At 42.0% G+C, this 144,179-nt stretch overlaps 2 protein-coding genes across 5 annotated transcripts; one reads left to right on the top strand and one right to left on the bottom strand.

The window, feature by feature from the left end:
- Positions 1-76,894: 76,894 nt before the first annotated feature.
- On the bottom strand, positions 76,895-84,512 carry LOC110529663 (spermatogenesis-associated serine-rich protein 1). Its single transcript, XM_021612081.2, has 6 exons — positions 83,912-84,512; positions 82,631-82,755; positions 80,613-80,780; positions 79,710-79,815; positions 79,254-79,313; positions 76,895-79,063 (listed from the first exon to the last, which is right to left on the bottom strand). The coding sequence occupies exons 1-6, from the start codon at positions 84,022-84,024 to the stop codon at positions 78,946-78,948; spliced, it is 690 nt and encodes a 229-aa protein (XP_021467756.2). The 5' UTR covers positions 84,025-84,512; the 3' UTR covers positions 76,895-78,945.
- Positions 84,513-86,944: 2,432 nt separating this feature from the next.
- LOC110529662 (protein cornichon homolog 3) lies at positions 86,945-143,304 on the top strand. 4 transcript variants are annotated; one of them, XM_036985109.1, is made up of 7 exons: positions 86,945-87,509; positions 93,943-94,011; positions 100,670-100,717; positions 130,384-130,496; positions 138,724-138,867; positions 139,439-139,467; positions 141,809-143,304. In XM_036985109.1, the coding sequence occupies exons 1-7, from the start codon at positions 87,432-87,434 to the stop codon at positions 141,826-141,828; spliced, it is 501 nt and encodes a 166-aa protein (XP_036841004.1). In that variant the 5' UTR covers positions 86,945-87,431; the 3' UTR covers positions 141,829-143,304. The 4 variants fall into 4 exon arrangements, with proteins under 4 accessions (XP_036841004.1, XP_036841003.1, XP_036841005.1 ...); XM_036985108.1 differs by having other exon boundaries at positions 138,721-138,867; XM_036985110.1 differs by lacking the exon at positions 139,439-139,467 and having other exon boundaries at positions 86,947-87,509; positions 138,721-138,867.
- The last annotated feature ends 875 nt before the right edge of the window (positions 143,305-144,179 follow it).

The following is a 144,179-nucleotide window of genomic DNA, read 5'->3' as shown; positions in this document are numbered from 1 at the left end:
TATGTAAATGTATTCGATTTTTTTTTCACAGTAAACCTTCTCCTCCTTCAAAAGTCAGTCAGGCCATCAGTTAGCTTCAAGTCTCTCAACTGTGACATGGTTCAAAGGATCAGCTAACTTCCCTTATTATCGCTAGTTATGAATGTAATGTGTCAAGTCATAAGCATGTCTGCCACGCCACCACAGAATAGAATCCATAGGAGAGATGTAGGGAATCTAAAGCCCAATTGAAAAGGTCCTATTATAGTATTTCAATGGACAAATCAATAGAATGAAACAGGAATTTCAGTGGAAGGTAAAGAGGCCTCATCAGGCCCCATCATAGATAGAAATTACCTTTCCCCCTCTCTATCATCTGTGTGTGTGTGTGTGTGTGTGTGTGTGTGTGTGTGTGTGTGTGTGTGTGTGTGTGTGTGTGTGTGTGTGTGTGTGTGTGTGTGTGTGTGTGTGTGTGTGTGTGTGTGTGTGTGTGTGCGCGTCTTCCCTCCATCAGTGTGTATATGTGAGTGTGTGGCACCCGCTCTCTGCCTCCTCCCCGTAAAAGAAAACTGGGAGTTATTTTCCCCTCTTATTTTTTTATAACTGCCCACATGTCAATGTGTCATGAGTCAGCAACCTTGGGGAAAGTAGGCAATCTTAACAGGTATTGCCCTCTTGCTCCCTACAGGGGCTTTCCACATCTGCCTGGTGCCCTTAGGGTCAGAGATTATTAAGGCTCACTCCAACACAATCTATGAGTGAAAAGCCTAACCGTTTAAATTAAAATCAAGTTGGATTGTTTTCCACATATAACATGTTGTCACGGCTGGCTGAAGGACTGGACCAAGGTGCAGCATGGTAAGCGTACATTTGAACTTTATTTAAAAATGACTCCGACAAAACGAAGAACAAAACACCAACCGTGAAGCTTTGGGCTAAGTGCCCTGAACAACTACAAAGTTAACTTCCCACAAAACAGGTGGGGGAAAAGGGTACCTAAGGATGGTTCTCAATCAGAGACAACGATAGACAGCTGTCCCTAATTGAGAACCATACCAGGCCAAGACATAGAAATACAAAACATAGAAAAAAGGACATAGAATGCCCACCCTAGTCACACCCTGGCCTAACCAAAACATGTCTACAGTGCTGTAAATTTAGCAAGTTACGGGGGTTGGAAATGGAAGAAAGTATAAGGGCTTCATAACTATTAATGCTTCCCATAACTTAAGAGGTCTATTGTGATATTTGATGCTAGTGTATATTGAGTTCCACAAGAATCTTCTACAATACAACACTGAAATAACCCATTTGTAGCAGTTGAATGCATATAACAAGACCAACATAATCCCCATGTTTTGATTGGCTTATCATTGTGGTGTCTACTTTTTGATGGCTTGTCATGGATGTTCTCATCCATCACTTTTTTAATGAGATTTGTGTCTAGAATGAAACCAACCAACAGTGTATCATTGGCACCCCAGTCAGTGTACTTGTGCTGCATCTTCTTGAATACAAACAGGCACTTTGTTTGTCTAAATATAGACTCAGATCCTTTGGGGCAGAGACTATCTTCAGAAAGAACTGATTCTGTTTTGTACATGATGTGTAACTGAAGACAAGTAAGAATTTACCTACAGTATAGGCCCTGGGACCAGTACAGTAGCTTGTCATTTTACATTTGAACTGTGTCCATCTCATCAGAGGCTAAGCATTTCTCACAATATTCTAAAAAGCTCTCCTCTTATTCATAATCTACAATAGTCTCACTTTCCTGTGTTAGATGTCCACCAGCCTCGGAGACCTTGCGTTAAGCCATTCTCCCCGCAGGCGAAGACTTCAAAAACATCCTGTTTTTTAAATGTGAGGAGCACCCACTGTCTCTCCCTCCATCTGATACGCAACATTGAAGAGATGGATTTGGGTAATGGCCCAGCAACAGTCTGGGTGTCATGCTGCTTCACACTGCTGAGAGCTGAGAGCAGGGACAACACCCACCAGGCACCAAGCCTGGACCAAGATGAAGACCACATGTCCTCCCCTCCACTGCCCGAGAAGGCCTACATCTCCCTGGGGATGGACCAGCACCACATCACGCGTCACTGGTGGAGGACCAGGGGTCAAAGTTGAAGGCAGAGAGGAACATGTAGAACTGATGATTAAAGATTTGATGGCCTCTTATCAAGCTGGAGCCTCAGGGGGGTGAAGAGAGCGTTGACGAGAGAGACAGGGGTTCATCAGTTTATTGGCATATATAGAATATACACGGAACTGACCCAAAAAAATGAATCACCAACATAAAGTGTCTTAAAAGGGCATTGGGCCACTACGATCCAGAACTGCTTCAATGCACCTTGGCATAGGTTCTACAAATGTCTGGGATACCATCCTTCCACGAGAAATTCCATAATTAGGTGTTTTGTTGATGGTGATGGAAAACGCTGGCTCAGGCGCCGATCCAGAATCTCCCATAAGTGTTCATTTGGGTTGAGATCTGGTGACTGAGACTGTCATGGCATATGGTTTATATCATTTTCATGGTTATCAAACCTTTCAGTGACCACTCGTGCCCTGTGGATGGGAGCATTGTTATCCTATGGGGGCATAGCCATGGTAGCCAAAATAATGTCCTGCCCAGCGTTTTTATAGACGACCCTAAACATGATAGGATGTTACAGTTTTTTTCGATTGCTAAACGACAGTGGACACAACTGCAGTCACATGTGCAAAACTCTAACTACAGTCTGCACAGCAGCAGTTCATGTGGACCAAACTCTAGTTCGTTTTTCATTGCTTGAACACAGTTTTCAAAACTCTACACACTTATCCCATGACTTTAACCACAACCTGCACAACACTGTGGATTTACAGCACTTTGTTCAAATGCTAACACACTGCTGTCAAAACTGTGAACCACACATTCAAAACGGAATAGATTTCAGCCTTGTGCCTTTCAAACATTGCTGATTGCAATTTCAGCTGAAAGGCTAAGCAGGTGTCTTGTTTTAGACTTGTTAGTGAACACACACACATATTACAGTATATATAGGTAGAGCTCAGAAAGACTCATTTTGGTAATGGAACAAGGAAGATGGGTTCGTGGAGGGAGAAGGGTGGCAGGGAGAGGGCGGATGCGTGGAGGAAGACAAAGAAGACAAAGAGCTGTTATTTCAGATGAAATAAGGGCTAGACTTATAGACCATGTCATGAACCATGGTCTCTCATTGAGAGAGGCAGGGTTGAGGGTGCAACCCAATCTGCAAAAATCCACAGTGGCATCTGTAATGCGAATTTTCCATCATGCAAACAGGTGAGAGTTACATCCTTACAGTAAATGAAAACATTACAGGAATCTATTTTGTATTGCAATTATAGAATATTTACACAGATATATATTACAGTAAGTTTGACTGTAAAATATATTTTTACAACAGGACCCAAAGGCTGCCCCCAACAGGGGGAAGAGGAAAAATATATTCAGATGCGCAGGAAAATGCTATTGTTGACATGGTTGTTGTCAACAATGCAATAAAACTGCGGGAGATTCAAGATAGAATGCTGGCTGATAATGATATATTTGAAAATGTTAATTCTGTCAGCACAACAACTATTGCTCGAGTCCTAAAGAAACACCAAGTTACAATGAAACAGTTAAACACTGTACCGTTCGAGAGAAACAGTGAACAGGTAAAAGAGCAAAGATACCAATATGTCCAGGTAAGACATCTGAGGTTACGTACACAGCTATACAAAATATTTACAGTAAAATAAAACACTAGCATTTCTACAGTAAAACTGTGCACTTACTGTTTTTCAGAGAGTAATGGAGGTGGAAGCACTGGAAAGACCACATTCATTTGTATTTATCGATGAAGCTGGATTTAACCTTGCCAAAACACGGCGCAGAGGAAGGAATGTTATTGGTCAAAGGGCCACTGTGGAGGTTCCAGGCCAAAGGGCAGGAAATATCACCATGTGTACTGCAATGGCCAATGATGGTTTGCTTCTCAACACACCACTCATTGGCCCATACAACACAGAAAGGCTTATAGCTTTCCTAGAACAGCTCTATGCTCAGCTAGTGCCAGCAGAACAGGGGGGGCCAGTAAGAAACCCCCAAGTTTTTGTCATAGTTTGCGATAACGTTGCTTTTCTAAGCTCCCTATGAACTGACTAAAAGTGGCAGTAATAAAGCCTCTCCTGAAAAAGCCAAACCTTGACCCAGAAAAATATAAAAACACTATCGGCCAATATCGAATCTCCCATTCCTCTCAAAATATTTTGAAAAAGCTGTTGCTCAGTAACTCACTGCCTTCCTGAAGACAAACAATGTATATGAAATTCTTCAGCCTGTTTTTAGACCCAATCATAGCACTGAAACTGCACTTGTGAAGGTGGTAAATTACCTTTAAATGGCGTCAGACCGAAGCTCTGCATCTGTCCTCATGCTCCTAGACCTTAGCGCTGCTTTTGATGCCATCGATCACCACATTCTTTTGGAGAGATTGGAAACACAAATTGGTCTACACGGACAAATTCTGGCCTGGTTTAGATCTTATCTGTCGGAAAGATATCAGTTTGTCTCTGTGGATGGTTTGTCCTCTGACGAATAAACTGTAAATGTTGGTGTTCCTCAAGGCTCCGTTTTAGGACCACTATTGCTTTCACTATATATTTTACCTCTTGGTGATGTCATTCGGAAACATAATGTTAACTTTCACTGCTATGCGGACGACACACAGCTGTACATTTCGATGAAACATGGTGAAGCCCCAAAATTGCCCTACCTGGAAGACTGTGATTCAGACATAAGGAAGTGGATGGTGGCAAATGTTCTACTTTTATACTCGGACAAAACAGATATGCTAGTTCTAGGTCCCAAGAAACAAAGGGATCTTCTGTTGAATCTGACAATTCATCTTGATGGTTGTACAGTTGTCTCAAATAAAACTGTGAAGGACCTCTGTGTTACTCTGGACCCTGATCTCTCTTTTGACGAACATTGAAAGACCGTTTCAAGGACAACTTTTTTCCATCTACGTGACATTGCAAAAATCAGAAACTTTCTGTTCAAAAATGATGCAGAAAAATGTATCCATGCTTTAGTTACTTCAAGGTTAAGCTACTGCAATGCTCTACTTTCCGACTACCCAGATAAAGCACTAAATCAACTTCAGTTAGTGCTAAACACGCCTGCTAGAATCTTGACTAGAACCAAAAACTGTGATCATATTACTTCAGTGCTAGCCTCTCTACACTGGCTTCCTGTTAAGGCAAGGGCTGATTTCAAGGTTTTACTGCTAACATACAAAGCATTAGATGGGCTTGCTCCTTCTTATCTTTCCGATTTGGTCCTTCCATACATACCTACACGTACAAGACGCAGGCCTCCTTATTGTCCCTGGAATGTCGAAGCAAACAGCTGGAGGCAGTGGTTTCCCCCTATAGAGCTCCATTTTTATGGAATGGTCTGCCTATCCATGTGAGAGACGCAGACTCGGTCTCAACCTTTAAGTCTTTATTGAAGACTCATCTCTTCAGTAGGTCCTATGATTGAGTGTAGTCTGGCCCAGGAGTGTGTAGGTGAACGGAAAGGCACTGGAGCAAAGAATCGCCCTTGCTGTCTCTGCCTGGCCGGTTCCCCTTTCTCCACTAGGATTCTCTGCCTCTAACCCTATTACAGGGGCTGAGTCACTAGCTTACTGGTGCTCTTCCCTGCCATCCCTATGAGGGGTGCGTCACTTGAGTGGGTTCAGTCACTGACGTGATCTTCCTATCCGGGTTGGCACCCCCCCTTGGGTTGTGCTGTGGGGGAGATCTTTGTGGGCTATACTCGGCCTTGTCTCAGAATGGTAAGTTGGTGATTGGAGATATCCCTCTAGTGGTGTGGGGGCTGTGCTTTGGCAAAGTGGGTGAGGTTATATCCTGCCTGTTTGGCCCTGTCCGGGGGTATCATCGGGCGGGGCCACAGTGTCTCCTGACCCCTCCTGTCTCAGCCTCCAGTATTTATGCTGCAATAGTTTATGTTTCGGGGGCTAGGGTCAGTCTGTTATATCTGGAGTATTTCTCCTGTCTAATCCAGTGTCCTGTGTGAATTTAAATATGCTCTCTCTAATTCTTTCTTTCTTTCTTTCCTTCTTTCTTTCGGAGGACCTGGGCCCAAGGGCCATGCCTCGGGACTACCTGGCCGGATGACTCCTTGCTGTCCTCAGTCCACCTGGTCTTGCTGCTGCTCCAGTTTCAACTGTTCTGCCTGCGGCTATGGAACCCTGACCTGTTCACCGAACGTGCTACCTGTCCCAGACCCGCTGTTTTCAACTCTCTAGAGACAGCAGGAGCGGTAGAGATACTCTGAATGATCGGCTATGAAAAGCCAACTGACATTTACTCCTGAGGTGCTGACCTGTTGCACTCTCGACAACCACTGTGATTATTATTATTTGACCCTGCTCGTCATCTATGAACATTTGAACATCTTGGCCATGTTCTGTTATAATCTCCACCCGGCACAGTCAGAAGAGGACTGGCCACCCCTCATAGCCGGGTTCCTCTCTAGGTTTCTTCCTAGGTTCTGGCCTTTCTAGGGAGTTTTTCCAAGCCACCGGGCTTCTACACCTGCATTGCTTGCAGTTTGGGGTTTTAGGCTGGGTTTATGTACAGCACTTTGTGACATCAGCTGATGTAAGAAGGGCTTTATAAATACATTTGATTGATCGATTGAACTCTGTAGGATATTTTTTTTGCAGCCTATCCTCATTTTGGGCGAGAGTAAGCTCAATTACAGGATCTGTCCATCAGTTGGCCTTCCTGTTTTCTGGGGCCTGTTTTGTTGCAGCCAATCACAGTGACAGCCAGAATGGATTTGTCCATCCCAGTTGAGCGTGATTTATCAACCGGCTCGTGACCAGAGCATCTTCTGGCCACTGTGTGTGTGTGTGTGTGTGTGTGTGTGTGTGTGTGTGTGTGTGTGTGTGTGTGTGTGTGTGTGTGTGTGTGTGTGTGTGTGTGTGTGTGTGTGTGTGTGTGTATGTGTGTGTGTGTGTGTATTGACAGCGAGAGTCACAACAAAAGCCGCAAGAAGTTTCCCTCGCACCAAAGGGCTGTTTCTCTCCATTGAACTGTGAAGTGCAGCAATTTATTTTCATTGTGAATTTATGGCTTGTGAATGGGAATTAGATAGGGTTATTTTATGATACATGGGGCAATCCCTGCTCACCTTGGGGTCTCCTTCTCTACTCTGCTCTAGCATTATGTGGGCTTTTTAAAATAATTACTTTTGTAAATGGAAAGCACTGTCATAATGTGGCTGGGGAATTCACAGACAGCTATTTGCCAAACCACTAAATATAATTTCAATATACTGTACTGTGATATAAGTCATTTATCACTGTGACCTTGTCTTTGAGGACTAGCTACCATGATTTGTTTAGTTTCCTTTTTATTTAGTTTTCCTCAGAGTTGAAAGCTTGAGTTTGTGATGTGGTTTTACTGCCGAGCTGAGATCCAGCATTGACAAATCAATAGCCTTTAAGAAAAACCATATCACCAGAGTCAACTGCATTCATCAAGTAGAGGCAGTCTTCTTCAGTGGCTCACACTGACCATTACTCTGCAAAGCTGCCAATGTGATCTGGTAATAAACGGGCCCAGAGAGAAAGAGGGAGGGGGGGGTGTAGATTTACAAAATCCCTCCCTTTCACAGAACTGAAAGCACTCTCACCACTATCTGTGATATTTCAATATCAGACGATTTTCCATGTATCATTGTTATCAAGTATGCTCTTCTTCAGCATACTGCTTAAATCAACATGGTATACAGCAGTGATGTTGGCTTGCTGAGAGGAATCTCTCTCAGACATACATCAAAGACCTCCTTTCCATGACAGTTAGACATTTTGGACTGTCTGCTGAAGTTTCAGGGCTAGTCTGTGCATACGGCAGTAAGGATTGTGTTTTCTCAAGGCTTTGAGACTCTGTGATATGGGAGCAGTGTGCGCTCCTCGTGGGTAATCTTTTGTGTGCTGACCTTGCAGGAGTTCTGCTGGAGCTAGATCCAGCAGATTTGCAGTACCTGGTCCACCATGTATTGTTACTAGCTGCCCAGAGGAACAGAGAGGAATGTCATCATCCGGGAGACCCAGGAACTCATAGAGGCAGTAATTGTAGATGTAATCACATTGTATCATTATATTTACGTCTATCTTAAAAGTTTGTGAATTAACAAATGATCCTGACACTGAACAAAATGCAATTGCTGATAGAAAATGTTATTCTTAAAGTTCATAACACATGGATATTGTATTCTTGAGTGTATTGTGTAAGAGTTGTCACATAGAATATTATTTCATAGCGGAGTCTGACTTATTCCATGTTATTCATAAACAATGACATTTGATTGATACATTCCTCGCTGGAGGAAATGTTGAAATATTGATTTGTTTAATATATCAGAACAAAACTGCAGTTTAGCTAATTCAGCCATCGTCCCAGGTTTAGATTGCCCCGGCTCAGAGAAAGTCTAATGAAATGTCATCTTTAAAAATAAAAATGTAAATACTGCAATTGGGTTGCTTTTATGTGATCACTCATTGCACACAAGTCAGTGTAAAACGAATTAGGAGTACATCAGGGGAGAAGGCAATATGCGGCTGTGTTCACTCTGATTGGGCCTGCAGCATAAAACCCATTGTGCCTGGGTGTCATTTGTAATGTGTTGTGTTGTTGAATGTGGAGCTGTACTGGTTGTCAAGGACAATCATAATAAGTGTTATGGTTGTAGTTCTGTAGTATGACATCGTAAAAATTGCAAAGCATTGTACAGTACAGTTCCTATTTGATTTAGCTAGCGTATAACCTTCAGCCAAGGATTTACAATGATTCATAAGTACTTGAGCCTTCAAGCCCCTCAAGTTGTCCTCCAAACCTTTTTTAAGTGTCCATTTGGGATGTGATTCAAGTGCTGGAAATGCTGAACGCTCTGGATTTAGTCCACTGATGAGTCCTAGTAAATAGGATGCTTATTGTGGAGATGGATGGTGTAAAAGCTCTTCACTCTGCCTTCATGGCTTTTCTATTTGTAACCTTATAGCACTGACTCAAGGACTAAACAATACACATTAAGTCACATCTATAAATGCCAAATGTTGCTATTGTTTTGATGTTGCCCTTGTAATACTGTTGAATTGTTACAACATTTATAAACCATCAACAATAGTTTATTGAGCAATACCATTTTTGGCCATGGTCCTTATTCTACTGAGACTAGTACTAAGCTATTAACCAAAATGTTGGTTATTTTTCAGCTTTTAAACAACCAATTGACCAATGTCGGTTCAGTTATTCAGCCTGGTCTCATAGACCACACGTAACATAGTAAATATAATGACTTTGCAATTACTTTTTATGTATTAGCTACTTTGCAACTACTTAGCATGTTAGCTAGTTCCTAACCCTATCCCTTTAACCTAACACCTAACCTTAACCCCTAACCACTAACTCCTAGCCTAGCTAACATTAGCCACCTAGCTAATGTTAGTGGTAGCCACTTAGCTACCTAGCTAACATTAGCCACTGGAATTCGTAACATATCATAAGTTTAGCAAATTTGTAACATTGTATTAATTGCAATTCATAACATATTGTACGAATTGCAATTCGTAACATATGATACAAATTGTAATTCGTAACATATCATACGAAATGGATGATGGCCAACCACAAATCAATACATATACAAAACTTAACATATCATACTAATTGGAATAGTCCAGATTTACGTTTACTATGTTACATCTACCCCTGAGTCGAGGTTGAATCATTTGAATTCCATTACGTTTGTTCTTTTTTGTGACCTCAATGTGCACATTGCACAGTTTCTCAGGAGCTAAATCAGATCAAGCCTGAACTGTGCGATGTAGTAGGGAGTTGTATTTTCCAACTACAGAAAACGTGGTAATTAACTACAATGACCATAATCCACTGCGGGACCACTTGTCCGGTCTGTATGTGTTTTTTTAACGCAGACAAGAAAAGAAGAGACTGAAGAATGAGCGATAGAGAGGGATAGAGAGAAGTTGCTTCAAGGATTCTATAAGTGATCTAAGTGATTGATAGTTGGTATTCAGCAGTCATAAAAGTAGGCCTTATTTATAAAGAAGAACTACTAAAATAGTGATTTGTCATACAGCATAGGCAACAGCTCTATAGATGAGATGACGTGGAGGGAAAAAAAGTCCTCAAATACAACATGTGTAATATTCCCAACAACTGAAATATTTTATTGATGTAAAGTAATGTGAGTAAATGATTGGTAATATGCGGCAGGTACCCTAGCAGTTAAGAGCGTTGGGCCAGTAACCGGAAGGTCTCTGGTTCAAATCCCTGAGCCGACTAGAGGAAAAATCTGTCGATATGCCCTTGAGCAAGAATTGCTCCTGTAAGTCTCTCTGGATAAGAGCAACTATTAAAATGTATGTGCTAAGCAGTAGTTCTAACGGGCAGTCCCTACCATCATGGGACTTTTATGAATGGTTTTATTCTGTGTTGTTACAGCATTCAACCCACATAATACATAGTGCATTTAATGTTTAAAAACAGTAACGAAACCGAACCGACCTCAAAAATAAGTAATTTCTCAGCACTAATTAAGACTTGTTTTCAGATACTTCATAACATAGTTTGAAAAACAAAAGTTCAGCACACCAAGTTTAGACCGCACACCTAAAGCAATGCACCCCCAGTGCAGTGCATAATAGAATTTGATGCATAGCTAATTACCACTACCTCACCAATATGCATTAGTATCTTAGCCGCCCTCATCAACCACTCTATTACCCCCATTTATCCCCTCCAGAATTCCAAAATGTTCCCGCTCCACATCCTTGCTTCCCTGTGATGGTGTCCCTGAGGAGGGGGTCCTTCCCACTAGAGATGAACTGTCTGTGAAAACTCTCTCTATTGAGTAACACAATGATGGGCTGCCATCTGTCGCCTTCTCGGTAAAGTAGAACAAATGTTAATGCATCTCTGCTGTCTAAAAGTGCCTGGGCTATGTCAAGGACAAAATTATACTGCGTCCGAGATTGTTCCCCATATGACTTGGCATTTTGCTGTCTTGCTGATTAAAACGTTCCCTCGCTCCCCTCTCTTCTTTTTCCATGAAGAGTAGAGGTCTTTGGGGAGATCCACATAATCATCGGAACTCTTCCTGCATATTTTATGACCTTGAATACTTAGTATTTTTCATAACTCAGAAATGATAAGAATTGTCAAAATGACCCATGCTTGGAGATGCTGTGGACTTTGCAACTGTCTCTACATAGCTCATTATGACAGATGTTAGTTACATAGCATGTTGTATTGAATACACAGATGTGGGATCTTCATTTGATCACCCTGTTGCAGGAGAGCTTTCCTGCAATCCAGGACATTTAAAACTTGCAGTGTATTTGAGGTTTAAAAAGGCTTCTGAAGTTTGTAGTTTACACTGTGAAATTTCAGACTTGATATTTCCTTACGAACACCTACAAGAAAATGGCCATTAATTATAATCCACAGAATAATTCACATTTCCTGATGCTGCAGGATTATTTTCCTGCTGAAGCAAACTGTCTCAAAGTAAGATCCTATGTCTGTGGTAGGTTTATTGACTGCTAATGTTCTACCAAAAAGTACTAAGATTTCTTGCCTGTGAATTAGTTGTGGCCTAATAATATTCAGTGAAGTGCAATAAAGGTTTTAACCTGAGATATATTTGGTTGTGAAGTGGTTGTTTTGCATTTGGACTGTTTCCAGCAGTATGTTTGTTGTACATTGTACGTCATTTGTTTTCTGTGTCTGAAACACTTATTTCACTCTGTCAACAAAAAGGGGATGAAGCAATTACGTTCCAAAGACAGTCAGCCTGTGTGCAATGCGTGAATGATAAATCTTTCATAATGTTGAGATAAATTATTCTTACACAGCAAATTGTCCAGTGTTAAGTCAACACTGACACTGTTCAATTTAACACTGCTCTGGTGTCTATGAGTCCACACTTTTCAGTGTTAACACACTTCTAAGTGTGAAGCCTTATTTACGTATACCCCAGAGTGCCTTTGTCTTTTGAGTGAATTGTAGAGTTGTCATAAATGTCTGTATTTGTTAGTGACAGAGACAGTTGTTACATTCATCCATTTTCAGTCCTGTGACATTCACAGTGGCGATTTTAGTATTCAGTGCCCTTGACTTATTACAGACTTATTTAAACATGTATTAAATTGCTGTTTTTCCTCATCAATCTACTCACAATAACACAGAATGACAAAGGAAAATATCGCATTTACATAAGTATTCAGACCCTTTACTCAGTACTTTGTTGAAGCACCTTTGGCAGCGATTACAGCCTTGAGTCTTCTTGGGTATGACGCTACAAGCTCGGTACACCTGTAATTGGGGAGTTTCTCCCATTCTTCTTTGCAGACCCTCTCAAGCTCTGTCAGTTTGGATGGGCAGCATCGCTGGACAGCTATTTTCAGGTGTTTCGAGAGATGTTCTAGTCCGGGCTCTAGCTGGGCCACTCCAGGACATTCAGAGACTTGTCACTCCTGCATTGTCTTGGCTGTGTACTTAGGGTCATTGTCCTGTTGGAAGGTGAACCTTCACCGCAGTCTGAGGTCCTGAGCGCTCTGGAGCATGTTTTCATCAATGATCCTGACTAGTCCCTCGATCCTAACTAGTCTCCCAGTACCTGCCACTGAAAAACATCCCCACAGCATGATGCTGCCACCACCATGCTTCACCCTAGGGATGGTGCCAGGTTTCCTCCAGACGTAACACTTGGCATTCAGGCCAAAGTGTTCAATCTTGGTTTCATAAGACCAAAGAATGATGTTTCCCATGGTCTGAGAGTCCTTTAGGTGCCTTTTGGCAAACTCCAAGTGGGCTGTCTTGTGCCTTTTACTGAGTAATGGCTTCTGTCTGTCCACCCTACCATAAAGGCCTGATTGGTGGAGTGCTGCAGAGATGTCCTTCCGGAAAATTCTCCCATCTCCAAAGAGGAACTCTGGAGCTCTGTCAGTGACCATTGGGTTCTTGGTCACTTCCTGACCAAGGCCCTTCTCCCCCATTTGCTCAGTTTGGCCGGGCAAACAGCTCTAACTAGAGTCTTGACGGTTCCTAACTGCTTCCATTTTAGAATTATGGAGGTCACTGTGTTCTTGGGGACCTTCAATGCTGCAGACAATTTTTGGTACCCTTCCCCAGATCTGTGCCTCAACACAGTCCTGCCTCGTAGTACTATGGACAATTGCTTCGACCTCATGTCTTGGTTTTTGCTCTGACATGCACTGTCAACTGTGGGACCTAGACAGGCTTTTGCATTTTAAAATCATGTCCAATCAATTGAATTTACCACAGGTGGACTTCAATCAAGTTGTAGAAACGTCTCTAGGATGATAAATGGAAACAGGATGCCCCTGAGCTCAATTTCGAGTCTCATAGTAAAGGGTCTTAAAAATCATGTAAATAAGGTATTTCTGTTTTTTAAATGTTTAATAAATGTGCAAAAATGCGGTGTATTGTGTGTAGATTGATGAGGAACATTTTGTATTTAATCCATTTAAGAATAAGACTGTAATGTAACAAAATGTGGAAAAAGGGAAAGGGTCTGAATACAATGTACATCTTGGTGGGGCAAACTCAACCAATTTTTAGTTGCATGCCAGCTAAGCCACTACACAACATTTGCTGGATTGACAGCAGGCCCAATGTATTCAACCTTATCTGGCCCATTGTGTTGCATGTGAATGTGCATCCTTTTAAGCTTGGAATAGAAACCCTTTCAGACAGATGTTTTATATCCTTAAACCCAAACTTGGACCACACACCCAAACCACCGAATAGAAGGCAAAATAGTGATTGCTTTGCCAGGCTTGCTGCCATTGATTCCTTTCAAACCAGCTATTGTTGAATTTGCGATTTTCAACTTGTTGTGTAAAGTTTATGTCCAATGATAGATGAGCACCGATACATTTTATCTATAATTTCTCTTCGTATGACAAGGCTTGAAAACTATTTGCCAGCAGATTGTTGATGTGATTCATGATGATGACTGCTTGTCTAGCTTGCTAGCTAAGATTGTGAAAGTATGATGTTGACATGATCAGTCCAATCAAAGCAACAGTAGATTTGAAGTCATATTATCTGTGGCCAATGACCTTGAGCATTCTTGGACGGGTACTTTTAATGCGAATCTATGGCAGCACCCAAGTGGGCTTGAACTGCCTAGCTCTCTCTATAGATTCAACAGTGACGTAGTGTCTCCATGAGTGACAGAACACTGAGACAATCATGGCTCAACTGGAGAAGATTACTAACGCCTATGCTCTGTATTTTCACTGGCTGCCCCACCACCACAGAAAGCATTGAGCTGGGCTGAAACACCTGCATTTTGGAGCTGACTTACTCAAGAAAGAGACCCTGTTTGTACGCAGCCTTATTAACTCAAGGACATTTATATCTCACATTGTTGGCAAACTGATATGTGACACAAATTAATGCCATAATAACATGCAAAACAGGGACCATTTTTTGTTTTTTGCTAAACAGGTGGGGCTCAAAATCACCTTCCTTGAATGATGTTACAATGTTACACAATGTTACACTGAAACATCTACAGTAGGTAACACTAGCCAATTTGCTGTCTTGCCATCAACTTTCATTTTGTCTAGGTCCACCTTCCTCTCATGCCAAATGTCTCACCCTCAAAAAGCCTCAAGTCTTTTTGTTGTCAAGGCAGTCCCCTAAAGTATTTACTACTGCACAATTCCAAATAAATCCGTCCGTCCGTCCGTCCGTCCGTCCGTCTGTCTGTCTGTCTGTCTGTCTGTCTGTGTGTGTGTGTGCCTTCCCGCATGTGCGTGTATGCGTTTATGTCTGTGCCCACATGTGTGTATGTATAGTATGTGCCTGTGAGTTTATGAAGTTACTTCCACCCCCTGTGTTTGCCATATAAATAGATAAATGTAGATGTTTGCATCTCTCAGGGCTCAGTTGCCAGGTAGTGAATAGTGATGCCTTTAAGGATGGTTATCCTGTTGAAACTCCTCACATAAATATCAGGAAACTTTGACTTTTGGCCAGATATTATCACTTATTCAGGAGTCCAGGATTTTAATTAACAGTGGCACAACCCATTCCAGGGTGACCCTGACGTGTGAGGTTGTCAATAAACCCTGGCTGTTTTTCCCTTCATTTCTCTAGTGTCTAACGGGGAGTAGCATCCTTACATGATAAAGTGCCTATCATAGCACCTTTTCAGCACTAGGCTTTAGTGTTTGGCAGCCGATGGTCCGGAGTTAGCGATCCGCCTCGTGGGTTGTCTCTCTTCAAGGATAGCCTAATTAATGGTGAACTCCCAGCTCAAAGACGAGTGCTACGTTTCAAATGGATGGATTTCTTTTGCCCTCTACAAACAAAACCCAAGTGGGGTACTGTGGGCCAGAGCTGTTATGCTGCACAAACTTCTCTAATCTAAGGCCACTGCGGACACAGAAACCAGACTGCTACAGATGCTGTCAAGGTTACCAAAACTAAACATCTCTATTATGTTGTTTCAACCAAATTTGATGTGACATAAGCACTTTCCTCCATAACGTAATGCTAATGTGAAGATTGTAAAAAAAAAGCTAAGGATGTTTTGACCTTTTAATAGAGCAATAGCAGCTAAGATTCACACATCTTTATTTTGCATGATTTTCAGAAGATATTCATGGGTGATACTCCGAGAAAAGGTGAGGATAAATCTGATGGTCTCATGCTCAGTTTGCGTGGGCCAATTCATTTTCTGCATTATAGCATGCATGACACCATAAACAGTCCATTATACACGTAACTCACACACACACATTGCCCCCCTGTTTGGGTATAAATCACGCAATTACTGTATGCATGAAATATAACACCTAATGGTTTCCGCATCACACAACTCATTTGCAGGAGAAGTAATGGTAGGACATGGGAGAAATTTCAAAAAGCAATTTACTAATATCCCAATGATGCCGCTAATGGTCTCTGTGAAATCGCCATGGAAACTATGTGTAGTTGTAGTATTTTGACTCTCCCTCCTCCACTCCAGACAGACACATCTGCTATATGTAGATACTACATAAAGTGGAGTGTCGAGGCTGCAGCAGAACCAATCCAGTTAGCTCCACTACCAGTGGATGTGTGACTGTGCGCAGATCAAAAGGTTTGGGGAAGCTAGATAAATGAATTCCTCATGGCCAGACTCACTCTGGTATTCGGCTCTTGAATGTTTATGTGTCCTCAGAGAGGGCATGCCTATAACGCAGCAGCACAAGTATGTCTTGGCAAAAGTGTCCTTTCTCAAGCATCACTTCTTGTAAACAATGGACGCAGGTTTAAAAGTGGTGCTTTCATTGGGCTGTGCCCATGGTAGCAGCCTGAAAATGAGAAAATGGTCACATCACTACCAATGACACTGAAACATGTCTTTCCCACAAAAACAAAAGAGCCAAGAGGTGTAATCTGCATGCGGACTAATGAAGGCCATTTAAATGCATGCCTTGAGCATTAACCACATGATACAGTGCCTTGCAAAGGTATTCATCCCCCTGGGCATTTTTCCTATTTTGTTGCATTACAACCTGTCATTTAAATAGATTTTTATTTGGATTTCATGTAACGGACATACACAAAATAGCCAAATAATAATAACTTGTTTCAAATAATGTGGTGCGTGTATATATACCCCATTTGCTATGAAGCCCCTAAATAAGATTTGGTGCAACCAATTACCTTCAGAAGTCACATAATAAGTTCCTCCTGTGTGCAATCTAAGTGACACATGATCTCAGAAAGGCCCCAGAGTCTGCAACACTACTAAGTAAGCGGTACCATGAAGACCAAGGAGCTCTCCAAACAGGTCAGGGACAATTGTGGAGAAGTACAGATCATGTTTGGGTTACAAAAAAGTATCCTAAACTTTGAACATCCCACGGAGCACCATTAAATCTATTATTTAAAAATGGAAAGAATATGGCACTACAACAAACCAGCCGAGAGGGCTGCCCACCAAAACTCACGGACCAGGCAAGGAGGGCATTAATCAGAATGGCAACAAAGAGACCAAAGATAACCTTGAAGGAGCTGCAAAGCTCCACAGCGGAGATTGGAGTATCTGTCCATAAGACCACTTTAAGTCATACACTCCACAGAGCTGGGCTTTACAGAAGAGTGGCCAGAAAAAAACCATTGCTTAAAGAAAAAAATAAGCAAACACATTTGGTGTTTCAATCCAATTGAGAATCTGTGGTATGACTTAAATATTGCTGTACACCATCCAACTTGAAGGAGCTGGAGCAGTTTTGCCTTGAAGAATGGGCAAAAATCCCAGTGGCTAGATGTGCCAAGCTTATAGAGACATACGCCAAGAGACTGCAAAAGGTGGCTCTACAAAGTATTGACTTTGGGGGGGTTGAATAGATATGCATGCTTAAGCGTTCAGTTTTTGTTGTCTTATTTCTTGTTTGCTTCACAATAAAAAATATTTTGCATCTTCGAAGTGGTAGGCATGTTGTGTAAATCAAATGATACAAACCCCCCAAAATCTATTTTATTTCCAAGTTGTAAGGCAACAAAATAGTAAAAATGCCAAGGAGGGTGAATACTTTTGCAAGCCACGGTATATGTTGTCATCATTAATGTGTTACCAAACACTTTGTCTACTTCCAGCAAAATCTACTGAAACTGTAATGAAACTCAGGCCTGATATATACTGTTTCATCACCACGCCATGCATCATTTAGCCTTAAAAAATGTAATCAATTAGGCTACACTCTGTATCGTTCCAGCTATGGTAAATCAAATCAAACTAAATTGTCTTGTTTGTCCGCTTTAACCCCGGAGTGTGTAGAACGTTTGATATTCATATTCTTATGATAATCACAAGTATGAGCCTTCAACCACCACTGTAAATGTGCAATAATAAGTATGCAATAACATGTTACTCAAGATACTAGATTTTATGTCAACTATTTATTTTACATATCAAGGTAGACCTACCGTGTAATGTTCAGTATTAGTCAAATGTCTTTGGGATCTTGAAAGTGTCTTTACCATGGTAATGAATCATTTTCATTGCTATCATTATGAAAATGGGAATTGTAGTCTAAGAAAAGTAGTTGAAGAGGCTGGAGTCTGGTGGCACTCACTTATAGACTGAGACAGAGCTCTGAGTTGTGAGTCTCTCAACCAGCCTGGCTCTGAGTACTAATTCATCCATTAGCTCTGTCATCAAACTCCTCTCAAGTGCCCCCCCCCCTCCAGCCTCCCCTCGCCTCTACCCTCCCCCTGCCTGCTTCCAGCTGTTAGCCCGGGGCAACATCCCTCACGCGTGCACACACCTCCTTTCCACTGATTTATCGACATGTTCAGGCAATGCTTCAAAAAGACTGAAATGTCCTTTGGAAAAATCTGTGCGCATCACTCTCCCCATCCTGGTGTTCTGAGAAGGAGGAGAAGTTAATGCCTCTCTGATGCATATACCTTGTCTGCCAAATTACATTCAACCTTATGGGGAGACAGACAGACAGTTAGAGCATCACAACTTTCTCACAGACAGAGAATGACAGACAGGCTCCCGCTTAAGTGACCTATTTCCTGATGTAGACTCAAAGCACGATGCATTTGGTTTCTTTGTTGGATCAATGCAGAGACTCCCTGGACGGTTCTTGTCATTTATCTTGTAGACTCAAAGCTGGACATGCTGCTGAACTCCCCTAATTCCACAGGGAAATATCATAACGAAACTATCGGAGCATTTATTTCCAGTTTGTTCAACCTAATTTGTCACACTTTGAATTCCTCTCATAGAGTGTTATCATTATGCAGTTTAGCTGTGGGCAGACTAGTTCATCAAGTGACAGAGTGAGGAGAGTGATGAATATTACCCACTATTCAAATGTAATTACTATTTTTATCCAGTCAGACTAAGACAGTACCTTGTTGGTAAAAACCACTGTGGACGATCCATGAAGCATAAAATGGGGAAATATTTGTTTTGGACAGCCTGCACCCTAGGTCAGTTTGGATGACGTGCCCACTGATAACACTCAAATAAAACAATTGTCTTCTTCTCCTGTTTTTTTAAATCATATTTCTCTCTCACCATTGAGACACACAGGTGGACTGATGATGTTTCAGAGAGAGAGAGAGAGAGAGAGAGAGAGAGACTTTATTAATGACCAGGAGGACTAGTTCTAATTGTCCCACATTATGTGGTGGCAGGGCCGGCTCCAGGCATAAGCAACGTAAGTGGTCGTTTAGGGCCCCAGGCCGCTTGCCCGCCCCCCACCCTCCCCTTCAATCGGGGTTTCAGCTTACTGTTGAGAATTAGAATAGTTGAATACACAGGGTGCAAGTTCGACATTTGGTGTGATCAGCAATTTTATCTAATATCAGTCACTGACAGTCACTCAATTAGCCATGTAACCTAAACAAATGTTGATTGGTAAAATAGTCTAGCCAGCTATTTCAACTTGTAGTAATTATGTCCAAGTACAGACCAGTCACATAGGGCCTATTGGTTTTGTTACCCACTCTCACTAACATATCAATAAAATGGCATAAGTCAATTAAAAATATGTAGAATTGCAAGAAATTAGCCATAAAGTTAAAAAAATAATTGCCCTCCACCCCCAGATAAAATAATTTTGCTTTAGGGCCCCCAAAAGGATTGAGCTGGCCCTGCGTTGTGGAAGCATTACCTACTGCCATCCCCACACAATAAAGGTTATTGTGGGACTTATATTAATCGCTCTCCCACGAGAGAGAGAGAGAGAGAGAGAGAGAGAGAGAGAGAGAGAGAGAGAGAGGGGGGGGGGGTAATAAAAGACAGTCAAAGGTGGATTTTAAAGGGAAATGCTGTATGAGAGATTTTATTGAATGATAAACAATTGGTGTATCATCCACATTGAGGATGAGACCAATGTAGGCCTTGTGTAGAAAAGCCATTAGCAATCTAAAGTGTTTGAAAATTAATTGGTTTTATCAAGAGTTAGTCATTTAACATTGATAGCTTGATTTAGTAGAGTAATATCAAATTAATTTCCAATGGGAGGGAAATATTAAGGGAAAAGCTATTGGGTTTTGTAAACCAATAGGCTTTAGGCTAGCTAATGAAATGGAACAAACCACAGTTCCATCTTATTGCACTGGGGCCCCTGTGGCCATTTCGGATCCAGCTTCTGATATTATTTCCAAAGGGGTCCATGTAAGGCATCATTCATTTTAGGAAACTCAGTCCAGAGACCCCTATGGCACCAAACTAAGTTAAGCCTGTCTCCGAAAGAAACATTGATCCAGTTTTTAAAGTTACACACAACTCATTGAGGCAGAATTACATACCACTTTAGGCAGTGTTTGCCAAGTTCACCATGAACACAAGTTATTAAATCAAGCCAGGGGTTGGAACCAAAATGATTTTCCAATCGTTTCGTTGTGAACAGAACCACACATTTCTTTTGTTACGTTCCACTGTTCCGAACAGCAAATTAAAGTTCTGAACCGATTCGAATCCCCAAAAAGTACCGGTTTGTATTGTTCTTTCTGTTCCCGTTTTAACCTGTGAAATCAACAGTATTTTTATATTTAGCTCATTAAAATACTTCACCAATGTGCAGATAGAGCAGTTGTTTACATGTGTGATGGACAGACAAATGTAGCCTATGGGGCAAGATGCAACAAATAGGGTTGAGGAGGAGGCTTGAAGTGCTGGGCATCTTGTTATGACATACTTTATTTGAATTAGGTCTACAGAATTATACTTGGGAGGAGCAGCTTCTATGGTTATAACATTTACAGAAAATACAGAAATGCCAATGGGGGCGGTGTTGCAGTCTATATTAAGAACCACATTCCTGTAAAGCTTAGAGAGGATCTCATGTTAAATACTGTTGAAGTAATATGGCTACAGGTTAATCTGCCTCACCTAAAGCCCATTCTTATGGGAAGCTGCTATAGACCACCAAGTGCTAACAGCCAGTATCTGGATAATATGTGTGAAATCCTTGATAATGTATGTGATATAAACAGAGAGGTATATTTTCTGGTTCACCTAAATATTGACATGCTTTCATCAAGCTGCCCACTCAAGAAAAAGCTTCAAACTGTAACCAGTGTCTACAACCTGGTGCAGGTTATCAGAACCTCTTACCGAGGTGATCCCTGCACAGGAACACCTCAGCGGATATTTCAGAGCGCCACCTATAGTACTATAGTATAGTACTCGATAAATCTCAAACTTTCATTAAAACACACATGCAAGGTACTGAATTAAAGCTACACTCGTTGTGAATCTAGCCACCAAGTCAGATTTGTAAAATGCTTTTCGGCGAAAGCATGAGAAGCTATTATCTGATAGCATGCACCCCCCCAAAATACCAGAACGTCACCTAAACAACAGATTTTGCGGTAGCCGGCGCTACACAAAACGCAGAAATAAAATATAAAACATTCATTACCTTTGACGAGCTTCTTTGTTGGCACTCCTATATGTCCCATAAACATCACAATTGGGTATTTTTCCCGATTAAATGCGTCATTGTATACCCAAAATTTAATTTGCTGAAGGCCAGTCATTTCCTGGAAAATGCCCCTTTACTTTTTAAAATTACAAAAAAAAAGTTGCCTATAAACCTTTACAAATCACTTGAAACTACTTTTCTAAACCAACTTTAGGTATTAATAAACGTTAATAATCTATAAAATTGATCACGGGGCGATCTGTATTCGATAGCAGCAAGTCTGGAAATCATCGGCCATGTTTTCATTTTCACAACATCCTGTGGTGCGCCTCAAGTCAGGAAGGGCCTATTCGTGACGTAACTGAGGCAGAAATTGACAGCAATGGCGACATCGTGTGGAAGCTGTAGGCGTTTACAGGGGATTCGCATATATTTTCTGTCGCCTTAAACAATTAATTGAATGGCGGATTAATATTATTTTTGTGTTTTTGGTAAACAGTTTTACCAGGGATTTTTACTCCTAAACACGTTCTGTTATAGCCACAGACCCGATTTAACCAGTTTTAGAGACTTCAGAGTGTTTTCTATACACACATACTTATCATATGCATCTACTATATTCCTGGCATGAATAGTAGGACTTTGAAATGTTGCGCGATTTTTAACAAAAAGCTGCGAAAATTCGCAGCATCCTAAAGAGGTTTTAACCTACCAGAGTATTTAAAAACAGCACAGGAATTGAATCATCAACATGTATGGATCACATCTTTTCTAATGCTTCAAAGCAATATCCAAATCCATCGGATGTAGTGATCACAATATAGTAGCCATTTCTAGGAGAATACGTTTTGAAGTGATTCTTATGTTGATGTAAATAATATTTGCTGGTCTGTGATGTGTAATGAGGAGCAGCCAGACGATGCACCTGACACATTTATGAAATTGCTTATTCCAGTTACTAATAAGCATGCACCCATTAAGAAAATGACAGTAAAAACTTAAATCCCCTTGGATTGATGAGGAATTGAAACATGTTACGGTTGAGAGGGATGAGGCAAAAGGTATGGTAAATAAGTCTGGCAGCACAACCGATTGGCAAACGTACTGCAAATTGAGAAATCATGTTCCAGATAAATGATTTAAAGAATCACCTTAAATTACATTTTGGGCAAAAAGGCAAACTCAGCTCCATCACAAAACCCACTGATATTGCCAATGACTTTAATATTTTTTTTATTGGAAAAATTAGGCATGACGTGCCAGCAACAAATGCTGGCACTACACAGCCAAGTATATCTGATCAAATTATGAAAGACAAGCACTGTAATTTTGAATTCCATACAGTAAGTGTGGAAGAGGTGAAAAAATGATTGTTGTCTGTCAACAATGATGAGCCACCAGGGTCTGACAACTTGGATGGAAAATTACTGAGGATAATAGCGGACTAGAAAGTGTGTGCCCTCAGGCCTGGAAGGAAGCAAAAGTCATTCCGCTACCTAAAAATAGTAAAGCCACCTTTAATGGCTCAAATATCTGACCAATCAGTCTGTTACCAACCCTTAGTAGACTTTTGGAAAAAATGGTGTCTAACCAGGTACAATGCTATTTTACAGTAAACAAATTGACAACAGACTTTCAGCACACTTATAGGGAATGACATTAAACAAACACTGCCCTTACACAAATGACTGATTATTGGCTGAGAAAAATATATGATAAAAAGATTGTGGGGGCTGTTTTGTTAGACTTCAGTGTGACTTTTGATGTTATCAATCAAAGGTCTCCTGCTGGAAAAACGTATGTGTTATGGCTTTACACCCCCTGAAATATTGTGGATTAAGATTTACCTGTCTAACAGAACACAGAGGGTGTTCTTTAACGGAAGCTTCTCCAAAATAATATAGGTAGAAATCAGGAATTATCCAGGGCAGCTGTCTAGGCTCCTTACCTTTCTCAATCTTTACTAACGACAATGAGTAAAGCCAGTGTGTCTATGTATGTGGATGACTCAACACTATACACATCAGCTACTACAGCAACTGAAATTACAGTAACACTTAACAAAGAGATGTAGTTAGCTTCAGAATTAATGTGAGTACTAAATATTTCAAAAACTAAAAGCATTGTATTTGGGACAAATCATTCACTAAACCCTAAACCTCAATGCAATGAATAATGTGGAAATTGAGCAAGAGGTGACTAAACTGCATGGAGTAACCCTAGATTGTAAACTGTCACGATCAAAACATGTTGATAAGATTGGGAGAAGTCTGTTCATAATAAACAGCTCTGCCTTCTTAATAGCACTATCAACAAGGCAGGTCCTACAGGCCCTAGTTTTTTCGCTCCTGGACTACTGGTCAAGTGCCACAAAGAAAATTGCAATTGGCTCAGAAAAGGGCAGCACGGATGGCCCTTGAATGTACACAAAGTGCTAACATTAATAATATACATGTCAATCTCTCCTGGCTCAAAGTGGAGGAGAGATTGACTTCATCACTACTTGCATTTGTGAGAGGTATTGACATGTTTAATGCACCGAGCTGTCTGTTTGAACTACTGGCACTCAGCTCTGACACCCATACATACCCCACAAGACATTCCACCAGAGTTGTCTTCACAGTCCCCAAGTCCGGAACAGACTATGGGAGGCACACAGTACTACACAGAGCCTTGACTACATGGAACTCTATTCCACATCAAGTAACTGATGCAAGCAGTAGAATTAGATTTAAAAAAACAGATACAAATGCATCTCATGGAACAGCGGAGACTGTGAAGAGACACAAACCCAGGCACAGACACACACGATAACATACGCACTATACACACATGGATTGTAGATATGTGGTAGTAGAATAGTGGCCTGAGGGCAAACACTTAATGTGTTGTGTAATCTGTTGTGAGTGTCTTGTAATGTTTTAAAAATGGTATAACTGCCTTAATTTTGCTTGACCCCAGGAAGAGTAGCTCCTGCCTTGGCAGCAGGTAATGGGGATCCATAATAATTACAGTGCTGTGAAAAAGTATTTGCCCCCTTCCTGATTTCATATTTTTTTGCACATTTGTCACACTTAAATGTTTCAGATCAAACACATTTTATTAATATTGCACAAAGATAACCCAACTAAACACAAAATGCAGTTTTTAAGTGATAATTGTATTTATTAAGGGAAAAAAGCTATCCGAACCTTCATGGCCCTATGTGACAAAGTAATTGCCCACTAATTTGGGTTTGACCTGAAACATTTAAGTAATGGTATAATACATACACTTGTATGTGCAAAAAAATAAGAAATCAGGAAGGGGGCAAATACTTTTTCACAGCACTGTATAGATATAGACCCAGTTGGTATTACAGTGGCTTGCGAAAGTATTCAACCCCTTGACATTTTTCCTATTTTGTTGCCTTGCAACCTGGAATTAACCTTTTTGGGATAGGGGGCAGCATTTTCACTTTAGGATGAATAGCGTGCCCAGAGTGAACTGCCTCCTACTCTGTCCCAGATGCTAATATATGCATATTATTAGTATTGGATAGGAAACACTCTGAAGTTTCTAAAACTGTTTGAATGATGTCTGTGAGTATAACAGAACTCATATGGCAGGCGAAAACTTTAGAAAAATCCAACCAGGAAGTGGGACATCTGAGGTTTGTAGTTCTGAGGTTGCACTTCCTAGGGCTTCCACTAGATGTCAACCGTCTTTAGAAACTGGTTTGAGGATTCTACTATAAAGGAGGGGCTCATGAGACCTCTTTGAGTTAGTGGTCTAGCAGAGAGCCTTGGTCTCATGATGCGCGCTCCCAACAGAGTTACTTCTCGTTCCAGTGCTTTTCTGAAGACAAAGGAATTCTCCGGTTGGAACATTATTGATGTTTTATGTTAAGAACATCCTAAAGATTGATTCCATACATTGTTTGATATGTTTCTAAAGGACTGTAACGGAACTTTTCAAGTTTTTGTCTGGATGAAGTGCCTGCGCCTCATGAAGATGGATTACTGGGCTGAACACGCTAACAACAAGTGGTATTTGGACATAAATGATGGAACTTTATGGAACAAATTAGTCATTTATTGTCAAACTGGGATTCCTGGGAGTGCCTTCTGATGAAGATCATCAAAGGTAAGTGAATATTTATGGTGTTGTTTCTAACTTTGTTGATTCCAAAATGGCGGATATTCCTCTGGCTGTTTTGGGTTCTGAGCGCCGTTCTCAGATTATGCTTTTTCCGTAAAGTTTTTTTGAAATCTGACACAGCGGTTGCATTAAGGAGAAGTCTATCTTTAATTCTGTGAATAACACTTGTATCTTTTATCAATGTTTATTATGAGTATTTCTGCAAAATCACTGGATGTTTTGGAATGAAAACATTACTGCACGTAAGGCGACAATGTAAACTGAGATTTTTGGATATAAATATGCACATTATCGAACAAAACATACATGTATTGTGTAACATGATGTCCTATGAGTGTCATCTGATGAAGATCATCAAAGGTTAGTGATTAATTTTATCTATATTTCTGCTTTTTGTGCCTCCTATCTTTGGCTGGAAAAATGTCTGTGTGTTTTTTCGACTTGGCTATGACCTAACATAATCATATGTTGTGCTTTAGCTGTAAAGCATTTTTGAAATCGGACATGATGGGTAGATTAGCAAGATGTTTATCTTTCATTTGCTGTATTGGACTTGTTAATGTGTGAAAGTTACATATAAAAAAAAAAAAATGGGAATTTCGCATGCTGCCTTTTCAGCAGAATGTTGTTGAGGGGTTCCGCTAGCGGTTAAGGTTAAACAGCTTGGAATACTCCCTAAAATGATGTCATGGCTTTAGAAGCTTCTGATAGGCTAATTGACATCATTTGAGTCAATTGGAGGTGTACCTGTGGATGTATTTCAAGGCCTACCTTCAAACTCAGTGCTTCTTTGCTTGACATCATGACAAAATCAAAAGAAATCAGCCAAGACCTCAGAAAAAAAATTGTACACCTCCACAAGTCTGGTTCATCCTTGGGAGCAATTTCCAAATGCCAAATTTGTTGTGGTGCCATATTATTTCAATTTTTTAATAATGGATTTAATGGTGCTCCATTTCATGGTTTTGGATATTTTCTTCCCAGTAGCATACTTGGTGTGTGAGCTGCTGACTGCTCATAACTTGCAGATGATTGTTGACACATCAACCAGGATTAAGGAGCAGGGCAATCGGTGACTGTTGTTGTTTTGGTAATCAGTGGCTATATTGGAAAGGCAGTGGTTTCTCCTCTCCTAGGCAATCAGTAATTAGTACCGGGTGGTGTTGGCTTCACCTCTGCAAGGCAATTAGCTTGTTAATACTTCAGTCTCCCCTGTTTTCTCAGCAGCAGCTGTAACCTGTGGCCGTGTCAGTGGCGGTCTCGTAGACGAAGCAAGTACAACACTACCAAGTTGTTTTGTGGCATTATGAGATCAAGGCTCCAAATTTACTCTCTCATTTGAGTATCTTACCTAGTTATTTTCCGATCTCATTTTGCTCTTTTGTAGCTTTGGCAACAATGTGTGTGTTTTCTATACCTGTATGTTTTAGAGATGCTCCCGACAATTTGGCTGCAACCGTTCTAATTTAATGTACCCTGTGGAATTCATGGTCTCCGACACCATTTGAAACTTTCGATCTGCGATCAAGAACGCTAGTTCATCTCAGCCTACACTCTAAAAATTAAGGGCTCAACGGTTCTTCTAAGATCCTCATAGTTCTTCGAATAACCTTAAGATTCTTGGCATTGAAAATGGCCCTCAAAAGGTTCTTCCAAGAACCCCATAGGAGGTAGGGTTCATTGAGGAACCACCTCAGTTGGTGGGGGTTCTTGCAGGAACCTAACTTCCAAACTGAAACATTTGGCTTTGAATTTGGAAGGACAGCAGGTAAAGGCACTTAACTAAAACATGTAAAGATTTCCTCAATTTAAGTTAAGGTTTGTCCCTTGTATGATTTAAATTGATATTGTTTTCTGATGACACATCTCTTTTCATATTTGTGCAAATCTTTCTAAAACAGAAAATGGACACAATACAATGGATATCAATCAACAAAGAGGTAAGAATATGTACTGTTGGCTATGATAATATGTTGAAGGCTGGCTGTATTGGGTGCAGATGACTGAACTACTGTCTACAGTTATACAGACTAGGAGGCATACAAAGGTATGTAATTTGGTATGTTATGCAGATCAGACTTACCATCCTCCTCCCTTACCTCTTCAATTAATGTCCCATAGGTCTCTACATTATGGAAATGGTATGTCCATAATAGTATTTTTTTCATTCACGTTTAACACAAAAACCAAGGTATGAATACTGTCAACTGCATGTTTTGTTGATCATTTGTATAACTCTATTTTTTTTTTAGGATTCACAGACATGACATCACCCTTCCTACACCTCTGAATATAACAGGAAACCTGTTCTATCACCATGCTGTGCAAACTCATTCTGGCTATAGATACTTAGAACATCTACACATTCACATCAACACGCCAGAAGATACTTTACACTTTAAAAGGGTTCTTCAAAGAACTTATAGGGGTGCCCTCATTGTTTCAATTTGAAGAACCCCTAAAGGATACTCCAGGAACCTTTTTCTTTTAGAGTGTATGCTGCCCTTCAGTCCCTAGACTTTTTGGCCCTGACAGGGACATGGATCACCCCAGAAAACACTACTTCAGCTGCTCTCCCTTCATCTGACTACGCGTTCTCTCATAGTCAGAGCATCTGATCGTCGGGTTGGATCCTGGGAGCTACTAATTTCTCCTCTGAGATTTTCTTTCTTCTCCCTCACTCAGCCAGCTGTACATCTCTTAATTTGAATTCCATGCTGTCACTGTCACTTGTCCACTCAAGCTTAAAATTGTTATTTATTTCCCACCAGGTGCCCTTAGAGTTAATCAATAAACTTGACACCTTGATAAGCTAATTTATTGACGATGGCTCACTGCTCTTCGTACTGGGCGACTTCAACCTCCCTATGTCTGCATTCGATTAATTTCTTTCTAACTCTTTCTTTCCCCTCCTTGCCTCTTTTTTATTTATTTATTTTACCTTTATTTAACTAGGCAAGTCAGTTAAGAACAAATTCTTATTTTCAATGATGGCCTAGGAACAGTGGGTTAACTGCCTGTTCAGGGGCAGAACAACAGATTTGTACCTTGTCAGCTCGGGGATTTGAACTTGCAACATTCCAGTTACTAGTCCAACGCTCTAACCACTAGGATATCCTGCCGTCCCTCTTGACCTCTCTTTCCCAGTCCCCTTCCACTCACAAGGCAGGCAATATGCTTGACCTCATATTTACGAGTCTGCTCACCTACTAATCTCCCTGCAACCCCCCTCCAGCTCTCTGATCACCACCTGGTTTCTTTTTTGTCTTCCTCTCCTCCAATCCTAGTCCCTCAACCCCTACACAAATGGTCATGCGTCTTCTTATGTGTCACGGAGGCTCTCTGCACTTCCAAAATGGTCTCCCTCTCCTCTGTTCTCATCCTCCTAGATCTATCTGTTGCCTTTGACACCGTGAACCATCAGATCCTCCTCTCCACCCTCTCAGGGCTGGGCATCTCAGACTCTGCACACTCTTGAAATGTATCCTACCTGGCAGGATGCTCCTACCAAGTGACTTGGAGAGGATCTGTGTCTGCACCGCGTACTCTCACTACTGGTGTCCCCTAGGGCCTGGTTCTAGTCCCTCTTCTCTTCTCTCTATTCACAGTCACCAATATCCTCATATGATCTCTCTTATCATTGCTATGCGGATAACACTTTATTTTTTTACTTAAGTTTATTTAGTACAGTGCCTTTCAAAAGTATTCACCCCCTTGGTGTTTTTCCTATTTTGTTGCATTACAACCTATAAGGGGTGCGTGCTGGCGGCAGAGAAGTCAGGCGCAGGAGAGCAAAAACTGTGTTACAAAGGCACAGTTTAATAATAAAAATCACCGTAAACAATCAAATACAATGGGTACAAAACCAGTCGCACACAAGCACTTACAATAAACAATTCTGGACAAGGACATGGGGGGAACAGAGGGTTAAATACACAACATGTAATGATGGAATTGAAACCAGGTGTGTGGGAAGACAAGACAAGTGGCTCAATGATGGCTAGAAGACCGGCGACGCCGACCGCCGAACGTCGCCCGAAAAAGAAGAGGAACCAACTTCGGCGGAAGTCGTGACACAACCTGTAATTTAAATGGATTTTATCTGGATTTCATGTAATGGACATACACAAAATAGTCCAAATTGGTGAAGTGAAATTTAAAAAATTACTTGTTTTTTTTATTTTTATGGAAATGTGGTGCGTGCATATGTATTCACCCTTTTTGCTGTGAAGCCCCTAAAGAAGATCTAGTGCAACCAATTACCTTCAGAAGTCACATGAGTTAAATAATTAAGTCCACCTGTGTGCAGTCTAAGTGTCTCATGATCTCAGTATATACACCTGTTCTTAAAGGCCCTAGCGTCTGCAACAACACTAACCAAGGCGCACCACCAAGCAAGCAGCACTGTGAAGACCAAGGAGCTCTCCAAACAGGTCAGGGACAATTGTGGAGAAGTACAGATCAGGGTTGGGTTACAAAAAAATATCAGAAACTTTGAACATCCCACGGAGCACCATTAAATCCATTGATAAAAAATGGAAAGAATATGGCACTACAACAAAACTGCCAAGAGATGGCCGCCCACCAAAACGCACGGACCAGGCAAGGAGGGAAATAATCAGAGAGGCAACAAAGACACCAAAGATAACCGTGAAGGAGCTGCAAAGCTCCACAGTGGAGATTGGAGTATCTGTCCATAGGACAACTTTAAGTCGTACACTCCACAGAGCTGGGCTTTATGGAAGAGTGACCAGAAAAAAGACATTGCTTATAGAAAAAAATAAGCAACACATTTGGTGTTGGCCAAATGGCATGTGGGAGACTCCCCAAACATATGGAAGAAGGTACTTTGGTCAGATGAGATTAAAATTGAGTTTTTTGACCATCAAGGAAAATGCTATGTCTGGCGCAAACCCAGCACCTCTCATCACCCTGTGAACACCATCCCCACAGTGAATCATGGTGCTGGCAGCATCATGCTGTGGGGATGTTTTCATCGGCAGGGACTGGGAAACTGGTCAGGAAAGATGGATGGCGCTAAATACAGGGAAATTCTTGAGGGAAACCTGTTTCAGTCTTCCAGAGATTTGAGACTGGGATGGCGGTTCACCTACCAGCAGGACAATGACCCTAAGCATACTGCTAAAGCAACGCGAGTGGTTTAACGGGAAACATTTAAATGTATTGGAATGGCCTAGTCAAAGCCCAGACCTCAATTCAATTGAGAATCTGTGGTATGACTTGATTGCTGTACACCAGCGGAATCCATCCAACTTGATGGAGCTGGAGCAGTTTTGCCTTGAAGAATCGGCAAAAATCCCAGTGGCTAGATGTGCCAAGCTTATAGACACATACGCCAAGAGACTTGCAGCTGTAATTGCTACAAAATGTGGCTCTACAAAGTATTGACTTTGGGTGGGTGAATAGCTATGCATGCTCAAGTTTTCCGTTTTTTGTCTTATTTCTTGTTTGTTTCACAATAAAAATATTTTGCATCTTCAAAGTGGTAGGCTTGTTGTGTAAATCAACAAAATAGGAAAAATTCCAGGGGGGATGAATACTTTCGCAAGCCACTGTAAATATTATCTTAACTCTGTTTCTTGACCTGCATTGTTGGTTAAGGGCTTGTAAGTAAGCATTTCAAGGTATTCGGCGCAAGTGACAAATAAAATTTGATTTGACACTCAACTACTTTTCTCCTTCCACCCTTCTGACACCCAGGTGGCAACACACATCTCTGCGTGCCTTGCAGATATCTCAGCTTGGATGTCGACCCACCACCACAAGAAGACGGAGCAGATCTTCCTCCTGGGTAAGCCCTGCCCGCTCCAAGACCTCTCCATCACTGTTGGCAACTCCATGGTGTCCACCTCCCAGACTGCAAACATCAAAGCAGACACGCTCCAGCAGTTTCATGCTCTACAACATCTGTAGAGTATGACGCTACCTCACACCGGAAGCGGCACAGATCCTATTCCAGGCACTTGTCATCTCCCGTCTGGACTACAGCAACTCGCTCTTGTGCGATCAAACCCCTGCAACTTATCCAGAACGCTGCAGCACCCCTGAGGTTCAACCTTCCTGAGTTCTCCCATATGGGAGAACGTCAGAGTTCAAGGGCTAGTATTTGTATTTGAATATTTCTGATTCTTTCTGTGTGTTCTTGTTCCTATCTACACTGTTGACCCGTTAGCAATACGGATCTGAGTTATACTGCACTAAACCAAGAAGAGACTGAGCTAAGAAAAATCATGTGGAGAGAAAAGAGTTGCAGGACGGGTCGATATGTTAATGGATTTCAGCTCTACACTTAAATGTAAGTAATTCATCACAGAAGCCTGACTGTAGTTATTATATTGTATAGATAAATAAATAAACTAAACCCATTAAGATTAGAATTTCTAATAAATGGATATGGCTACTCTTGTTCAAACGCAGCCAAAACTTTGTTTTATGAGAAAGAGAACTCCATTGATGCACTTAGGCACTATAGCAGCACATTAACATATTGTTCTAAATAGGCTACATTAAGTAGTGCAGACATTTGTAACTCACAAATGTTCAGCTTTTGGTTTGCTATTTGGAATGATTCTGGCTTTTTATTAACACTTTATAAGTATCGGTTCACAATTAAGCGTACTGCTAATTGAGAGTGGCTAATGACACAAAAGTGGCTTTGACCGAAAGAAGCTACTCTCATAGCTGTGTAGTAACACTGTTATTACAGCAATAACATTGCTATTCTTACAGATGTATACGTTGCTTTGGAAGTTATTCTCTCATTAAGTAGAAACTGCAACACCTCTCAGTGGATGGTGATGGTTTGAAGTGGATGTCCACTGTGGTCTGTGAAAACAGGATCGGCTCATGTATGGGAACTGGGATAATTAAGTTGAGTGTGTTTCAGACTCGGCAGCAGAAAGCCTGCTCCTCTCCTTAATACCAGAACTTGACTGTTAGTTAGCCTCTCTCACACACTTTGATCAGCCTTGACAAACACAAACTGTCTGCAACTCAGGGATGCATTTTCTCTTTTTTCCTGGTCATCCGTCCTGAGCTAAATACTTTTTCCAATTTCTAAATATCCCTCTTGGTCTCTGGTCTCACCACCACAATAACCCTGTCAGAGACAAGTGTCGGTGACGCATCACTAGTGAAATGCATAGCTACGTCAAAAAAATGCTAAATGAAAACGCATAGGCATTGACTAAGTGATGTCTGATAGCAGCAGAAACAGAAACCTCCTCAAAACACATGGTGCAAGTCTGTGATTATGCTGAAGAAGGCTGCTACAGTAAGGGCCTCTTGGGCATGGAGGGGAGAACAACATTAATAACAGAAGAGGGGGGAAAGCAGAGGGAAAAAACACACTGTGACATTGTTTGACAGATGCCTCCAGCATGAGTCTGGCAGTGTCTGTGGAGACAGCTGGGAATATAAGGTCACTTTAAATGTCATTACTCTTCCTGATAATTAGGAGGAATGGAGCGTTCAGTTATAGCCCATTATGGCCTGTTACTTTTTTGGTCATTACTGGATTTCAAAATTTCTCCAGTTAGCTGTAGCTAATTATCATGGCTTGTGCTCTACATCTGTTGGTCCTTCCATCAAAAAAAGATGCATGAAACGCATTGGTAACATTCTACCTCCAACACCAGCGCACTTCATGCCCACATGTCAAAACACATATGCAAGATGTTCTTATCAGCAAGAAGAGCTGTAAAAAACAAAAATACTATTTAATGAGTGGCAGTGAATCTCCCCTACCCACGTTAGCATGTTCCAGTGTCATGTGGGGAGGCAGGAAATCTCTGAAGCATGTGGCTGAAATCGCTGACTGAGGTGTCGCCGGGCAGATCTCCAGGGTCATGTTTTTTTTTAAGTGTTTTCACACTGATGGAATGACAGTGGGGCAGTGGCGGCCATCTTGGATTGGCTAAACGCTTAATCCCTGTGATCTAACCTCCACTCGGACGAGAGAGAGAGAGACAGAGACTGATAAGGGGGTTGCCTACACTGGGAAAACCCTTTTACAGAGGGAGATTTCATAGTATATAGTGTTCCTTTTCAATTAAATGTATATTCTTTTGTTGGAAGATTTCAGTGAGCAAAGAATGCCATTCTGTAAGATTATGGACACTATGTCCTTATTAGCTATTGCTTCACATGGAGTACTTTCTCATTACTGCATTGTAATGTGTTGGATGTTGTACTATAGCTATAGTACATAGCTGATAGAAAACAGACTTCGTAAGATACTAAAACAAAGATGACCATGACCATTACGGAACAACTACCACCTGTCAGGAGATAATTACAGGCTAATTTCAGGTCAAAGACACTGGGGTGCTGCTATGTACTGGACAACTTTTCAGTAAACAGTGGGTAGGTGTATCACACCATAGGGGGACATGCTTTAACGATGCCTGGAGAAATAAGTCAAATTACATTTTATTGGTCGCATACACATATTTAGAAAATGCTGGGGGTGTAGCAAAATGCTAGGGGTGAAGCGAATGCTTGTTGTGTAGCGAAATGCTTGTGAGAGGTATTAGTGGAGAGCTGCCTCCTGTGGAATGCTTAGCTATATATGTCTTGGATTCTGAGTTACTCTATGCCGTGTTTGTGTAGGCTATAAAGTACAGATGCAAACGGGTAGGATGGATACTATTTACTGTCAATATTTTGGCTGCAATGCCTTTTAGAAGAAAAGTCATGAGCAACATCAGAACAGACATGGATTAGAGTGTTTAGGCCTGCTGAAATGACTTACGGTTTATGCAACGTTGTATTATTATCATTGTGGATTGACAGCACACTAAATTTAGCTAAAGCTCAGAACCCTTCTATTATAAAACCTCATACAAGAGGCCCAAGTTGCTCCTCAAAGCAATAAGCCCTAATTTTAGAATGCTGTGCGGGGCGGTTGACGTTAACAGCCACTGAGCCACCACAGCAGATGACTGGCTGAGTGAGTAACATGTCATAATAAGCCTCTGATCGTTATTCCCTTTCTTCTATTCCAGGAGCTGCAGGATTCTTGCTCTTCATTTTGTCCTGACATCCACTCCTCTCATCTTCATGCTACTATTTTTACATCCCCTCCTAACCAGCTCCTAACAACGGTGGGGAATTATGGGCTGCCGCAAACATAACAGGAGGGTAGGATGGAACACTGACAGAGAGGATCTTAGTCCCTATTTGGTAATGACATACAGTACATTGGTGGGATTAGTTTGTATGATATTGTATGTTAGTGACAGTGGCATTACATTGTCATGGGTAAAGAGGAAACACTGTTCTTTTTCTGAATCTTTGATATTTTGACCACAAGTCCAAATGAAAATCCATTCTGGCTGTATAGCCTATAGCAAATATGATCAAGGCTCTCATATGGAGAGCCTTGATCAATGCACATCTAAGTTAACCAGTTGGATGCTTGCCTAATACAGTAAGGCTCTTTGACAGCCCAGTATTATATATTGAAATATAGTTCCATTCATCCACGGGGTTTATAAATTCCTGTGTTTTCCTATTCCGTTCTATCATACATCACTGTCAGTTGTGTTCTCAATCAGAACCCTATGACACTATGTCATCTGGGCAGAATCCCTGGGTATGCTGTACTGTATGGGGGAGGCAGTATATTGTCTTCTCAGCCTGAGAAGATTCCATTAAGTGTATTCCTTCCTAGTGATTCCAAGATGCCCCAGATGGAACACTGTGGAATGTTTGACAACCATGGAGTCAGAGTGGAATTTTCCATCGGGTCCCCAGCAGGGTAGGGTGGTGGGTAGTGACGGTGGGCTACAGTACATCCCTGAGTAAGACAACCCCTTGCATCTGTATGGCAGGAGGTACAGCTTGTGAAAAATGCATAGTAAATAATTGATAATGTACACAAAGCGTTGGAGGGGGAGAGAGGCTGGGAAAGAGGCAGAGCCCCCCCCCCATAAATAAACCCACAATTATCTCCGCTGTGCCATGACTCCTGGATTCACTTGCTGTTTTTTTTTCCTAATATACAAAATCTCTAAGAGTGACTGAGGCTTCCTGATCTTTTTATAACACTGTCAGTCGGCAATAATTGTGAATGTTAAAACATGTATTGTCTGTGGCAGAATAGTTTCATGTGAGATCCATCAGATTTCTCGAGGGACTTTGTTAATGCGCCACAGATTGTGCAGAGACCCTCGGCATTGCATTCTACATAAATTATGAAACATGTTTTCTCAAATTGGGATCTGAATGCAGTGAGATTCAGGTGAACCCAATGGAGACTGGGAGGCCATTACACACAGAGAACAGGATGGAGACACTTTACCTCATTTGTTTTTGTGTCAAAGGATGGGATGGGATGTGTTTGTGTGTCTGCACATTTACCTGAGTGCATTTGTGGAAATAAAAATGTCAACAATTCCTCTGAGGACTATTTGTTATGTATTTTGTATGTATTCCGTGCCAGGGTATAGCCCCACAAGCAGATAACGTCAGGGGTAATCCATCATCTCAAATGAGAAATCTTACAGGAACAACACCATGCTATTGTATAATATTGCACAAATACAAAATACAAACCCCAGAGTAAATCTGAATGGTTAATACCATAAAGCTTGCCAGCCAGTTGAACTAAATGGCAGCGCATGCATGTTGTTTTCACAATCAGTCTTTTCAGACCACCATCGTAGCAAAGCCAAACAATCAGAGTTTAATTTCCTTGAAAGCTTCCATTTGTGTGTGATAAAAGAAATGTCACATAAAACTACACTCATAGATTGAGTGTAAACATAAAACTACAGTCATCTATTGAGTGTACACATAAAACAAGTCTCTGCCATATATTACGGCCAATAGGGCTAGTTGGTTTGTGGCAGGCAAGCAGGAAGAAGGGTGGCTGGTGAGAGGTTTAACCACAAGAGGTCCCATGGGTAAAACAGGGAGCACACCCCCCCCCCCATTAGTCACTGGTAAAATAAGCCTAATGCCTGCTGTAGAACTTTACAGCAGCACCAGTAGTACCAGTACACTGCATTCAACTCCTGATGACCATGTCTACTAGTCTCAAAACTCCCCCGCAGATTTTCTTCCTCCTGCCCCAGGCTTTGTGTGGGTGGGTGTATTGAGGACTTAAGGTGTTGGACATTGGATTTGGGAAAAGTGAGTCTCCTTCCCAAATCAAATCACATTTTATTTGTCACATGCTTCAAAAACAACAAGTGTAGAGTAACAGTGAAATGCTTAGTAAGGGCCCTTCCCAACAATGCAGAGAGAAAAAATAATAATAGAAAAATAATAACACAAGGAATAAATACACAATGAGTAATGATAACTTGGCTTTATACACAGGGTACCAGTACCGAGTCGATGTGCAGGGGTACAAGGTATTGTAATTGAGGTAGATATGTACAAGTAGGATACAGTGGCTTGAGAAAGGATTCACCCTCCTTGGCATTTTACTATTTTGTTGCCTTACAAACTGGAAATAAAATAGATTTTTGGGGGGGTTGTTTCGTTTGATTTACACAACATGCCTACCACTTTGAAGATGCAAAATCTTTTCTTTAGTGAAACAAACAAGAAATAAGACCAAAAAAAAACGGAAAACTTGAGCGTGCATAACTATTCATCCACCTAAAGTCAATACTTTGTAGAGCCACCTTTCACAGCAATTACACCTGCAAGTCTCTTGGGGTGTGTCTCTATAAGCTTGGCACATCTAGCCACTAGGATTTTTGCCCATTCTTCAAGGCAACACCACTCCAGCTCCTTCAAGTTGGATGGGTTCCGCTGGTGTACAGTAATCAAGTTATACCACAGATTCTCAATTGGATTGAGGTCTGGGATTTGACTAGGCCATTCCAATACATTTAAATGTTTCCTCTTAAACCACTCAAGTGTTGACTTAGCAGTATGCTTAGGGTCATTGTCCAGTCTCAAATCTCTGAAAGACTGAAACAGGTTTCCCTCAAGAATTTCCCTGTATTTAGCGCCATCCATCATTCCTTCAATTCTGACCAGTTTCCCAGTCCCTGTCGATGAAAACATCCCCACAGCATGATGCTGCCACCACCATGCTTTACTGTGGGGATGGTGTTCTCATGGGGTTTGTGTCAGACATTATGTTTTCATTGATGGCCAAAAAGCTAAGTTTTGGTCTCATCTGACCAGAGTACCTTCTTCTATATGTTTGGGGAGTCTCCCACATGCCTTTTGGCGAACACCAAACATGTTTGCTTTTTTTTTTCTGAACACTCCTCCGTAAAGCCCCGCTCTATGGAGTGTACAGCTTAAAGTGGTCCTATGGACAGATACTCCAATCTCCGCTGTGGAGCTTTGCAGCTCCTTCAGCGTTATATTTGGTCTCTTTGTTGCCTTTCTGATTAATGCGCTCCTTGCCTGGTTTGTGAGTTTTGGTGGGCGGCCCTCTCGGCTGGTTTGTTGTAGTGCCATATTCTTTCCGTTTTTAAATAATGTATTTAATGGTGCTCCGTGGGATGTTCAAAGTTTCCGATATTTTTTTATAACCCAACCCTGATCTGTACTTCTCCACAACTTTTTCAATAATCTGTTTGGTTAGATCCTTGGTCTTGATAATGCCGCTTGCTTGGTGGTGCCACCTGCTTAGTGGTGTTGCAGACTCTGAGGCCTTTCAGAACAGGTGTATATATACTGAGATCATGTGACAGATCATGCGCCACTTAGATTGCACACAGGTGGACTTTAACTAATTATGTGACTTCTGAAGGTAATTGGTTGCACCAGATCTTATTTAGGGGCTTCATAGCAAAAGGGGTGAATACATATGCACGCACCACTTTTCCCTTTTTATTTTTTAGAATTTTTTGAAACAAGTAATTTTTTTCATTTCGCTTCACCAATTTGGACTATTTTGTGTGTCCATTAAATGAAATTCAAATAAAAATCCATTTAAATTACAGGTTGCCATGCAACAAAATAAGAAAAACGCCAAGGGGGTGAATACTTTTGCAAGGCACTGTAAGACTCAATCTAGTCAAAATGCAAAGAGCATTAGAGCATCACTCTCTCTGTTAAAAGTCATTATTTTATGGATGCAAATATCTTCATGGATACTCAGTCACTGACTGAATTCAGCATCATCGTGCTTGGTACTTCAATATTTTATTGGGGGTCAATCCTGAATGTACCAGACAAAATGTGCCAGTTCTGAATGTATTTTAAAGGATACTACTGGATTTTAGCATTCTATTAGATAGCCATAGACTTCCATTCATTTCGCTAACTCTAGACAGCATTGCCTTGCTAAACTACCTCAAACTTCCTTCATACTGGACACAAAGACATACAAATGGTATCCATGAGTTCATCTGACTCTAGGTAAGTAGATAAAGGGCTTCATTGCCTTGATCCTGAAGTATCCCTTCAATACAATGAAGGTCTTGATGACAGCACTCTGGATTCTATGGACAAATTACTGTTGCTAGAGGTTTCAAAATGCTTTCTCCCATTCTATGCCAAATGAAAGCGAACCGGTCAGGTTAAAATTTGACTTGATGGTGAAGGGCAACATTCAGAGAGGGGAAGTGTGCCCAAAGCATCAACCTGCAACAAGGTCAAATGAAAGGGTTGTTTACAACCCAGCGATGCAGCACCACCGTGGTGGGCCTTTATGAGCAATGGCATGTCATCTCTTCCATCTGAAGCAATCTCATGATAGATTTTATGACAGTGCTCTGCTCCAAAATGGTAAGGGGTAGGAAACGACTGTGGGGTGTGCTGTACCTGTGCATCACATCCTGTGTTATTGTGAATCCATATTTCAGGCCCTGGAAAGACCATTTACATCCAGTCAGTGGAATTGATATTTGACAGAGGCAGATCCCAATATAGCGCGTATTGTGTATGGTGGGATGGATATCTTCACAGTAGAGGTAAAAGAAGCAGCCTACTCCCTCCTACAGTGTAGTAATCTTATTACTTGCCAAACCTCTTCCTTGAATTTGGCCTCAGGATACGTCATGTATTCTTGGGTTTGTTTGTCTGCGTCCGTGCGTGCGTGTGTTTTCCGCGTGGAGAGTGATGTGTCTGCAACGCTAATAGTGTCATTCCACAGCAGGCCACACAGTAGTTCACACAGAGAGCTCCTGAACTAGCAAACATCTATTGTGAATATGAATCTGCAGCTTAGACCCACTGCAAGGCTGCTTTACAGACGTGTTACTGTGATAAACATCTTAAGTCTGTTCCTATCATCCTATCAGACCCTGCATCCCCCATCCGGATATTGAATTATCAGCCATTGCAAACACACCAGGAAGACAGTAACTACAGCATTCTTTTGGGAAAATTTCCCAAGGGCACTATATAAGGTTTCTTTGTAAGATGGAAGTTATTCTGGGCCTGTTTATTGCCTGTTTACAGGCTGTCTGTAGATAACAGTATATTACCTAAATTACCGTTCCTGCAAGAGCTACTGCAACAATAGCTCTGGTTAGTTGTCACAAAAACGATTATATACTAATTATAAAAAAATGTACACTCACGTTTTAAACCATGCATGGTCACATTTCTCTAATTGCATATCTAAGGACCCTACAATGGCTCAAAAGCAGAAGAGCTGACATATAGTGACGCTACGGTGGCATGACCATAATATTGAACATGAAAGAATGACGTTTAATTTGACGATCTTCTCCAGTAGACTTTGTCAACCACTTTGAATAGAAGGTTGATGACATCCGCTCCTCATTCACTCAGCCTATTTAGTCCGCTGGTCCACTCACACAGAACTACCCTGTGCTTTGACATCTTTCTGCACTCTCTCTCCAGATGAAATCCTGTGACTAGTGAGGTCCAGCTGCCAGGACAACCTGCTCGCTCAACCCCATCCTCTCCTCCCTTCTCCAGATAATCTCTGGAGACCTTCTCCCATTCCTCACTTCCCTTATCAACTCACCCTGACCCCTGACTGCATCCCCTCTGACTTCAAAATGGCCAGAGTCGCTCCCCTCAAGAAACCAACACTCGACCCCTCTGATGTCAAAAACTACAGACCGGTATACCTTCTTTCTTTTCTTTCCAAAGCACTTGAGCGTGCTGTCTCTGACCAACTCTTTCGCTATCTCTCTCAGAACAATGTTCTTGACCCTAACTATCAGACGGGTCACTCAACCAAGACTGCTCTTCTCTTCTCTTCTCTGTTTCAACCAAGACTGCTCTTCTCTCCACACTGCTAAAGCATACTGTCTCTCCTCTGTTCTCATCCTCCTAGATCTATCCTCTGCCTTCGACACCGTGAACCATCAGATCCTCCTCTCCACCCTCTCAGGGCTGGGCGTCTCAGACTGCACATTCTTGGATTGCACCAGCGCGGCTACCAGGTGATGTGGAGAGGATCTGTGTCTGCACCATGTACACTCACTACTGGTGTCCCCCAGGGCTCAGTTCTAAACCTATTCTCTCTATACAGCAAGTCACTCCGCTCGGCCTCTCCTATCACTGCTACGCGGTTGACACTCAATTACTTTTTTCCTTCTCCCCTTCTGACACATCTCTGCGTGCCTGGCAGGTATCTCAGCTTCGATGTCGGCCCACCACCTCAAGCTCAACCTCAACAAGATGGAGCTGCTTTTCCTCCCGGGGAAGGCTTGCCCGCTCCAAGACCTCTCCATCACAGTTGACAACTCCATGGTGTCCCCCTCCCAGAGTGCAAATAACTTTTACGTGACCCTGGACAACACCCTGTGTGTGAAGCAGTGATCTTGTCATCTCCTGATTGGACTACTACAATTCGCTGTTGGCTGGGTTTCCCAAACCCCTACAACTTATCCAGAGCGTTGCAGCCAACCTGGTGTTCAACCTTCCCATGTTCTTCCATGTCATCCCGCTCCTCCGTACACTCCACTGGCTTCAAGTCGAAGCTCACATCCACTACAAGACCATGGTACTTGCCTACAGAGCAGTAAGAGGAACTGCCCCTCCCTATATCCAGGTTATGCTCAAACCCTACATCCCAAACTGAGATCTCCGATCTGCCACCTCTGGTCTCTTGGCCCTTTCACCCCGACCCAATGGTAGAATCAGTTTCCCCCAAAAAGATCTGATCCCCCCCCCCCCCCCCCCCCCCCACACACACACTTTATTGAGAGGAAATGTTGTAGATTAGAGCGTCTGCTGATTGACTAAAATGTCAAATGTAAACGTTTCCTTGTGCTGCAAACAACAGCTATGTCGAACTGAGAAACTGTTGCCAGCTTCATGAGTGCTTGAGCCAACTTACAACATGAAGAAACAGAACATCATCAAGATGCAGATACCCTGATCCATTCAACCAAAACACTGGCTCCAACGATCTGTGATTCTACGTGGCCAACATATCAATCATATTTGAATTGAATTTGACAAAATAATATCCTAAAAGGAAATTAACGGTAGAGCAATCTTTTACAGCTGCAGGTTAACAAACTAATAAGGACTACTGAGGGAGGGGATACGCTATTATAGTACATCAAATATAAGACAAATAAATAGAGAGGATTAAATGAGGTGTGAGGAAAGGGAAATGAGGAGGTACAGGGGGCAGAAAGTAATGGACGTTGTTGTTTAAAAAACACAAGATACAATAAATCTCCCCTGAAGAATCATTTGTTATTCTGGTAACTTCTTACATAAGATAATACCAGAGACTTTGCTGTCTGTGGTGATGGATAGTTAAGGACCCTAGTAACACCTACACAACAACGGTAGGTTGTTCCTATTCCATACTGAACTGTATCATAAACAAACCAGAGCATATACCTGATTTAATATTGTGATCCAGGTCAAAATCAGCCCATTTTATGTTTCTTGGTTTAATTACATTGATATGTTTTTTTCAGCCAATCCACATCCTGTGTTCTTTCCTCAGGTCACGTTGTGGTCAAGCAGAAGTAGCCCATAGCAACTGCCGGACAGAACAGTCCTCTGGAGACTCCCATTAGTTCTGGAGCCGTTTCTAACTTCCCTATGGCTCATTTCATCACACAATCTGGAGAGAGACAATTTAGAGAAATTGGGAGGATTAAGTTAATATATTAACTTTGGGAAATATGGTTATGGGAGGATATCCAAGCTCCAACCCGCACTGGTGTTCTGAATATCTCAAAGGGAATGGGACTTCGTGGATATAGGGGGGGGGGGGTTATTTACAGGAGCGAGCAGTGGTTTGGGCACCTTGAAGCACTATTTCTTTCTATCAAAACTTCATTAACATTTGCTGCATAGCCATTTGTAAGGTCCATCATGAAGACACAACTTTGTCAGTTTTTTTTAATGATAAACATGATATTGATTTTGTTGCCATGGGTCCCCAGAAAGGAATTACACATTACATCTGAGGAAATGTTTCTGCTGCTGCCAGAGAGCAGGAACCTACAGAAAGGTTAAGTCTCAAAGATGTTTTAATTAGGAGCACTAATGAGGGAGCAGAATGATATGGGTAAACGTTAAGTACGGATATACAGTGCAGCCCAAATTCTACCCACCAGTGACAACACCAGAGGGCCTATTGGTTTCTGCTCTATTTTCCTAATGGTACTGTGTATTTGCAACTTCCATTAATTAATATTGCCAATACAATCTATTCCAAATACTTTACTTGTTTCTTTCTAACTTGTCTGTCCTACCAGAGCTGTTGCTCTCATTTTCTCTGTCTCCTAACTGCCTAGACGTTTCACCAGAATGTTCCATAAGGAGAGGACAGAGTTCCTAAAAATTACTCGTCTGCATCCATTTCTGTCAGCCAAGCATGTCATACATAATAAATTACACTTAGCATGTATGGATTGGCTTTCTGGATAGGAGTCTCTCACGGCCCAGTGAAAGTATATGCAGACTGCAGCAGACAGCCAGTGTTGCTATCAGGAATGAGTAATTCCCTGGTGGTAATAGTATTCCTCCATTCCTCCATCCCAGCCCATTCTCCTCCAGTCACATCTAGTCATATACATCACATCACCATGGATCCATCTGCTCCGTCTGCTGCCTGCATGGCTGGAGGGGCCTGCCTGCCTGGCAGTGTGAATGAACCAAAGAGAGGAAAAAAAGTGAGATTCAATGTTGATGGTGGTGAGAATAACATTGTGTAGAGCTGAATAGATGGTAAACTGTGGTGGGTTTAGTGGCGGATGTGTTGTGAATCCTAAATGAAACGTGTGCAGTGTGCAGTATGTCAGAGTGGCCAGTGTTCAACGAGGCATGGGTGTCATGCTACGTTGACGAAGTTGGGTCCCTGGGCGCCCTGTGTCACGACCTGTTTACACCTCTACAAAATCTGTGCCTTTACTCTCAGTTGAACAGGTGACAGCTGAGATATACAGTAGTGAAGAAACTGAGGTAAGCTATGCTTCAGGGATTCATTTCGTATTGTAATTGTACCCATCTCTCTGCACATAGCTACTGTACAGTACATGATGATGTTTATGCTATAAGATATAGAGTTGAAAGAAAGAGTCTGTTTATGCTTGTTTTGTTTGAAGCTACCGGTCAAAAGTTTGGACACACCTACTCATTCAAAGGTTTTTCTTTATTTTTACTATGTTCTACATTGTAGAATAATAGTGAAGACATCAAAACTATGAAATAACACATATGGATTCATCTAGTAAGCAAAAAAGCGTTAAACAAATCAAAATATAAAATATATTTGAGATTCTTCAAATTGCCACCCTTTGCCTTGATAACAGCTTTGCACACTCTTGGCATTCTCTCAACCAGCTTCATGAGATAGTCACCTGGAATGCATTTCAATTAACAGGTGTGCCTTCTTAAAAGTTCATTTGTGGAATTTCTTTCCTTCCTAATATGTTTGAGCCAATCAGTTGTGTTGTGACAAGATAGGGGGAGGGGGTATACAGAAGATAGCCCTATTTGGTAAAAGACCAAGTCCATATTATGGCAAGAACAACGCAAATAAGCAAAGAAAAATTACAGTCCATCATTACTTTACGACATGAAGGTCAGTCAATGCTGAAAATGTCAAGAACTGAAAGTGTCTTCAAGTGCAGTCGCAAAAACTATCAAGCGCTATGATGAAACTGTCTCTCATGAGGACCGCCACAGGAATGGAAGACCCAGAGTTACCTCTGCTGCAAAGGATAAGTTCACAAGAGTTACCAGCCTCAGAAATAGCAGCTCAAATAAATGCTTCAAAGAGTTGAGGAGTGTCTGTTACTTGAACATCAACTGTGTGAATCAGGCCTTCATGGTCGAATTGCTGCAAAGAAACCACTACTAAAGGACACCAATAATAAGAAGAGACTTGCTGGGGCCAAGAAACAAGAGCAATGAACATTAGACCAGTGGAAATGTGTCCTTTGGTCTGGAATCCAAATTTGACATTTTTATTTCCAACCGCCGTGTCTTTGTGAGATGCGGTGTAGGTGAATGGATGATCTCCGTATGTGTATTTCCTACCATAAAGCATGGAGGAGGTGTGATGGTGTGGGGTTGCTTTGCTGGTGACACTAACTGTGATTTGTTTAGAATTAAAGGCACACTTAACCAGCATGGCTACCACAGCATTGTGCAATGATTAGCCATCCCATCTGGTTTGTGCTAAGTGGGACTATCATTTGTTTTTCAACAGGACAATGACCCAACACATTTCCAGGCTGTGTAAGGGCTATTTTACAAAGAAGGAGAGTGATGAAGGGCTGCATCAGATGACCTGGCCTCCACAATCACCCGACCTCAACCAAATTGAGATGGTTTGGGATGAGTCGGACCACAGAGTGAAGGAAAAGTAGTCAACAAGTACTCAGGATATGTGGAAACTCCAAGATTGTTGGAAAAGCATTCCAGGTAAATATGGTTGAGAGAATGCCAAGAGTGTGCAAAGCTGTCATCAAAGCAAATAGTGGCTATTTGAAGAATCTGAAGAATAGAATTTGAAGAATAAAATATATTTTGATTTGTTTTAACACTTTTGGTTACTACATGACTCCATATGTGTATTTTCATAGTTTTGATGTCTTTACTAGTATTCTACCATGTAGAAAATAGTCCAAATAAAGAAACACCCTTGAGTGGGTAGGTGTTCTAATGTATGTTTCAACAAAGCAATAGAAATGTGCATGGCTCTCTTCATTTAAATCCAGCTCTCATTTCCTGGTTCTGCTGCTATCTAGCATCCCTGGATGTTTCTGTATAACCTGGTTAGAAAGAAGTCTATTTTTTGGATTAACACATGTTTCATAGCGTTAGATGGTTGCCTGATAATGAGGTCAGTGAAAGAAAGGGAGTGGAAGAGAGGGATCTGGTTTGTATAATGCCACAACAACACTGTGATAAAAGACACTCAACAGTTGGGTACTCTTTCATGATCTCGCTTTTCCAACAAGGCAGAATTATTTAGGGAATTAGAATCACAGAAACTGTGTCACTGAGTCATTTTTCAGGGGAAAGTTTGGTTGGTAGTCATTTCATAAAGTGCCTTTTTCTATTTGAACTTGTACAGGAGATCTGAAGTTTGATAGTGACCCATAAAGATTAGCCACCAGTGGCCATCTGGACAGTGTTGGCATCACTTATGACATCATAGAGGTTAATAGTTAATCGTCCAGGAGAAACACCTCCGATTCAAGCACATTGATTCAAACCTGAGTAGGGTTTCAACTGGGAATTCTGGAATTTGGGCAAAGTTACCAGAATTTTGCAACCCTAAACCTGAGCAGATATCATGATATTTGTTGTGTGGTAAAACTACAGTTAGAGGTGTAGAGGAAGATACCTGCAGGGCATTAGTGTCTGGTACCCATGATTGGGGTTAACCTTGATGACAAAGCTAGGTTCTTTCTGATCCTGACTGTGTAATCTGATCAAAGGAACTCATGCCCCTACAATAGCCCACCAGGTTCTGTGTATCTGACCACGTCCCCATAGCAGTCTGATTGTGTCCCCGTCATTGACCACAGACTCGCCACACACCTGGCAGGGTGTAACGGCAGTGGATTTAACTGCAGTGTTTATTGAGTGGCCCAGAGGTACCCAGAGCATTCAGTGAGTAACACATGAAGGTCAGATTTGATGACCCAGCTCAATATGGGTCCTGGAGAAAAGAGGGAAGGATCTGGGAGCCACTGCAGGGCATGTTGATCTTGTCAATATGATCTTACAAATTATTTGAAACATTTTCACATGTGTGTTTTGTTCAAGATATGGCCTAAGAGTGTGTATTCAGAAATAGAGGTCTGAACACTGACAACCTCAATTCTACTTCACTAATAAGACTTCACAGTCTCTAAAATGAAACACTCCTTTGAGTCCAGTTTAAGAGTGAAACAGAATTAAAAAAAAGTAACTCAATGTCTTTTAAAACCAGCCTATAACAACCTCTGCGGCGGTGAAGAAAGCCAAGGCCCCAAAAAATCAATCCAATTGCGCCACAGAGTACACTCTGTAATGAGTACGGGGTTGAGGAACTGGCAACAATGGGACCCTTAATAAACTCAATCCCTGGCCTGCATCTAAAGCGGCAATCTTTTGGATCCTATTGTTGTGTGTATAATGTACAGTATTGATTAGCTGTGCATTTACATCAAGGTGAACTCTAGGGACATTGCTATGTGGACACCAGTTTAGTTTGTCTGGCTGGCTAACAATCACATCCTTCCTGGAGATATTTTCCAGGCTGATTTAAAGGATGCTGACTTCACTGCCTACTAAAGTTCAATTAAAAAGCAGGGCCCTTCTGATTGAATGGCAGGCAAAACTCTTACTGTAATGATAAAAGAGATAGACAGTGGAAGAGAGAATAAGAGAGGAGAGGAGAAAAGAGGAGGTGCTAGGCACAGAGAATAGACTGGGTTAGAACAAAGCGCTGATCCAGCACACCGTGTCCTACACAAATAGGCTGATGCTCCCTGGCAAATTTAGAAAGGCATGCAGGCAGGCATTGTTACTCAGTCCTCAGTGTGCAGAATCACTCTCAGTCAGACCGCTTTGACTTTGCAGTATTTTGCACATTGAGTCAGTGCAGCATGACGGGCAGCTCTCTCTCTCTCTCTTCATCAGTTAAGCCTGATAGAGTTCCCTAGATTGACACACGGTGGCTATTCACAATCAACATCACGGCGAACAAGAGAGGAAGTTGAACCTTTACTGAGGAACATTGAGAATCATCTGTACTGTATGTCGTTCAGAAGAAACACTATGTCCGTTGCAGCAAGAACTCATGCGCTGTATATTACTTTGAAAGTGGTCCAAAAAAATAATTGTTTTGTTTTTTTGTTGTTGAATTTTTACCCCTTTTTCTCCCCAATTTTGTGGTATCCAATTGTTAGTAGCTACTATCTTGTCTCATCGCTACAACTCCCATACGGGCTCGGGAGAGACGAAGGTTGAAAGTCATGCGTCCTCCGATACACAACCCTACCAAGCCACACTGCTTCTTAACACAGCACGCATCCAACCCAGAAGCCAGCCGCACCAATGTGTCAGAGGAAACACCGTGCACCTGGCAACCTTGGTTAGCGTGCACTGCGCCCGGCCCGCCACAGGAGTCGCTGGTGCGCGATGAGGCAAGGATATCCCTACCGGCCAAACCCTCCCTAACCCAGACGACGCTAGGCCAATTATGCGTCGGGACCACTGCGCCACCCGGGAGGCCCTGTAAAGTGGTACATTTTTTGTGTAAAATAATTACATTTATTCAAGTTTCAAAAAGCCTATAATTTATACTGGACTGGAGGCATGATAAGATAACATTCCATAAAGGCAGATGGAGAGGAAAGAGGAAAGCAATGAAACACTGTCCTCTAGTTGTTTGTCTCTATAACACAGTGCCAATAACGTACTGTACATTACCAGTAGGCTACAGTACATTTTCACACAGGTTTGTACGGTGGTTTATTCATTCCTTATAGACTGTAAAAATCTAATCCGTTTTTGTGTGGATGGAGGGACAAAGCACAACTTGGTGCAACAGGGATAACTAATCAGCAACTTGTCAGGGACGTTCACGTCCCAAGGTCGCTGAGGTTTTACAGTAACTCTCTGTCACCCAACTGGCTAGACTGAAATATGTTGTGTGCTATAGCACATATAAAATGGTGCCCACACATTGACTCGTTTTGCAGTAAAACTTCCTGTACATAATCTGCTCTGGTTCCTATGCGTAGTTACCCGCAAAATGCTCAGTAGTGCGTTTTCACAAGACTTGAAGAAGCTCAGAGAATGATAACCTATTGAATCATATATCATGTCGTATTGGGGTGATATCTCACTATCAATCAAATGTTATTCATCACATGCTTCGTAGACAACAGGTGTGGACTAACAGTGAAATGCTTGCTTACGGGCCCTTCCCAACAATGCAGAGAGAAAGAAAATAGAGAAGTAATAGAAAGGTAATAACACGTAATAATAAAAGTAATAATAAATACACAATGAGTAACGATAACTTGGCTATAAACACAGGGTACTATTACCGTGTAACTAGGAATAAAGTGACAGATAATAAACAGTAGCAATTACAGTACCTGTGGGTAAATGTCTGGAATGCATCAAACTCGTCCATACAAAATACCTCAGAGTGTGTTGGGTCATGTAGATAACACCTAGAGATAAGGCCTCACCACAGGGCAGACTCTCCTCTGAAATGGAAAATGGCAAGAGATTGCCATGGATAGTGAGTGTGCAGAATAGATCTAATCTTTAAACCATGCCTCCCTGGTTGTGTACAAAACTGCCCTTGGATATTGCCTGAGAACACAGTCGTGAGTAAAGAAGCATCTTAAAAGGATGGTTGTGTATGGAGTCTCTCTTTGCTCAAGAACCCTATACAAATACTTGGAGGTTGCCCAAGAAAATTACATCAAAATACTTAAAGGCCCAGTTCAGCAACACTGTCCCCCAAATGTATTTGACTCTTATTGGAATGTATAAACCACCTTCCACCAAAAGTGTGTTTTTTGATCAGTTTAGTAACATGCTTAGGGAATGTGATTTTGGGAAAGAGGTCATCTTAATGGGAGATTTTAACATTAATTATGAAGACAAGTCTTGTAGAAAAACCATCAAATGGATCACTAATACCTTTGACCTTACACAGCTAGTTAAAGGGCCAACCAGGGTGACTTGTTGCTCTAAAACACAGATTGGTCTGGTGTTCAGTAATAAACCAGAGAGAGTGACTAAATCATTCAATATGGTTACTGGACAATCTGATCATAATCTGACACTTAAAGCCAGAAATCTTTCCAAGAACAGGTTTAACCTCTCTACTGTTAGAAAGCCTGTTCTGCTCAGAATACCTAATAATTCAATTATTAAGAAAACGCAATTGAGGGAATTAACTGGAATGATCTTTTGTCCTATAGGGTAGCTGATGGTCAGGTGTTTCTATCCACAATCCAGACTACAATAAATGGCTTCTTAAAGAAAATCAAATCCAAACCTGGCCAAAAGAATACTCTTCCTTAGCTAAATTGAGAAATCTGGAAACTGATGAAAGAACGAGATCATGCTCTAATAACAGCCCTGAAGTCCAAATTAGAGCATGACAGACGTAGGTTTACCATGTTGAGAAATAAGGTGATGAAAGAAATCAGACAGGCCAATGATAACTTTTTTATCATCATAATTGCTGAAACAAAAGGAAATTCTAAATTGATCTTGGAGAATCTAAAACAGTTAACAGGGAAAGACCATAGTAACACTGCAAAAAGACGAGAAATCAATGTGAATTACAGTCTAACAGAGGATGCAGTCGAAATAGGAACAGCATTCAATTCCTACTTTGTTGACTCTGTCAGGGCACTGACACAGAACCCCTCCACTGGTTTCTTGGGCTCAGTGCTAGTGAATGACACTCAACCTGTCTTCATCATAAGGGAGGTTTCTGAGTCAGAGCTAAAAAAAAAAGGTAATTAGCTCACTAAAGAACTCTAAAGCCAAATATGTGTTTGGGCTGGAATCTACCTTTCTTAAAAACTACAACGAGTCACTCATTGGCCCCAGTACTAAGGTCACCAACACATCTATTAGTAATAACGGCCATCTTTAAATCAGGTGACCCTGCTGACGTGAGTAACTACAGGCCCATCAGTATACTACCTGGGGTTTCGAAGGTTGCTGAAAAGTGTGTAGCAGAGCAACTGATTGCCCACCTTAACAGCCCCTTTACATTACACTCCATGCAGTTTAGTTTCAGAGCAAAACACTCCACAGAAACGGCCAACTGCTTTCTTCTGGAAAATGTGAAATCCAAGATTGACAAAGTGGGCATTGTTGGGGCTGTATTTCTAGACCTAATGAAAGCTTTTTGTCACAGGTTCCATTTATTTTATTGTTGTTCCCTGGAGGGCACCCTTGCCTTGTGTTCTAGTTTCCAGGTTACCCTAATTATTACTTATTGGTGTCACCTGGTTTTGATGACCATCGCTGTTCACCTGGTTGCCTTGCTATTTAGGTTCCTCTGTTGCTTGTATCTGTGCTTAGGTATTATGTTTTGTTTTAGTTCACTCTTGTGCTGTTGCCTTGTTTTTGTCAAGACTTTAAGTAAAGAGCTGAATTTACCTTTACCTCTGCTTGCTGTGTTTCTCGGCGACTGAGTTCACGTTTGTACAAGCATCATTGTAACACTTTTAATACGGTTAACCATGCCGTTCTCATCACAAAACTGTCCAAGTTCAACTTTTCCCCCGATGCTTTGAAATGGAAGAAATCATACCTTGAAGGCAGAACCCAGTGTGTCAAAGAGAGCAATGAGCTGTTGCCCACTCTCAGCTATGATGTGGGCGTGCCCCAAAGGTCAGTACTGGACCCCCTCCTGTTCAGCCTGTACATTAATGATCTGCCTTCTGTCTGTACTGGGTCTGAAGTTCAAATGTATGCAGATGATACAGTGATATATGTGCATGCAAAGAGCAAACAACAAGCTGCACAAGAACTCACTACTGTAATGGCCCAGGTTACTAAGTGTCTCAGTGACTCATGTTTACATCTCAATGTGAAAAAAACAGTCTACATGTTCTTCACAAAGAGGGCAGCTGATGCTACTGAGCCAAATGTCTACAGTACGTGTCAGGGGAGAAGCTCCAGGTGGTATCTGATTTGAGGTACCTTGGCACCATACTTCCAACCTCTCTTTTAAAAAGTATGTGAAAATGGTAACTCAAATTGCCAAATTCAACCTAGCTAATTTCCGATTCATACGCAATTGTTTGACTACAGAGGTAGCAAAACTGTCATTCAAATCTATGATACTCTCCCACATAACATACTGCTTGACTAGTTGGGCCCAAGCTTGCTGTACAACATTAAAACCCATGCTGTGTGTCTACAAACAGGCTCTCAAAGTGCTTGATAGAAAGCCCAATAGCCATCATCACTGTTACATCCTCAGAAAGCATGAGCTCCTGAGTTGGGAAAATCTTGTGCAATACACTGACCCATGTCTTGTATTCAAGATCCTAAATGGCCTGGCTCCCCCACCAAGTACTTTTGTTAAACAGAAAACCCAAACCCATGGCAGCAGATCCACAAGGTCTGCCATGAGAGGTGACTGTATAGTTCCCTTAAGAAAAAGCACCTTTAGTCAATCTGCTTTCTCTGTGAGAGATTACCATGTCTGGAACAAACTGCCATCAGAAACACATAACTGCACCAACTATCACACTTTCACAAAAAACATAAAGACATGGCTAAAGGCCAATCAGACTTGTGAACATAATCCCTAGCTGTGTATTGCCGCTTTTAATGTTGTGTGTAGCTTGTGAGGTGTGGAAACACTGTTGCTTTTATGTATTTTGTTTTGTTGCTTTTTGTGGTATTTCTCTGTCTGCCTGCTACGTGTTGCTTGTTCTAAGTTGCTCTGCATGTGCTCACTGCTCATTGTTTGTCTGTATTGTAATTGTTCTTAATAACCTGACCAGGGACTGTGGTTAAAAATTAGCTGGTTGGCTAAAAAACGTCACTTTTACTGAAACGTTGAATGATGTGTACTGTCCCTGTAAAAATAAAAAATCAACTCAAAAATGTGATTTTCCTGTGTTTTATATGTATTTCTACACTATGAAATTGGAATTATACTATGAAATTGTGAAAATTACGATAATGTCCTTTTAGTGTAAGAGCTGTTTGAAAACACCGCCTGAAATTTCAGCCTGTTTTGGTGGGATGAAAATTAGTTGGGATTAAAAGTAAATGGCTAATAGACCAATAAGAAAGAGAGTTCAAAACCTCTCAGCCAATAACAGCTAGTTTTCCCCTTCCCACTCAGATCACTCCAAGACAGTCCTAGCAAACATTTTGCTTGAGAAATTGCTAAGCCATTTTTATTTATTTTTGACCATTTTAATTGAAAACAATCATACTAAGGTACCTAATTGTTACCCATACATGATTTGATATTGAAAAATGGCTGTGTTGGACCTTTAAGGCTTAGTTTATCTTTGTGGCATATTGACACGAGCCGTAAAATGGATTGCAAACAAAATTGGAGTTGAGGGCTGAGAGGGGACATAATGGATACGGTCAAGAAGTCATCTGGTATAGGCATGCCTCTTAAGGATCCGCCCCTTTTGTTCAATTTTCGCCTAAAATGACATACCCAAATCTAACTGCCTGTAGCTCAGGCCCTGAAGCAAGGATATGCATATTCTTGGTACCATTTGAAAGGAAACACTTTGAAGTTTGTGTAAATGTAAAAGGAATGTAGGAGAATATAACTAATTAGATCTGGTAAAAAAATAATACGAAGAAAAAAACCAACCGTTCTTTTGTATTTTTTTTGTGTACCATCATCGTTGAAATGTAAGAGAAAGGCCATAATGTATTATTCCAGCCCAGGTGAAAATTAGATTTTGGCCACTAGATGGCAGCAGAGTATGTGCAAAGTGTTAGACTGATCCAATGAACCATTGCATTTCTGTTCAAAATGTTCTATCAAAACTGCCCAAATGTGCCTGATTTGTTTATTAATAACATGTTCAAAATTGTGCACTCTCCTCAAACAATAGTATGGTATTCTTTCACTGTAATAGCTACTGTAAATTGGACAGTGTAGTTAGATTAACAAGAATTTAAGCTTTTTGCCAATATCAGATGTGTCTATGTCCTGGGAAATGTTCTTGTTACTTACAACGTCATGCTAATCGCATTAGCCTACGTTAGCTCAACCGTCCCGTGGATGGGACACCAATCCCTAAGAAGATGTATAACACTCTGCACTTAAACTTGTACATGAGCCCTGTATGTCAGTGTCAGTGGATACATACGGTACAGAAAGGTCCCCTTCTATTTGTCTGTGATGGGGTGTATACCGCAAGACTAAAAGCCAGTTGAAGAAAAAAGCAGTCCAATTAATAATGTGAGGGTACAGCCGTCCCCCATGCAGTCTGAAACAAATCCATACAGAGTGCTGTGTAGGGTGTTTCTCTGATCAATTTGTGATAATGTGTTAGTCAATATGCCCTGAGGCCAAGCCAAGCGTACCAGTGCAATAAAAGTAAAACCAAGCCTGAGAACTGGAATTGTACTGTACCAGTCACATCACTGTGTCAGTAGAAATCAGGCCTTGCTAAAATGTGCATACTATAAGGGACATTCTGTATCTCAAGGAATGTTAATGAGAGCAAAAAACAGCAACTTCACTCGGACTCCTGAGTGGCGCAGTGGTCTAAGGCATTGCATCTCAGTGCTAGAAGTGTCCCTACAGACCATGGTTCAATCCTGGCTGTATCGTAAACGGCTGTGATTGGGAGTCCCATAGGGCGGTGCACAATTGGCCCAGTGTCGTCTGGGTTAGGGGAGGGTTTGGCTGGGGTATTCCGACTTGCCTAATAAAATAAGATGTACTGTACACTAAATGTGGGTTGTAGTGCATTCCATTAATGTATCATAAGCACCCACCCTTTGAAAGGGTAGCTGTACATTTTATCTTCTGTTAAGAACAAAGCTGTGTCCTACAGTATATCAGCCAATTGCCCACTTGCCATTTCTTGCCATGAGAGGTCAATGGAAAGATACCTTTGGGGATCTGCTTTTCTCCAGCCTATTGCGTGCCAAGGATTTGTCATTGCAGCAGTGACACAAATGTTTTAAAGGTAATCCTCAAAGCTTTGTAATTCTTGACTGAGCATGGCATTCTTCTTAATGAATGTCAGGGGTGTTAAATGTTCCATCATGAACAAGGACGCTGCTTTACATTTCAACAGGCACAAAGAATATCTGGTGTTTCTTCAGTTGTAGGATACACCTCCGTACAGAGACTACACAGGCAACATGCAATGCAGGTCCAAATAATTAATATTAACAAAGGGAATAGAGACTAACAGTAGGTTGGGAAAAGTATGTGAACCCCTAGGCTAATGACTTATCCAAAAGCTAATTGGAGTCAGGAGTCAGCTAACCTGGAGTCCAATCAATGAGATGGAATTGGCGATGTTGGTTAGAGCTGCCTTGCCCTATAAAAAAAACACTGACAAAGTTTGGGCTTGCTCCTCACAAGAAGCATTGCCTGATGTGAACCATGCCTCGAACGAAAGAGATCTCAGAAGACCTAAGATTAAGAATAGTTGACTTGCATAAAGCTGGAAAGGGGTAAATTACAAAAGTATCTCTAAAAGCCTTGATGTTCATCAGTCCACGGTAAGACAAATTGTCTATGAATGGAGAACATTCAACATGCTAACGTCTCTGTTGGTGAGTCTACGATATGTAAAACACTAAACAAGAATAGTGTTCATGGGAGGACACCACGGAAGAAACCCCTGCTGTCCAAAGAAAACATTGTTGCATGTCTGAAGTTTGCAAAAGTGCACCTGGATGTTCCACACCGGTACTGGCAAAATATTCTGTGGACAGATGAAACTACAGTTGAGTTGTTTGGAAGGAACACACAACATTATGTGTGGAGAAGAAAAAGGCACAGCACACCAACATCAAAACCTCATCCCAACTGTAAAGTATGGTGGAGGGAGCATCATGGTTTGGGGCTGCTTTGCTGCCTCAGGGCCTGGACCACTTGCTGTCATCGACGGGAAAATGAATTCCCAAGTTTATCAAGACATTTTGTAGGAGAATGTAAAGCTATCTGTCTGCCAAATGAAGCTCAACAGAAGTTGGGTGATGCAACAAGGCAACGGCCCAAAACACAGAAGTAAATCAACAACAGGATGGCTTCAATAGAAGAAAATACACCTTCTGGTGTGAGTCCTGACCTCAACCCGATTGAGATGCTGTGGCATGACCTCAAGAGAACATTTCACACCAGACATCCCAAGAATATTGCTGAACTGAAACAGTTTTGTAAGAAGGAATGGTCCAAAATTCCTCCTGACCATTGTGCAGGTCTGATCCGCAACTACAGAAAACTTTGTTTGAGGTTATTGCTGCCGAAGGAGGGTCAACCAGTTATTAAATCCAAGGGTTCACATAGTTTTCCCTCCCTGCACTGTGAATGTTTACACGGTGTGTTCAGAGACATGAAAACGTAGAATTGTTTGTGTGTTATTAGTTTAAGCAGACTGTGTTTGTCTATTGTTGTGACCTAGATGAAGATCAAATAAAATTATGTTAGCAATTTATGCAGAAATCCATACTTTTCCTTGCCACTGTAGAAATGCTACCAAATATATTTATTGAACCTTGATACAAATGACGGAGTCTCCCATGATTCATCAAACCTACAGAAAGACTAAAGTGAAGAATAAATGACAGAGGAACTTCTTGATGCAATTAAAGCTTTTAAGTCTGGAAAAACTCCAGGGCTGGATGGCATACCAGTTGAGGTATACCAAACCTTGTTTGATGTACTCAGAGGACAGTTATAATAATGTTTTAACCACTCCTGTATAAATGGTTGACTATCAGATACTCAACAAGAAGGTCTGATTTCATTATTACTGAAACAGGACCCAAGGGGAAATATAAAAGATCCAATCCATTTAAAACATTCACTTCAATGTTGTGATCATTGACGTCACCAGACCCAGGCTTTTGGGGCTCCAGCCCCGAGTCTTTGCCCTGCTGGGATGGTGTAAAACAAGCTAGGCTACACTGCATTACACACTGCAATGGATACTCCAAACATGAGCCCTGTCCTGTCCTGCCTTTTTAGTGCTGCCGAAAAACAGCATTTCTGTGTACAGTGGCACTTTAGGAGGCGGAGTCAAAGTGGTTTCCCAAAGTCATTTTTGATTCATCCAAAACAATTATATTTTGGCGCGCTTGTTCATTCTCAGAGAGAGAGCGCAAACGTAAGAAGAAGAAAACTTTGTTAGCTTGCTATTGCTATAGAACATTTTGTTAGCCCATGGTGAGGTTATTCAGAGTTATTGGCCTCACAGTAATCCAGACTCCAGTAACATACATTTCAACATGTTGACTCAAAAGCTGCAATGACAGATAACATTAAGCTAACTAACTAACATGAGGGACAACACAGTCTCGCTAGCAGTGCTGCTTCATTAGCAGCCTTGCAAAATGAGCAGGGTTTTGGCAGTACAGTTATTGATTAGCTACCACCAGACAAAGTATCACTAACTAACAAATTACTGTCTAATCAAGTACTCTCCAAATTATGCTAAAAGTTACTAATAAGGATAGCTAGCTAACTTAAGGTTAGCTACTTTTGGTAATGTTAGCTCAATAAGCTAGCTATCTATTGAAAAAACTAAGCTGGATAGCTGAGTTTAAAAAAAATCATATGTAGAGAAGATGGACGTATAGAATTGAAGATGCAGCTCAGCAAATATAGAGATGGTTGTTGCATTTGCAGGAGTAAGTGAATATATTGTGTGTCTGTGTTTACAATACAGGGATTTAGTATCTACAGTTGAAGTCAGAAGTTTGCATACACCTTAGCCAAATACATTTAAACTCAGTTTTTCACAATTCCTGACATTTAATCATAGTAAAGACCCTGTCATAGGTCACTTAGGAACACCACTTTATTTTAAGAATGTGAAGTGTCAGAATAATAGTAGAGGGAATGATTTAGTTCAGCTTTTATTTCTTTAATGACATTTCCATTGGGTCAGAAGTTCACATACACTCAATTAGTATTTGGTAGCATTGCATTTAAATTGTTTAACTTGGGTCAAACATTTTGGGTAGCCTTCCACAATAAGTTGGGTTAATTTTGGCCCATTCCTCCTGACAGAGCTGGTGTAACTGAGTCAGGTTTGTAGGCCTCCTTGCTCGCATACGCTTTTTCAGTTCTGCCCACAAATGTTCTATAGGATTCAGGTCAGGGCTTTGTGATGGCTACTCCAATACCTTGACTTTGTGTCCTTAAACCATTTTGCCACAACTTTGGAAGTATGCTTGGGGTCACTGTCCATTTGGAAGACCCATTTGCGACCAAGCTTTAACTTCCTGACTCATGTCTTGAGATGTTGATGCAATATATCCACATAATTTTCCTGCCTCATGATGCCATCTATTTTGTGAAGTGCACCAGTCCCTCCTGCAGCAAAGCACCCCCACAACATGATGCTGCCACCCCTGTGCTTCACGGTTGGGATGGTGTTCTTCAGCTTGCAAACCTCCCCCTTTCTCCTCCAAACATAACAATGGTCATTATGGCCAAACAGTTCTATTTTTGTTTCATCAGACCAGAGGACATTTTGTAGCTAATACTAGAATGCCCACCCTAGTCACACCCTGGCCTAACCAAAATAGAGAATAAAAACCTCATGGGCATGACAGTACCCCCCCACCAGAGGTGCGGACTCCGGCCCCAAAACCTGACTCTAAATGGGAGGGTCCGGGTGGGCATCCCTTCATGGCGGCGGCTCTGGTGCGGGACATAGACCCACCTCCACCCACAGATCCCTCCGCTTTGGTGGCGGCTCTGGTGCATGGACCTTCACTGGAGGAACCGGGCCGCAGATCATCGCTGGAGGAACCAGACCACCGATCCTCGCCGGAGGCTCCGGACCGGGGACCGTCGCCGGAGGCTCCGGATCGGGGACCGTCGCCGGAGGCTCCGGACCGGGGACCGTCGCCGGAGGCTCCGGACCGGGGACCGTCGCCAGAGGCTCCGGACCGGGGACCGTCGCCGGAGGCTCCGGACTGGGGACCGTCGCTGGAGGCTCCGGAGTGTGGCCCGTCGTTGGAGGTTCCGGGCTGTGAAACGTCACCCGAAGCTCTGAACTGGGAACTGTCGCCGTAAGCTCTGGACTGGGAACTGTCGCCGGAAGCTCTGGCCTGTGGTAGCGCACTGGAGGCCTGATGTGTGGGACCGGTACAGGTGGCACTGGGCTGAAGACACGCACCTCAGGGCGAGTGCGGGGAGGAGGCACAGGACGTACTGGACTGTGGAGGCGCACTGGAGGCCTGAAAAGGACAACTTATATATGATCCCCAATCAGAGACAACGATAGACAGCTGCCTCTGATTGGGAACCACACCATCAAAGAAATAGAAACATAGATTTGCCCACCCAAGTCACACCCTGACCTAACCAAATAGAGAATAAACAAGGCTTTCTAAGGTCAGGGTGTGACACCTACTGCTAATATATTTATGCTGTTCAAACATAGTCCAAAACAATGGCAGCCTAAAATCCTAATCCAGCTGTAACTAGATTTTTTTTAATGCAAAACATTAATTCATTTGTGGTTTATGCTGCCACCATATGGAATATTTTGGAACAGCACAGTGCGCGCAGCATGACTAGCTCACATTAGTTATAGTAATGTGACTAACATCAACATGAGGCTTTTTTATTGCCAATCAAATATTGGACATGGTTTATGAAAACATTGCAACAAAATGATAAATACTATTTCCCCCAAAAAAAATATTTAATGGAAAATGACGATATAGTTATGCACTTGTAATTAGTACTTGCTAATAGATTTAAAAAATATATTATTGACACAATATTCTATGGGTTTACTGACCACAATCCATTGAATTACTATTAAGAAGTGTTAATTATTTTGCATCAGGAGAACACAGAGCATGGAAGAAAGCAGTGAGATATGCAACATTAAGTTATGTTTCTGAAAAACTGCTAGGGTGAGGGGGCGTTATCCCCCCCCCTCGGAGTCACCCTAGGTCTTCAGGGCTGAGCCCTGGATGTTCTGAATGTCTAGTGACGTCCCATGATGTTTATACTTGCGTACTATTGTTTGTACAGATGAACGTGGTACCTTCAGGCATTTGGAAATTGCTCCCAAGGATGAACCAGACTTGTGGAAGTGTACAATTTGTTTTCCGAGGTCTTGGCTGATTTCTTTTGATTTTCCCATGATGTCAAGCAGAGGCACTGAGTTTGAAGGTAGGCCTTGAAATACATCCACAGCTACACCTCCAATTGACTCAAATGATGTCAGATAGCTTAACAGAAGCTTCTAAAGTCAGGACATCATTTTCTGGAATTTCCAAGCTGTTTAAAGGCACAGTCAACTTAATGTATGTAAACTATTGACCAACTGGAATTGTGATACATTGATTTATAAGTTAAATAATCTGTAAACAATTGTTGGAAAAATGACTTGTGTCATGCACAAAGTAGATGTCCTAACCGACTTGCCAAAACTATAGTTTCGTAACAAGACATTTGTGCAGTGGTTGAAAAACGAGTTTTAATGACTGAGTTTTATGTACATTTCCGACTTCAACTGTATATGGGGGATTGGAAATTATGCAGACAATTACACTGATGTAAGCCATAACCTATCTGCAATATTAAAACTGATCTACCCCCTAATAATTAAAACAATTATGATAATAAAATAAAATGAACATTCAATACAAGAACTAAGAGCCCATCCTTTATCAAAAGAATGGTGTTGTATGTGGATACAGTGTGTTTTTCCAACCTGGTCTCAAAGTATTTGGTATTATCCTGTATGTAAATCCGCAACACTCCATTTAGTATGATATCTTACAAATTAGAATTCACATTATATGTTACAAATTTACAAAACGTACAATGTGTCAATAATTCGCATAACTATTATATGCTATGAATTCTAGCTAGGTTGCTAGGTGGCTAACATTAGCTAGCTGGTTAACGTTAGCTAGGCTAAGGGTTAGGCTTAGGGGTTATGGTTCAGTTTAGGAGTTAGGTTAACGGGTTAAATTTAGAGTTAGGGCAGGTGTAGGGTTAGCTAAGAAGGTTAGGGTTAGGGGAAGAGTTAACTAAGAGGGTTAAGGTTAGTTAAAGAGTTGCTAATTTTGCTAAAATGCTAAAGTTGTTTGTGATGAGATTTGAACTTGCAACTTTTGGGTTGCTAGACCTTTGCATTATACACCCACCCATCTACCCTGACCAATCATGTAACCATACCAAATATAACTTATCATACTAATTTAAGTATAACGGATTTACATTTACTATGTTACTATGTCTAGTCTAGACCATGCTGGTTATTCATATTACAATATTTGCCATTAGCCAGAATATCATACAGTAGGAAACAAAAGCTTTAGAATTTCAATTTCCAGAATCTTTCAAACCCTGATTTACTGAGTAAAGCTCTTTTTAAACGAAACATGACAATATTGCTATTGTTCTCAGAAAGTTAATTGTTCTCCAATTATAAAATAAAAAAGCAACACAAGAAATATTATTGTGTTCAGTTCACCCAAAACAACTGCAGATTTCCATGCATTTTGAGTCAGTGTGAAAGGTCAGCGGTCAAGACCAGGGTCTGTTCCACCCAGATAAGGTAATATTAAGCATGGGGGAACCATGAGTTAGAAAAACAGTGGTTAATGTTGTAAACAGATGCTCAGCCTATTGCGCAGCAGGGAGAACCCGTCAGCCTGTGCTTCTAATCTCCCCCTCATCAGGGACAACAGGTATGCTCTGTGAGCTGTGGGTGGTCAAGCAAGGCTGCAGGTACATGACAATGACAAAATACAAGCTGGGGAGAGTCGATAGAACCGTAAGTGACTCTCCTCTACTCTCCTGGAACGAGGGAGGACCGGACAGTCAGTCCCTAATACACTGAGGCACACACAGGGAAGCAATGGCAGGTGTATGTTTTTACATGTACTGTAAGTTTACATTTCAAATGTTAATGGTCACATGCACCAAATACAACAGGTGTAGACTTTACCATGAAGCGCATACTTACGAGACCGTTCCCAACAATGCAGAGTTAAAAAGTAAATTAAGATATTTGCAAAAAATATATACAGTACCTTCAGAAAGTACACACCCCAGGACTTATTCCACATTTAGTTTTTTTACAGCCTTAATTTAAAATGGATTAAATTAAGATGTTGTGTTACTGGCCTACACACAGACCCCATCATTTCAAAGTGAAATTATGTTTTTAGATTTTATTTGACAAATGACCAAAAAATGAACATCTGAAATGTCTTGATTCAATAACTATTCAACCCCTCTGTCATGGCAAGACTAAATAACTTCAGGAGTAAACAAATCACATAATAAATTGCATGGACTTTCCTTATGTGCAACAATAGTGTTTAACCAAAATTTTGTATGACTACCTCATCTCTGTACCCAACACATACAATTAGCTGTAAGGTCCCTCAATCAAGCAGTGAATTTCAAACACAGATTCAACCACAAAAACCAGGGAGGTTTTCCAATGCCTCGCAATGAAGAGCACCTATTGGTAGATGGGTAAACATTTTTTTTAAAGTAGACATTAAATATCTTTTTGAGCATGGTGTGAATATTGTATCAATACACCCAGTCACTTCAAAAATACAGGCGTCCTTCCTACTGTAACTCAGTTGCCGGAGAAGAAGGAAACTGCTCAGAGATTTCATCATTAGACCAATGGTTACATTAAAGCAGTTAAAGAGTTCATTGGCTGTGATAGGAGACAATTTAGGATGGATCAAAAACATTGTAGTTACTTTACAATACAAACCTAAACGACAGAGTGAAAAGATGCATCCTGTTTGGAATAAGGCACTAAAGTATAACTGCAAAAAATGTGGCAATGAAATTGACTTTATGTCCTGAAGGCAAAGCGTTATGTTTGGGGAAAATCCAACACAACACATCACTGAGTGCCACTTTTCATATTTTCAAGCATGGTGATGGCTGTATGTCTGTCATTGGCAAGGACTAGTGAGATTGTTTAGGATAAAAATAAATGGAATAGAGCTAAGTGCAGGCAAAATCCTAGAGGGAGACCTGGTTCAGTCTGCTTTCCAAAAGACACTGGAAGACAAATTCACCTTTTAGCAGGACAATACCCTGAAACAAATGGCCAAGACCAAGACGACATTGAATGTTTCTGGGTGGCCTAGTTACAGTTTTGACTTAAATCGTCTAGAAAATCTATGGCACAACTTGAAAATGGCTGTTTAGCAATGATCAACCAAACAACTTGACGGAGCTTGAAGATTTTTTTTATGAATAATGTGTAAATATTGTACAAGAAAGAACCTAGAGAAAGAAAGACTCACAGCTGTAATCGCTGGCAAAGGGGATTCCAACATGTATTGATTCAGGGGTGTGAATACTTATGTAAATTAGATATTTCTGTATTTCACTTTCAATAAATTAGCAAACAATTCAAAAAACATGTTTTTGTTCAGTCATTGTGTGTAGATGGGTGACACAAATAATATATTTAATCCATTTTTAATTTCAGCTGTAACACAACAAAATGTGGAATAAGTCAAGGGGTATGAATACTTTCTGAAGGTACTGTACAAGAAGTACCAGTACTGAGTCAATGTGCAGGTGTAAGAGGTAGTTGAGGTAAATGCGGTAATACAGTATGTACTCGTAGATAAGGGTAAAAGTGACTAGGCAATCAGGATAGATAATAAACAGAGTAACAGTCGCTTGTGAAGACTGTGAAAGAGTGTGAAGAATGTGTCTATATGTGAGTGTGTGTGTGTGCGTCGTCAATATGCATGTGTGTGTGTGTGAGCGTGTGATTGTGTGTTGGAGTGTCAGTTTAGTATGTGTGCGTGTGTGGGTAGAGTCTAGTGAGTATGCATAGAGCAAGTACAAGAGAGTCAGTGCAAAGAAAGTAACAAATAATCATAACAGTAATGATACAGTCTACTGCATAGGGAGGCATCTGCATGTAAGTTCATATGTCAAATACAGTAAATAAAGGAAAACAGTCAAGCTTAGCTAAATAAGCTAACATACACACACTCACACAGACAGACTTTCACACTCTGTCACACTATTCACATTCTTGCTCACTCTTTCACAGTTTTCACATGCTGCTGCTACTCTGTTTATTATCTATCCTGATTGCCGAGTTACTTTCACCCTTACCTACATGTACATACTGTATTACCTCAATTTCCTCATACACCTGCACATTGACTCTGTACTGGTACTCCTTGTACCGTGCCTTCAGAAAGTATTCATACCCCTTGACTTATTAGCCATTATGTTGCATAACTACCTAAATAATAAATGCATAAAGGGTTAGTGTGTATACTGCAGGGGTATTCAAATGGCAATTTATCCAACATGCCCAGGGCCATTGTTCAACCCAAAGTCATTACCACAAATACAAACTGTATCTACCTCGTCATATCTACACTACCAAGACAGAGCAAATATCAGAAAATGACCTGCAGTTTGCATAACAATGCAGTTGTAAAGCAGACATTTGTATCCACATTACAAATTATGTGCTGACAACCCAGAGTTTCAGTCAGTTACCCGAAATGGAAGGCTTTTGCATTCAGCCCATTGAAAAGAGTCAAAGATGGATCTGTTTTTAGGAGCCATGAATGGCAGCCTTTCTTTCTGTGATTAAATCCTAATCAATACAACAACAAACTCTAGAGAGAAACCTTGGGAATTAGGCCTACGTTGTTACATGACGTTCTTGCCTTCTTTTATATACAGTAGTTGTGTAGGATACTTATTAGCAAATTCTCTAAAAGAAACTGTCTGGCAAACCGATTTCCAGAGGTGTTGTTGTTTGTGAAAAGGTCAACGTGCCTTATGGGCATTTTTGGTTTTCTAAAAAAAAATAACTGCAGGTAGCAGGGCTAGCGTTATGGGCGGGCCCTAGGGGGCCTGCCCTACCTTACCTCCTTGCCAGTCTCCCAAAAAATATTGAAATATTGATAATTTTGTTGACCGAGACGCGCACCGACATAAAGACGCATCAATCTCAGATAAAGCATCCGAGCGAGCCAAACAGTCTGGACAAAAAGTATGGCATGTCATACTTTTTCTGGCGAGATGGCATCAGAAACATGGTCACTCGCTAGTTTCAGCAGAGGGGAAGTGGCAATGCGCGAGGGCTCACTCTCACCAAAATCTGTCCTGAATAAGCCCAATGTGTTTCTATGGGCATAATATGCAGACCTAAGCTTGTCGCCTGCATTCCCGCCTTCGGGACAATGACTGGCATTGTTAGGGTGGAGACATGAGCATCTTGTCATTATATACAAATCTCTAATTTCAGCCACTTGCAAATTAAAGGAACATTGGCGGGTGCACAGTTTGGATGCTTGCTTCCTGCTAAAGTAAATTGATGTTTTGACAAAATTATATAATTACTCCTGTCTAAATTAAATCATTAAAAATATTTTACCAGAGAGCTTGGCTTAGCCACAAAGGATCATTAGGTTATTTAAAAAATAATGTAAATACAGTAGCTGTGGACTGTTTCTAATCACAAGTGTGTAGGCCTATGCATATTTGAGAAGCCAACAATTTGGGCAGGGCACGTGGCAATTGGCCTAGCTGATTATTGAGTTGTGGCTGTCTGTGAAAAACATCTTAAATGTGTGAAGATAATGTGTCTCGAGTATAATTTAAAATACTGAGACATGAAGAAGGGAGGGGAATGTGGAGAATGTGGGCTCTTCATAATGCATGCACTCAGCTCTCCAGAATGTGCTCTGCTGTCTCCCACCAATTCTTGCACATTCATTGTATCATTGTGTGAATTGTTTGCCCTTTGATTGTTTAATTTATCAGTTCCTTGTTACATATGTAACCAGTAGGCCTAGTAAATGTACTGTTAATCCCCGTAATTTGGTTACATTAACTTTCCTTAAATACATGATTGAAAGAACCTGCATTTTCATCGGCATATTTTCGATTGTTTTTATTTGTCGGCTTTAGGCCTATGTATTTTACTTAGATGACAATGTAGACAATGTAGAGCTACTGCTGCATTGGCCTTTTGGCCATCTCTGAGTACCATGCATAGCCGCAGGAAGTAGTTTGGGGGTAGGGGTGCTGCAGAAGAAAAATACTTTGCCTGCGCTGAAGACATCTATATTCAATTCAATTCAATTCAAGGGGCTTTATTGGCATAGGAAACATATGTTTACATTGCCAAAGCAAGTTAAGTAAATAAACAAAAATGAAACGTTAACAAAAGCTCCAAAAGAATAAAGACATTTCAAATGTCATATTATGTCTGTATACAGTGTTGTAATGATGTGCAAATAGTTCAAGTACAAAAGGGAAAATAACTAAACATAAATATGGGTTGTATATTAGGCCCAGTGCACTACATTTGTGAAAAAATGTAAACTAAATGTGCTGTATTTAAGTGTAACTTGAGTCTGATAATTATCTGTACAAAACAGTTAAATCTGATAATACTTGTGGAATTTTGTATTTTTTTTTACAATGTTTTATATTGTAGTAACCAAAAAAGTGATAAACAAATCCAAATATATTTTATATTTAAGATTCTTCAAAGTAGCCACCCTTTGCCTTGATGACAGCTTTGCATACTCTTGGCATTCTCTCAACCAGCTTCACCTGGAATGCTTTTCCAACAGTCTTGAAGGAGTTCCCACATATGCTGAGCACTTGGTAGCTGCTTTTCCTTCACTCTGCGGTTCAACTCATCCCAAACCATCTCAATTGGGTTGAGGTCCGGTGATCGTGGAGGCCAGGTCATCTGATGCAGCACTCCATCACTCTCCTTTTTGAGCAAATAGCCCTTACACAGCATGGAGGTGTCCTGTTGATAAACAAATGATAGTCCCACTAAACGCAAACTAGATGGGATGGCGTATCGCAGCAGAATGCTGTGGTAGCCATGCTGGTTAAGTGTGCCTTGATTTCTAACTAAATCTCTGACAGTGTCACCAGCAAAGCACCCCCACACCATCACACCTTCTCCTCCATGCTTCACAGTGGGAACCAAACGTGTAGATCATCCGTTCACCTACTCTGCATCTCACAAAGACACGGCGGTTGGACTCATCAGACCAAAGGACAGATTTCCACTGGTCTAATGCCTATTGCTCGTTTCTTATTGGTGTACTTTAGTAGGTGTTTCTTTGCAGCAATTCAAACATGAAGCCCTGAGTGACATAGTCTCATCTGAATAGTTGATGTTGAGATGTGTCTGTTACTTGAACTCTGTGAAGCATTCATTTGGTCTGGTAACTCTAATGAACTTGTTCTCTGCAGCAGAGGTAACTCTGGGTCTTCCTGTCCTGTGGTGGAGAGAGCTAGTTTCATCATAGCACTTGATGGTTTTGCGACTGCACTTGAAGAAACTTTCAAAGTTCTTGAAATGTTCCGTATTGACTGACCTTCGTGTCTTAAAGTAATGATGGACTGTTGTTTCTGTTTGCTTATTTGAGCTGTTCTTGCCATAATTTGGACTTGGTCTTTTACCAAATAGGGCTATCTTCTGTATACCACCCCTACCTTGTTACAACACAACAGATTGTCTCAAATGCATTAGGAAGGAAAGGAATTTCACAAATGAACTTAACAATGCACACCAGTTAATTGAAATGCATTCCAGGTGACTAACTCATTAAGCTGGTTGAGAAAATGCCAAGAGTGTGCAAAACTGTCATCAAGGCAAAGGGTGGCTACTTTGAAGAATCTCAAATATATTTAGATTTGTTTACTACATGATTCCATATGTGTTATCATCACTATTATTCTACAATGTAAAAATTTTTACAAATAAAGAAAAACCCTGGAATGAGTAGGTGTGTCCAAACGTTTGACTGGTACTGTACATTTCAGTTTTTTTTATACTTTGCAAATGCAACTTATTTCTATGTGAAACTGAAATAAAGAACTCTCCGGGAAGAAGAGAAGCAGGGGTGTATGCTTCATGATTAACTACTCATAGTGTGATTGTTATAACATCTACAAACATTTAAAAGTCCTTATGTTCACCCCACCTAGAATCTGCTAACTGCTAGCTTGTTTAGCCCCGGCCTACTAACTGTTAGCTTGTTAGCACAGGCCTGCTAACTGTCTGAATCGCTGTGTCCTCAGCCAGCCCAACCACTCACTGGACCCATATTTATTTTCAATCTCTTTTCGATTTTTAATTCGATTATACCTTCTGGTAACCTGCCTCACCCAATGTGATACGGAATCGCTATTATTCTTAATTTTAGAATACATTCAAGAACCTCCAGAATCTAACCAGCTAATTAGCTACAAGCTGTTTAGTCATTGTTAGCCACTGCTAGCGGCTTTTACCTTCTGCACAGCCAGCCCTGTTTTTAGCCTGGATAATACTCGCCAGTCTACTAGTATCGAACTGTCTCTCCACAACAACGCCGGATTCCTACCGTAATCCCAGGACTTCTGATCTTCACAGCTAGCTTACACCCAGTACCGAAGCTATCCCTGAGGCCAACCTCCCGGCCTACACAGCTGTTCACCCGAACCCCACTCATTCACGGCTAAAGCCCAATACTCCACCGGATCCTTGCTGTAAACTCTGGACCTTGGCTAACGCCACTGCCACGAAGCTAGCACCAGCTAGCCGTGAGCCAGGCATATCTCCCTGCTAGCAAACTAAATTCTACAATACCTCCTTCGCCATCTGGCTTTGATTCTCTGTCGACACGGCCCCCCGCCGCACCACCACGACTGGTCTGCCGACGAATACTCCATCCGCTGTGCCTTCAACCGGCCTCCGTCTGAGCAGATCCGTCGGCCCCAGCCGCGAACTCAGGCTCTGTGTGTAGTTAATCCGACCCTCTCTGCCTAGTCATCGCCATTTTACCTGCTGTTGTTGTGTTAGGTGACTAGCTGTTGTTGTCTCACCTGTTGTTTTAGCAAGCTCTCCCAATCAAGACCTGCGATTATTTTATGCCTTGCTGTATGTCTCTCTCAAATATCAATATGCCTTGTATGCTGTTGTTCAGGTTAGTTATCATTGTTTTAGTTTACAATGGAGCCCCTAGTTCCACTCCTCACACTCTGATACCTCATTTGTCCCACCTCCCACACATGAGGTGACCTCACCCATTATAACCAGCATGTCCAGAGATACAACCTCGCTTATCACCCAGTGCCTGGGCTTACCTCCGCTGTACCCGCACCCCACCATACCCCTGTCTGCACATTATGCCCTGAATATATTCTACCACACCCATAAATCTGCTCCTTTTATTCCTTGTCCCCAACGCTCTAGGCGACCAGTTTTGATAGCCTTTAGCCGCACCCTCATCCTACTCCTCCTCTGTTCCTCAGGTGATGTGGAGGTAAACCCAGGCCCTGCATGTCCCCAGGCACCCTCATTTGTTGACTTCTGTGATCGAAAAAGCCTTGGTTTCATGCATGTCAACATCAGAAGCCTCCTCCCTAAGTTTGTTTTACTCACTGCTTTAGCACACTCTGCCAACCCTGATGTTCTTGCCGTGTCTGAATCCTGGCTTAGGAAGGCCACCAAAAATTCGGAGATTTCCATACCCAACTATAACACTTTCCGTCAAGATAGAACTGCCAAAGGGGGAGGAGTTACAATCTACTGCAGAAATAGCCAGCAAAGTTCTGTCATACTTTTCAGGTCTATGCCCAAACAGTTCGGACTTCTAATTTTAAAAATTAATCTCTCCAGAAATAAGTCTCTCACTGTTGCCGCCTGCTACCGACCCCCCTCAGCTCCCAGCTGTGCCCTGGACACCATCTGTGAATTGATCGCCCCCCATCTAGCTTCAGAGTTTGTTCTGTTAGGTGACCTAAACTGGGATATGCTTAACACCCTGGCAGTCCTACAATCTAAGCTAGATGCCCTCAATCTCACACAAATCACCAAGGAACCCACCAGGTACAACTCTAAATCCGTAAACATGGGCACCCTAAATGACATTATCCTGACCAACTTGCCCTCCAAATACACCTCTGCTGTCTTCAATCAGGATCTCAGCGATCACTGCCTCATTGCCTGTATCCGCTACGGGTCCGCGGTCAAACGACCACCCCTCATCACTGTGAAACGCTCCCTAAAACACTTCTGCGAGCAGGCCTTTCTAATCGACCTGGCCGGGGTATCCTGGAAGGATATTGACCTCCTCCCGTCATTTGAGGATGCCTGGTCATTCTTTAAAAGTAACTTCCTCACCATCTTAGACAAGCATGCTCCGTTCAAAAAATGCAGAACTAAGAACAGATATAGCCCCTGGTTCACTCCAGACCTGACTGCCCTCGACCAGCACAAAAACATCCTGTGGCAGACTGCAATAGCATCGAATAGTCCCCGCGATATGCAACTGTTCAGGGAGGTCAGGAACCAATATACTCAGTCAGTCAGGAAAGCAAAGGCTAGCTTTTTCAAGCATAAATTTGCATCCTGTATCTCTAACTCCAAAAAGTTCTGGGACACTGTAAAGTCCATAGAGAACAAGAGCACCTCCTCCTCCCAGCTGCCCACTGCACTGAGGCTAGGTAACACGGTCACCACCGATAAATCTGTGATAATCAAAAAACTTCAACAAGCATTCCTCAACGGCTGGCCATGCCTTCCTCCTGGCTACTCCAACCTCGGCCAACAGCTCCACCCCCCCCCCCCTCCCCCTGCAGCTACTCGCCCAAGCCTCCCCAGCTTATCCCTTACCCAAATCCAGATAGCAGATGTTCTGAAAGAGCTGCAAAACCTGGACCCATACAAATCAGCTGGGCTTGACAATCTGGACCCTCTATTTCTGAAACTGTCCGCCGCCATTGTCGCAACCCCTATTACCAGCCTGTTCAACCTCTCCTTCGTATCATCTGAGATCCCCAAGGATTGGAAAGCTACCGCGGTCATCCTACTCTTCAAAGGGGGAGACACCCTGGACCCAAACTGTTAGACCTATATCCATCCTGCCCTTCCTATCTAAGGTCTTCGAAAGCCAAGTCAACAAACAGATCACTGACCATCTCGAATCCCACGGTACCTTCTCCGCTGTGCAATCCGGTTTCCGAGCCGGTCACGGGTGCACCTCAGCCACGCTCAAGGTACTAAATGATCATAACCGCCATCGATAAAAGACAGTACTGTGCAGCCGTCTTCATCGACCTGGCGAAGGCTTTCGACTCTGTCAATCACCATATTCTTATCGGCAGACTCAGTAGCCTCGGTTTTTCTAATGACTGCCTTGCCTGGTTCACCAACTACTTTGCAGACAGAGTTCAGTGTGTCAAATCGGAGGGCATGTTGTCCGGTCCTCTGGCAGTCTCTATGGGGGTGCCACAGGGTTCAATTCTCGGGCCGACTCTTTGCTCTCTATATATCAATGATGTTGCTCTTGCTGCGGGCGATTCCCTGATCCACCTCTACGCAGACGACACCATTCTGTATACTTCCGGTCCTTCCTTGGACACTGTGCTATCTAACCTCCAAATGAGCTTCAATGCCATACAACACACCTTCCGTGGCCTCCAACTGCTCTTAAACGCTAGTAAAACCAAATGCATGCTTTTCAACTGTTCGCTGCCTGCACCCACACGCCCGACTAGCATCACCACCCTGGATGGTTCCGACCTAGAATATGTGGACATCTATAAGTACATAGGCGTCTGCCTAGACTGCAAACTCTCCTTCCAGACTCATATCAAACATCTCCAATCCAAAATCAAATCTAGAGTCAACTTTCTATTTCGCAACAAAGCCTCCTTCACTCACGCCGCAAAACTTACCCTAGTAAAACTGACTATCCTACCGATCCTCGACTTCTGCAATGTCATCTACAAAATAGCTTTCAATACTCTACTCAGCACACTGGATGCAGTTTATCACAGTGTCATCCGTTTTGTTACTAAAGCACCTTATACCACCCACCACTGCGACCTGTATGCTCTAGTCGGCTGGCCCTCGCTACATGTTCGTCGCCAGACCCACTGGCTCCAGGTCATCTACAAGTCTATGCTAGGTAAAGCTCTGCCTTATCTCAGTTCACTGGTCACGATGGCAACACCCACCCATAGCACGCGCTCCAGCAGGTGTATCTCACTGATCATCCCTAAAGCCAAAACCTAATTTGGCCGCCTTTCCTTCCAATTCTCTGCTGCCTGCGACTGGAACGAATTGCAAAAATCTCTGAAGTTGGAGACTTTTATCTCCCTCACCAACTTTAAACATCTGCTATCTGAGCAGCTAACCAATCGCTGCAGCTGTACATAGTTCATCGGTATATAGCCCATCCAATTTACCAATTTACCCATACTGCTTTTATTTTATTTACTTTTCTGCTCTTTTTTTTTTATCTCTACCTGCACATGTTCAACTGATCATTTATCACTCCAGTGTTAATCTGCTAAATTGTAATTATTCACTCCTATGGCCTATTTATTGCCTACCTCCTCATGCCTTTTGCACACAATGTATATAGATTATTTTTTTTCTACTATGTTATTGACTTGTTTATTGTTTACTCCATGTGTAACTCTGTGTTTGTGTCTGTTCACACTGCTATGCTTTATCTTGGCCAGGTCGCAGTTGCAAATGAGAACTTGTTCTCAACTAGCCTACCTGCTTAAATAAAGATGAAATAAAAAAAATACCTCAATGAAATGCAGACCGTATTACCTCCCAAGAGAATTCTCTTCGGTTATAGTCACAGCCGTGTATATTCCCCTCAAGCCGATACCACGACGCTTCAACATTGTTTTGATCACGCAGGCTGGGATATGTTCCGGGTAGCCTCTTAGAATAAAATTGACGCTTACACGGACACAATAACTGAGTTCATCAGGAAGTGTATAGGGGATGTTGATACCAAGTTGACTATTTAAAATTACCCAACCCAGAAACCATGGACAGATGGCAGCATTTGTGCAAAACCACCACATTTAACCATGACAAGGTGACTGGGAATATGGTCGATTACAAACAGTGTAGTTATTCCCTCTAAGGAAATCAAACAGGCAAAACATCAGTACAGAGACAAAGTGGAGTCGCAATTCAACGGCTCAGACACAAGACGTATCTGGCAGGGTTTACAGACAATCACGGATTACAAAGGGAAAGCCAACCACGTCGCGGACACCGAGGTCTTGCTCCCAGACAAGCTAAACACTTTCCTCGCCCACTTTAAGGATAACACAGTGCCACCGACGCAGCCTGCTCCCAAGTACTGTGGGTTCTCGTTCTCTGTGGCTGACGTGAATTAGACATTTAAGCGTGTTAACCCTCGCAAGGCTGCCGGCCCAGACGTCATACCTAGCCTCAGAGCATGCGCAGATCAACTGGCTAGAGTGTTTACGGACATATTCAGTATCTCCCTATCCCAGTCTGCTGTCCCCACTTGCTTCAAGATGTCCACCATTGTTCCTGTACCCAAGAAAGCAAAGATAACTGAACTAAATAACTATCTCCCCATAGCACTCACTTCTGTCATCATGAAGTGCTTTGAGAGGCTAGTTAAGGATCATATCATATCACCTCTACCTTACCTGACACCCTAGACTCACTTCAATTTGACTACTGCTCCAATAGATCCACAGACGATGAATTCGCCTTCGAACGGCATACTGCCCTATCCCATCTAGACAAGTGGAATACCTACAGTACGTCAGAATGCTGTTCATTGCCTATAGCTCAGCTTTCAACACCATAGGACCCTCTAAGCTCATCATTAAGCTTGGAGACTTGGGTCTGAACCCCGCCCTGTGCAACTGGATCCTGGACTTCCTGACGGGCCGCCCCCAGGTGGTGAAGGTAGGAAACAACACCTCCACTTCACTGATCCTTAACCCTGGGGGCCCCACAAGGGTGGATGCTCAGTCCCCTCCTGTACTCCCTGTTCACCCATGACTGTGTGGCCACGCACGCCTCCAACTCAATCATCAAGTTTGCAGACAACACAACAGTTGTGTGCCTGATTACCAACAATGACAAGATAGCCTACAGGGAGGAGGTAACGGCCCTGGCGGAGTGGTGCCAGGAAAATAACCTCTCACTCAACGTCAACAAAATGAAGGAGCTGATCGTGGACTTCAGGAAACAGCAGAGGGAGCACACCCCTATCCACATCGACGGACTGCAGTGGAGAAGGTGGAAAGCTTTAACTTCCTCGGCGTACATATTACTGACAATCTGAATTGGTCCACCCACACATAGAGTGTGGTGAAGGCGGTGCAACAGCGCCTCTTCAACCACAGGAGGTTTGGGAGAATGATGTACATATATGGAGGAACAATATACTGTAACACAAGAGAGAGATACATTTATAGAGTGCATTTGCCATTCTGGTAAAATGCATTGTCTATTGTATAGGACAGGAAGCCAGAGTAAGGCCATGAGAGAAGGCGACACATAAGCGCCTGGGACAGCTGGACATACAAAGGTCAGAGAGATATACAAAGGAGGGGGTCAGCCAAATGACCAACTGATGGATTATAGACATAACTCACATATTCTTAGGACATGGAGATGCTGAAGGAATGACAGGGGAGACACAGTCTGCTGATCCGAGATAAAGACACACATTGAGCTAAGTGCAGGGACAAAGCAAGCCTATAGCATATAGGAATGTATAGTATTTTTAGTATAGCTGAGCACGCTAAAATCAGAGGAGACACATAGTCTGCTGACCCCAGATAACACACATACAAAGAAACGCATTAAGCTGAGTGAAGGGAAAAAGCAAGGGTCTTGTCATCATTATAATCTGAAGGAAAGCAGATATGGGCGTTATTGGGCTGAACAAGCAGAATGCACGGATTGGGATGTAACTTCATTTGCATGTAGGATGGACTTATGTTGTATGTGTATGAATCAGAGCGAGTGCTCTGAAAAAGTGTGTGTGTTCCGCGGACCACTCCGGCTTGCGATACCTTTTTATTAAAAGCCTATTGATTTCACAAAGTTCTTGAAAGGGTCGTATTTGAACCGATTTGCCACGACAGAGGCTGAATAAATTTGGCTTGGCCCCTAACACCCTCAAAAAACATTTACAGATGCACAATTGAGAGCATTGTGTCGGGCTGTATCACCGCCTGGTACGGCAACTGCACTCCCCGCAACCCAGGGCACTCCAGAGGGTTCTGCCCAACGCATCACCGGGGGCACACTGCCTACCCTCCAGGACACCTACAGCACCCTATGTCACAGGAAGGCCAAAAAGATCATCAAGGACATCAACCAACCGAGCCATGGCCTGTTCACCCCGCAAAGTCAGTACATGTACATCAAAGCTGGGACCGAGCTGAAAACAGCTTCTATCTCAAGGCCATCAGACTGTTAAATAGCCATCACCAGCCGGCTACTCAACCCTGCATCTTAGAGGCTGCTGCCCTATATACATAGACATAGAATCACTGGACACTTTAATAATGAAACACTAGTCACTTTAATAATGTTCACATTCTGCTTTACTGATCTCAAAATGTACATACTGTATTCCATTCTACTGTATTTAGTCAATGCCACTCCGACATTGCTTGTCCTAATATTTATATATTTCTTAATTCCATTCTTTTACTTTTAGAATTGTGTAGTGATGTGAATTGTTAGATACTACTGCACAGTTGGAGCTAGGAACACAAGCATTTCGCTACACCCGCAATAACATCTGCTAAATATGTGTATGTGACCAATATACAGTGCCTTGCGAAAGTATTCGGCCCCCTTGAACTTTGCGACCTTTTGCCACATTTCAGGCTTCAAACATAAAGATATAAAACTGTATTTTTTTGTGAAGAATCAACAACAAGTGGGACACAATCATGAAGTGGAACGACATTTATTGGATATTTCAAACTTTTTTAACAAATCAAAAACTGAAAAATTGGGCGTGCAAAATTATTCAGCCCCCTTAAGTTAATACTTTGTAGTGCCACCTTTTGCTGCGATTATAGCTGTAAGTCGCTTGGGGTATGTCTATCAGTTTTTCCCATTCCTCCTTGCAAAACAGCTCGAGCTCAGTGAGGTTGGATGGAGAGCATTTGTGAACAGCAGTTTTCAGTTCTTTCCACAGATTCTCGATTGGATTCAGGTCTGGACTTTGACTTGGCCATTCTAACACCTGGATATGTTTATTTTTGAACCATTCCATTGTAGATTTTGCTTTATGTTTTGGATCATTGTCTTGTTGGAAGACAAATCTCCGTCCCAGTCTCAGGTCTTTTGCAGACGCCATCAGATTTTCTTCCAGAATGGTCCTGTATTTGGCTCCATCCATCTACCCATCAATTTAACCATCTTCCCTGTCCCTGCTGAAGAAAAGCAGGCCCAAACCATGATGCTGCCACCACCATGTTTGACAGTGGGGATGGTGTGTTCAGCTGTGTTGCTTTTATGCCAAACATAACGTTTTGCATTGTTGCCAAAAAGTTCAATTTTGGTTTCATCTGACCAGAGCACCTTCTTCCACATGTTTGGTGTGTCTCCCAGGTGGCTTGTGGCAAACTTTAAATGACACTTTTTATGGATATCTTTAAGAAATGGCTTTCTTCTTGCCACTCTTCCATAAAGGCCAGATTTGTGCAATATACGACTGATTGTTGTCCTATGGACAGAGTCTCCCACCTCAGCTGTAGATCTCTGCAGTTCATCCAGAGTGATCATGGGCCTCTTGGCTGCATCTCTGATCAGTCTTCTCCTTGTATGAGCTGAAAGTTTAGAGGGACGGCCAGGTCTTGGTAGATTTGCAGTGGTCTGATAGTCCTTCCATTTCAATATTATCGCTTGTACAGTGCTCCTTGGGATGTTTAAAGCTTGGGAAATCTTTTTGTATCCAAATCCGGCTTTAAACTTCTTCACAACAGTATCTCGGACCTGCCTGGTGTGTTCCTTGTTCTTCATGATGCTCTCTGCGCTTTTAACGGACCTCTGAGACTATCACAGTGCAGGTGCATTTATACGGAGACTTGATTACACACAGGTGGATTGTATTTATCATCATTAGTCATTTAGGTCAACATTGGATCATTCAAAGATCCTCACTGAACTTCTGGAGAGAGTTTGCTGCACTGAAAGTAAAGGGGCTGAATAATTTTGCACGCCCAATTCTTCAGTTTTTGATTTGTTAAAAAAGTTTGAAATATCCAATAAATGTCGTTCCACTTCATGATTGTGTCCCACTTGTTGTTGATTCTTCACAAAAAAAATACAGTTTTATATCTTTATGTTTGAAGCCTGAAATGTGGCAAAAGGTCGCAAAGTTCAAGGGGGCCGAATACTTTCGCAAGGCACTGTATATGATTTGATTTAGAGCTCTGCTACCTGAACCGAGCCTCACGGCCCCAACATTACACTGTACATCGGGTTACGGCCACGTAGGGCCTGTTTTTTCATCGATAACTAGGGTACAGGCAGGGCTCGGGTATCACTAAATTGATCAGAGCCGCTATGAGGCAATGGTTTTGCTAGTCCTGTGTGGCTCCCTTGGTAGAGCATGGCACTTGCAATGCCAGGGTTGTGGCTTTGATTCCCACAGGGGACCAGTATGAAAATGTATGAACTCGCTCTGGATAAGATGGTCTGATAAATTACTCAAATGTAAAAATGTAAACGCGTGCAGGGAGTGAGTGACAGACAGAGAGCAGCAACTAATGGAGCCCAAGCTCGGCCCTTACATTTGGCAGAAGTAAATCGGGCCTGGGGTAGGCTAGGGCCTGAACGGCATGACTAGGGCTCGGACTTAAAATTAATGCCCGTGCAGGGCTATAATGTGTGGAATTTGCAGTTTGCTTTCAAAATTAAAGTCCCTCGCTGAAAAGGATGCAATGGTTACCAATAGTGGAATCATGACATGTTTGGACTAGATAATGCTAAAGGTTGGAATGTTGTTGCCTAATTTTAAATTAAATACAACAATTAATTAGTTTGACAACAGAGAAACAAACTGTTGAAATCCCATTGTGGATGTATTAGACTGCATAATTGCATTGGGGCATACTTATATGCACTGTACAGCCTTACCTATGGATTGTGAACCCATCGTGTCAACAAATATGTAATAACATTCCAACCTTGTTTAGTATTATCTAGTCCAAATATGGCATGAATCCACTATTTGTATCCGTTTGCATCACTTTCAATGAGGGACTTAGATTTTGCAGATGAAACACAAATTCCACTATTGTGGCTAGTGTCCCATACGTAGAGAGAAGTGGGTAACAACGATGTATATAAACTCTGGATTGCTGATGTTATTTATTGGCCATTGAGAGGCTTTGAAGGCACAAGTTGGCCGTATTGGCACTCCCCAGTAGGAGCAGTCCTCCATAGGAATGAATGGAATTCTACAGTATTTCAATTCAATTTTGTTTTTTTGTAACGGGACAGTAACATTAGTAATCTCCAAAAAGTACACTTAAAGGAAACATTCAAAAACGTTTTTTGTACAGAACATGCCCAGGCTAACCCACTGACCTATACGATTCCTGCTCTACCCTTTGCTTGTCGGTCTGGAAAGCCTCCGCAAATGAAAACGTACCTTAACACAGATGCTGCATTCATCACATGTCGGAACCTCCAAAATAAGTTATTTGCGTGTAGCTTTCTATTTTTTGATTCTGATACTTTCCAATTGGAAAACTCTGAACGGCCTACCTCCTATCATCTTTCTACAATGTCGTAAAAATTCAGAGTTTCCTTGATCTGACATGTCATGAATGCAGAGATACATGGGACTAATATTAAAAACCTGTACACACCCCCTCCCTAACCTTGAGGCATGCTGAAGTGACTAAGCAGCTAATAGTAGCAGCCCTAGTTGTCCCTGTCTATCCTGAATGGGATCAGCAGTGTTGTTTTGCTGAATGAGGGATTGAGCCCACCACTTATCTTCCCCTGGGAATTAAGGAAATCTATGCGATGCACCTCTGCCAGACTATAAGGCAAAACAGAGGTCAGGTTATCAACTGTTGCTGACCTAACTGCTTTTGGAACTCAGCAAAGTCAGGCCACCTGGGAACTGTTTTTCCCTGCTTGGCTTATTGTTGCTTATCTCCCCTCAGCAAATTGCATAACCCAATTGTTCAAAAGTGAATAGTGATGGCAAAAGCTCCAAATGATGTCATGACAATTAGTCACACTTTATTACATCATTGATCCCCCCCTCCCACCAAACGTCCTTATCAAACTACAGTAGAATCAAAACCACGTGGCTGTAATCATGCTGAATGATCATGATATACAGTTTGGAATTGTTATCCATTTCTCCTCATTCATCCAAAAAACATTTTGACATGTCAGTTGTCCAGCACAGTTTTGAATATGACCGGTGCAGGCCTCCATTTACTCAGCTTCTTCACTTCCAGTATGTCTGCCTCCCTGTCCTCCATCCTCTTCCTCGCTACATATGGAATACTGCAGAAAGACATCACACACACCAGCCACAAATAAATGGCAAAACATACTATACATCAGGAATGCCTCTTCATCTAAACCTTGCATCAATCATGTACATTTGCATAAATAATATCACTTGTTAAATACAATTCTTCTTCCCCAGGTCTCCAGAAGTTTAAGCGTTATCTTAATTGGTTATATGTCTCACCATGTCTTTTTTGGAGGTGGCTGAAGAGGAACGAATGTATCTGCACTGAAGGTCAGTGACCTACAGAGGACAATTCCACTGTGAGTATGAAACCACCATCACACATCACTGAGCATGCTGATACCCATCTTTTCACAAATGTGAAACTGTGGTTATGTCTCAATTATCTCTCTTTCCTTCCAAATTGTGCATTTGTCCACTCCCCTTCACTGATTTGAAAGGAAATATATCTACTGCCTTTAGATTTCACTTCAGGTGAAAGGAGAGATTATTGGGATGCTCCCTGAAACTGGGCAATATAAAGCAATATAAAGACCAATAGCACCATCTTTCAGCCATCTGTAGTAATTCATGTATGAAAACAAGACAGAGCTACAGTATATCTACAGCACCGTAGCCTACTGTATCCTATTTCAATCAAATATACTATCAACACAAGGAAAACAAAAACCTTACCCAAAATGTGTTGTTGGTAATGTTGATCCAAACTTGTGAAAGTCAGGACTGTACTCAGGTGTTAGATAGGGTCTAGAACCAGGTGCAGAATGGCAGGTAAACCTGGCTGGAATGGAGGAACAAGCGGCTACATTATGATACATATATTCTCTTGTCTACAGACTACGTAAACATAATCGAGCGTCTGACCAAATAATGCAAGATTTTAGTTCTGGGTTAACTGAGATTATAATACATCTAACACTGAGCATAACCTTGTTTAACCCAGAAATAAAAGTGTGTGTAATTGTATGTTTACTTAGTCTGTCCAGGAGAAATTACACAGAGCTGTCACGCCCCGGCCATAGAGAGGCTTTTATTCTCTATTTTGGTTAGGCCAGGGTGTGACTAGGGTGGGCATTCTATGTTCAGTTTCTATGTTTTGTATTTCTTTGTTGTTTTGGCCGGGTGTGGTTCTCAATCAGAGGCAGCTGTCTATCGTTGTCTCTGATTGAGAACCATACTTAGGTAGCTTTTTCCCACATGGGTTTTGTGGGTAGTTTGATTTCTGTTTAGTGTTTTTCACCGTTCAGGACTGTTTCGGTTATTCCCTTTTGTTATTTTTGTATTTAGGTGTTCAGTGTCAATAAACAAACATGAACACCTACCACGCTACGCTTTGGTCCTCACCTTCTTCAAACAGCCATTACAAGAGCATATCCAATCTAGAATGTATTATTCTATTAGCCTAAGTCATGCATTCCAATGTACCATCAGAAAGTCTAACCATAAACGCAGATAATCCTAAACTACTTATCAACTTTAACACAATAGCCTTCATCGGATAATCTTGTTGAAATAATACTTTGAACATTCTGCAAAACGTATGCGTTTTCACTGCTACTGAATATTTGCAGTACATACCTTGTTTTTTCCTCCCGATGGTGACCTCCAGAGTTCTCTCTGAAGAACACCGTATGGTCCTATAATGGTGACCTCCCTCCAGCAAACAGCGTTTGCCAACATGGAAGGTTCTGGGCTGACCAAAGTTGGGATAAAACGTCCACTCAGACTGGGACACCATGTTGGCCTCTACAGAAATAAATAAAGAGAGTAATAGGAGTAAATAGAGGTTTGATAAATAGTATGCAAAACACCAGCGTTAGTGATCTAATAAAGAATGACGTCACACAGTTATATTTATGATGTAGTACTGTACATTCAATAGGGGTTACTGACGAGGTACTGTTTGTCAGATTATTGGCACTTTATACACAGTGCACAAAACATTAAGAACCCCTTTTTGCCCTCAGAACAGCCTCGATTTGTCAGGGCATGGACTCTACAAGGTGTTGGTATTTTGTATTTATTCAGGATCCCCATTAGCTGCTGCCTCTTCCTGGGGTCCAGCAACATTAAGGCAGTTATATACAAGTTAAAATACGACATTTCTTAACACAACACATTAAGTGTGTTCCCTCAGGCCACTACTCTACTATTACATATCTACAATACAAAATCCATGTGTACATCCGTGTAGAGTGCGTGTCTTATCATGTACGTCTGTGCCTGTGTGTGTCTCTTCACAGTCCCCTCTGTTCTAGAAGGTGTATTTTTATATTTTCTAAATCTGATTCTACTGCTTGCATCAGTTACCTGATGTGGAAGTGTTCCATGTAGCCATGGGTCTATGTTGTACTATGCGCCTCCCATAGTCTGTTCTGGACTTGGGGGTTGTGAAAATACTTTTTGGGGCATTTTATTTGTATTTTTATTTAACTAGGCAAGTCAGTAAAGAACAAATTCTTATTTACAATGACGACCTATCTCGGCCAAACCCGGGTCAATTGTGAGCCGCCCTATGGGACAATCACGGCTGGATACAGCCTGGAATCGAACCAGGGTCTGTAATGATGCCTCTAGCACTGAGATGTAGTGCCTTAGACCGCTGCGGCACTCGGGAGCACCTCATGTCTTGTGGGGTATGCATGGGTGTCCGAGCTGTGTGGTAGTAGTTTAAACAGACAACTCGGTGCATTCAGCATGTCAACGTTTCTTACAAAAACAAGTAGGGATGAAGTCTATCGCTCCTCCATTTTGAACCATGAGAGATTTACTGCATATTATTAACATTAGCTTTCTGTGTACATTTAAGGCCCAGCTGTGCTGCCCTGTTCTGAGCCAATTGTACATTTCCAAGGTCCCTTTGTGGCACCTGACCACACAACTGTAGTCCAGGCGTGACAAAACTAGAGCCTGTAGGACCTGCCTTTTTGTTAGTGTTGTTAAAAATGCAGAGCAGCGCTTTATTATGGACAGATTTCTCCCCATGTTAGCTACTGTTGTATCAACATGTGTTGACCATGACCGTTTACAATCCAGTGTTACTCCAAGCAGTTTAGTCATCTCAACTTGCTCAATTTCCACATTATTCATTACAGTATTTAGTTGAGGTTTAGGGTTTAGTGAATGATTTGTCCCAAATACAATGCTTTTAGTTTTTTGAATATTTTGGACTAACTGATTCCTTTCCACTCACTCTGAAACTAACTGCCCTTTGTTAAGTCCTGCAGTGATTTCACTCGCTGTAGTAGCTGACGTGAATAGTGTTGACTCATCCGCATACATGACACACTGGCTTTACTCAAGGCCAGTGGCATGTCATTAGTAAAGATTGAAAATAATAAGGGGCCAAGACAGCTGCCCTGGGGAATTCCTGATTCTACCTGGATTGTATTGGAGAGGCTTCCATTAAAGAACACCCTCTGCGTTCTGTTAGATAGGTAACTCTTTATCCACAATATAGAAGGGGGTGTAAAGCCATAACACAAGTTTTCTATTAGCAGACTATGATCGATAATGCCAAAAGCCGCTCTTAAGTCTAACAAAACAGCGCCCACAATTGTTTTATCATCAATTTCTGTCAGCCAATCATCACTCACGTGGGAAGGACCTGAGCAGTCTGGTCTCTTCAGGGAACTTGATCAATTTGATGTGAGGGAGTGGAGCATCACTGTAGCGAGGTGCAGGCAGCCACCGCAGACCAGAGCTCCAGTCAAGGTCACACCTGGAGAAGTACAGTACCCAGTCACCAATCCGTGTGCTGGACAGCTACTTGGTGTGCAGGCTTTTATTCCAGCCCAGCATTTACACACCTGACAGAGGTAATCTGTTAATCATCAACTAACAATCAATAGCTTGATTAGCTGTCTTAAGTTAAGGGTAAGGTGCCATAAAGATGAGGCATCATGAAATTGGTTAAAAATATATATATATATATATTGCAGATAAGGAGAGAGGTAGGCTGAGCTACCTTCTAGAAGCACTGCAGGATTACTGGTTGCTGGCTTGCTGCAGCTTCCTCTGCTCTGACATTGTGACATAGCTAATGATGAGACAGACAGCCCTGTCAGAATGCTATTGTGTCAAGCCAGTTCCAGAGACATGGGAGTGGTGTGAATAAACTATTGGTAAATAGCCCACCCATTTTTCACCTACCTCATCCCCATACTGTTTTTATTTATTTATTTTTATTTTTCTGCTCTTTTGCACACCAATCTCTACCTGTACATAACCATCTGATCATTTATCACTCCAGTGTTAATCTGCATAATTGTAATTATTTGCCTACCTTCTCATGCCTTTTGCACACAATGTATATATAGACTCCCCTTTTTTCTACTGTGTTATTGACTTGTTAATTGTTTACTCCATGTGTAACTCTGTGTTGTCTGTTCACACTGCTATGCCTTATCTTGGCCAGGTCGCAGTTGCAAATGAGAACTTGTTCTCAACTAGCCTACCTGGTTAAATAAAGGTGAAATAAAATAAAATAAAAAACACTTTCTCAGTTAGTCTTTTGTGTTCATCTTACATTAACTCTGCCAATGACGTATCTTGGGTATGTCAATGAATGAAGTGAAATTATAAAGGAATGCTATTGCCTACAGTCTGGTGTTCTTAGATCCTCTCAACGCGCTGGACTTGGATTTAGCTTGCAAAGGTCACTGTGCCTGTTCTGTATCTTAGCTACCCTACAAACAAACCGTGTAGAAAAAGAGAAAGCACACAAAATAATGTGATTGGTAGGTTACAAAACTTTAACCTCTAGACTATAGATTGTTGTTTGTAACGTAACCCTTTATCCCTGTACATTGAATCCCTTTTAACAACTTTGTTTATGTTCATACAGTGTATACAATAGTCTAGAGACGATCACTTACTCTGTTAGGTTGGGCTCTATGTGCTGAATGTGCGGTCTGTAATGTATCTCTCCTCCATGTGAATAGTGTCTGCCGTGGGGTCCGAGCTTGTCCAACGCGCCAAAGGAACACATGCTGAATGGGAACCACCTTTTGCACGAGTTTATTACTTTATATTTCAAGGAAGCGTATCCTGATAGCTATTTTACTTTGACCGTGTTTTGCAGCGGGCATTCATGTTATCTAGATTAAGTTTAATGCGTCTCGCCCAAAAAGGTTGTTGGAAACAATAGGCCTGTATGACACGTTTGTAGCATATATAACGACCCAAGCTGTTGCTAGGAGAGAATGACAAACTTCTCTGAGAGGGGTGGGTCGTTCCACCAATTAGGTGCCTTTTGAGGAGTGTAACTTCGTGAGAGAAGAACGTGTTATTTCTCCCAATTGTAACAATCTGTCATAAAGAGCAAATGTTCAACTTAATAAAAACATGTTTCCCTATCTCAAGAGGTCAAATAAAATATCTACTATTACATTTACATTTGAGTCATTTAGCAGATGCTCTTATCCAGAACGACTTACAGGAGCAATTAGGGTTAAGTGCCTTGTTCAAGGGCTCATCGACAGATAACAGGGTTGAACGTGAAGGTGCCCACATACATCGGGTTGGTTTGCTTCTAGTAGAACACCACTAGGCGAAACAAACATCTGTGCTTGCATACTCCCTAAAGACCGTCAATATTGCTGTTGTTTGTCGTTCTTGAGCCACTGTAGCAACAACATTGTCAGAAACACTTCCTCAAAATAGTCAGAATTAACCTAAAATAAATCAATAAATCTGTCATTCATTTCAACGTTTTTGCCAAGGAAGACTTAGTCACAATTTTAAATCTAACTACGATGTTTGGTGCAGTATTTCTCAAGTGAAAACATTTGCATGAAAACTAATCTCTCATTGAATGACAACAAACACTTTGTGTTCCCACTCCTACTACTAGTGTTTTTGACCAGTCACCGACAAAGAGGCGTAGACTTCGGCTACGAACTTTGACTTGCTTTAAGAAGAAAATGTGTGCTCAAACAGCCGAATACCAAAACCAACAAAAACATCATAGAAGTTCTTCGTAATATATGTGCAGTTTTACAAGCATTCGGTAAGCTTTACAGTGTTGACGATTTCATCTTAAATAAATATAAAAATAGAGTCTGTCTATCTACAGTATGGGTAATGAGTGTTGATGTGTGAAGAGTAGAACCATCTCACCCACATTACACTATGATTTGATATTGATATTCAATGTTTCTTTTAAAGGAATAGTTTCACTATATTAAAACAATTCAGTTCACGTAACTGGGATTACCTTAAAATAAGGGAGTAAATTGTTGTTTTGTACCTTAATATGAATCACTAATCACATGAAATGAATAATAATCTTGAGAAATTAGGGCTTTACAATGATGGTGAAAGCTTGGAGAAATGTTGGTGTTAAATGGATTAAAATCTTGCTTAAAGTCACAGAGGATACACGAGGAACGCACATAATTTTGGCACTTTGGCAAGTCTCTATTTGTTTTAAAAATCAGATTGGTTGACTTTTCAGTGCGTCAATCTAATTACATAATTTACAAAACCCCATCTTATTAAACCAGAGATAGCTGTGGGAGGGGGGGGGGGGGGGGGGGGACAAGGTGGAAGCAAATAGTGCAAATGGCTCAGCTTCAAAATGTTAGTGTTCAATTTACAGGAGTGAAACCCAAGCCTTGCCCGTACCCTAGTTATTGATGAAAAACAGCCCCGACCCGGCCCTAAACCAATGTATAAGGTCAGACCTGTCTGGCTAGGGTCCTGTACCAGATTTCTAACCCCAGAGATGATGCGAGGGTTACTTGTGCAAAGCATGGAAGGGTCAGGCCTATACCACATTGACAAAGTGTCAGATGCATGACCTGTTATAACAACACATTTTAGTATGAATTTGCTTATAGATCATTTGTGAAGGATCTATATAGGCATTGTAAAGGTTTTATGAAGGCAAATTTCGAAATTTGGTAGTGCATCAGCAGTTTTCTACTTATTATGTCAGTCACTGACAGTCACTCAATTAGCCCATGTCAGCTAAAAACACATGTTGCAAAGTAAGGTAGTCTAGCCAGCCATCCAATAGTACTGTTGACCAAGTGCTGTTTACAAATGTAGACCTTTTCTTGTAGGCTACTATTTAAAAACAGCATCATTTGCTTCTTTGTCATCATTATGGTCAGAAACGAGATATGGTTGTTAGCTGACATGGGCTACAAATGTTAGGTGACATGGGTTAATTGAGTGACTGTCAGTGACTGAAATAACAAGTGGAAAACCGCTGATGCATTACCAAATTTAGAAATTGCACCTTGTGTATTCTAATTTACTAACTCTCAACAGTAAATTGAGTCCCCGACTGAGTTCCTAAGTTTTTTTAAAATGTTAAACTGCCAGAGGTGCCTCTGATTATGGTGTCATTATCTGTCACAACAATTTATCAGTGTCATGTTTTTTTGTATGTTCAGACAAGTAAGCTATACTATGTAACCATAGTCACTAGATGGCGCCAACAGATACTTTACTAAGCATTTGCCTGGCTACTACCTAGTCAAGACATAAACTTGACTGTCTCATAATGGTGCCCTGGTGTGCCCTAGTCTAGATACATATGTCAAAGGCTTTGGCAGAGTAAATTGCAATTCGTATTGCTATCCCAATACATTTCACGGAGCCACACTCAAAATGTAAATAATCTGTGGCATCTTTTTACTTAGCTGTACTTAGATTTGTAAACCCTATCTATGTAGCCTAAATGTTGGATGTGTCTTATTATTTGAGATAATCTGTCGACTCTTCACTTGCTTGAAAACAATAGATTACAGTAATGTATATTTGCTAAAACTTCAAAATCCTAAAAAGCATATGCTTTTGAATGGGAAATGGGAAGATAAATTAGATAAACACTACTGCCTGAACACTGGCCCTTTAAATCCACCTGTTGGGGCGCAAGACTGCGCCTTCGGAATCGTGGAGCTATAGGTTAACTGTGGTTTGAAGACACCGTTTATTACGAGTGCCAGGAGTGTTGCGGAGCTCCTATTTTAATACCGCCACATTGTAGCCAACCAGATTATCTTTAGTAATTTGCCTGTCCAAAGCATTCTTCCTATCCGGGATGTTTTTGAGCATAATTTGGATCTCTTGATATCCATTTCAAGACATCGCTTGGATTTATATTATTTATATTCTTGTTGTGTAATCTCTGCATTGAAATGTCTGTCGTTTTCATCAAGTCTAGGCCACTGGTCTAATTTCCAATTAAGAAATTGCGCCGCAAAACGTTTCGACTTCAAAGGGAGACCTTGGATGCGCGTTTCGTTGGAGACGTTCTGCAACAATTTGTTGCAAACATTAAAAGCAAAGTGATGGATGGAGTCGTTATCACCTCGGTTTGCCATAGCACTTTAATCATTTCGTTTTTTTAAGTCCTCTTTTCGTCCTCTTTTCGTGTATTCAATTATGTTCACTTTCGCTGCCTTTTGCTATATGCTGTCACTGGTCCTCTGTGCTTCCCTGATATTCTTTGCGATATGGCATGTAAGTGGGTGATTTATTACTTGTTTTTGTTGTTGTTATACGTTTTTTAAGATGTGAAAATACATTTTAATATGATTATGAATGATTTTGGCTATGGACAATATTCCATAATGGTGCGTAATAGCCCAGTGTATTTATACCTGCTCACAACCCCTTGGCCTTTTGCGCAAGATAATTAATACATTATTCGATGTATGCAAAGGTGCTGTTTCAATGCCCAACCTTTAACTTGAATTATAATTTTATTAAGAACCCCATTTGCTGATGCCACGCGCTCTAATGCAATACATTCCCAAATTGACACGTGCGAACCTGTATCTCAGACGTTTAGCCTAAAACGCCACTCATTTCCACTTAATTGACTAAATGGTCATATCAGTTTTATTTTGTTTTTGCAGATTTTTTAGCTATGGTTTCATCAAAGGGTTTTTACAATGTACTTGACTCAGTCATCATGCACCTCTGTACTCGATTAGGAAATCTGTTAGAGACGCTGGACACACTGAGACGAATTCTCTCCCGCACACAGTTTTTATCTGTGTGTTATTGTCTTTGTTCAAACCAGCCGGGAGACCCTGCAACACAGAAATGCCAATAAGAACGTATTACAATATTTTGATTATATAATTATTTACTCTGAAAGCCCTTGCGCCCTCCTGCGGAACTTTATATAAAGACAGATTTCGGTCCACACAGTTCTTGGCCCCCATCGACCGGCGTACCTTTGCATAGCAATAGACCTGAGACTGAAGGAGAGCTTCAGGTTTACTTCTGAGCCCAGGCAATTACTGGAGGCATGGCATGTGTCAGGCCCATATGGTGTTCAAAGCAGTGGACAGATCTTATCTAGTCTGCTTGCTACTTAAGAACATACAGCTTATGCCAAGAGCAGAATTATCAACATGGATATTTTCATTCTGTTTATATTACTGTAATATACTGTAATATACACACAGACACAAATTCACACCCTCTGTTATCCAAAACAACTAACAGCTCATGCATACAGTATATTCAATATATCTGGCCCAGCTGTGGTCTTGGAAAGCACCATGTTCCAACCAACTGAGACTTATGGGAAACACAATGCTTCTGATGGCAGGGTGGAAATTTCAATTCACAAACACAGGCATAAGCTACAGACAAATCAGAATAGTATGTTATGCAGGCTACATGGCGTGATGTCACATGCATAGTCAAATAAATGGGTTTTAATTTCCAGCCCTTTTTCACATTACAGCATGCCTGTCATCCAGACATCATCTGGGTAATTGTAACACATGATCCCATACACTCTGACAGTGAAATGTACCCATGCATCCTACAGTAAATATCCATCCCACTGGGCAAAAACTGGTTAAATCAACAGCGAAGAATCCAAGTCATTTCAACCAAAAATATAAATCTGATGATGTTGAATCAACATAGAAAAGCTCATTGGATTTGCAAAAAGTAATCAGTAATCAATGTATTTTCTTCACCCAGCTTTTAACCAAAATCCAATGACTTGGTGACATTTGATATTGATTTCACATTGAATTCACAGTTAGTTGACAACTCAACCAAATGTAAATCAAAACTATGTTGAACTGATGTCTGTGCCCAGTGGGACTTTATTCATTCTCTTTCATCTAATTGTCCTGCCAAATATTGCATCCCTCTACTTGACAGGTTTATTACAGTTCTGCCTGTTTTTCAGTGGACCTGTCAGGTGTAGCATGACCTACGTATCCTCCTTTTTACTCTCCTGACACGTTCAGAATATCAGGACTTGTCTTGTCATTAATCACTGCCTGTTAACAGGCAGTCTCATCTCTCACAGGGCATGTACTGTACTACGGCTGACTGATGAGAACCTTATCAGACACTACGTTGACTGATGGATATGATTTGTTGAGCTTCCATGTCCAAGAAATCATAATTTCAGTCTCAGTGATGATGCTTCTCTACATGTCCAGACCGCACAGCACTCCCCATTCTGGGCTTCGGGGGACTCTGAAATGTTCTATCTAAAGCAGTGAAATGTATTTTTTTATGGTAGTGACAAAGTCAAGCTGACGTTCAGTCGTCAAGTTCATTGACTAAGCTGAGACCCTCGACTCTATCTAGCGTAACACATGTTCAAGGTTGATCAATAACAAGATAATCTCATTCAATACCCTTAAAAGTCATTCAGTCTGTGGAAGGAAAATCACACCTCGCTGGTTAGCTATCTAGCTTCTGTCCAGATTGAATGATCAGTAATCAATCATGTAATCCCGGTTACACCATCACTCCTGGGACTGCTTGTAACAGATTAGGGGGAATTTTAATTAACATACCCAATGAACTGTGTTCTCTTGCACTCCGCTCAGCTCCACACTCGCCGACAGAAAATGGTTGAGTGATTTCCCTCCATGTAGCAAAGCCCCTAATGTATTATGAGTGTCATTATCACCATGTGAACTGCTCCTCTGGATCCAGTGACTTATGGGAAAACCCCTGTGCCCATACGATGTGTAGAGAAAGTCCATTGGCTAAGAGGGCATATGTTAAGTTAACATCATTCACTTTCATTGTGGCCATAAAATTCCCCCTATTGTTGTTTTAGTTTTTCTGACGGTTTTAGTGGATGCCGGTTAGATTACCATAATCGTAGGAGGAGACTATGAAGGAGTCATTTGTACGCTGCTTTAATGTGTGCCTCATGCTGGTTCCTTAGGCAAGTACAGGACATTCACAGGTCTAATGATCCTTCACAGGTCTAATGATCCTCAGAGCATGCTATTATTTGGAAAGGACATCTTGCCTCAAATTTCAATCTATGTGCAGTACAAGAACATTTCTCTTCGTCTTTGAGGCTGTGAGTAACCTAAGTGGCTCTATAAGAGTCCGCTTGGGCTTAGTTCAGTAGGGCTGCGCTTATAAAGGAATTCTGATATTCAATTCTGATATTTTTTTCACAAACTAGTCTTGACTAATCAGGTGAGCTCTGACAAATGTCTGATGTGATTGGTCAAAAGACCAATTATTGGAAAAAATATTTGGGGCTGCCTGTATAAACACAGCCTTTGTGGTTGGTTTTGCACGTAGTCCCACACATTCATTAATTCCTCATAGGTTGTTCATCCATCAATGTGACATCAATTACATTAAGTTACATTGTTTCTCACTGTATGTTATATTGCCTTGTATAAATGAAATTGTATTTTCCTGGCAAGAGAAGATAGGAATTGTATTATTCTGAGCCAGGGGGGGAAAACAAACATGTTCCTTGCCATGCTGGTCTTTGGAGATATACTGTAGGCCTATACAGATGTGAGCATGTTTTTAAGGCCAGTCAACCATGACGAAGCAGAAACGTCCAGTCCCAGATATGGAACCAATGCCATTAAAAAAAAAGTATTGATAGAAAGCTTCAGGAAATGTAATAAAATAAATAAAACACACAGTATAAAGTCCATTCCCTTCTTGTAGCTCTGCTGCCTGCAGCCACATCAAAAAGAGCAGCAATCCCCAAATGGGCAGTCTCCACTCACCGAGGAACCATTTCTGAAGCTTCCAAGCGGTTGCACTGGGCGCATCAGACATTTTATTGGTATTCAGTTTAGTGAGTTGATTTGGGGCGTCATCCTGCAATGACTGTGACTGTGAGCAGACCAAAACTGTCAGTCCATGATTGCCTTTCCAGTCATAGAGAAATCCTGCACCCAATGATGACAAAATTAACCCGTTTCAGGCGTTTTAAAATACTCCTGAATAATTAACCATAGCTGGTCAATTATTAACATTGAACTTGTCGTCTTTTTCATCAGAATTTATGTTCTCCGCATCGCGGTTGTACTGTTATTTTTTATGTAATTATTTCTATATGAATGCCTAAAGTAGAATGGCAGTGACGTATGGTAGGGAATGTGTTCAAAGAGAGTCAGGGTCTTTCACAAACAAAGATAACAGTTGAGTTGCCAGTCGACCATAGAGTCTGTGGACCATGGGCGGCCAGCCATCCCCATGTATGGATGTACACAACAATTCAAAAGTTTGGGGTCAATTAGATATTTCCTTGTTTTTGAAAGAAAAGGACATTTTTTTGTCCATTTAAAATAACATCAAAATGATCAGAAATATGGTGTAGACATTGTTAATGTTCTAATTGACTATTGTAGCTGGAAATGGCAGATTCTTAATGGAATATCTACATAGGTGTACAGAGGCCCATTATCAGCAACCATCACTCCTGTGTTCCAATGGCACGTTGTGTTAGCTAATCCAAGTTTATCATTTTAAAAGGCTAATTGAGCATTAGAAAACCCTTTTGCAATTATGTTAGCAAAGCTGAAAATGGTTGTGCTAATTAAAGAAGCAATAAAAATGGCCTAGTTGAGTATCTGGAGCATCAGCATTTGTGGGGTCGATTACAGGCTCAAAATGGCTAGAAACGAAGAACCTTCATCGGAGACTCATCAGTCTATCATTGTTCTGAGAAATGAAGGCTATTCCATGTGAGAAATTGCCAAGAAACTGAAGATCCCGTACAACGCTGTGTACTACTCCCTTCACAGAACAGTTTAAACTGTCTCTAACCAGAATAGAAAGAGTGGGAGGCCCCGGTGCACAACTCAGCAAGAGGACAAGCACATTAGAGTGTCTCATTTGAGAAACAGACGCATGACAAGTCCTCAACTGGCAGCTTCACTAAATAGTACCCGCAAAACACCAGTCTCAACGTCACTAGTGAAGAGGTGACTCCGGGATGCTGGCCTTCTAGGCAGAGAAAAGGCCATATCTCAGACTGGCCAATAAAAAGAAAATATTAAGATGGGCAAAATAACATAGACACTGGACAGAGGTACTTTGCCTAGAAGGCCAGCATCCCGGAGTCGCCTCTTCACTGTTGACGTTGAGACTGGTGTTTTGCGGGTACTATTTAATACAGCTGCCAGTTGGGGACTTGTAAGGTGTCTGTTTCTCAAACTAGACACTCTAATGTACTTGTCCTCTTGCTAAGTTGTGCACTGGGGCCTCCCACTCGTCTTTCTATTCTGGTTAAAGACAGTTTGCGCTGTTCTGTGAAGGGAGTAGTACACAGCGTTGTACGAGATCTTCAGTTTCTTGGCAATTTCTCGCCTTAATTTCTCAGAACAAGAATAGACTGATGAGTTTCAGAAGAAAGTTTTTTGTTTCTGGCCATTTTGAGCCTGTAATCGAACCCACAAATGCTGATGCTCAAGATACTCAACTAGTCTGAAGAAGGCCAGTGTTATTGCTTCTTTAATCAGAACAACCATTTTCAGCTGTGCTAACATAATTGCAAAATGTTTTTCTAATGATCAATTAGCCTTTTAAAATGATAAACTTGGATTAGTTAACACAACATGCTATTGGAACACAGGAGTGATGGTTGCTGATAATGGGCCTCTGTACGCCTATGTAGATATTCCAATAAAAATCAGCCGTTTCCAGCTACAATAGTCATTTACACCATTAACCATGTCTACACTGTTTTTCTGATCAATTTCACGTTATTTTAATGGATAATTAAAAAAAAAAAAAAAAATCTAAGTGACTGCAAACTTTTGAACGGTAGTGTATGTTTTCACCTGGTGAGCAGGAGGTGTCACTGTGTCAGTTTAGGCAACATTGAATTCAAAGACTTCTATTGAAACCACCCAAAGATGGCATGTCTGCTGTGTGCATACAAGATGTCACCTCATATGGTGAGGATGATAAGCATGAATATATAGCGTGTATTTGCTGAACATTCCATCTCCTCATCACACCCCACTGCCCCAGGTGTTTACAAAAAGTCCATCCATGTTGTTTGTCATTGGCCCGTGATGAATTAAGGGAGCATCAACACAGAGAGCCCGCCAGCCAGCCGCCAGAATCACACCACAGGGAAATATGGCTGGCTGGCTGGCTGGCTGTGTGTGTGTGTGTGTGTGTGTGTGTGTGTGTGTGTGTGTGTGTGTGTGTGTGTGTGTGTGTGTGTGTCTGTGTGTGTGTGTGTGTGTGTGTGTGTGTGTGTGTGTGTGTGTGTGTGTGTGTGTGTGTGTAACACAGAAAAAATTAATAAAATACACACACGCACACACATGACCCTAAGGACTTACAGACATGCAAACACATCCACTCCCTGCCTCTGCTGTGCCGCTGAATGGCCATAGGGAATAGACATGCAATGTCAGCTGTCTCTATAAAAGACGATACCCCCCTATGCAATTACTAGCACTGCTTCTAGTCCTATTCCTAATGCAGCTCTGTCTGTCTGATTGATCCTGTTTGTCATGCAGTGTTGTAATCGCTGTGCTAGCTCCCAGACAGCCTATAGAACCACTGACACAGCTACAGCCACTGACACAGCCACTCTGTGTGATTAACACTGATGCAGGCAGAGAACTAAAACACATTGTTCTTTTTCCTCACTTTGTCACTCTCTCTCACTCTTTCTCAGATAACAGCCTTTGATGAACTGCAGGCAGACTTTAAGGTCCCCATCGATCAGGGCAATCCACTCCATGCGGTACGTGTGTTTCTCTGCTGTGCTAGTACACTTACATGTTACTCATGTACTACTGTCAAACATGCTCTACTGTCAAACATGCTCTCTCACTCCAGTAGTGAGTTTATTTTGGCGAACGTGTCTGGAATATGTGAGCGTGTGGAAAGTGTGGTGACTGTAGGATGTGCTCGTGGTGAATTAGTGTATGATGTGTCATGAGTGTGGTATCTGGAATATGCATGTGTAACCAGCGTGTTTAGAGCATGTGAGTGCGTCTGCTGATTGTTTTGGGCAAATATGTGGTGCGTGTGTTAGTGTATGCGTGCGTGTGTGTCTGCGTGCCTGATGCTTGCGTGCGCGTCTTTGTGTGTGTGTATCTGTGTGTGTGTGTGTGTGGGGGGGGGTCTTGGAAGAGGTGTGTAATCAGCACCAGGGGCCGCGGCCAGGTGTAGTGCTACCCTGCTGCTCCAGAAGATCTCCCTCAGTCATCTGCAGCTCTGCATTAATACAACAGGAACCAGATGGCTGCATGCTGTTCAATTCCTCCTCCTCTGGACTGGGACTGAGTGGCTGACAGGCACCTCACATCACAGGTTTAAAGGCCACACCACCCTGGCTGTGTCTGAAATATCGTGCAATACTTTTGACCTGGGCCCACGTACCATGTAGTGCAATTTCAGGTGCACGCTCTGTATAAATGATATCCCCTTCATCAGAGGAGAGATGGGACACTGAGGTTGATAAAGGACAGGTTCCGCTCCATGAATCCCCCCTGGGGTTTCTGGGTTATTATTCCCTCTGGCTCCTTAATAGAGGAGAATGACTTGAGCAGTTTAGGTATGATGTCCCTGGGACAACACAGTTTAGAGGTGACTTTGACTGTACTGCCGCAGCACTTGAATGTTGACAGCTGTGTGTCCTTTGGGATAACTAGAGAGAAAAGGTGGATGGAGAGACAGCGTATTCGAGGAACAGGATTGCTGAGCAGTTTCAAATGCAAATGTTTGAGTTACAAAGTCATTGTTGCTTTGAAAATGATCTCAAAGTACAGCGACACTTATTTTTTGTAGCATTTGCTTTGCATGTAATTATGAACAGCACCAGGATACTTAACTTGATGCTAATACTTGTGATCTCAGAGAGAGAGAGAGAAAGAAAGAGCCTGAGTGTTCAGTCTTTGCCACTTAAAGAAATTGTGTCGTTATCACTGTGCAGATTTTTTTTCAAAGCCATTTTAGCTGTCGCACTAGCTGTTCGGTCAAAACGGATTCCCAAATGAAAATTTGTCAGGCTATGCAGAAGTTGCCTCCCACTGAGGCACACGTTGCTAGGCAACCCCTTGGACCTGCCCAGGCAGGCTCTGGCTCAAGCCAGTTTAAAAGACTTGCTAGCAAACATTTGTGCTATGGAACTAAATAAGTACTGCACTCTGACCACAAAACGTATTTGCTAGATTAGTTCATCGTGTTTTTATTCAAGCAATGAAAGTGAACTTCAAAATGTGGTGTAATTTTATTGGGATTTGCAGCTGTTGTTGGTAAGAAGTGAAACTGCTTGCTTCTGATATGACTTACTCAACCTTTAAATACTTTGACATAAAAATGTATTTAGTCAAATCCATTGCACAACTTCATAGTCTCTCACTCCCCATGGCCTCCATGCTCTTTCCTTCCACTGTGACATGGATACCACCTTCCATTTTTCTCTCCCTCCATCTCTCTTCTTCCACACTATTTCTCCCTCCCTCTCCTACCTCCCTCGACCACCTCATGAGTCCTGATTGGAGATTGATGGCCCTGGGCACCACCCTACTCCCCTGCCACCCTTGCCACCTCTGCCACCAGCGGTGTCATTCCCATAGGGAGCACAGGGGAATGTGCCCCCTCAGATTTGTTTTTAAAGATAATTGTTTCTCTTTAAAACTACTTGCCATCTAGCAATGTTATGAAGTTGGCTTTAGCTAGCCCAGATACTGTAGATTCCCAATCTCCCAACCTCATAACTAGCCACCAAGAAGCCATTTCAGGCTATCAATCAAGTTAGAGTAGCTATCATAGCTAGCATGCCTGCTGCCAAGGTTGGTAGAGTCTTGAAAAGCAAGCAATAACTAAATGTACTGAATAAGACTCCCATTCCTCTCAATCTTTTACCCAGATTTTAGTAGAGATGCAGAGAAAAAGATATAGTTTATTTAATGAAGAACCACCAGTCAGGAGGATACAGACAGCTCAAGAGGTATGCTTAGATAAAACATTTTTTTACATAGAATTAAGCATAATGATTATGGCTCTAGATTGCAGGAACAAGCTGTTTCAGGTGTTTGAAAAATGCACAATTCTCCACCACCAGCCATTCTCACATACTTTGTGCCCGTTCAACATTTTGGGGTGCATGATGCCCCTGTCTGCTACATCAGCCTCACACCCAGGCAGCAGGCTAATTAGTGGCTGACTGTCATCTGCCCTTCCCCCAGGGGGCTTTCTGGGAGTCAGGGCTCACACTAGACCTAGAGAAACCATAGTAGGGATCCACAGACACACAAACACACACACACAGAGTCAAACACACACACACACACACACACACACACACACACACACACACACACACACACACACACACACACACACACACACACACACACACACACATATAGAATCCAACCTCACACTCAAACATACACACACAGCTGTGAGTCTCTGGTTCTGGGGCTTCAGGCACATATATAAAGACAGGGCCTATTATCACAGGGAGGAGTGCCAACACAGAGAACAGTGGGCTGAAAAAAAGTAGGTTTATTCCTAGAGAGTTTGTGTTCGAGAAGGAGGTGGACGTGTGTGTGCGAACCCTTGTGTGTAGTGTATAAGTCCTCTGGGTCTATGGGGACGTACATTCAGGCCCAGATGTATTTCAGCACTGCCAATGTTGTTTACTTTGAGGAGGCCAGTGCCTATCTGCCTATCTCTTCTGAGACTCTCAGATGACACACCAGTGCAGAGCCTGATGAGAATACATCATGCTTTAATACTTTATTCCCCACAGCGCTCAGGGCCCTTCTTGTGATGGGGCCCTGCTTTGTGATGCTGATGGCATATGTTGCTTCTCCGACTCTGAACTAACGTTCTATCAGCCAGGGATTAGCCTGAAGCAAATAATATAATCTAAGTCTTGCATTAAAAATCAGACTGATAAAACAGTGAATAAATTAATGCAAGGAAAGGGAAGCAGTTACCATAGTTGCATTATCACGCAGAGAGAGGAGTATTACTTATGTTATGATTTTATTTCCCAAGACTGATCGTGGAATTCTGTACTACTCATGTGTAACCTATAGGTTACATTTTAATTAGATCTCTAGTAAATTAGTACTATAAGTTATATGTCAGTGTGACTCCAAAGGGTGAAGGGTGGATTGGCATAATACTGGGTCCTGTCTAAAAACGTTGTTGTTGTTGTTACAAGAAAAGCTTTAAAGTAGGCCCATGTAATCGGCCAGATATCAAACCTGGGATGACGGCTCACTGGGTAAACTCTAGGTGTTAGCTCTGGGAGCCGACACAAGTCCTGAGATCTCAGGCAAGGTAAGTCATAATATAAAGCCAACTTGGAGAACCACCTGCACTATACTGACAGTACATCAGTCTCCACTACTGGATCGTCACATTTCTCCTCTCCTTATGAATATTATTGACGTCAAACGGGAGAGCCAAGGACACAGATAGTTCCTAATGTTGTAAGATTCTGGTTAGTGTTTACAGAACAACTGGTTCTGAGAGATTAGGATCCGGACTTGCAATTGTAACAGTAAGCAGCTGTAACAAAAATGGATGACTGCAGTGTGGCCGTTATTATGAGTACATGTTCCAAATCAAATCACATGTTATTTGTCACATGCATCGAATTCAACAGGCGTAAACTTTACCATAAAATGCTTACTTACAGGCCCTTTCCCAACCAAACAGTTAAACATTAAGAAAATGTGCAATGTGCAATAAAAATAAGGAAATAGTAACACATTAAAATAACAATAACGAGACTATATACAAGGAGTACCGGAACCGAATCAATGTGCAGGGGTATGAGGTAGTTGAGGTAATTATGTACATGTAGGTAGGGGTAACTGTGACTAGGCAATCGGGATAGATAATAAACAGAGTATTCAACAGCGTACGTGAGGAGTGTGAAAGTGTGTCTGTGTGAGTCTGTGTGTGTGTGTGTGGGGGGGGGGGGGGGGGGGGGGGGGGGATTTGGCGTCTATGCATGTATGTGTGTGATTTGTGTGCATGTGAGCATAGGTAGTTTATGTGTGTGTTGGAATGTGAGTGTACAGTGCCTTCAGAAAGTATTCACACCCCTTGACTTTTCCCACATTTTGTTGTGTTAAAGCCATCATTTAAAATGTATTATATTCAGATATTATATTGACATTGAATGTTCCTGAGTGGCCTACTTACAGTTTTGACTTAAATCGGCTTGGAAATCTATAGCAAGACATGAAAATGTCTGTTTAGCAATGATCAGCAACCAACTTGACAGAGCTTGAAGAATTGTTTGTCTATTCATGTTTTGTATTGTGTCATGTTTTGTGTGGACCTCCAGGAAGAGTAGCTGCAGCTTTGGCTGTAGCCAATGGGCATCCTAATAAAATATTAAATGCTCATCTCCAGAAAGTGAACCAGTAATTAGCCCATATTCATTCACTCCTCCGACAGAGCACTGTGTGTACTGTGTACTCTAGACAGTGAAGGTACACACTCCAGAGACGGGTTTCTCACCTGTCAAACACTCCTCTTCTTCTCTCAACAGCTCCTTGACCTCTCTAGCTCTCCTCTCTATTCTCACCCTGAGCCTCAGTTTACTTTTGTGCGTCTTATTTACAGTACCCCAGCACACTTGCTTGTCAAGCAAATTCTCGCTGAGTAGCATTTCAAAGCGAGCCCTGTCTAATTGCTTGCTAATGAGAAGTGTTGATACCTCGGCAGTTATCTGGCGTCTCCATGGCTACCACTGGAATATATTAGCATGGCCTCGTTCATACTCCTCGAGACGGGAGAGGAGAGGAAAACATGTGTTGAGGCAAATTCAGGTTCGCCCAAATTAGGTGCTGCAGTCCCAAAATAGGGCTAATTTACGGTAACTTCTCATAGATGTTGTGGTTTCATATGCTGAACTACTGCAGTAGGTCGTGAGAGGACATGGGGAGGAGGAAGCAATGCAAAATGTGCTTGGAGAACATCAAAGTATTCTGCAGATTTGACTTCACGTATGCATATGAGACTACCCGCAGCTCAATTTGACGTCTCCTCAACCCCGTCCTCTTTCCTACCTCTACTCTTAATATAATAGCACATTTCTCTCCGTGGAAGGGGACTTCCTTAAAGTCAAACTTTAAAGTGCATTTAAAACATCTCAATACACTTGGCACTTTTAAAATAGAAAAACAGTACAGTAAAAGGAGGCAATTGAAGACATTTTCCACCGTCTTAACCCAGAACAATTCCAAGAGGACTGACGTGTAGATTATGTGTCGTATCAGATTTTGAGATGAGAGATAAAAAAACGTCTGATGCTCAAATGGAGATTAGCCACCAGACTGCACATTTTCCCCCACAGAGCCTGTAGAACCGTTGCAATGGTCTTAGTTCCAATGTACGCTAGACTGGCTTTCTACAGTAGTGTTACCTCAGATTACATTATTTAGAGGCGTACAGGCGACTCCATGATGAATTATACATCCCATCAGAGGAAGTTCTTCTGTAGTGTTTTTTTCTCTCCAAAATACTAATCAAATATGTATGTTTAGTCTTGATTAATGTAGCTTTTGGGAAATAACATTCAACCCCCCCCCCCCCCCCCCCCCCCCCCCCCCCCCCCCCCCCATTTCACAGGCACTCTGCAGAGGAAGATAAGCCTGTTTGGGTGTCATTCATATATCATTTCTCCACATCATCCCAAGTATGACAATTTTGCACATCAACCAAGTCAATTTGGTCTGATAGAGACACATGTAGAGACTGGGACTCTCAGGGCGAGGTATCCATCCACAACAGGCATAGGAACAAGCACTGCCCAAAATAGGGAACGTTTCTATGTAATCGCCATATGCCATGCTGCTCACATGCGCCATTCAAGAAATGGTGTCGCCTGGCATTGGTTTTTCTAAATATGGCCCTTGATGTCCTCGCCAGTTTCTGGTTGCACTGTAGTTCTGCAGAGAGAGGAGCGCTGGGCCAAGAAGTGGGGGGTAGACAAGTGCTTTAGGCAGTGCTGGGTTGACTCCACAAAGCCCCAGCACCACACACAGACAGACACAGGCAGAGGAAGATGCAGAGTCTGCTTATAGCTCAGCAGAAATGGGAAGGTAGGAACCAGCATCATCCATGTCTCACTGTGGGCCTACACAATGCAAATCCAGCTTCACAGGCCAGCGGCATCATGCTACCCAAAACACTCCTGTATACCTAACACACTCCTGAAACATTCCTGATTCTCCCCAGCTTGTAACAAGTATGCTACAGGCCTTAGTGACTAGACAGTTGTACTTACTACATTATCTAGTCACTAAGGTGTGTAAAATACCCCTATTTTTGGACTGCTGAACCTCATCAGAACAACTGTTGTGTTTCCATATGTATATTTAATGCAGGTGATGTAACTGTTTCCTGTTTGGCTCCAACAGAGAGAGCGACTCCGGAACATTGAGAGGATTTGCTGCCTGCTGAGAAAGGTAAATAGCCACTGAACACTGTCCTATTTAAAACATTTCCTTTATTACTTCATGTGCATGTGTCATTTAGCCTACATTTTAACACCAGCAAAAGATCACTGTCTTCTATATCTAGACTGGTGGCCCGCTAGTTTGTGAGAGGTAAAATAGTAGAATACACAAGGTGCAATTTCTAAATTTGGTTGTGTATCAGCAGTTTCTCTCTTGTTATGTCAGTCACTGACAGTCACTCAATTAGCCCATGTCAGTTAACATTAGTCTAGCTAGCTATTTAAACCTGTAGTTATCATGGCTGAATTACCGACCAGGGGCCCCCCCCAATTGATTTTGTTAGTCACTCTAACTCAGATATCATATAAAAAAACACGTCTCTCCGCCCCATGGCAGAATGTGTAGAATTGAAGGAAATTAGCTGTAAAACTGCAACATTTTCTCTCCGCCACATGGCAAAATTAGTAGAATGAATTACATTTGTTATACATTGCAACATTTTTTCTCTGCCCATGCCAAAATGTGTAAAATTGCCGCAAATAAGCTTCAAAACTGCAATATTTGATCTATGCCCCATAACAAAAGAGGGGGGGCCACTAAAAATGTTTTGCTAGCAAGGTATATTTAATATTAGTATTTTATTATGATCCGCTGCCAGGGCAGCAGCTACTCTTAATGGGTGCAAACAGGAAACAAAACACAACAAATAGAATACATAATATACATATACAATGCATAATACAATGCATAATACAATACATAATACAATACATAATACAATGCAAAATACAATACATAATATATGAAAAAGTCTGTGTCTCTTCACAGTCCCCGTCATGCCGTAAGGTGTTCTTTTATCCTAAAAAATATATATATATGGTTTTATTGCTAGCTTGAGTTAGCTGGGGTGGCACGGAGTTCCACGTAGTCATGGCTCTATTTACTACTGTGAGTTTCCCAGCCTCTGTTCTGGAACTGGGGACTGCGAAGAGACCTCTGGTTGCATGTCTTGTGTTGTACCGATGAGTGTCTGAACTGTGGGCCAACTGCTTGAACAGACAGTTCGGTACCTTCAACACCTTGCACAAAGACCAATAGTGATGCAGTCAATCTCACCTCAACCTTGAGCCAGGAGAGATTGACATGAATGCCATTGACATTCGCTCTCCATGTATATCTAGTTGCAATATGTGCTGCCCTGTTTTGGACCAACTACAACGATGCCTATGTCCTTATTTGCACATGACCACACAACTGGGCAGTAGTCCAGGTGCGACAAAACTAGGGCCTCTAGGACCTGTCTAGTTGATTGAGATGTCAAGAAAGCAGCACAGCGCCTTATCTTGGACTGACCTCTTCCCATGTTAGCAACCATTAAGTCTACATGTTTTGACCATCACAGCTTGCTATCTAGGGTTACACCTAGCAGTTCAGTCTCCTCAACTTGCTTAAACGCCACATTATTCAATAATAGATCAGAGGTTTAGGGTTGAGCGAGTGATATGTCCCAAAAACGATGCTTTTAGTTTTTGCAATATTCAGCAGCAGCCTATTGCTAGTTACCCATTCTAAAAGTGACTGTAGCTCTATGTTAAGGGTGCCAGCTGTTTATTTTACTGTCATAGCCGACGTGTATACAGTTGACTCGTCAGACACACAGGCTTTATTCAAGGTCAGTGGAAGGTCATTGGTAAAAAACAGAAAACAATAATGGCCCAAGCCGACTGCCCTGATTTTGGAATGAGATGTTCGACAAGCAGGTGTCCACATACTTTTGGATGAGGTCATTTCGTCAAACTTGTGAGGCTCTCCATGCTCATTAGTTTCTCATTCAACATCATTTGCTGCTGCTTCACTCAGTCTCAATCCCACTTGAAAAGCCTCCCTTCCTAGCTGTTTTACATTCCCTAAAACCAAATATTGTCCAAACATTCCCAGATTTTCATTAAATGGCCATACGTGGTCTCTCGTTTCTGCATCACCAAATTTTGCGGTAGGCAACCATTAGTTTGCTAGTTGCGCCGAGTAGTAGTGCTGCACTTCTCACAATAGTGCTCATTCAGTAAAGTTAGATCAAAGCTGAACCAATGTCTTGGAAGATCACATAATGATTCATTAGTATTCCACATAACATAACCAAGTATAATAGCATAGTATAATGTTGCTGTTACATCAAAAACACCATCTCATTTCATGAGATTTTAGGATGGTTAGCTGAATAGTCCCAAAAAAATCTCCAAAACTCAAAATAGTGCACCACTAGGTTGAATGTGCTCCGACTGAAACAAAACACAGGAGGGCTCTGTAGTTTAACACCAACTGCTCTAGTTGGCTCACAAAACACTTAAAGAAGATCGAAATGCACATTCCCATGAAACTGATTGAGATCAAATGATTGGCAGGCAGACGCAGTTTGGACATTTTCACTGGTAAAACGTGAAGAATTATCATTCATAGTTTACAGTGATGATGCCATGGCCTATTTTCAAATGGTGTTTGAGGGTATTAAAAATATATTTTTATTTTGAGACAATATGTGTGGGCATGGGCAGATGTTGCAATTGGAAGATGCATTTTATGCATATTCTATCATGATATTCAATAGTGTACATCTGTCAGTAATTTGTTTTGAAAATGATGACGTAATTTACATTTTGATTGCTCTCCGGCACTTAAAAAATGAGCGAGAGGTGTGGGTGTGTGTGTGGGTGGGTGGGTGTGTGGGTGGGTGGGTGTTGTCGTGGAAATGTCCTGTATTTACCAAATCATGAGAGCAAACCACACACAAGTCAGAGTTATCATAAAGCCCATCTTTATTTATATGAGCTCCATCACAATCCTGTGACTCTCAGATCAATTCAGTGTCTAGCAAGGAATTCTCTGAGAGGCCTTACACATTGCAACTGAGATCCTTTATAGCAAAGACACACATAGCCAGACAGCATTGGCTATAAATTATCGTTCAGCTTTGTCTCCTAAACTATGTTCTCATCTCGCTCTCAGGACCATAAAACAAATCCTCATGAACAGGAATATATCAAATACAATCCTCCTGGACAAGATCACAGAGACACAGTGACTGGCACACAGACATTGTGGAGCCAAGAGATAATTGATTTAAAAGATATGTTTACATATGACGACAAGCTTGACCCCTCCCCTCTCTGCGGCCCAAGTAACTTACCCCATGACAGAGAACAGATAACTGCAACCGGCCAACAGTATTATACAAAAATAGACATTCTGATGAGAAGTAACTCACAAGCACATAATGAATATAAAACATCTTATCTATGTTACCCAACTAATTCTGATTATTCCCCAACATTCCCCTCTCAGGGACATTGTCCCTTCTAAAGAATCAGAATATTAATTACATACTCAATATTGAAAAGAAAAGAAAAAATCAAATCCCCTCAATGTCAAATACCTTAGCTTATATGTAAGCTTTCTCCCTTTCTCCCTTCTGAAACTAAGTTTACAACCTTTATTCTACAAGACAAACATGCACATAATAACACAGAATAATACATTTGAGGAAAATAAAAACACATAGAAATGCTCCCTAAGTTACATGAGAACCAGTATCTAAACACAGGCCTCCTCACAACATATAGGACAGACATCCCTCTAAGTCCTCATGCTCAGAAATATACTCAGGAATAGAGAATAGGTCAGGGAAATCATTCATATTCCAAATCATAAGTAACAACCCAACTATTTATCCAACCAATATTTAGAATGGCATTCCTCAGTGATTCAAATTTGTCTTATCACTCAAAGTAAAAACCTCAATTTAACACACATCAATATTAGCAGATTTACATTCAGTATAATTATCCCATGATTCTACTATTAACTTTTTTAATCATGATTATAATACAGATCAGTATCTCAATGCATTCTTAATCTAAATTACTACAATTTACATGGTGTAGACCTCTTCAATCAACCTGATACCACAAAAGTATAAACAATTTTATTGACACAGGCACTGATTCTTCTGGCGTCTCTTTCGTTCTTCTTCAGATAGCTTTACAGTTCAAAGTGGACGGCCCATGATAATGTCCCAATTTCAATGTCTCATCTTTACCACTCATGTCTTGTCCATTCGTCAACCAATATACCAGCATCATAAGAAAATGTTAGAACAGATCTTTCTCCATGATCACTCCAAGTGGACTCTCACTGTATGAGAGAAACATGAAAGAAAAGCAGTTGAGAGCTTAGATCTGATACTGTACACCAATTTCTGGCTTGGTTCTTTTCTCTCGGTAGAAGTGGTTCGGAAAGCCTTCTTCAACGCCTTTGTCACTCTTCTTCAGCCAGTTAGAGGGGGTTTTGAGGTACACACCCTATTCGGTCCAATTATCTCTTCCATGCATTAAGATACCGTCTGATGTCACTTTTCATGATAACCTCGAAAGAACAGATCAGAACAACAGTTTAGTTCAGTTCAATAACTACATGATAAATTATTACTTTTACCAATTATTCTTAATACACATATCTAAACATATTTCACAGAGAATATCAAAACATTCTATTGAAACTATTCTTTCAAATTGGTTTATACTCCCCATCTCACTGTCAACTCCATCGTAGAGCCAAGGATCAAGAAGTTAGACCTATACCCCTCGGGAATAGAACAAAACAAACACAACAATACAATACACTCCTTCACATATCACTTAAGGTGTATAACTTCAATTCAAACCCTCAAAAAACAGAATCCTCCCCCATGTTTTACACATATCTCTCCATATGAGAGTAATGTAAAACAAAAACTTAATAAAATATAAAACAACATTTCAACTAACCTAATCAAATTAAAATCACTAAACTGAAAAAAACTCCACAAAGAAAAATTATTTAACCCCTATTGTCATAGGAAAATAGACTTAAAGCAGCATACCCTTAGTTAAAAGCAATGCCCTCTCCCTCTTCACAGTGGTCCAAATTACAAATATGGCTAAGAAACATATTTACCAATTTCACAAATTATCTTGAAAGCAGTATTACAAATGACCATAAATTCATTATCCAAATGGCTTTCCAATGCGGGTGATCAAGCCACAACGGAAGGTCATCAGAAGGTCATAGTTCATACAAAACCCTTCAAAGCAGTGTTTTTCACTATATTAAACAAATTGCAAACAATAGTCAACTAGTTCCAACATTTTGTATCCCATGTTTCCAGAACATTCCTTTATCAAAAGAATTTGCATGTGTAATTAAAACTCATTAAAAAAAACTCATTAAAATCCCATGTGGTGAGTGCCCCTTTAAGATACCTTTGCACTAACACAAAAACCTCCAGGCCCTTTTCAATATGGTAGTTTATGGCCTCAATCTCACTCACTCTCCCCAAGAGTATAGTCCCTGGAAACATTCCAAAGAGAGACTACGAAATATCAATTTTCCCGGAGAAAACACAAACTACTTTGTTAGTATTCATTACACTACATCGATTCAGAAACTCAAACGTGAACTATAAACCAAACCTAATGATAATTCCACTGTACCTCAAATCATTAATCATAAGTTTTAATCAACATCAATGTATATGTATGATTCAATGTTTAATTAAGTTAAATCAACTCCTAAAACAAACCATAAGCAAATAAACAAACCCCTTTAATCAGCAATCTAATCATTTTTACCTGTTGATATAAATTTAGTAAAAACGATCCAGATTTTTTTAACAAATCTAAAATCTTTCAAATGTTGGCGCTGTCTCATCAGCGTAAAAATCAAAACAAACTTTTTTACGCCCCACTCATATCCACAAAGCTTTCATTCCCCAAAGGTCAATACTGTTCAGCACATCCATTAATGATCCTCCTTTAGTCTGTACAGGGTCTGAAGTTCCAATGTATGCAGATGATACAGTGATAAATTCATGCAAATAACAAACTACACAAGAACTCACTACTATAATGGTTCAGATGACAAAATTGCTCAGAGACTCATGTTTACATCTCAATAAAATAAAACACAGTCTGCATGTTCCTCAAAAAACAACTACTGATGGAAAAAGCTCCTGGTGGTATCTGATTTTAAGTGCCAAGGCATCATACTTGATTCCAACCTTTCTTTTAAAAAGCCAATAAAAAAGGAACTCAAATAACCAAATTCAACCTAGCTAATTTCCCAAAACATATTAAATTATTTTGACTATTGCAGTAACAACACTATAATTAAAATCTATGATACTCCCCCACTTAACATACTAGTTTACTAGTTTGGCCCAAGCTTGCTTTTCAACATTCATACCCATTCAGTCTTCTGCAAACAGGCTCTCATACTACTCAACCAGTAATCAACTTTAATGACCTGACATTGTTCCACATAAAGGAAAACATACTAGAATGTTAGACTACATGAACTTTCCTGCTCAAATTAACTGGTGTTACTTAAACAATCAAACCAAGAATCAATAACCATCAGAATCTATTCTCACAATGTTTTACTCACTCACAATTTAACATCCTATTTCTTTTCTCCCAGTGGGCAAAAATATAACCCCTCCCTTTTCAACGTTTTTCCTTACCTCTATCGTAAGATTAAAACCCCAACTTTATAACTTCCTCTTCTCTTTGCTCTTCACACCTTATGAAATGTATCCTAATTCTTTAAAAATAGCACACGCAGCGCCAAAATTATAACATGCGTCAGTCAATCTATAAGAATGAAAATCATTTCGGTAATCACTTTCTATCTTCATCGTCTCTCCGCTATTATTCAGAATTTCTTTAACTTAGGTAACTGTCTTCTCTATTGATACAGTAATTTAAATACGACTCAATTCTCAATTTAGTGAACAGACATCGTCTTGCATCAAAATTCGCTTCATTATTATTTTAAATTGAATTAGTCTATCAATTTAACCTAAACAATCTATTGTAAACGTTCAATTTATCCCTTCTATCAATTTGAACCAAACAAGCTTTTAAAACGTTCAGTTTATATCTTATACAAACACTAGCGACCATAATTTTCCAGGCAAAACATACAAATAGATTATTTACAATCAAAAACTTCAAAAAATTCAGTTAGCGCATTGACTGGGAAAGGAACCCCGGCCTCCCGCGTGGCAGGCAATAATTCTACCATTTAACCACCACAGCTAAGCAAAAAATGGAGTTTCTCCGCAAATAAACCCACTTTACAAGTAAAATCAAGCAATAGGTTAGAATCAATGATATCAAAAGCTGCACTGAAGTCTAACAAAACAGCTCCCACAATCTTCTTATTATCAATTTCTTTCAGCCAATCATCAGTCATTTGTGTCAGTGCTGAGCGTGTTGCGTGTTCTTCCCTATAAGTATGTTGAAAGTCCATTGCCAATTTGTTTTCTGTAAAATAACATTATATTTGGTCAAACACTGTTTTTTCAGAAAGTTTGATAAGCGCAGGTAACAGGCTGATTGGTCGCCTGTTAATACCATTAAAGGGTGCTTTGCTATTCTTTGTCTCCCTCTTGGCCTGAGGGCACACACCATCTTCTAGGATTAAATAGAAGCTGTGGCAAACAGGAGTCACAATGTATTCTGCTTCCAACCTCAGCAATTTACCACCCAGACTGTCGGTACCAGGTGGCTTGTCCTTATTAAAAAAAAAAATCTTTCTCACCATTTTTGCAGAACTCAATACTACAGCGTTTGTCTTTCATTATTTGGTTCGATATGCATGAATGTGAAGGCTCAGCATTTGTTGTTTGCATGTAATGCTTAAGTTTGCTAATCTTATCAACAAAAAAGTTATTAAAGTGGTTGGCAATATCAAAAGGCTTTTGTTAAGAACAAGCCATCTGCCTCAATGAAAGAGGGAGCTGAGTTTGCTTTTTTGCCTAGAATTTCTTTTAAGGTACTCCAGAGCTTTTTACTATCATTCATTAAATACTTTATCTTTGTTCCATAGTATAGTTTCTACTTCTTTTTGTTTAGTTTAGTTACGTGATTTTGTTGGCCAATCTGCTGTGTTGTCAGACTTATTTGCGATTCCCTTTGCCTCATCCTTCTCAGCCATACAGTTTTTCAATTCATCACCTATCCATGGGGATTTGTCAGTTCTAACAGTCAGTTTCTTGATAGGCGCATGCCTATCAGTAACCGGAAGAAGCAATTTCATAAATGCTGCTAGTGCTGCTGTACCTCATTACATACATCAGACCAACAAATATTTTTCACATATTTGACATGAGAATCCTTGCGAAACCTCTTGTATGTTGTATATTCGCTTATACACAATGTAGTTTTTTCTAGATATGGCTATTATATTGTGATCACTACATCCAATGTAGTGCGGGGGGGGGGGGGGGGGGGGGGGGGGCTCTGTCTGACTGCAGATGTGTGTACGCAGACCCACGAGCCACTGCGGCCCCTCATGATATATATATATATATATTTTATCCCAGCCCTTTCCCCGCAGGAGGTCTTTTGCCTTTTGGTAGGCCGTCATTGTAAATAAGAATTTGTTCTTAACTGACTTGCCTAGTTAAGTTAAGGTTAAATAAATGATATTTTGTGGCCCCCACCCCCATCAAAGTTGCCCATCCCTGATCAAGACTTTGCACAGGGGTGAGTACAGTACTTCAGTCACTGTATCTCAAAACATTAAAGGGATAGTGCGAGATGTATCGATTTACCAAGGGACAGATGAACTCATGGATACCATTTTCATGTCTCTGCATCCAGTATGAAGGAAGTTTGAGGTAGCTTTGAATGCTAGCTGTTCCAGTAGACTTCCAGACATTGCACTTCCAGTCATGCTAACGCTAGTTAGCATTGGCTCGCGAAACTACCTCTAACTTCCTTCATTCTGGGGCTGCTGGAATTGAGGCCGTTTTTGTTCTTTATCTCTGTTGTCAACACTGCCTTAGGCTCATCTGTCACTCCTGGGGACTGTTGCAGTACTGACTAAGTGAGAGGGTTGAGCTGCACCATCAACACCACATCAGAAGTTCATTTCCTACCTTGCCTGGAGTCATAAAGCTTATTCATTAGATTTCATCGTTCCTAGAGGATCTTCAGCACTACATGAACTATGTGTATGTTACTGTAGAAATGTTTATTGTTTGTTCCTTGTCTGTTACAAGTGCATTCTCTCAGCATTTGCGGATATGAGTCACCCCACACAATATTACATAGAAAATGATCTTGGATAGATTGTGGGGTTTGTCTTATGGCAGCAGGTGCTGTACTTTGCAAGCCAGTCACAGAGGAGCACTAGCTGGTGGTTTTATTTCTCCCGCCCCGTTCGGTTTGTGACTGTAAAACAGCGGTGTTGTCACAGCAACAGAACCAACCATAGAGTGCTGCTCATCTATCTTTCTTTATTTTTTTGTCTCGTTCTCCCACCCCATTCCCCACACACCTCTGTGAGTACCGAAGCAGAAGCACAGAGGTGGTTAGGCCAGCGTGTTCATTTGCAAGGAGGCTGCAACCCTGCTTGATTCCTGCTCCTAAAATACATAGGAGTTCCATTTTCTCCCTCCCCTATCATTTGAAGGGAGATTAAATGTCGGTACAGTAGATGAGAGGAAGATAGAGAGGGGGAAAGATAGGAAGAGATGGAGAGTGATAGAGAGGGGGAAAGATAGGAAGAGATGGAGAGCGATAGAGATGGGGAAAGATAGGAAGAAATGGAGAGTGATAGAGAGGGGGAAAGATAGGAAGAAATGGAGAGCGATAGAGAGGGGGAAAGATAGGAAGAAATGGAGAGCGATAGAGAGGGGGAAAGATAGGAAGAGATGGAGAGCGATAGAGAGGGGGAAAGATAGGAAGAGATGGAGAGCGATAGAGAGGGGGAAAGATAGGAAGAGATGGAGAGCGATAGAGAGGGGGAAAGATAGGAAGAGATGGAGAGCGATAGAGAGGGGGAAAGATAGGAAGAGATAGAGAGCGATAGAGAGGGGGAAAGATAGGAAGAGATGGAGAGCGATAGAGAGGGGGAAAGATAGGAAGAAATGGAGAGCGATAGAGAGGGGGAAAGATAGGAAGAGATGGAGAGCGATAGAGAGGGGGAAAGATAGGAAGAGATAGAGAGCGATAGAGAGGGGGAAAGATAGGAAGAGATGGAGAGCGATAGAGAGGGGGAAAGATAGGAAGAGATAGAGAGCGATAGAGAGGGGGAAAGATAGGAAGAGATGGAGAGCGATAGAGAGGGGGAAAGATAGGAAGAAATGGAGAGCGATAGAGAGGGGGAAAGATAGGAAGAGATGGAGAGCGATAGAGAGGGGGAAAGATAGGAAGAAATGGAGAGCGATAGAGAGGGGGAAAGATAGGAAGAGATGGAGAGCGATAGAGAGGGGGAAAGATAGGAAGAGATAGAGAGCGATAGAGATGGGGAAAGATAGGAAGAAATGGAGAGCGATAGAGAGGGGGAAAGATAGGAAGAGATAGAGAGCGATAGAGATGGGGAAAGATAGGAAGAAATGGAGAGCGATAGAGAGGGGGAAAGATAGGAAGAGATGGAGAGCGATAGAGAGGGGGAAAGATAGGAAGAAATGGAGAGCGATAGAGAGGGGGAAAGATAGGAAGAGATGGAGAGCGATAGAGAGGGGGAAAGATAGGAAGAGATAGAGAGCGATAGAGATGGGGAAAGATAGGAAGAAATGGAGAGCGATAGAGAGGGGGAAAGATAGGAAGAGATAGAGAGCGATAGAGATGGGGAAAGATAGGAAGAAATGGAGAGCGATAGAGAGGTGGAAAGATAGGAAGAAATGGAGAGCGATAGAGAGGGGGAAAGATAGGAAGAGATAGAGAGCGATAGAGATGAGGGAGGGCTGCTGCTGTGGTCCAGTGATTCCAAGCCAATCAGAGCATTTCTGTCTGCTGTTGAGTCATGGAGGATTCCACTCCCCCCCCATGGTGCCTGGCTGGACCCACGCCATGCCACCATGTCTGGATTTACAGACAACCTCCAGTCATTCAGGCTGCACTACCACAGACTGAACAGACAGCCTCCAGTCCCGACTCTCCAGGCTGTACTACCACGCATAGTTTTTAGCTCAGCAAACTAGACTTCTCACAACACTTGAGCATGTTGTTTGGCAATGGATGGGGAGTGTCATCCTGACCTACTGTATTACACTCAGGCACAGTTCAGCTCATGGAGAGTTAACAGAACACCTTGTATGCTGTTTCCCAATGTGTGGGGTTATGAAGCCATAAGGAGTGTACACCTTCTGACCTTCTGTCCTACTGTATTACCACCAGGCACAGTTTAGCTCATCAAGCTATACACTGAGTGTACAAAACATTAGGAACACCTGCTCTTTCCATGACATAGACTGACTAGGTGAATCCAGGTGCAAGCCATGGTTCCTTATTGATGTCACCTGTTAAAGTGAATCACTGTAGATGAGGGGGAGGAAACAGGTTAAAGAACGATTTTTAAGCCTTGAGACAATTGAGACATGGCTTGAGACGTGTGCCATTCAGAGGGTGAATAGGCAAGACAAAATATTTGTGCCTTTGAACAGGGTAGTAGGTGCCAGGAACACCGGTGTGTGTCAAGAACTGCAACGCAGTGTTTTTCACGCACAACAGTTTCCTGTGGTATCAAAAATGGCCCACCACTCAAAGGACATCCAGCCAACTTGACACAACTGTGGGAAGCATTGGAGTCAACATGGGCCAGCATCCCTGTGGAATGCTTTTGACACCTTGTAGAGTCCATACCCTGACGAATTGAGGCTGTTCTGAGGGCAAAAGGGGGTGCAACTCAATATTAGGAAGGTGTTCTTAATATTTTGAACACTGTGTCATTTGCACACCTCCTGTTATGCTGTTTCCCAATCAAAGTCAAAGCATACATCCTCTTTCAGTGTGCACTATGGAGCACAGTTTTTTTTTTTTTTTACCTTTATTTACTAGGCAAGTCAGTTAAGAACAAATTCTTATTTTCAGGAACAGTGGGTTAACTGCCTTGTTCAGGGGCAGAGCAACACATTTTTACATTGTCAGCTCAGGGGATTCGATCTTGCAACCTTCCGGTTACTAGTCCAACGCTCGAACCACTAGGCTACCCTGCAGCGACATACAGTTATACTGTATGTCGCACACAGAAATGATGATGAAATATGAATGTAAATGATGACACAACCAAGGAAGAGAGGATTACCATGGATTATTAACGTTAGAGAGTCTTAGTAGATGTGTGTGTCTTCACAGGATATTGAAAATACATTTTTACCTGATATTCTTAGATCTCTCATACTTGACTGTACTATCCTCTTGTCTATCTAACAGCTCATCCCATTTCCCAGCCCCACATTATTACACTACAGAAGGAGATATAAAAATAAGTAAATAAAAAAAAAACTCTTCCTCAAATCCTGCATGTGGCTTTGCATCATCCTGACAGAAAAACAACAAATCCTTGTGAGCTCAACAGTGATAAGGAATAGGACTGAGTGTTTCCTCAACACCCTCCCTCGCCCAGGTGCGTGAAATTGCCAACTTCTCTCTCCAGAATATTTTGAGTTTATGCAAAAGAACTGGAGCTCTGATCCCAGGCAGTGGGAGAGAGGGAAATAACACCCAACTGGTGATTGACAGCCTCCGCTAAGCAATTGGAATTAACATTAATAATGTCAGTGCAGTGTGTTTGGCATTGGAAATGGAACTGGGATATGAGTAGTGGGGAACATAGTGTTATTTGACTGTTGTTGGTGTTGTATGCTTGCAATGAAGGGATTGTACATTATAACAGTAGAATTCCATTCATCTAATAATTCATATAAACTCATTTTGTAAGTTTAATCTCGGATCGATTCATTCATGTTTGCATTTATTACTTCTCCAAGTCATCCATTGATTTGGGAAACTCATGCAGGAGTTGCGCCTGTAGCCTCCAGTATTTTGATTAGAGCGCTGCTTTAGAGCTACTCTACTCCTCTGCTTTGATACTCGGGCTGTCGAATACTAAAAATGTCCCCAGCAGGAAGACTTGGATACCAGCCTTGACCTCCCCAGCGCTTAACACATCCATCCGCATCTACTTTTCATCCCTTGTTCATTCCTCCTTTCCTCCCTAATCGAGTAGGGTTAAATGTCCCGGTTGCAGAAAACCTCCTGGATGAAGAAGCCTTGTTTTTTCTTCTTCTCCAATGTGAGTGTCAAGGTGAATCTCCCTCACATCCAATCAGTGCTCAGCGAGCGGTTGAGCACAGAACAGTCCCCGGTGGTTTCCGTAGCGCCTCATGTTTATTCTTCAAACGAGGAGCTACTTTTGATGTTTCAGTACAGAGTTTCATTCCTCTCCGTCACACTGTCTCACGCCGCATTCATCTCTCCAAAAACCCATTTGCATAGGATTGTCAGTTTGCAGAGAAGCGGGGAGGGAGTGTGCTTGAAGATGTGTGCTTCACGTGGAGAAAGTAGATGTTACCAGGGTACAGACACAAGCGACTGGTGATGTAGTCAAAGGATGTAGCTACAGTGTCAAATGTAGGCCATAGATGACTTGGTGGTTTGAGGAAGCTCTTGTAAGGACTGTTGATGTGGACCAGGAAGTACGACAATGCACTGCACTGAAGACCTGGGGCTATACTATACTGTGGTTATGGGTTTGTTTGTCATTTTGTTGATGTGTGGGCTATTTCAAGTGTATGATGTCCGAACTGTTGCTGCTTTGATTTTATGGTTGGATAGTGAGATACACTTTCACTCTCACGGTAATGCATATACATTAAGATATTTGCCCGATTGAGTTACTATTAAAAAAAAAGACATACTTTCTTTTCACTGCTCTGATAGAGAAAACACATATTTTGTAGAGGACCTGAAGCTGTATATATACATTCATTTACAATGTACTGATAGAGACAGGCACATAGACATCGTTAGACAGAGCGAGATAGTCTTTCTGGAAATCCCCCAGATCATTGGTTCAGACTGTTGAGCCCGTTAACTTACTTTGGTGGATATTGTGAACTCTGCATAAAATCAATGTTCATCTCTCTCTCAACATCAGTACAGTATAATGAAGGAATTCCCTTCAAGACTGAAACGAGATTTGTTTGTTTGAAATCCTGCAGTGATTCATTAAAGTTTCCCATTTGATTTGTCACATGCACAAGTACAGTGAAATGCTTAACTTGCAAGCCCTACCCAACAATGCACTATTCAATATCAAAATATTATAACAAAAAAACACAGTAAATCGGAAATAATAATGAAAGAATAAAAATAACAGGAGAGTGTAAGCAGGGTCAGTGCCAGTACCAAATGTACAGTGTGCAGGAATATTGGAGTAGTTGAGGTAGGTAGATAGTAGATATGTACATATAGGAAGGGATTAGGAGAAAGAGACTGGTAGCAGGATAAATAATAATAATATTAATAGTAAACAATATAACTGTGTAAACAGGACTGAAAAGTGACTGGTAGCAGGAATATGTAAATATTTATGGTAATATAAATGATAATATATACATGCAAACAAGTCATATTGACCAGTAGCAGGATAAATAAATGGATACTAATGGTAAATGCAATCAATAATAAATGAACAGCAGCCTAATGATAGTAATAAATCTAGTCAATAATCATTTTAGTAGCAGTGTAGGTGTGAGGGAGTCTGTGCTTGTGGGTCTAAGTATGTGTGTGCGTGTGCGTGTGAGTAAGAGTGACAGTGAAGGTGTGTATGTCTGAGTGTGTAGAGACCTGTGGATGGGCATCGAGTCATTGTGGCTAGATAGTCTGTGAGAGAGGGAGAGCAGTAGTTGTTAGCCATTTAACAGTCTTATGACCAGGTGATAGAAGCTGTTTAGGAGTCCGTTGGTCTAAGCCTTGATGCACCGGGACCGCCTGCCGGATGGTACTCATCCCCTTTGATGCGCTGGGCCGTCTGTACCAGCCTCTGTAGGGCCTTCCGGTCGAGGGCGGTGCAGTTGCTATACCAGAGGGTGATACAATCACTCAGGATGCTCTCAAAGGTGCAGCTGTAAAAGTCCTCCCCTGCTCCCTGTTTCCTGTAGTCCATGATCAGCTCCTTAGTCTTGCTGACGTTGAGGAATATGTTGCAATTCAGTCCAGTTGTAATGGTGCTGTGCAGGCACTGATGTACTGTAGGGAGACGAGTGAATCAAGTTGAGTTTGTTTGCACAGTGACCGGATACAATACAAAGTACCTGTATTGCCTTACTACCGTACTACAAGGCCACAGAGAGGACCTTTACTTTCCTCAGGCACTGTGTCACAGCAGCAGTGAGCTGCTTGTGTTGTCTCAGACAAACCTGATCTACACCCTCTATGCTGTAATGCACTCTGAAGAAACAACCAGTACTGCCTGGAGCCTTTTGCCTTTAATGTGCTGTGGCCAGGGAAAAGTGGAAGAGAGGAGAGGATCCACAGGGGAAACACTCTCTCTCTCTCTATGTCTCTCTCTCTATGTCTATCTCTCTCTATGTCTACAGTGGCTTGCGAAAGTATTCACTCCTTGGCATTTTTCCTATTTTGTTGCCTTACACCCTGGAATTCAAATTGATTTTGGAGGCTTTGTATCATTTGATTAACACAACATGCGGAGACCCCGGGCTGGGGACCGTCGCTGAAGACCCCGGGCTGGGGACCGTCGCTGGAGGTTCCGGACTGTGGCCCGTCGTTGGAGGTTCCAGACTGTAGCCCGTCGTTGGAGGTTCCGGACTGTGGCCCGTCGTGGGAAGTTCCGGACTGTGGCCCGTTGTTGGAGGTTCCGAACTGTGGCCCGTCGTGGGAGGTTCCGGACTGTGGCCCGTCGTTGGAGGTTCCGAACTGTGGCCCGTCGTGGGAGGTTCCGGACTGTGGCCCATCGTTGGAGGTTCCGGACTGTGGCCCGTCGTTGGAGGTTTCGAACTGTGGCCCGTCGTTGGAGGTTCCGAACTGTGGCCCGTCATTGGAGGTTCCGAACTGTGGCCCGTCGTTGGAGGTTCCGGACTGTGGCCCGTCGTTGGAGGTTCCGGACTGTGGCCCGTCGTTGGAGGTTCCGGACTGTGGCCCGTCGTTGGAGGTTTCGGACTGTGGCCCGTCGTGGGAGGTTCCGGACTGTGGCCCGTCGTTGGAGGTTCCGGACTGAGGCCCGTCGTGGGAGGTTCCGAACTGTGGCCCGTCGTTGGAGGTTCCGGACTGTGGCCCGTCGTTGGAGGTTTCGGACTGTGGCCCGTCGTGGGAGGTTCCGGACTGTGGCCCGTCGTTGGAGATTCCGGACTGTGGCCCGTCGTGGGAGGTTCCGAACTGTGGCCCGTCGTTGGAGGTTCCGGACTGTGGCCCGTTGTTGGAGGTTCCGGACTGTGGCCCGTCGTGGGAGGTTCCGGACTGTGGCCCGTCGTGGGAGGTTCTGGACTGTGGCCCGTCGTTGGAGGTTCCGGACTGTGGCCCGTCGTTGGAGGTTCCGGACTGTGGCCTGTCGTTGGAGGTTCCGGTCTGTGAACTGTCGCCGGACGCTCTGGACTGGGTACTGTCGCCGGACACTCTGGAATGCCGAGGTGCACTGTAGGCCTGGTGCGTGGTGCCGGCACTGGTGGTACCGGGCTGGGGACACGCACCTCAGGGCCAGTGCGAGGAGCCGAAACAGGGAGTACTGGACCCTGGAGGCGCACTGGAGGCCTGCTGCGTGGTACCGGCTCTGGTGGTACCGGGCTGGTGACACGCACCTCAGGGCGAGTGCGGGGAGGAGGAATAGGGCGTACTGGACCCTGGAGGCGCACTGGAGGCCTGGTGCATGGTGCCGGTACTGGTGGTACTGGGCTGGGGACACGCACGTCAGGGCGAGTGCAAGGAGCAGGAACAGGGCGCACTGGACCCTGGAGGCGCACTGGAGGCCTGGTGCGTGGTGCCGGCACTGGTGGTACCGGGCTGGTGACACGCACCTCAGGGTGAGTGCGGGGAAGAGGAACAGAGAGTACTGGACCCTGGAGGGTTATCTTTGGTCTTTTTGTTGCCTCTCTGATTAGTGCCCTCCTTGCCTGGTTTGGGAGTTTTGGTGGGCGGCCCTCTCTTGGCAGGTTTGTTTTGGTGCCATATTCTGTCCATTTTTTAATAATGGATATAATGGTTCTCCGTGGGATGTTCAAAGTCTCTGATATTTTTTATAACCCAACTCTGATCTGTACTTCTCCACAACTTTGTCCCTGACCTGTTTGGGGAGCTCCTTGGTCTTCATAGTGCCGCTTGCTTGGTGGTACCCCTTGCTTAGTGGTGTTGCAGACTCTGAGGCCTTTCAGAACAGGTGTATATATACTGAGATCATGTGACAGATCATGTGACACTTCTGAAGGTAATTGGTTGCACCAGATCTTATTTAGGGGCTTCATAGCAAAGGGGTGAATACATATGCACATACCACTTTTCAGGTTTTTATTTTTTTGAATTTTTTTAAACAAGTTATTTTTTTCATTTCACTTCACCAATTTGGACTATTTTGCTGAATACTTTTCTACGGCACTGTATCTCTCTCTCTCTGTCAATCAATGAGAAACAGCTTGGTAGTCCAAATTTAGTGGCTTTAAAGCTGTACATGTAAATGCTAAACTGGCTTTACCAAAATATGAGACAGAAAAAATAAATCAACTCTTATGCCTTGGTGTTTAAAGTCCCCTTCTAGCTCTCTTTCATTGAAAAATACATTTTCAAATCTCTACGATTTAAAAAATCGAATAGTACTGCATGCAGGATGTAATCAGCTGATGTGTCTTGCCGAGGCCTGATGCGGCTGAGTTACTGTTGGGTGCGTGGCGGGGGCTGGGGGCTGGACTGAGCCATTAGTGTGTCACGCGTCGAGATGTGCAGCCAGTGGAGGTGTGAGATCGCCTCGCAGAACTACTGCTACTGCATGTTATCATTCGTTGAAACACACTGAAACACACTGTTCTACATCTAGCATGTGTCTTGATCAATACGATCCTCTAGTATACAGTAGTCTACCCATTATCTCCTCACTTTGCCCCTCCTTTCTCTGTCATTGTATCTTGTTCTACCTCTCTTAGTAGGCTGTAAGGGTGAGTAAGGCATGTCTGAGCTCTGTGTTCATGATGCCATGACTCTTCCAAACGGGGTGTGTGGAGCAGAGCAGCTCCCTGCAGATTTCTGCTATGTCACTGGACACTAGATCAATGGGGGCTAGCAGCAGCACTCTGCAGCATCACTCTGCAGCAGCACTCTGCAGCAGCACACTGCCTAGATACCTGCACTTCATTAACACGGGTGTTGATGTGTCCCTGGAGACTGAGGATCAAAGGTCTAGTAGCAAAATACTGCAGGGATACCAGTAGCCTACTTTATTGTCAAGTGTCATCTGAAGTCACTCTAGCTCCTCTTTATATGGAGACTTGTGGATTTGTTTTATTCCTGTAACCATGGGGTAGTGACCATGGCTTTCACTGGAATGGATTGGAGTGGAATTCAAACCATTTGTTCCTTTCATGTGTAAAAAAACAAGAATGGTACGCAGACTTTTGTGTTCAGAACATGAACCATGTTTCACCTGATTAGTAATAGGTTTTCCTGATCAAACTCTATCTTCAAGCATGTCAAATATCAGAGGTGCTGAGTGGGAAATTGTCGGTAGAAATGTTTTGAAGCTACTGTATGACTATCAAAGCAGTAGCAACTCTGTATGCTTGTAATGCAATTATACCGTTCGGTGAAGTCCGTTGGAAATCAATGTATGCGGAGTGCGTAAAGAAATAGAGCCTGTGTACACGTGTCACCTAATATTCTACAGAGGCCTTCCAGTCCAGCCTTTGGGGACAACTTTTCATCTATCCACAAAGTTTGACAAACTAAATGTACTTTGGACTCATTTGCTATTGGGTCTCAGAGGAACAAGTCTATTTTAAAGAGAAAATATGTATAATTATTTGCTACATTTAATTATTGTTGCTGTTGTAACGAGAGCGAGTAATTGGAGAGTAGGAGCTCTTTTGATCAGCAGAGGAAATTTGCTGCTGCTAAAATGAGAGCGATATCCAGATTAGTCACAAACACAAATGATTGAGGCGGAGAACAATATTGCATACATGATTGCGGATATGTTACAGGCGTTTCATATGATGGATGCCTGGAGAGGCCACTGGGTTTGCTCGACCAGATACACTTCAGTTAGTTTCAACCCCTTTTCTGCTTCAAGTTAATTCAAGTATTTGAATGTATTCCTTTTTAGAATGGACAAACTGCTACTGTATAATTATGAACTTACTGTACCATAGCTATTGATGGCAGCAACACTTGGCACTGTCATGGGACTTGTAGAAAGACGGATTTTCTGGGTTGGTGCTATGGTTTCAGACAGTTAGTAAACCTTGTTAACTTTTTATAACATTTGATCGTCTGGTTCCATTGTATTGTGAGTGTACTGAAGGCTACATGCACTCCCCTCCATGTATTTGGACAGTGAAGCAATTATTTTACATTTGGCTCTACTCCAGCAATATGGATTTGGAATACAATGTGTCATATGAGCCGTCAGTACAGAATGTCACCTTTTATTTGAGGGTATTTTCACATACATAGGCACTTTATGTATCTAGTCCCCCCCATTTGAAGAAGTCAATAGATATTTGGACAAATGCACTTGTAGTTTATTAAAGTTGTCAAAAAGTGTTGTATTTGGTTCTCATACTCATAGCATGCAATGATTACGTCAAGCTTGTGACTCTACAAACTCATTGGATGCATTTACAGTTTTTTTTTTTTGTGATGTTTCTGAACCCATCTAAATGAATCCTGATTATACCATGACAAATCATGAATGAATCATGAATAATGATGAGTGAGAAAGTCTACAACATAACATGCTAACCTCTCACCATTACCAATAACAGGGGAGGTTAGCATTTTTGGGAGGGTATGATCTTTGTGCCTCTGTAAATTTCCACTCATCTCATCGATGAGTCCATGTACCGTGGAGAGGTCGACCGGCTGGTGGCCTAGTGCAGTCACGATAACCTGAAACTCAACACAGAAAAAATCATGGATATGGAGGTTGACTTCTGGAAACACCCTGCACCATCTCTCCCCCTTGAGATTGATGGCTCTGCTTTTGGCATGGCTGAATCATTCAAATTCCTGGGGACCATCATTTCCCACAGTATCAAGTGGGAGGACAACATCACATTGGTCACCAAGAAGGCACACCAGAATATACTACTTTGTAGAGTCACAAGTTTGATTTTGTCATTGAGTGCTAGGAATATGGGAACAAATACTAAACGTTTGACTACTTTAATAGACTGTAACTGAATTTTGTACTTCTGACTTTCTAAAATGGGCCGACTAGATACATAAAGTGCCTTCATTTCTAAACGGTAGAACATATATGTATGAAAACAACCTTCTGTACTGTTGCCTCATATGAAACATTTGATCTCCAAACCAAAATGCTAGAGTATAAATTTTAGCTTCACTGTCCAGATCCATATGGAGGGGAGTGCATGTCATAAGGAGCCTTTGTAGTGTTGAGGGCTGTATAATCACTGTTAAGTGGTGTTAATTGGCCGTTGCAAGCAACCCCACATCGAGCAGGAGAGGAGGAGTGAAGGACTGTCGATCAGCGAGAGAGAGGGGAAGAATGGAAGGAGTGGAGTAGAGGAGAGTGGGCTATAGCTCTGTATATCACCAGAGTGGAGTAGAGGAGAGTGGGCTATAGCTCTGTAGATCACCAGAGTGGAGTAGAGGAGAGTGGGCTATAGCTCTGTAGATCACCAGAGTGAAGTAGAGGAGAGTGGGCTATAGCTCTGTATATCACCAGAGTGGAGTAGAGGAGAGTGGGCTATAGCTCTGTATATCACCAGAGTGGAGTAGAGGAGAGTGGGCTATAGCTCTGTATATCACCAGAGTGGAGTAGAGGAGAGTGGGCTATAGCTCTGTATATCACCAGAGTGGAGTAGAGGAGAGTGGGCTATAGCTCTGTAGATCACCAGTGTGGAGTAGAGGAGAGTGGGTTATAGCTCTGTAGATCACCAGAGTGGAGTAGAGGAGAGTGGGCTATAGCTCTGTATATCACCAGAGTGGAGTAGAGGAGAGTGGGCTATAGCTCTGTATATCACCAGAGTGAAGTAGAGGAGAGTGGGCTATAGCTCTGTAGATCAACAGAGTGGAGTAGAGGAGAGTGGGTTATAGCTCTGGAGATCACCAGAGTGCAGTAGAGGAGAGTGGGCTATAGCTCTGGAGATCACCAGAGTGCAGTAGAGGAGAGTGGGCTATAGCTCTGTATATCACCAGAGTGGAGTAGAGGAGAGTGGGCTATAGCTCTGTAGATCACCAGAGTGGAGTAGAGGAGAGTGGGCTATAGCTCTGTAGATCACCAGAGTGAAGTAGAGGAGAGTGGGCTATAGCTCTGTATATCACCAGAGTGGAGTAGAGGAGAGTGGGCTATAGCTCTGTATATCACCAGAGTGGAGTAGAGGAGAGTGGGCTATAGCTCTGTATATCACCAGAGTGGAGTAGAGGAGAGTGGGCTATAGCTCTGTATATCACCAGAGTGGAGTAGAGGAGAGTGGGCTATAGCTCTGTAGATCACCAGTGTGGAGTAGAGGAGAGTGGGTTATAGCTCTGTAGATCACCAGAGTGGAGTAGAGGAGAGTGGGCTATAGCTCTGTATATCACCAGAGTGGAGTAGAGGAGAGTGGGCTATAGCTCTGTATATCACCAGAGTGAAGTAGAGGAGAGTGGGCTATAGCTCTGTAGATCAACAGAGTGGAGTAGAGGAGAGTGGGTTATAGCTCTGGAGATCACCAGAGTGCAGTAGAGGAGAGTGGGCTATAGCTCTGGAGATCACCAGAGTGCAGTAGAGGAGAGTGGGCTATAGCTCTGTAGATCACCAGAGTGGAGTAGATGACAGTGGGCTATAGCTCTGTATATCACCAGAGTGGAGTAGAGGAGAGTGGGTTATAGCTCTGTATATCACCAGAGTGGAGTAGAGGAGACTGGGCTATAGCTCTGTAGATCACCAGAGTGGAGTAGAGGAGAGTGGGCTATAGCTCTGTAGATCACCAGAGTGGAGTAGAGGAGAGTGGGCTATAGCTCTGTATATCACCAGAGTGGAGTAGAGGAGAGTGGGCTATAGCTCTGTATATCACTAGAGTGGAGTAGAGGAGAGTGGGCTATAGCTCTGTATATCACCAGAGTGGAGTAGAGGAGAGTGGGCTATAGCTCTGTATATCACCAGAGTGGAGTAGAGGAGTGGGCTGTAGCTCTGTATATCACCAGAGTGGAGTAGAGGAGAGTGCGCTATAGCTCTGTATATCACCAGAGTGGAGTAGAGGAGAGTGGTCTATAGCTCTGTATATCACCAGAGTGGAGTAGAGGAGAGTGGGTTATAGCTCTGTAGATCACCAGAGTGGAGTAGAGGAGAGTGGGCTATAGCTCTGTATATCACCAGAGTGGAGTAGAGGAGAGTGGGTTATAGCTCTGTATATCACCAGAGTGGAGTAGAGGAGAGTGGGCTATAGCTCTGTAGATCACCAGCGTGGATTGGAGGAGAGTGGGTTATAGCTCTGTAGATCACCAGAGTGGAGTAGAGGAGAGTGGGCAATAGTTCTGTAGATCACCAGAGTGGAGTAGAGGAGAGTGGGCTATAGCTCTGTATATCACCAGAGTGGAGTAGAGGAGAGTGGGTTATAGCTCTGTATATCACCAGAGTGGAGTAGAGGAGAGTGGGCTATAGCTCTGTAGATCACCAGCGTGGATTAGAGGAGAGTGGGTTATAGCTCTGTAGATCACCAGAGTGGAGTAGAGGAGAGTGGGCTATAGCTCTGGAGATCACCAGAGTGCAGTAGAGGAGAGTGAGCTATAGCTCTGTAGATCACCAGAGTGGAGTAGAGGAGAGTGGGCTATAGCTCTGTAGATCACCAGAGTGGAGTAGAGGAGAGTGGGTTATAGCTCTGTATATCACCAGAGTGCAGTAGAGGAGAGTGGGCTATAGCTCTGTATATCACCAGAGTGGAGTAGAGGAGAGTGGGCTATAGCTCTGTATATCACCAGAGTGGAGTAGAGGAGAGTGGGCTATAGCTCTGTATATCACCAGAGTGGAGTAGAGGAGAGTGCGCTATAGCTCTGTAGATCACCAGAGTGGAGTAGAGGAGAGTGGGTTATAGCTCTGTATATCACCAGAGTGCAGTAGAGGAGAGTGGGTTATAGCTCTGTAGATCACCAGAGTGGAGTAGAGGAGAGTGGGCTATAGCTCTGTATATCACCAGAGTGGAGTAGAGGAGAGTGGTCTATAGCTCTGTATATCACCAGAGTGGAGTAGAGGAGAGTGGGTTATAGCTCTGTAGATCACCAGAGTGGAGTAGAGGAGAGTGGGCTATAGCTCTGTATATCACCAGAGTGGAGTAGAGGAGAGTGGGTTATAGCTCTGTATATCACCAGAGTGGAGTAGAGGAGAGTGGGCTATAGCTCTGTAGATCACCAGCGTGGATTGGAGGAGAGTGGGTTATAGCTCTGTAGATCACCAGAGTGGAGTAGAGGAGAGTGGGCAATAGCTCTGTAGATCACCAGAGTGGAGTAGAGGAGAGTGGGCTATAGCTCTGTATATCACCAGAGTGGAGTAGAGGAGAGTGGGTTATAGCTCTGTATATCACCAGAGTGGAGTAGAGGAGAGTGGGCTATAGCTCTGTAGATCACCAGCGTGGATTAGAGGAGAGTGGGTTATAGCTCTGTAGATCACCAGAGTGGAGTAGAGGAGAGTGGGCTATAGCTCTGGAGATCACCAGAGTGCAGTAGAGGAGAGTGAGCTATAGCTCTGTAGATCACCAGAGTGGAGTAGAGGAGAGTGGGCTATAGCTCTGTAGATCACCAGAGTGGAGTAGAGGAGAGTGGGTTATAGCTCTGTATATCACCAGAGTGGAGTAGAGGAGAGTGGGCTATAGCTCTGTATATCACCAGAGTGGAGTAGAGGAGAGTGGGCTATAGCTCTGTATATCACCAGAGTGGAGTAGAGGAGAGTGGGTTATAGCTCTGTAGATCACCAGAGTGGAGTAGAGGAGAGTGGGCTATAGCTCTGTATATCACCAGAGTGGAGTAAAGGAGAGTGGGTTATAGCTCTGTAGATCACCAGAGTGGAGTAGAGGAGAGTGGGCTATAGCTCTGTAGATCACCAGCGTGTATTAGAGGAGAGTGGGTTATAGCTCTGTAGATCACCAGAGTGGAGTAGAGGAGAGTGGGCTATAGCTCTGGAGATCACCAGAGTGCAGTAGAGGAGAGTGGGCTATAGCTCTGGAGATCACCAGAGTGCAGTAGAGGAGAGTGGGCTATAGCTCTGTAGATCACCAGAGTGGAGTAGAGGAGAGTGGGCTATAGCTCTGGAGATCACCAGAGTGCAGTAGAGGAGAGTGAGCTATAGCTCTGTAGATCACCAGAGTGGAGTAGAGGAGAGTGGGCTATAGCTCTGTAGATCACCAGTGTGGAGTAGAGTAGTGGCAGTCGCTCTGCAGCAGCAGCCCTCTGTCATTAGCTCTGTGTGCTGTAGAGAGCCTGCCTCCAAGTTTTGCTCTGCTCTCCCTCCCAGGGAGCTGCCTCAAATCACATTTGAAAAGCACTTTGGCACTCCGGCCTCTTGAACTGTGGCTGGGTTGGGCCCTCACAGGAGTCCGCTCTAATTGGCCGACAGGTTGAGCCCTGCCTCGCCACTGGCTAGTGTGTGTGTATGTGTGCCCTGGGGTGGTCAGATGTGGAAGACAGAGAGGGAGGAACCCTTCAGGGCTCAGGGCTCAGAGCCCAGAGACAGATCGCTGATCCTAGCCTCGCCCGGCCCAGGTGAGCCCCAAGCTCCACACAGCTGGATCAATACTATATCTTCAAATGGCCCGGCAGGGTAGCCTAGTGGTTAGAGTGTTGGACTAGTAACCGGAAGGTTGCAAGTTCAAACCCCCGAGCTGACAAGGTACAAATCTGTTGTTCTGCCCCTGAACAGGCAGTTAACCCACTGTTCCTAGGCCGTCATTGAAAATAAGAATTTGTTCTTAACTGACTTGCCTAGTTAAATAAAGGTTCATTTTTTTTTGTTTTTAAATCAACACAGAGCATCAGGGCTGTTACTTTCCCCTCGTCGTTAGACTTACAGTATCATGTAGCTGTGTTGCTCCGTGTGCCTCGCAACCAAATCCTTTGTCTTCCATCATGTCACTGTTTTAGTCACGGTTGGTGTGATGACTGCTACTGTGCTCACAGTGTTTTTTAGGTTGTAGGTTGAATTTAGTTATGCAGAAGCCCTGTACATTAGCATGGGAGTGGTTCATAATGTTTGTCTGCATTCAGCAGGAGTTTAGCAAGCGACAGCGAGGGTAGGATTGGGACTTGATGGATGGGGGCTGAGAATAAGTGGGGGTAATAATAAGTTTAGCGTGACTATTTGTATTTTAATGAGCATGGTGAAGTGTCGTGTTTATATATAGATCTGTTTGAGCAGCAGTTTCTCCATCACCTGCTGTTAAGGAGCTTCTCCACTGTGCTCCAATGTGTTTTTATGTTATTAGGGAGTATGCAGCTCTGTGAATAATGTATAATAGAGCCAATGCACATCATGTACAAGTCCAGGTGTTTCAGACAAGGCTCCAGTTGTACCTTTAGCTTGTTAAATATACATGAACGTGTGGAGGGCTTCACATCAAATCAAATCAAATCACATTTTATTTGTCACATGCGCAGAATACAACAGGTGTAGACCAACAATGCAGTTTAAAAAAAATGTAAAAAAATAAAAGAATACCTATAAAACTAAATAAGAATAAGAAATAAAAGAGTGGTCTATATAATTAAAGAGCAGCAGTAAAATAGCATTAGGGAATAGCATTAAGCCTACGTACAGTAGCTCTCGGCCGGTGCTTCTCTCCTTCTGCTTCCCTGAAAGCTTTTTTTATTTTTAAATCGTTACATATTTTAGAGTTTTCAACAGTGCACATCTGTGGCACTAAGGAGCACAAATCCTGGTATTGTTGGTATTGCCTAGGATAAAACCTCCTGTATGAGTCAAACATAATAACCTTAAACCCCTTTCCGTGTGTTTACACAAACACAGAGCTGGAAACAGGGCTTACACCGTGAGCATTCAGGATTCAAGACATTGTATTTATCTGCACTGTGGTGGCAATCGCATTGAATTTCAGGTTGACTACGCACATGAATACAACTACTAATCCTGTTGTATTACCGTATTGATATCCGTAGTCTTCCACCACTATGTGCCAAAATAATCAATGGGATACGCTTATGACTAGCACGCCTGACTCGTACCATAATCACATCCACAAAGTTCTCTAAAAACTATTCAGAGCAGACGCAATTTAAACTAAGGCTTTCATTTTTGACTTGACGCATTAACGTTTATTGGGTAGGCTCCTAGCGTCCTCCAAATGTTTTATTTCACACAGCGTTCATTTCACCAGATGAAAGATGGCGCTGACTTTTTGGGGAGAGAGACACTGTATGTGGCCCAGCTAGTGCTAATGACTACTCTGTAATCTCGGTACTCACTCTTTGTCAGACTCTAACCATGTTTGGAGCTCCGCTCTGATGACTAATAGCTGCTGAAGCTGGATTCATTAAAGTGACCGATGGCAGGTTGCCACCATGTGTTTGACACCACTCACTCAATATGGAAAGCTTATGTACAGTAATGCTATCAAACACATGACATGGCACAAGATCAGTGAGTAACGTTTATGATAATTGCCCATGTATATTTGCTCCCTGGTGGCGCAGCGGTCTAAGGCACTGCATCTCAGGGATAGAGGCATCACTACATACCCTGGTTTGATTCCAGACTGTATCACAACCGGACGTGATTGGGAGTCCCATAGGGCAGCGCACAATTGGTTAAGGGGTTGGCCGGGGTAGCCCATCATTTTAAATAAGAATTTATTCCTAGTTAAATAAAGGTTCAAAAAAACGAAAACATTTACAGGCTAGCCAGTTGCTCAATGACATTGTGAAGCCCTGTGGGTAATTGTTTGGAGCTGTCTATGATTGCCATATTTTACTGAGTTACAGTTCATATAAGGAAATCATATGACTGTGAATACAGATATGCCTATGTTGGTCACAGATACCTATAAAAGTAGGGGTGTGGAAAACCAGTCAGTATCTGGTGTGAACACCATTTGCCTAAAGCAGCGCAACACATTTATTTCGCAAAGAGTTGATCAGGCTGTTTATTGTGGCCTGTGGAATGTTGTCCCACTCATCTTCAATGGCTGTGCGAAGTAGTTGGATATTGGCGGGAACTGGAACACCCTGTCGTACACGTCGATCCAGAGCATTCCAAACATGTTCAATGGGTGACATGTCTGGCGAGTATGCAGGTCATGGACGAACTGGGGACATTTTCAGCTTCCAGGAATTGTGAACAGATCCTTGAATCATGGTGCTTTGCATTATCATGCTGAAACATGAGGTGATGGCGGCAGATGAATGGCATGACAATGGCCTCAGGATCTCATCACAGTATCTCTGTGCATTCAAATTGCCATTGATAAAATGGAATTGTGTTTGTTTTCCATAGCTTATGCCTGCCCATACCATAACACCACCGCCACCATGGGGCACTCTGTTCACAACACTGACATCAGCAAACCACTCGCCCACACAAAGCCATACACGCTGTCTGCCATCTGCCCGGTACAGTTGAAGCCAGGATTGATCTGTGAAGTGCACACTTCTCCAGAGTGCCAGTGGCCAACAAAAGGGAGCATTTGCCCACTGAAATCGGCTATGATGCCAAACTACAGTCAGGTCAAGACCCTAGTGAGGAAGACGAGCATGCAGATGAGCTTCCCCGAGACGGTTTCTGACAGTTTGTGCAGAAATGGTTTGGTTGTGCAAACCCACAGTTTCATCAGCTGTCCGGGTGGCTGGTCTCAGACAATTCCACAGGTGAAGAAGCCAGATGTGGAGGTCCTGGGCTGGCGTGGTTACACGTGGTCTAAAACGACGTTGGAGGTGGCTTATGGTAGAGAGATTAACATTCAATTATCTGGCAACAGCTCTGGTGGACATTCCTGCAGTCAGCATGCCAATTGCATGCACCCTCAAAACTTGAGAGATCTTTGGCATTGTGTTGTGTGACAAAACTGCACATTTCAGTATGGCCTTTTATTGTACCCAGCACCAGGTGCACCTGTGTAATGAATGGTAGATGGATTATCTTGGTAAAGAAGAAATGCTCACTAACAGAGATGTAAATAAATGTATGCACAACACTTGCGAGAAATAAGCTTTTTGTGTGTATGGAACATTTCTGGGATCTTTAATTTCAGCTCATGAAACATGGGACCAACATTTTACATATTGCATTTATATTTTTGTTCAGTGTATATTTAGAGCTCTATTTTAACTAACCCAACACAATGGTAAATCTAAACGCAGGCGGTAGCACTATAGGTTCAGGGGTGTGTCAGAAATATTTGTAATATTTTCACTATTACAATTATCCGCACACTTGCTGGTGTTGGCGCGAAAGGGCTGGGTTTTGATGAATTAACAAGTTGTGGGTGTGTCGAGGCTTGGTCCATGGCGAAATATATGGTTGCTTTAGGTTGTGTATTTACTGTCTTTTATGCATTGCCTTTGATTCAATTCCAATTTCAATGTTAGTCCGTAATAGTTTATCAAAAGGCTTATAGAAACAAAATAACAAAATATAGACCTATCCCATCTTTGCTAAATTTGCAGTCATTGTTCTAAGGAATTGTATGACTTCAATAGCATTCACACTGATACGGGGGCAAGGCCTACTGTAAAATGCATTATGGTTGAGCATGGACATACCAAACATTGTCAATAAGCAAGATTCAATTCATTATTGATAAGGCCTAAAAAGAGAATAAATAATTCTAATCAAATTTTAAATAAAACTAAACAGGCTATGCCACACTTGCAGGCATATTATTTTCTCCCCGTGGGCATATAATATTAAAACAACTCAGACTATGGAGGATTTAATGCACATCCAAAACCTGCATGGCTAAAATAATGTGGGCCTGCCTACAATTCATAGATAAAAAGGGAATGTTAACTCACTGTTTCACTCCTCTCAAACTTGATATTTTAATAAAGTTTTGGGGATTAAGATTTATATCCAAGAAGCCTCTGGAGCCAAACTCTTTACTGACAGTCTTTTTGATTACTTCCAGATTGCATTGGGTCAACAAAAAAGCCGCCATTGAGATGAGGGGAGGCTATGCTTGGTTGTATGTTTCTAAATACGAAGTATGCAGGCTTCAAGTCACATTAGGCTACTCTTTTTGTAAATGTTTTGTTTTATTTGTTTGTCTTTGTCTTTTTATTTCTATTTTCATTTGATTTTTTATTTTTTATTTTTATTAATAACAAATCAATACAAAAAGTACATGAGGACATTAGGCTACTCTTGTTCCATAGGCTGTGTTTCCGCTGTCAAAATTCATGCCATAACCAACTGCGTTACCGCTAAAAACCAGCTTTTAGCACTTCGGGTCATGTTTTTAAGACAGGTAAATAGCCAAACCTGGTGTTAGGGCTGGAAAATGCGAGTGCGCCAGTTTTTGCATGACGAACTGTGTTAGACACAAAGCACGGCCTTAACGCCATGTCAAATGGTGATGAATAATCTGTGAATGAGAAGATTTGATGTGAAATGACCTCTCTCAAGAGCATTTCACTTTCCCTCTTACCCCCCCTCTCTTCCGTTCTCTCTCCTTCCCTCCCTCCCAGTTGGTGCTTCCAGAGTATTCTATCCATGGGCTGTTCTGTATCATGTTCCTGTGTGCCCAGGAGTGGCTGACAGTAGGCCTCAACATCCCTCTGTTCTTCTACAACACATGGAGGTAACTATCGAAGCTAGACTAGTCTTTTCTTGTCTTTCTCATCATTTTGTATGATGCCATTAATTCAGTATGGTGCCCAGAAGATAAGCACTTATTTATGTATGTAGGTATTTTATTATGTATGTATTATATTATATGATGTATGTATTATATTATGCATGTGTTATATTATGTATGTATTATATTATATGATGTATGTATTATATTATGCATGTGTTATATTATGTATGTATTATATTATATGATGTATGTATTATATTATGCATGTGTTATATTATGTATGTATTATATTATATGATGTATGTATTATATTATGCATGTGTTATATTATGTATGTATTATATTATATGATGTATGTATTATATTATGCATGTGTTATATTATGTATGTATTATATTATATGATGTATGTATTATATTATATTATGCATGTATTATATTATGTATGTGTTATATTATATGATGTATGTATTTAACGACTGGAGCATTTGTAATTTGACAGACAGGCTGTGAGTGACTTTGGTTATGATGCACTGAAATCTCACCTTGAAAATTGGTCACCTGTCAAGGCTTCCTCCCATGAATATGTTGTTTTCTCCCTTCTTTGGGCTTGTTGTTGTTTCGTTATTTGATGTGAATCACTTGCAGAACTCTGTGATTGTTTTGCTCAGCCAGTTAAAGTTACGCAGCAGCACTCACTGTTTCATTAATTGCAGACTCTGCCAGATGCCCAGTGGCTACAGATGCTGTTTTCTCTACACATCTGAGGGGAGACAGGGAGAGGGGGGGGGGGGGGGGGGGAGAGAGAAAGAGAGGCACAGAGACAAAGTTAGAGGGATGAAGAAATAAAGAGAGTGATACAGAGATATGGGGGAGGGTGACCCACAGCAGCTACAGATCTATCCATTTCTGTTTTCCTTCCCAGTGAGCACAGCTGATGCCTGATGTCTTCAGCGCGTCCCCCTCCTCTCCTCACCATCAGCCCCCACTGGCTCTGCCTCTCTGCCAGCCTCTCCTCCCCACCTCCACATGCAGCAGGGGCTCAGTGACACACAGGATAGTAGAGAGGTTTAGATGTAGGTTTAGCAGCAGCAACACACTGGAATGGAGCACCACTACCTGTGTAGCGGAGATAATGTACATACTGTACATGCCGATGTAAAGCAGTGGCTACATTTCTGAGAAAGACGTCTCAGTTTAAGGCCAATTCCAAAGCTTCATCAAAAGAGGAGGCTCATGGTTCTCACCCACTTCCATAGACTTACACAGTAATTATGAATACTTCGGGAGGACGTACTCCAACCTATCAGAGCTCTTGCAGCATGAACTGACATGTTGTCCACCCAATCAGAGAATGTATCTTGTACCGAAAGCATAACCTACAGCTAGCTAGCACTGCAGTGCATAAAATGTGGTGAGTAGCTGACTCAAGAGAGAGAAAAAAATAGTTAAACAGTTTTGTACAAATTCATTTATTCCTAAATGAAGGGAGAGAAGTACAGAGAGAAATACAGAGAGATTTTGTCTTTTTTTTTCAGTTTCACTTACAGTACTTAGCTAGCAAATGCAGCTAGCTAGTTTAGCCTACTGAAACACCCTGCTCAAACAGCTATGACTATCCAACACAACACTGGAACTCTTCCAAGTCAAGGCAAGCGTTTGGTTTGACTAATTTATTGCCACCAGGGCCCGCCGGTGTAACTGCTTACTGTACACTGTAACGTTACTGCATGATTGTAGTGGGTTTACTAACGCGTTAGTTCTCTTAGCTATGCTGACTATTACGTTACTTTAGCTAATATGGTGACAACGATGTAGGCTGTGTGTAGCGGTTTGGCTTGGAAAGGTTTTGTCACCTGGTCACATACAGCTTATGTGTTGTGCATTGAAGTCCACAAGTGAAGGGAAGAAGTAAAAGGAGGAGAGCGCATAACGTAGATGCAAGAAGGAATTCAACATGGCTGTGAAGGAATTCAACGGGGTGTATTCAATCTTTCCGATTCTGTTGAAAAACGTTTCACAAACAGAAGCAAACGGAACAAAACGGGGATAAACATACCTGAATTTATCCAATAGAAACTCTCGTTTGCAACTGTTGGACTAATGATTACACCCACTATCAGCTAGATGCAGGCAACAATGTGCAAGGTGGTATTGATTTCACTGTCTATCCATGTGTCACTGTCTGTCACATCAAATTTGTCTCTCGACCTGTGTGCACCTACGTTGTAAGCTTTCATTCATAGGCATGATGGGTATAGGCAAAATTTGAGTATCATGTAGTAGCCTAAACCTATGACTGTTACATTGAGCTGGGTCATTGGAATATGAATGACAGCCATCCAATATTATGTAATAGAAATAAGGCCATGCTCATGAAAAAAAAAATTGTCATCCCTAATCTGAAACGGCACTGACCGCCACTGTTCTAAATGGTACCAGATAGGGGTTATTAAGCTTGTAGCGTAACCCTTTTTTGGTGCTATTGAAGGTTCAATAAAAAACCACGCTCATAAGGTTCTAAATGGAACCTGTATGTTGCTATAAAGAACCCTTTCTTAAGGTTCTATAAAGAACCATACCATTTATTTTCTATATAGCACCAAAAACAGTTCCGCTATGTTTACAACCCTATTTGGGGCTATATAGAACAATTATTTATTGTTCTTTATATAACCTTTATGGAGAAGGGTTCAATAAATAACCTTTCGAAATCTTAAAGGTTCTTTGTAGATTATTTTGAAGAACCACACAGGTTTTTTTTTTTATTCTGGTCAGCCATATTATATTGTTAACATTAAATTCTTATTATTGTGTTCATTGACAAGTTGAATCAAGTGAGCTATCTCTGGAACAGCTGGGGGTCCCTGAGGAGAGAACCACTGACTGATTTAGTCAACTGTTCTCAATTGACACAAGGCCATACATGAGTCTTTCACAAGACACCGTCACTGGCCATAGTCATATACTGTATCATTATCACTTGTACACTTCGGTGCACAACACAACAGCTGTCTGTGACCAGGTGAAGAAAAAAAAACTTCATACCATAACCGCTACACACAACCTACATCATTGTCACCATATTAGCTAACATCATAGTCAACATAGCTACAAGAACTAACGCGTTAGTACACCCACAATCCAACCCATGTGTACAATCACACAGTAGTGTACAGCAAGCAGTTTAGCAGTTACACCGGAGGCCCCCGGTGGCAATACATTTCTAAAACCGAAAGCTTACCTTGAATTGGAGGTGTTGGATAGCCTTAGCCAGCTAGCTAACATACGTATCTTTTTGAGTCAGGATGTTGACCAGGCAAAATTAGCTAGCATAAGTGAAAGTTTACAAAAAAAACTTTTTGAGTCAGCTACTCACCATATTTTATTCACGGCAGTAATAGCTAGCTGTGGTTTATGATTTCAGTACTAGATTAATTCTCTAATCCTTTGATTGGATGGACAACATGTCAGTTCATGCTGCAAGGAAGATGTCCCCCGGAAGTCGTCATAATTACTGTGTAAGTCTAAGGAAAGGGGGTGAGAACCATGGTTTTGTATAGGTTTTGTATTGAAGTCAATGTACCCAGATGAGGACAGAAGCTAGTTGTCCTCCGGGGTACACCATGGTGCTACCCTACAGAGTGCTGTTGAGACTACTGTAGATCTTTAGTGCAAAACAGTGTTTTAATCAGTTATTTGGTGATGCAAATATATTTAGTATAGTTCTATCTAAGAAGGATAACTTTCTAATGTTTCACAATTTGTATTTTATTAAATTCACTGAGTAGGATGGTCCTCACCTTTCTCCTCTGAGGAGCCTCAAATGTAATATAGTATAATAAGTAACAGGATAACACAACACATTAGTGGAATGACACATTCACTCACTTTTGAGCAAAAAGAGCTGTATGCAAACCACACCCCAAAATATTGTAATGAGCTGCCTCCCCTACATTTTAAAAGAGCAAATAAACATTTTGTGAACTGTAAAGAACCATTGAAGAGCTCAAAGGTTTCTTTGTGTTATTATGGATCCCCATAGAACTATCACCCTTCCAAAAGAACCTTGAGGAATCTTCTTTTTGTGTGTGTGTACAGTAGAAGGGATCCCGCTCTCTCTGTGTTTTGAGCTGAACACATGCTTTAGCACACATACTGTACAGACAGCTGCTCCCTTATCCCCCACCATGGCCCCCTCACTGTCACAGAGAGGGATGTCTTTCTACAAACCTCCATGTGGGTCCCTCTCTCTGTGCCTGTAGCTCACGCTAACGCAGGTGCTGTGGAGCCCCACAATCAGGTAGAGTCAGTCAATGTGTTGTAGAAATATAGGCCACCCCACAGCAATGAGTTATGGTGTGCTGTGAAATAGGGCACTACTGTCTCAGGTGGTGCTTGTCCTAACAGTAGAGGTACTATATGATGCAAATGTGTTAGTGGAGTGGCTTACCAGGTGGTAGTAGTAAGAGTAGTAGTAGTGGGTTGAGATTCAGGTTCAGCTGGGTTTTGCAGGTGTTACAAGGTGCATGAGTAGAAATGGAATGGGCAGAATGGTTCTGATTTTGTATCATTTATTTTTGACTAACCTTTATTTTATCAGGTACATTAAACTGTCTGGCAAGACATTCTCTCACACATTCTCATTTACAGCAATCTTGTTCTACATGAATTTCAAAAGCCCTGTCACAATTTATTTAATAGTCTGTCTAGTACAAACGACTTATAAATCATTACTGAATAGTTTGTTAGTCATTAGCAAACTATTGGTAAATCATTATAAACCATGTGTTCATGTATCTATCAACATAATTAAATACATGTACAGTGCCTTGCAAAAGCATTCACCCCCTTGGTGTTTTTCCTATTTTTTTGCATTACAATCTGTAATTGAAATATATTTTTTATTTGAATTTCATGTACTGGACATTTCACAAAAGTGAAATGTAAAAAATTACTTGTTTTAAAAAAAAAAAGTGGTGTGTGCATATGTATTCACCCCCTTTGCTATGAAGCCCCTAAATAAGATCTGGTGCAACCAATTACCTAGAAGAAACATAATTAGTTAAATAAAGTCCACCTGTGTGCAATCTAAGTGTCACATGATCTGTCACATGATCTCAGCATATATACTGTTCTGAAAGGCCCCAGAGTCTGCAACGCCACTAAGCAAGGGGCACCACCGAGCAAGTGGCACCATGAAGACCAAGGCGCTCTCCAAACAGGTCAGGGACAAAGTTGTGGAGAAGTACGGATCAGAAACTTTGAACATCTCACCGAGAACCATTAAATCCATTATTAAAAAATGGAAAGAATATGGCACCACAACAAACCTGCCACGGGAGGGCCGTCCACCAAAACTCACGAACCAGGCAAGGAGGGCATTAATCAGAGAGGCAACAAAGAGACCAAAGATAACCCTGAAGTAAATGCAAAGCTCGACAGCGGAGATTGGAGTATATGTCCATAGGACCACTTTAAGCCGCACACTCCACAGAGCTGGGCTTTACAGAAGAGTGGCCAGAAAATAAATAAGCAAACATGTTTGGTGTTTGGCCAAAGGCATGTGGGAGACTCCCCAAACATATGGAAGAAGGTACTCTGGTCAGATGAGACTAAAATTGAGCTTTTTGGCCATTAAGGAAAACACTATGTCTGGCACAAACCCAATACCTCTCATCACCCCATGAACAACATCCCCACAGTGAAGCATGGTGATGCCAGCATCATGCTGTGGGGATGTTTTTCATCAGCAGGGACTGGGAAACTGGTCAGAATTGAAGGAATGATGGATGGCGCTAAATACAGGGAAATTCTTGAGGGAAACCTGTTTCAGTCTTCCAGAGATTTGAGATTGGGACGGAGGATCACCTTCCAGCAGGACAATGACTCTAAGCATACTGCTAAAGCAACAGTTGAGTGGTTTAAGGGGAAACATTTAAATGTCTTGGAATGGCCTAGTCAAAGCCCAGACCTCAATCCAATTGAGAATCTGTGGTATGACTTGATTGCTGTACACCAGTGGAACCCATCCAACTTGAAGGAGCTGGAGCAGTTTTGCCTTGAAGAATGGGCCAAAATCCGAGTGGCTACTATGCCAAACTTATAGAGCCATACCCCAAGATACTTGCAACTGCAAAAGGTGGCTCTACAAAGTATTGACTTTGGTGGGGGGGGGGGGGGGGGGGGAGTTACGCAGTAGTTCTGTGAATAGTTACGCTCAAGTTTTCAGTTTTTTTGTCTTATTTGTTGTTTGTTTTACAATAGAAAATATTTAGGATCTTTCTTACATACAAAATACAACGCATGTTGTATAAATCAAATGATACAACCCCCCCCCAAAATAATTTTTTTTCCCCCAGGGTGTAAGATAACAAAATAGGAAAAATGCCAAGTGGGGTGAATACTTTCGCAAGCCACTGTACTTACGTACAGTGCCTTGCGAAAGTATTCGGCCCCCTTGAACTTTGCGACCTTTTGCCACATTTCAGGCTTCAAACATAAAGATATAAAACTGTATTTTTTTGTGAAGAATCAACAACAAGTGGGACACAATCATGAAGTGGAACGACATTTATTGGATATTTCAAACTTTTTTAACAAATCAAAAACTGAAAAATTGGGCGTGCAAAATTATTTCTCCCCCTTAAGTTAATACTTTGTAGCGCCACCTTTTGCTGCGATTACAGCTGTAAGTCGCTTGGGGTATGTCTCTATCAGTTTTGCACATCGAGAGACTGAAATTTTTTCCCATTCCTCCTTGCAAAACAGCTCGAGCTCAGTGAGGTTGGATGGAGAGCATTTGTGAACAGCAGTTTTCAGTTCTTTCCACAGATTCTCGATTGGATTCAGGTCTGGACTTTGACTTGGCCATTCTAACACCTGGATATGTTTATTTTTGAACCATTCCATTGTAGATTTTGCTTTATGTTTTGGATCATTGTCTTGTTGGAAGACAAATCTCCGTCCCAGTCTCAGGTCTTTTGCAGACTCCATCAGGTTTTCTTCCAGAATGGTCCTGTATTTGGCTCCATCCATCTTCCCATCAATTTTAACCATCTTCCCTGTCCCTGCTGAAGAAAAGCAGGCCCAAACCATGATGCTGCCACCACCATGTTTGACAGTGGGGATGGTGTGTTCAGCTGTGTTGCTTTTACGCCAAACATAACGTTTTGCATTGTTGCCAAAAAGTTCAATTTTGGTTTCATCTGACCAGAGCACCTTCTTCCACATGTTTGGTGTGTCTCCCAGGTGGCTTGTGGCAAACTTTAAATGACACTTTTTATGGATATCTTTAAGAAATGGCTTTCTTCTTGCCACTCTTCCATAAAGGCCAGATTTGTGCAATATACGACTGATTGTTGTCCTATGGACAGAGTCTCCCACCTCAGCTGTAGATCTCTGCAGTTCATCCAGAGTGATCACGGGCCTCTTGGCTGCATCTCTGATCAGTCTTCTCCTTGTATGAGCTGAAAGTTTAGAGGGACGGCCAGGTCTTGGTAGATTTGCAGTGGTCTGATACTCCTTCCATTTCAATATTATCGCTTGCACAGTGCTCCTTGGGATGTTTAAAGCTTGGGAAATATTTTTGTATCCAAATCCGGCTTTAAACTTCTTCACAACAGTATCTCGGACCTGCCTGGTGTGTTCCTTGTTCTTCATGATGACCTCTGAGACTATCACAGTGCAGGTGCATTTATACGGAGACTTGATTACACACAGATGGATTGTATTTATCATCATTAGTCATTTAGGTCAACATTGGATCATTCAGAGATCCTCACTGAACTTCTGGAGAGAGTTTGCTGCACTGAAAGTAAAGGGGCTGAATAATTTTGCACGCCCAATTTTTCAGTTTTTGATTTGTTAAAAAAGTTTGAAATATCCAATAAATGTTGTTCCACTTCATGATTGTGTCCCACTTGTTGTTGATTCTTCACAAAAAAATACAGTTTTATATCTTTATGTTTGAAGTGAAATGTGGCAAAAGGTCGCAAAGTTCAAGGGGGCCCAATACTTTCGCAAGGCACTGTATATGCATAACCATGCATTACAATTCCTACAACCTTTAATCATGTACAACGTAATCATACGAATCATGAACAGTCAGATGTTTCATGTGTCCCCCTACTCATCCTCCATCTCTCCATTCTTCCTTTCATCTTCCCCTCCATCCCTCCGTCTCTACGGGTCAACTACCCCTCGTGTGTCGTGTCCCTATTCGGTAGGTACTTCCACAGCCCCACAGACACTAAGGAGCTCCTCTACGACCCAGCCTCGGTCATGAACGGGGACACACTCAAGTTCTGCCAAAAAGAGGCCTGGTGCAAGATGTCCTTCTTTGTCCTGTCTTTCTTCTACTATCTCTACTGGTGAGTGACGAAGGCACTTTCCACTGTGTTGTTTGGTAATGTGTTAGGATTTCAGACAATGATCATCGTTCACCTCAGGGACTATCAACTATACACAGTACATCTAGCCTAAGTAGAGTACAGTTGTTATTCCTCTTGTACATTTTTCCGATGTTTAGTACAGGCCTTTACATGCTTTTACAAGCATGATATGTGCATATTGTTTTGTATTGCTAGGTATTATTACTGCACTGTTGGAGCTAGAAGCACAAGTATTTCGCTGCACCTGCAATAACATCTGCAAATTTGTGTACGCAACCATTAAACATTTATTTTATTTGATTTGACCAGGGATGGGGTCAATTCCATTTCGGTTTAGCCAAATTCAGGTAGTGATTGGGTAATTTTCAATTCCCGAACTAAAACGCTTTAATAAAACGTTTTCATAAACCCATTAATTTCATTGACTAAGTTGAAATGCAATGAACCCCACAGTCCCTGGAGTACTCGTGACCTCTCACCAGAAGCACTTGGGGTTTTTCAATTGACCAATCAGAAGTGTTGAATGTGACTCTCCTCCTCTCGCCTCTAGCGTGTACTGGACCGGACCTTCCCCTAGTAGTGAGTCTCTTCAGTGGGTTTGGCACCTCGTGATACTGACCCCCTCACTGCCCCACGGTGCCCTGCCCCCTGCATACACCACCATACCACCCTGTGAATATTTCCCTCTCTCTCTTTCTCTCTCTCTCCCCTCCTTTCTCCCTCTCATTCTCTGTTTCTCCTCACTCAGCAATACTGTAACACTAATGGACACAGCCTTTTCTGGGGAATGGGCCTCCTCAGGGAGATAACCTTTAACCCCTAACCTCTGACCTCCATTACTTCAGTCCCCCCTGACCTACTGGTTTTTGTTACAGTGGAGGTGGTCACTCTGGTGTAGTCCAATATGGAGTCCAATATAACAACTGACCTCCATTGTTTAACCTTGATGAGATGTGCATTTTCTCCTGATGTTTAACCCCTGCTATGGATGTTATGTAACGTAACTGTATATGAATGCTTCCCTCTTTGTCTAATAAGTACCACTCCTAACTTGTTCTCACCCACTTCTCCACTTGTCTTTGGCATGATCTCTAACCCTTCCTTGCACGCACACACTTACACTTACACACACTTACACACACACACACACACACACACTTACTGTACACACGCGCACACACACTATTGAAGCTATTGAGCATCAGCTGAATAATGCTCTCCCACTCACAGATTGATGGGAAATCAAAGATTGACTCTGGAGGCCTAATCCTCCCAATTACAATGGCCAGGTTTGCTTCGGTTCATTAGCCCAAAAGCCGTTTAAATATAATGGAACAGGAAATTACTACGTGGCTCTGATAAGCAAGCAGAGCTCCATATAAATGTTTATGACAAGCCCTCAGTGAGGAATATGCTATATTTGCCTGTGGAAGCCATGCTACTGGGTGAATTGAAACAACCTCAATGACAGAGAGATGACAAGCTGACAGCAAGGACATATGTAGCATCTCTGTCTACCATGAATAGCAGTCTAAAGACGAAATGTGATGTCATTCACATCGTATGCCATAATGTGATGTAATGATATAATGTTATGTTAATGCAGTGTCAAACTGAATGTAGATTCCAAGTACAGGGCTTGAAGTTTTTACAGTACCAGTAAGTGGGAGATCCAGTAGCTAGAGAGTGTCTGTTCCACACATCTCCTCAGCTGTTGTTCAGCTTGTTGTCTTACTGTTTGGTGCAGTGTTGAAGACCAGACTTGGTCTTCATCAAGTGACCAGGTGATTAAACCAGTCTTTTTTCACCTAACAACAGCTGAGTAATAATGGAGATGTTTGTACAGTAGAATAGGCCTAGTGATCATGTGATGAGCTACGATTTGTAGATACAGGCTACTAATTAATCTAGCTACAGCTCTGAGGGGTGATGGAGCCTGGGCATGATGGAGGTCATGATCTGTCTAAGCTGCCTCTGTGTATGACACCTCCAGGCCACCATACGTATTGTGCGTCCATTATATTAGGAAACATGGATATTGATAACCCAGACAGACAGGTGAACTCAGGCTTCACCACAGCAGCAGGGATTAGTGTCTCACTGGCCAGAGGACACCAGAATGAATGCAAATTTCTCAATTTGGGAGAAGCTAAGTGATCATGATTAAAGCAGTAAATAAGCTATTATGGTACAGTTAGCTAGGAAGCTGAATTATTTTAGAAGATGTTTATTTACCTAAGGCTAAGAACAAATGTAAAGTATTGGCATCTGGGAGATCTAGGCTTGTCTGAGCAGCTCACAAAATGTTATTAGACTAACATGACTAATAGTTTGTAAAGAACAAAACTCTAGGACTGTCCTTACTTTATTAAACCATCAAATCGTATAATTCATGAGCAGTGTTGTCCCCGCTAAGACATAGACATACCTCTTAGTTCGAGCCCAGTTCTCCAAATTAATATTAAATATTAAAATTTGGTTTATCGACAAGCTTAATCAAGCATAACTGCAGCGGCCTCACATCAATTTCTTGCTTATTTATTTGCTTGTGTTTTGAATAGGCAAAATGTTTATCCTTTGTAGTTGAGAAGGCTATATGCAGAACATTAAAGGGCTCTTTTAATTGCAACTTCAAATAAAGAAACACAAACAAATATCAGTGAATCTGGCAGGCACCCAGGCATGGGTCATAAAAAAGACTGAACACACTACTATACCACACATGGGTTAATCAGTTGTTTCTGAGACACTTTTAACATACACTTGAATGCTTATTAATTCCAGTGGATCAGTTTTAAATGGGATCATTTTTGGTACTGTTGATAGTTATTGTTTTTTGTTTTTACGGTTTGGTCCAATCATGTACTGTTGTCTCAGTCATTGATTTGTTATCTTGTGTTTTTCCTCTCTTGTCTTCCAGTATGGTCTACTCCTTGGTAACCTCATAACAGCAGAACTCTCAGTATTTGAGCCATCCTCCGGATATCAGAGACTGTTTTCTGGAATTCAAACTAGCTAGCACAAAAACCAACTTTGCAGCAAAAAATAGCACTTTGGGTCACAACTTTTCTGTTTCGTCAGAAGGACAGTCGGTGGGTCTGGTCTGGGGGGAAGGGAAGAATTTCAGCTCCAGTCCCCATTGTCTCCTCAATGTATGTAAAGGGACATTACTGTTTACAGTTCTCTATAGGTCAAAAGTCCTTTATGAGTCACAGTGACCACCATATCTACTTTTGTCCGTCACTGCCCGGCTAATGTCTGTACTTACAGCCTGTCCTGTCCTGGAGAAGTACAGTAGCATCACCACTACCGTAGTAGGGTACACAGTAGTGTTTGCACAGTTTGTCTCAGGCACAGCACATAGAAACACAGCACAGCACATTCGTGTTTGTCATCGGGACAAACAGGTCTTCTTCTTCACCCATCTGCCCTTAGAGTCTCACCGATAGTAGCTTCTTCTTCACTGGTGGGAAGGGGAGATGACACATCCTGTACAGAGACATGGTGAACCTTCTGTTCAGGGACAAGGAAACCGGGTCCGCGAATGTTGCATTTTTACCTGCTGCAATACAATACATGGCCTGTGTGTTTATATACATTACATACCTGTATGTGAATGGCTTTTGTGATGTGTGCATTTTGTGTATTCTTAACAAAATCATTTCTAATGGAAATATGATCTACGAAGAATCATATACAAATGGAACATTGTGTGATTCTCTGTGGTTGTAGTGTTGTTTGGTAGAGAAATTAAAGCTTGTTTTTTAGAACTAGAAAAGCAGTAATTCTTCGCACAGTAGTGTAGGCCTATATCATTTTCTTGCCAAATATTTGCGATGTTTAGTTGTGTTTCAATACTCTATAGTCTACCCAAATGAGCAAAGGTATCACTGTTTCCATAATGGACCGAATGTGGTACTTATTCATTCACTTAAATTATTCATAGTCATTTAAAATGAATTGTTTCCCTTCACACTTTGTCCAAAATACTTTTCAGCAAATATAAGTGAATGGCATATCAGCCTCCACTGTAAGATGACTAATATATCAACTGAATGACACTGTTAATGTTCTAACTACCCCCTCTGTCATTACCATTAGCTAGCAGATGCTGCCAATAATGAAACAGTGTCTGAAAACAGCTATGGACTTCAGAGCTTTTGGCAATGCTGTTTCATTTGATTGTCTTTCAGAGAATTCATTGAGAATTCAATGCTGTCGGTTTGCCGCATAGTTCGTAATCATGCATCTTTGCGCAGAAGTTTTGCATTAACCTTTACTCAAGGACAAGACAGGAATGCCCATATTGTTGTTTTCTTATTTAAGAGCATTTTGTATGTTTGCTGTGTATGTGTCAACCTAAGATGAATTTAAATAATTGTTTATGAAATAAAGTATGACTATTTTAAAATGTGACATCAGAGGCTTTCTCTTTTTGACATTTAATGTTTAAAAAAAATCCTGTCATGGTGTAGGTTTTTTAAATGGATAAAGGACTATAACCTATATCTGCACACATGCATTTGTTGTTTCCTAATCTCAGCACCTAGAACTAAATATATCACCAGAGACTAGTTGTTTCCTGATAACAATATTTGATGCAGTGACACTGTCAGAGTCCTACAGTCCCACATCTCTTGTCTCCTCCTGCTGTATCCTGTCCACCTGTCTGGCATCTGTATCAGTTCCTTAATGTGGTTACGAAAAGGTAGGATTCTTTGTTCTTCTGATTTGTGTGAAGAGCAAAGGAAGCTGTGATTCCTGCTGTTGTCATTTGCAGTCCTTACCTGTGTGATTATACAACTGTGTGTGTGCGTGTGCATGTGCGTGTGTGTGCGTGTGTTTTCATGCATGCTTTCTGAACTGTGCCCATGTCGCCAATGCGACGTGAGGGCGGCAACAGATCGGTGACAGCCTGTCCTCCCACAATACACCTGGGCACTCTCCAGATCACTACCACATGCCTCATAATTAAACTGCACTCAGACTGCCGTTACCCTCGACGTTCCTCTACTCTCCCTTCCCGTGCATTCCCCCCTCGCTTCCTCTCTGCTCCCCTTGGCAGCATCTGACGCTCCTCACTTATAGCCGTGAAATGGCATTCAGCTCATGTCGAACGCCTCTGGCACTCAATCTCAAACTCACTTAACTGATTCTGTGCTCCCACTCCAAAGACGCCCCTTACCCAACTACAGACGGCTGTGTTGTACAGTAGATGTGCTGTACTGCATGTGCTAAGAGGCTCCGTACAGGACATCTCTTTTTGATCTTTTCATTTTAGAGAGTAATAA

Source organism: Oncorhynchus mykiss, chromosome 8, assembly GCF_013265735.2.
Source record: "Oncorhynchus mykiss isolate Arlee chromosome 8, USDA_OmykA_1.1, whole genome shotgun sequence".
Taxonomy (NCBI): Eukaryota; Metazoa; Chordata; class Actinopteri; order Salmoniformes; family Salmonidae; genus Oncorhynchus; species Oncorhynchus mykiss.
The sequence above is the reverse complement of the archived record's forward strand: the minus strand, read 5'-3'. Positions and strand labels throughout refer to the sequence as shown.

Bases quoted from the DNA above. Each gene is read 5' to 3' on its own strand.
- LOC110529663 (XM_021612081.2), bottom strand. From the start codon at position 84,024: ATGTGTTCCTTTGGCGCGTTGGACAAGCTCGGACCCCACGGCAGACAC. The intron at 82,756-83,911 runs GTAAGTGATCGT...GTACTTCTCCAG, and splicing joins ATAGAGCCCAACCTAACAGA to GTGTGACCTTGACTGGAGCT. The intron at 79,816-80,612 runs GTATGTACTGCA...CCTCCATTCCAG, and splicing joins CATCGGGAGGAAAAAACAAG to CCAGGTTTACCTGCCATTCT.
- LOC110529662 (XM_036985108.1), top strand. From the start codon at position 87,432: ATGTTCACTTTCGCTGCCTTTTGCTATATGCTGTCACTGGTCCTCTGT. The intron at 87,510-93,942 runs GTAAGTGGGTGA...ACTCTTTCTCAG, and splicing joins TATTCTTTGCGATATGGCAT to ATAACAGCCTTTGATGAACT. The intron at 100,718-130,383 runs GTAAATAGCCAC...CCTCCCTCCCAG, and splicing joins TTTGCTGCCTGCTGAGAAAG to TTGGTGCTTCCAGAGTATTC.